At 42.2% G+C, this 144,179-nt stretch overlaps 5 protein-coding genes across 9 annotated transcripts; 1 reads left to right on the top strand and 4 right to left on the bottom strand.

Annotated features, from left to right (window-relative positions):
- The first annotated feature begins 7,788 nt into the window (after positions 1-7,788).
- On the top strand, positions 7,789-16,696 carry LOC106600825 (nuclear receptor subfamily 1 group D member 1). Its single transcript, XM_082973637.1, has 7 exons — positions 7,789-8,250; positions 11,827-12,105; positions 12,235-12,468; positions 12,591-13,240; positions 13,362-13,547; positions 13,689-13,899; positions 15,223-16,696. Exons 1-7 carry the CDS (start codon positions 8,190-8,192, stop codon positions 15,417-15,419), a joined length of 1,818 nt encoding a protein of 605 aa, XP_082829763.1. The 5' UTR covers positions 7,789-8,189; the 3' UTR covers positions 15,420-16,696.
- Positions 16,697-20,198: 3,502 nt separating this feature from the next.
- On the bottom strand, positions 20,199-24,679 carry LOC106600827 (uncharacterized). 3 transcript variants are annotated; one of them, XM_082973636.1, is made up of 9 exons: positions 24,588-24,679; positions 24,254-24,350; positions 23,992-24,052; positions 23,678-23,835; positions 23,335-23,477; positions 22,853-23,024; positions 22,262-22,401; positions 21,461-21,623; positions 20,199-21,169 (listed from the first exon to the last, which is right to left on the bottom strand). In XM_082973636.1, exons 1-9 carry the CDS (start codon positions 24,608-24,610, stop codon positions 21,104-21,106), a joined length of 1,023 nt encoding a protein of 340 aa, XP_082829762.1. In that variant the 5' UTR covers positions 24,611-24,679; the 3' UTR covers positions 20,199-21,103. The 3 variants fall into 3 exon arrangements, with proteins under 3 accessions (XP_082829762.1, XP_014048003.1, XP_014048004.1); XM_014192528.3 differs by having other exon boundaries at positions 23,992-24,115; positions 24,588-24,678; XM_014192529.3 differs by lacking the exon at positions 24,588-24,679 and adding an exon at positions 24,489-24,576 and having other exon boundaries at positions 23,992-24,115.
- Positions 24,680-28,646: 3,967 nt separating this feature from the next.
- On the bottom strand, positions 28,647-89,571 carry LOC106600828 (insulin-like growth factor 2 mRNA-binding protein 1). Of its 3 annotated transcripts, none has more exons than XM_014192533.3 (15): positions 88,883-89,571; positions 87,579-87,639; positions 43,466-43,514; positions 42,477-42,528; positions 41,667-41,721; positions 38,887-39,174; positions 38,428-38,562; positions 38,098-38,220; positions 37,108-37,243; positions 36,779-36,895; positions 36,437-36,553; positions 35,490-35,564; positions 35,035-35,166; positions 34,701-34,814; positions 28,647-34,527 (listed from the first exon to the last, which is right to left on the bottom strand). In XM_014192533.3, the coding sequence occupies exons 1-15, from the start codon at positions 89,055-89,057 to the stop codon at positions 34,363-34,365; spliced, it is 1,794 nt and encodes a 597-aa protein (XP_014048008.1). In that variant the 5' UTR covers positions 89,058-89,571; the 3' UTR covers positions 28,647-34,362. The 3 variants fall into 3 exon arrangements, with proteins under 3 accessions (XP_014048008.1, XP_014048005.1, XP_014048007.1); XM_014192530.3 differs by having other exon boundaries at positions 41,667-41,730; positions 88,883-89,569; XM_014192532.3 differs by having other exon boundaries at positions 36,779-36,889; positions 41,667-41,730; positions 88,883-89,569.
- A 20,085-nt stretch (positions 89,572-109,656) lies between these two features.
- On the bottom strand, positions 109,657-123,764 carry ube2z (Ubiquitin-conjugating enzyme E2 Z). Its single transcript, NM_001173853.1, is given in 7 exon segments — positions 109,657-110,387; positions 114,775-114,865; positions 118,925-119,037; positions 119,409-119,520; positions 120,512-120,699; positions 121,258-121,330; positions 123,021-123,764. Coding segments are annotated over 7 exon segments (1,188 nt in total). The 5' UTR covers positions 123,455-123,764; the 3' UTR covers positions 109,657-110,210.
- A 4,560-nt stretch (positions 123,765-128,324) lies between these two features.
- LOC106600830 (ATP synthase F(0) complex subunit C3, mitochondrial) lies at positions 128,325-135,499 on the bottom strand. The gene is made up of 5 exons (XM_014192534.3): positions 135,355-135,499; positions 133,779-133,826; positions 130,031-130,111; positions 128,898-129,076; positions 128,325-128,648 (listed from the first exon to the last, which is right to left on the bottom strand). Exons 2-5 carry the CDS (start codon positions 133,815-133,817, stop codon positions 128,534-128,536), a joined length of 414 nt encoding a protein of 137 aa, XP_014048009.1. The 5' UTR covers positions 133,818-133,826; positions 135,355-135,499; the 3' UTR covers positions 128,325-128,533.
- Positions 135,500-144,179: the final 8,680 nt, after the last annotated feature.

Genomic DNA, 144,179 nt, shown 5'->3' with positions numbered 1-144,179 from the left:
ATAACATTAACAGAACATGGCTTGACATTGGAAATGTTCTCAAATAGTTCAGACAACATTAAGAAACAACGTTCTTCTGTGGAAATGTCATTACTTCAGCATAACGTTTCCTACAGGTTTCCTTATGGTTCTATTTAAAGTCAAATATATTTCCATGTGTCCTATCTGTGCTTGGAGTATAAAAAAAAATGACCCAAAATTAACTACATGTGTTATAAAAATCTTTATGAAATATTGCGTGAAACGTTTAACTCTTTATACTCCAATAGAATTCTAGAACGCTGCTGTAGATTACTGAGAACTTTCAAGATAAATCTAATTTTCTCACATTTCAAACAAACAGACATAGCTCAAAAACAAAGAATAAATGACAACTACAACTTAACTTACTGTTAAAGAGCACAACTTCTTCTTTAATATGACACCACATTCATGTCGATAGGAATAACACTCATTTTGTCTTCCATTGTGTAAAGACACTCTTTATCAAAAAACAATTAACACGCAACACAACAAAAAACTAGAGTATTCAAATTGTAATACATTTGACTAAATTACTCACTCAAAATGTAGCAAGTATAATATACTGAACAAAAATATAAACGCAACATGTAAAGTGTTGGTCTCATGTTTCATGAGCTGAAATAAAAGATCCAAGAAATTTTCCATATGCACAAAAAGCTTATTTCTCTCAAATTTGTTTGCATTCCTGTTAGTGAGCATTTCTCCTTTGCCAATATAATCCATCCACCTGACAGGTGTGGTATATCAAGAAGCTGGTTAAACAGCATGATCATTACACAGGTGCTCCTTGTGCTGGGGACAATAAAAGACCACCCTAAAATGTGTGGTTTTGTCACGCAACACAATGCCACAGATGTCTCAAATTTCCAGGGAGCGTGCAATTGGCATGCTGACTGCAGGAATGTCCAAAAGAGCTGTTGCCAGATAATTTAAGCTTCATTTCTCTACCATAAGCCACCTCCAGAGACGTTTTAGAGAATTTGGCAGTACATCCAACCTGCCTCACAACCACAGACCACGTGTAACCACGCCAGCCCAGGACCTCTACACCCTGCTTCTTTACCTGCGGGATTGTCTGAGGAGAGGGGTACTGATTAGTATTTCTGTCTATAATAAAGTCCTTTTGTGGGAAAAAACTAATTCCGATTGGCTGGACCTGGCACCCCAGTGCGCCCCTGCCCAGTCATGTTAAATCCATAGATTAGGTCCTAATTTATTTATTTCAGTTGACTGATTTCCTTCTATGAACTGTAACTCAGTCAAATCTTTGAAATTGTTGCATGCTGTGTTTATATTTTTGTTCAGTATGTACTTAAATATTATTTACATATAAATACAAAAATATCCTAAATGTGACCAGAGGACAATATTCAGAAAGTATTTCAAAACCCACACAAACTAGGCTATTTGATTGACAATGATTATTACTTCTGTAACAATGTAAAATGCAAACAACCATTCAGGGACTATTTAAAAATGTAGGTAACCTGTCTCAATAAAATTTAGTACAGACCAGGCTTGACACAAAATGTAGAAATAGTAGCCTACTTCGACAACAATTCAGTGAATGCAACAAGTATTAGATAGAGATAAAGAGAGAATATACAAAACATAACTGTTCAGAGACAATAAAATATTTGTAGGACAAATTCATATTTCACACTGTCACTTTATTGTTTGGATTTAGCCTACAACATATCATGGAACTTCTGGAAGCACGGCCCCATCCTGCAAAGTGGCACAGAACACGTAGAGCACCCAAAGGAGGTTTCTATACATCTCTCACTCTTTGCCCTGCGTCCACTCCGGATGCAAACCCTCTCTTGCACCCTTCAGACTTTTCAAATGAGTTACAACTCAGTCCACACACCCTCTTGGCTCCCCTCCTTCTGCCACTGTAGCCATATCACAAAGTGAATGCACAAGCTGCTTTTTGAATGCCTTCTGTGGTTTCTGGGAAGGGGCCTTTGCAGGGTCCCCCACACAATTATGATGGCAACGTTGAGCATCCCCCAAAGCACATACTTACACCATTTTCTGCCTGTGTGTCCAAAATTTCAATAAGTCCTCAGTCAAGATGGTCAACCCCGCCCATTTTGTTGTTGTAATCCAAGACAAGCTTTGGAGAATATATAAATTCCTACTACTTTTAAAAACAACTCCAAAACACCTGCCACTGTCACTTTAGGGCCAGGCTGTGTGGTACAAGGGTGAATGGTGGGACTTGGGGTTGACACGATGCATGGAAACGTAGGCTCCACTCTCAGGTTTGCTCTCCCTCTTCCCCTCCCTCCTCCTCTCCCTCTGCTTCCTCCTCTCCCTCTGCTTTGTACTCTCCCTCTGCTTTGTCCTCTCCCTCCTCTTCCTCCACTCTCCTCTCCTTTTCCTCTCGTCCTCTACTCTCCCTCCTCCATCCTTGCTCCACATCTCTATCCCTCCAATCATCTCTAACTCCTCTTCCTCCCTGTCTTTTGCTGCTGAGCTCTGACTCTCCATATCACATCACTTCCCTCACTTTCACTGACCTAGAGGAACATGGGGTATTGTGTGTAGATTGATGAGGGAAAACACTATTTAATCAATTTTAAAATAAGGCTGTAATGCAACAAAATGTGGAAAAAGTCACTGTATCTGCACCTAGAAAACATATAACCTAAGCCCAACAGATAAAAACAAATTACTCTATACTTGATTTCAGCCTAGATGTTGGAACATTGCTCCGGGGACTTGCTTTCATTCAGCCACAAGAGCATTAGTGAGGTTGGGTGCTGATGTTGGGCGATTAGGCCTGGCTCGCAGTCTGCGTTCCAATTCAACCCAAAGGTGTTTAATCTCGACAAACCATTTCTATATGGACCTCACTTAGTGCACGGGGCTTCGGCACAGTGTAGGGGGCTCCTGATTGGCGCAGCGGTCGAAGGCACTGCATCTCAACGATAGAGGCGTCACTACAGACCCTGGTTCAATTCCAGGCTGTATCACAACCGGCCATGATTGGAAGTCCCATAGGGCGGTGCACAATTGTCCCAGCGTCATCTTGGTTTGGGTTTGGCCGGGGTAGGCCATCATTGTAAATAAAAAATTGTTCTTAACTGACTTCCCTTGTCACGTCCTGACCAGCAGAGGGAGTAGTTGTTTAGTATTTTGGTCAGGACGTGGCAGAGGGATGTTTGTTTTGTATAGTGGGGGTTTTGTGTGTGTTAGAGAGGGGTGTTAGATTTATGTGTTCCTGGGTTTTGGGTGTATGTTCTAGGTTAGTTGTTCTAGGTTGTATTTCTGCATGTTGTCTATGTTTAGGTTTGGGTGCTGGACTCTCAATTGGAGGCAGGTGTTTCTCATTGCCTCTGATTGAGAGTCCTATATATGGGTAATTGTTTGGTTTAGTGTTTGTGGGAGATTGTTTCTTGTTTTGCGTGTGTGAGCCTGACAAGACTGTTTTGTTGATCATTTGGTCTTCATTTTGTTATTTTGGTGTTTTCTTGGTTTAAAATAAAATACAAGATGAGCATCCACATTCCTGCTGCGTTTTGGTCCTCCATTCCAGACGACAACCGTGACAGAATCTCCCACCACAAATGGACCAAGCAGCAGAGTAAGGAGCAAAGGGATTTTGAGATGGACTGGCGGGAGAAATGGACCTGGGAGGAAATTCTGGACGGGGCTGAACCTTGGCACCAGGCTGGGGAATACCGTCGCCCACGGGAGGAAATCGAGGCAGCCAAGGCGGAGAGGCGGAGGTACGAGGCCTTGTACGTGCCGATAAAGCACGAGAGGCATCCCCAAGATTTGTTTTTGGGGGGGCACACGGGTAGTTTGGCTGGGCCAAGGGTGTGCCCTAAGCCAGCTACCCGTGCTTATAGGAAGGATCGTATGGAGAGGAGAGCGCCGTGTTTTGCAGAAGTGCGCACGATCTCGCCCATACGCACGCACAGTCCAGTGCGAGTTATTCCGGCCCCTCGCAGATGCCGTGCTAGAGTGGGCATCCAGCCTGGTAGGAGGATGCCTGCACAGCGCGTCTGGTCGCCGGTACGCCTCCTAGGACCAGGCTACCCTACTCCCGCTCTACGCACGGCAACAATCAGGCCCCTGCACAGCCCAGTTCGCCCTGTACTAGCACCCCGCTCGTACAGGGCTGCTAGTTCCATCCAGCCAGGACGGGTTGTGCAGGAGGTGAGTTCAAGACCGCCTGTGCGCCTTCATGGCCCAGTTTTTCCAGTTCCTGCCTCTCGTGCTGACCCGGAAGTTCGAACCCCTAGTCTGGCACGTCCAGTACCAGCACCAGGCTTCCAGTGCGTCAACCCAGTCCGACTCGTCCTGTTCCCGCTCCCCGCACTAGCCCTGAGGTGCGTGTTCCCAGGCTGATACCTCCAGTACCAGCACCACGCATCAGGCTTCCAGTGCGTCAGCCCAGTCCGACTCGTCCTGTTCCCGCTCCCCGCACTAGCCCTGAGGTGCGTGTTCCCAGGCTGATACCTCCAGTACCAGCACCACGCATCAGGCTTCCAGTGCGTCAGCCCAGTCCGACTCGTCCTATTCCCGCTCCCCGCACTAGCCCTGAAGTGCGTGTTCCCAGGCTGATACCTCCAGTACCAGCACCACGCACCAGGCTTCCAGTGCGTCAGCCCAGCCTCGAGAGTATCCGGCAGCAGTGTGCGGTCCAGAGTATCCGGCAGCAGTGTGCGGTCCAGAGTATCCGGCAGCAGTGTGCGGTCCAGAGTATCCGGCAGCAGTGTGCGGTCCAGAGTATCCGGCAGCAGTGTGCGGTCCAGAGTATCCGGCAGCAGTGTGCGGTCCAGAGTATCCGGCAGCAGTGTCTAGTCCGGAACCGAGGGAGTCTGCCTGCGACCCGGAACCGAGGGGGTCTGCCTGCGACCCGGGACCGAAGGGAGTCTATCAGCAACCCAGAACTGAGTAAGTCTATCGACGATCCAGAACTAAATATAAGTAACTGTTTCAAATGAGTCTGCCTACAGTGTGGAACGGAAGAGGTCTGCCTACGATCCGGAACGAGGGGAGTCTGCCTACGGCCCGAAACTGATCAAGTCTGTCTGCATTCTGGAGGACAGTAGGCCAGAGCCTGAACCACCACCTGTATAGGTGGGTTGGGGAGGGGGGGTGTAGCACAAGTGCCGTCGGTGACGGCAGCCACCCTCCCTTCCCTCCCTTTAGTTTAGGGGGATTTTTTTTGGGGGGGGGGTTTTTGTTTAGTTATGAGTTGCATCCGGGGTCTGCACCTTTAGGGGGGGGGGGGGTACTGTCACGTCCTGACCAGCAGAGGGAGTAGTTGTTTAGTATTTTGGTCAGGACGTGGCAGAGGGATGTTTGTTTTGTATGGTGGGGGTTTTGTGTGTGTGTGTGTTAGAGGGGTGTTTGATTTATGTGTTCCTGGGTTTTGGGTGTATGTTCTAGGTTGTATTTCTGCATGTAGTTTAGGTTTTCTATGTTTAGGTTTGGGTGCTGGACTCTCAATTGGATGCAGGTGTTTCTCGTTGCCTCTGAGAGTCCTATCTATATATGGGTAATTGTTTGGTTTAGTGTTTGTGGGAGATTGTTTCTTGTTTTGCGTGTGTGAGCCTGACAAGACTGTTTTGTTGATCGTTTGTTCTTCATTTTGGTGTTTTCTTGGTTTAAAATAAAATACAAGATGAGCATCCACATTCCTGCTGCGTGTTGGTCCTCCATTCCAGACGACAACCGTTACATCCCTAGTTAAATAAATAAAAAATTGGAATGCCATAACAGGACAGGGCTTTCCCCATACTGTTGCCACAAAGTTGGAAGCACAGAATAGTCTAGAATGTCATTGTATGCTGTAGAGTTAAAATGTCCCTTCACTGGAACGAAGGGGCCTAGCCTGAACCATGAAAAACAGCCCCAGAACATTATTCCTCCTCCACCAAACCTTACAGTTGGCACTATGCATTGGGGCAAGTAGCGTTCTCCTGGCATCCACCAAACTCAGATTCGTCCATCAGACTTCCAGATGGTGAAGCGTGATTGCCAGAGAACGAGTTTCCACTGCTCCGGAGTCCAATGGTGGCGAGCTTTACACCACACCAGCCGAGGCTTGGCATTGCACATGGGGATCTTAGGCTTGTGTGCGGCTGCTCAGCCATGGAAACCCATTTCATGAAGCTCCTGATATAAAGTCACTGTGTTGATGTTGCTTCCAGAAGCAGCTTGCAACTCAGTGAGTGTTGCAACCGAGGACAGGCGATTTTTTTTTTGTTCTTTTTTTTTTTTTAGATTTTTTTTTTACGTGCTTCAGCACTCGGTGGTCCCATTCTGTGAGCTTGTGTGTTCTACCACTTTGTGGCTGAGCCATTGTTGCTTCTAGACGTTTCCACTTCACAATAACAGCACTTACGGTTGACCGGGGCAGCTATAGCAGTGCAGAAATTATACAAACTGACTTGTTGGAAAGGTGGCATCCTATGACGGTGCCACATTGAAAGTCACTGAGCTCTTCAGAAAAGGGCATTCTACTGCCAATGTTTGTCTATGATGATTGCATGGCTGTGTGCTCGATTTTATACACCTGGCAGCAACAGGTGTGGCTGAAATAGCCACAACTACCAATTTGAAGGGGTGTTCGCATACTTTTGTATATATAGTGTATTATTGTTAGAAAAACAAGGCCGTTCGCAGCCGCTATAGTAATTTAAAGAAAGGAAGTTGACAGCTGCTATGGGTTCTAAAGAGTTTTATGGAAGTTATTAAAACTATAAATAACCAATAATTTCCGTTCTCAGACCGTTAATGAAACCTCTCAGAAACCAGAGCAAAACGTTCTCAGAACGTCCCTGCAACCTAAAAATAAATGGGAATATTTACTGAACATTCAATTTTACCAGGCAGGAAACTTATGGGTTCGTTCCCAGAACCAATTGGAAACCACAAACGTATGTTCTCACAACTTCCAACGAACCAAATGTCCTACTGTAGCTGTGTATAATGGGAAATAAATGAGATCTTCAGGGGTAGTCGTAGAATTGGGCTAGGTGATCTTTACATGTACCCATAGCAGCACAATGTGGGGGCGTGAGGACAATGTGCACAGAGTAGAATAGAGTGGGGCGCTGTAAACAGTCTGGCAGAAATGGTGCGTATTATATGCAGGCATATCATGTTCCTTTTGATCCTGCAGAGTTTTCCTATTACAAAAACACTGGTTATAAAATGGTAATAAGTAAGGTGTTATGATACTGTCTGCAATTATTCTGGAGAGTTGTTGGACAGTTTTTTATTTTTTTTATTCTATACCACCATCACCCCATTCCCATCGCTTGCAAATGCTGCCAGAAAAGCTGAATAAAAGCTAATCGTTGTTCTTGATCATATTACGATGTTTGAAATGCAATGTTCCTCGCTTCACAATAGGTTGCATTATTATTTTCATTGTATCAAGTGAATGTCAGTGGTCACGTCCACATTCCTACCAGACATAAAAAGGGGAGCCCTTTGTGAGCCAGTATATAATGACACGTCCAATTAGATCCAAATTAGACACCATTTGAATGATGGATGGAACATGTGCCATGGCTTTGCGCATTTGGTTATATTAAATATTGTGCATATGTCTGCCCTATCCCTTATAGTTAAAAATGGTAGCGTTAAAATATTATTTCCCCACATTTTTCGTAGCCATTTTGGTAGGAGTTACCATCTCCATGTGCGCAGGGGTTTTAAAAGAAAAGCTGATGTGTTCGGAGAAAAAGTGTGTCACTGGGACACGAGGCACTCCCCGGGGGTCACATGGTCCCGTTTTCAGCCCCGTGCGAGCAGGCATGCAGTGCGTCCTCGTTCCTTTCCTAGGGATGAGGGAGACTGAGAAAAACCAGACCGACTTGGGAACTGCGGTCAGACCTACACGGATAGAGCCAGTGACAGCATAGACGCTTTTCGTAATTGTTTTCGCAGGCAGTGCTCACAGAGAAGTGATTCACATTACGCGGGAACTTGGTCGATAGCAGATGCATCATTTGGTAGTTTATTAACTTTGGTTCAAAGTATTATAATGAGTATTCGAACTCAAATAGAGCTTTTATTATAAAGAGGAACACAATGATATCGTTGTAACAAAGAGGACCTTCTTTTTGTCAATAACCTAACCAGAAGGGAAATTATCCTTTCCTAAACTGTTTTCTATTTTCACCGATATCCATATGAATGTTTTGGAGCTCAGGATGGCAACAACAGCAATGGACACAAATAACAACAATACAGGTACATATTCAGGATTATTTTGTTGTGCGTGTGTAATGGGGTTATGTGTTTTACGCATATTGTTTTGGCTACCTGGCTTGTTGGCAGTCTGTTGAAGCTCTTTACATTTAGTTGTTTATCAGTCCGTAATGCGTAAATCAATGATGAGTTGTATTGTATTGATGTACACCTGTCGATTAAGTAGAGACACTTTTCTATATGGAATTTACGAGGCTGATGGAATCATCCTTGTGATGCAACACTAGATGGGGGAAAGTTCAATGGGTCTCTGTACAGTTCTCCTCATGCCAAATCTCAGTCCATGACTGATGAGGCTTGAAGTAGGCCTATTCCTCATAGTGTTTATTTGGAATTCACTGATGATTGTGTGTTCTCATTACTGTAGCCTATATATTGTACCCCAACCGTTCTTCATAATTGTCATTGTCAAGATCGATTTACTGGCCTCAGTAAAAGCAAAATGAAGAAATGTTGTATTGTGGAGTTTAATAGCCTATAAGTTATCTGTACATTTCCTTAAAGAAATATTTAAAGTGCAAACATTGTTTGATGGTGTACGTGTGGTAGGTAGAACATCATGAGTTGAGACACGGTGCTCTAAAATTGTTCGGGGGGGAAGTAGGTCATGTCAGGTGGACGGACATCCCTTTGATGCAGACATCCGCGCATGTTTTTGTCAAATTCACATGGCCCGCCAAGCTAGCCATGTGCGTTTTGTTTTCATTCACTGTTCTCCACCAATCTCCGTTGGTATAGAGAGCAAGCTCATTGCATAATTTCTCGTCAGAGTCCCATGGGTGACGTAGTCTTGGATGCCATGTGTGCACTGCTATTGGATAGCTGGCGGGTGTACTTATTGCGATTCGATCAGGGCATCATTCAGTCACGTGTTAGATTGAAACGTGGGACACGGATGTTTATGTAAGGCATCATAACTTATTGTTGCTGACATAATTACACAGGCATAACCAAATACTTGCAGGGTGATTGGGACATTCCCTTTCGATATCTTAAGATGTCCAAAATAATGGGTTGACATTTATTATATTATTATTAGGGCAAGGTCTAATAAAGCATGTATAGGTTAAGTCATTTGAATATAGGTTCAGAGAAAATACATTTTCAATACATAAAATGATATTGAACAGCTACAACATAGCAAAGTGAAAACGTAGATTGATGCCAAGCTTTTCAGTTATATTCAGCAAGTATGTTGTAAATGACATTAGATTATCTAAGGAGTATATTGTGGGAATTGACTGTCTATTAGGTACCATGGATAGCGCCAGGCGGGAGGGGGACGTGAGGCTGGGGGGGGTGTATTGCACAGCCAGTCAGTTTCCCTGTCTTTTTGAAAAAATTTTTTAGGTTGCCAGTCTCGTTGAATAACCTGCTGTTGGAGTCGCGCACGTTGAGTAAGGGCGTGACTAGAATGTATTCCAGCCAGCCTAAACTAGTGCTGCTCCTCGAGCAACACAAGTCTGCAGTCCAATCTGTTTTCATTCCATGGCTCTCCCATGCATAGCTTTCGATGTACTATTACATTACTTTCAAATACCTCACTCTGAATGTATGTTTACTCACTAAGACTAATTCAATATTCAGAGCTATATCTATTGATGTGTTTTCTTCATTTCACGTTGACTTTACAAGTGTTGGTTTAACATGGCAAGTTATTGATTTTGATACAAAAGCAATCTTAACTTCCACTCACTGATTGGTTATTTTGGGTAATACATTATTTGGGGATAGAAAGTCAGGAGGTGGAAGACAGAGCAAAGGGAGTGAAAACATGCAGTGGAGAGAGAGGGGGGAGACTTAATACTATAGCACCAGGCAGGACAAGGAGGTGCACGTGTTGTGGTGACACCTGACCCAGTGACCCTATAAGACCTTATGTTCCATTCCACAGTGAATTATGTTTCTCCTCCAGGGCTGCCTGGCTGGCTGGATTCTGAGATTGGAATATCTCAAAAAGAACAGAACAGACAAACATTCCATCACTGTTTGTTCAATCAGGAAATTGGAATTCATCCAGTTTTAAATGCCAAGGTCACAGAACAGAAGTATAGCGTTTGGTTTTTTTAAGCACAAAACAATGATCCCATCCTTCAATAGGCCCCACCCAAACATACAGTAGGTGGGCAGCTTGCCATCAATGCAGGGAAATTAAATCATAAAGATGGTTTAAGGGCATCATCAATTAAAGCCTCAACAACACAATACAATGTCCTGCAAATGACTCCTTAAAACAACACATTATCTCCTCACAAAAACACATCATCTCCTAACATCAACACATCATCTAACAACAACACATTATCTCCTAACAACAACACAATACAGTTGATCTGGTATTAGAGCACAGGTTAATTGGAGTCAACAGGAAGTGCAGAAAGTCTTGGGCACATGCTTTGTAGGTTCGGGTTTCGTCAGGAACGCTGTGTGTGGCAAAGGGCGGGGCACACCATTTGCCATTTAAAAAGCGATTAGCCATTCCCGGTAGCCTTGTGCATGGCACCCCCCGGCGACCGGGTACGAGTTGGTGTGTGGGTGGCCAGCTGTGGTGAAACATGATCCTTGGACGGAACTTGTGAGAATTAGCCTTCAATGTGGGACAAACTGAGACCGCTGGATTAGAACAAGCAGGAGGGAGAAAGAGAATAAAAGTGAGAGAGGGGGAAGGAGAAGAGAAACAGAGTATGAGCAAGAAAGAGTACAGAGGGCAGGGGGTGTGGAGAGAGAATAACAGAGTTTCAAGGAGAGTTGGAGAGAAAGGGAAGTAGGGCAAGTAAAAGTTGTCAGGAGAGTTCCAACAAAGAGAGAGAGAGTGCAAGAGTATCTAAATCCACTCGTGTGGGTGGCTATGTCTGGCCAATGAGACTGCACAACAGCAATAGTACTGTCTGTGCTATTGGGCAGCATCACAAAAGAACGTGCTCATTCTCCATGCTGCAATAGCTTCTTCCGTAATGTCAAGAATGTTCTGTAGGTGATGCTTGCTCATGTGTTACAACCCATACAGGACAATCTTTCCCTTATGGCTTCCTATAAAACGTACTCTGTGGTCAAGGCCTCTGTTTTGGAAAGAGTGGTGACCACCTCTGAACTAGAAAAATAAACGGAAAGCCAGTCAGGGCAGCCTTTCCTGCCAACATTTCCTGGAAAGCAGTGTTTTTTCCCAGCCACTTGTCTTCTTGGACTCTCCGCAGTCACTCTGTTGCTATGGTTATCATAACATTGCCACGGTTTCCTTGCATAATTGTCCTGGGTAGCTAAGGGAACATTTGGAATGTACAGAATGATACAAAGTTGCAGCCGCCCCCTCGTTTTTTTGTCAATGACCATGAATGGGCGCAATATCAATCTTAACCAGTGGGCGTCCTCTCTCTAACCCTCTTCCTCTTCACCTCCTCTGTTTTAGTTTCCACCAGTCCTCACTGTCAGTTGACTGATGTCCAATGGTTAGAGAGTCAAAGAACAGAGCACTAAATGTGACAAATTCAATTCTCACTGTTTTTAAACCACGCATCCATTCTAACAAGTAGTCCTCCCGCTCTTTTCTTTTGTCGCCAGGGGGCGTAATCTCCTACATCGGCTCCAGTGGCTGCTCACCTAACCGCACCAGCCCGGTGTCTATGTACAGCGAGAACTCCTTCGGAGCCTCCTTCCCTCCCTCCCCCAACGGCTCCCAGGGCTTCTCCAATGCCTACTCCGGCAGTGGCAGCTCCAGCTCCTCCAATGGTGATGATGGCAACTCCTCTTCCGGCTCCGGAGGGTCCCCAAGGCCTAGGGGTCGTAATGACAGCAGCATTTCTCGCTGCTCCCCCAGCAAGTCCGTGGCAAGCCTTACCAGTGAGTAGACCCCCATACCAGATCCCCAATACTTTATATGAATCCAGATTGTGCACCCCCATCTGTCACTGCTGGAACTACAGCTGCTGGAACTACAGCTTTAAGTGTTTCTCTTTACGTTTGTAACAGAATTGAATGGGATGGTGCTGCTGTGTAAAGTGTGTGGAGACGTCGCCTCAGGCTTCCACTATGGGGTCCATGCCTGTGAGGGCTGCAAGGGATTCTTCCGACGCAGTATCCAGCAGAACATCCAGTACAAAAAGTGCCTGAAGAACGAGACCTGCACCATCATGAGGATTAACCGCAACCGCTGCCAGCAGTGCCGCTTCAAAAAGTGTCTGTCCGTGGGCATGTCCCGCGATGGTAAGTACAGCTTCACATGCTAAAACATGACACATGTAGCCAGAAAAAAGGTTTAATAGTTCTAATACACTCTCATCCCTGTTAGGACTGTTGACTCCACATGTCTCTTTCTCTCTCCCCAGCTGTTCGCTTTGGCAGAATACCTAAACGTGAGAAGCAGCGCATGCTGGCAGAGATGCAGAGCACCATGAACAGCATGAACAACATGCAAAACGAGTTCCAGCTGGCCAGCCTGACTCACAACTCTCCCCCTTCTCCCACTTCCTCTTCTCCCTGCCCGGGTCTGACTGTGGCACCCCAGCCTCAGGCGCTGCCTTTTGCCCCTTCCCCCTCTCCTCCAGTACAAGCCCCTGCTTCCCTTCTGCCCCCACCATTCAACCAAAGCCCGCCACTGTTGGCCAACTCTCCACCCCTGTGCCCCAGCCCTGGGGTGGACTGCACCATAACGGCCATTGCCCGGGCGCACCGTGAGACCTTTGTTTACGCTCACGACAAGCTGGGCGATTCCGCGAGACTGCATAACGGAGAGGTGGACAACTGGGGCTCCAACTACTGTCCTGCTGGCTACCACCAGAACAACACAATCTACCACCACAACAACAACGTGGCCCTCCAGAACCATGGCTTCCAAGCCATGTCTGACAGACATCACCAGAACAACGGCAAGCAGTTCCACAACAGCAACCTGTTCGGGAGCCACCAAAGCACTGAGACTTACAGCGTCCCCCAGGGCCAGAACTTCCCATGGAAAAACCACAAGGACATTGTGCTGGTGAGTCACTGAACAGAACAGCAACATAGAAAAGATCTTGATGTCAAAGATTGTCAATAACAGTGGCAGGTAGTCATAGCATATAGGAAAATGCTGATTACGGTTCTCCTCGGTCCTCCAGGCATGTCCAATGAACATGTACCCCCAAGCCGAACCCAACAAGACCCCCCAGGAGATCTGGGAGGACTTCTCACTCAGCTTCACGCCGGCTGTGCGTGAGGTGGTGGAGTTCGCAAAGCACATTCCAGGGTTCAGTGCACTCTCCGAGAACGACCAAGTCACCCTGCTCAAGGCCGGTACCTTTGAGGTAGGCATCCGTGAAATGTGTGCAAACACAGATATGCAAAGAAACTTCATACAGTGATAAACAAAAATACTCACAGCTGTACTGTATTGAGAAGATAAAATGACTCACCACCCACTCACTTTTCCCTTGCTTCTGTTACAGGTCTTGATGGTGCGCTTTGCCTCCCTCTTCAATGTGAAGGAGCAGACTGTCACCTTCATCTCGGGTACCACCTACAGCCTGGAGGCCCTGAAGGGCATGGGCATGGGAGGCTTGCTAGACACCATGTTTGAATTCAGCGAGAAGCTCAACTCCCTGGAGCTCACGGCCGAGGAGCTGGGTCTCTTCACCGCTGTAGTGCTAGTGTCTGCAGGTAAGAACAATGAGAAGCCTTATTAATTACTTTAACAACCTATCTAAGCAGTCAGAGCTCAAGTACTGTACTTCTCCTGCCAGTAAATCACCATGACCAATGTTCCCTCTAAGCTCCCACGGGACTGCCGCGCAGAAGAAATAACAGCCCGCGCTGAGAAGCGTGAGATTGAACTTCACTCAACTTTCTAGAGTTTTCCCCCTTAGTTAACACTATCAACGTTTCCATTTACTGTGGGAATTGTGATGGAATCAAAGCAATATTAGCCATTATAAATGCAACATACCGAAACTAAACGAACTATGCAAGACTTAGTGTGCAAAATTAACTATGCAAGAGATTTTGTTGTAGGCAGAACGCATCGGAGTAGGATTCTATTGCAATGACATGCACAACTTAGCCCATACTCTACACAGACCGGTGTGGCATAACCAATCAGAGCTGCAGTAGGCCTATATGCAAATAGACCATTGCCATATATGGATCTGTGCCATTCACTTTCAACTGGACTGTGTTTACAGCATGAGCGGTCATGAGTAGATGCGCTTGTTTTGAGGTCAAAGCAAGAGCTGCATGCAGCCACGTGTGTACATTTGTTCATATCCTTTGATAGTTAAGGAGTTATTAGCCCAGTTATAGATCATATGTATTCAGCAATGGGGGAGGGATTGCTTCCTACAAGAGCACAAACCGTGTACATTTCTAGACATCTTTAAAGAGGGAGTTGGATAAAGAACTTTTTTTGTCTTAAAGGAGCAGTGTTGTATTTTGAGAGAGTTTTAAATAAGCTAAGTAGCCTATAGGCAGTAGCATCATTTGTCTGATTCTCTGTAATATTTTGTAAAGTGGTTTCATCAAACAACACAACAACATTTTCAGTCAAGCAATGCATGTAGGCCTACATTGAACACCACACATTGGCTGCTACTTTAGGCTGAATGATAGAACAGCCATTTCCATGTTAAAATGTTATGGAATGCATTTTTTCCATTGTTTTTGATGGGAGGCCATTCTCGTAGGCCTACATTATGATCAAATAGCCACAGTAGCCTACTTGACCACTGTCTGACACTGTTACTTTAAGCGGATACAGCCTCAGTGTTCCCAGTAAATGCGAGCTGGAAGTTGCACAGAATTTTCACAATGTTGAACTTTGTGCTCAGCAGACCTGAAATCCACTCAGCGACGAAAAAAAATGATGGGGAACATTGACGATGACACTTGAAACTTCAAAAAATCACTCACTACTATGGGATAGTAATGGTCTGTACTAAAGTGTAAAGTAGTCTTACGGTGCTCTCTTTCTTCTCTGTCCTCTTTCAGATCGCTCAGGCATCGAGAACCTAAACTCTGTGGAGCTGCTTCAGGAGTCTCTGATCAAAGCGCTGCGTGCCCTGGTCAGCAAGAGCAACCCCTGCGACGCCTCTCGCTTCACCAAGCTGCTGCTCAAGATGCCCGACCTGCGCACACTCAACAATGTGCACTCAGAGAAGCTGCTGTCCTTCCGCATCGACGTATAAGACTGTCACCACTGATGACAAGAAAACCCATCTGGACTCGTCGCCCATCTCCACCTCACAGACAGTGGTGGTTGGGCGGCTAAGGTGCGGGGCAAGTTTGGGGAGGTGACAGGGGATCTGATTCCGCCTGCTCGCTTGCTCCCTTCAGGGACACCCGCCTCCGAGTTGACTGATGTGCGCATCAGCCAATGACATGGCCGAAAGACATTGACTGACAACTGATAGGGGTAAGGCCAATAGACCCATGGAGATTAGGGAGACAAAGCCCTCTACATAAATTATTTTTGGAGGTTGGGGTGGTCGCAGCTCAAAACTGCCCAGAACAAGTGCCCCCTCTACACCAGCTGGTCTGAGGGGGCCAGAGACCATTTGTTGGTTGAGCCGAACCAAAAGAAGCAATTGGGCTTTACTACCCCACATGTCCAGCTAGGCCTGGTTCCTTCCAAGATTCTGCTAGATGCATTTTAAAACCATCTGCTCTGTTTTATCATGACTGTAAATAATTAGTAAAATATGTGCAGTGTTGTAAACTTTATTCATACTCCAAACTGAGTTTGTACAAATTTGTAAATATCTAGCTACAAACATCAATAAGCTTAACTTGAAATGTTTGAAAAATGTGTATAATATATATATTTTTTTGTTAAGATGAAATTCTCTAGTGCTCATAGTTATAAATGTGTGGGTACAAATGTATAAAATACAAATTGAGTGTATGCGTACAAAAAATAATATCCAGAACTGTATTTCAAAAATGTTTTATGTAATGAAGACAATTATACAAAAAAAGACTGACTTGAATTCCTTTGTGTGATCTTTTTCTGTAGTACCGATCTTGTTATTCTACATCTGTCTGGGACTGGGTTGGAGAGACCTAGCTCACTTAGCTTTTAGAGGTCTGTGCTATGTAATCAGTAAGCCACAGGTCACCCTGAGGATGCTGACACAACACTAAAGTGGGAATAACAGTTCGTACTGCCCAATGAGGCTGCACATTTGCTTGGATTCGGTCTTAGTTATAGAATACATTTCAAATTTGAGTAACCCAGTCCACTTTGACCTTGTGATGAACTTATTTGAAAAGGACATGCTGACAGTAATTTTTTTATTTCACCTTTATTTAACCAGATAGGCCAGTTGAGAACAAGTTCTTATTTACAACTGCGACCTGGCCAAGATAAAGCAGTAGCCCCTTCAATAGTAACAGATGATTGCTGTACCTCAAGGTCTTGTCTATAATTCTTTCATAGAACACACTACAAGCAGGTGTAAATCTTCCCCATTCATAAAACCACTCAAAACATTTCTCATGTTCCTGTTTTGTTTCCGCATCCCATCATGACCACAACCACAAAGTACTGTATATGTTCTGCATTGTAGCCAATAGTCAAATATACTGTAGCTAACCAAAATGCAGAATTGGTGAGCGCTATCTGCAAAGTAATTGTTACCAAGTAAGGCTATGACACTAGTGCTCGGATGAAAAACATACCGAATGTAAGACAATGATTTGGTTTGCAAAAGTCAATGAGCTACAGTCCTGCAGACAAATCGTAGGTTAGAAACGGGATTATGTAATAATTATGTATGTGTAGGAACATTTCCATGGACACAAGGTTCTCATTAATGAGAGCAATTTGTAATATACTGTATATACAGCGCATTTGGAAAGTATTCAGACCCCTTGACTTTTTCCACATTTTTGTTACAGCCTTAATCAAAAATTGATAAAATCGTTTTCCCCCCCTCAACCTACACACAATACCCCAATGACAAAGCAAAAACAGGTTGAGATTTTTAGCAATTTTTTTATTTATTTTTAAACCTGGAAATATCACATTTACATAAGTATTCAGACCCTTTAATCAGTAGTTTCTTGAAGCACCTTTGGCTGCGATTACAGCCTCTTTGGTATGTTGCTACAAGCTTGGCACACCTGTGTTTGGGGAGATTCTCCCATTCTTCTCTGAAGATCCTATCAAGCTCTGTCATGTTGGATGGGGAGCGTTGCTGCACAGCTATTTTCAGGTCTCGCCAGAGATGTTCGATCAGGTTCAAGTCCAGGCTCTGCCTGGGTCTCAAGGACATTGAGACTTGTCCCGAAGCCACTCCTGCGTTGTCTTGGCTGTGTGTTTACGTCGTTGTCCTGTTGGAAAGTGAACATTCGCCCTAGTCTGAGGTCCTGAGCGCTCTGGAGCAGGTTTTCATCAAGGATCTCTGTACTTTGCTCTGTTCATCTTTACCTCGATCCTGACAAGTCTCCCAGTCCCTGCAGCTGAAAAATATCCCCACAGCATAATGCTGCCACCACCATGCTTCACCGTAGGGAAGGTTTCCTCCAGACAGGACGCTTGGCATTCAGGCCAATGAATTCAATCTTGGTTTCATCAGACCAGAGAATCTTTTTTCCATGGTCAGAGTCCTTTGGGTGCCTTTAGAAAAACTCCAAGTGGGCTGTCGTGTGCCTTGTACTGAGGATTGGCTTCTGTCTGGCCACTCAACCATAAAGGCCTCATTGGTGGCGTGCTGCAGAGATGGTTGTCCTTCTGGAAAGTTCTCCCATCTCCACAGTGGAACTCCGGAGCCCTGTCAGACTGACCATTGGGTTCTTGGACACCTCCCTGACCAAGCCCCTTCTCCCCCGATTGCTCAGTTTGGCCGGGTGGCCAGTCTTTGTGGTTCCAAATTTCTTCCATTTAAGAATGATGGAGGCCACTGTGTTCTTGGGGACCTTCAATGCTGCAGACATTTTTCGGTACCCTTCCCCAGATCTGTGCTTTGACACAATCCTGTCTCGGAGGTCTAAGTACAAATCCTTCGACCTCATGGCTTGGTTTTTGCTCTGACATGCACTGTCAACTGTGGGACCTTATATAGACAAGTGTGTGCCTTTCCAAATCATGTCAAATCAACTGAATATACCAATGGTGGACTCCAATCAAGTTGTAGAAACATCTCAAGGATGATCAATGGCAACAGGATGCACCTGAGCTCAATTTTGAGTCTCATAGCAAAGGGTCTGAATACTAATGTACCGTAATTTCCGGACTATTAAGCGCACCTGAATATAAGCCGCACCCACTGAATTAAAAAAATATATATTATTTTGAACATAAATAAGCCGCACGTGTCTATAAGCCGCAGGTGCCTACCGGTACATTGAAACAAATTAACTTTACACAGGCTTTAACGAAACATGGCTTGTAACAAAAATAAATAGGCTTTAACGAAACACGGCTTGTAACAAAAAATAAAAAATGAGCAGTAAACAGTAGCCTACCAAGAAAGTCATTGCTCCAGACCAAGCTCCCGTGCAGCAGCTCTATTTCCTTTTCCAACAGCCAGATCAATCGCCTTCAACTTGAAAGCTGCATCATATGCATTTCTCCGTGTCTTTGCCATGATGAGGGTGACAAAATGACTACCGTAATCAGAATGATGGGAAGTTTGAGTGCGCTCGATTTAATCTAAACAGTAAACAAAAAAGTTGTTTGACCTTAACCCGTTCGGCAATACTATTGGTCTAATGAAAGCTTCATGCCGCCAAAAAAAACTGAGCACGTCACAGAATGTGTTTTATTTTTTTATTTGAAAGCGGGAAAAATCCATATATTAGCCGCGTCATTGTTTAAGCCGCGAGGTTCAAAGCGTGGGAAAAAAGTAGCGGCTTATAGTCCGGAAATTACGGTAAGTAAGGCATTGATTTTTTTATTTTTAATACATTTGGAAAAATTGTCTAAAGACCTGTTTTTGCTTTGTCATTAAGGGGTATTGTGTGTAGATTGATTAAGAACATGTTTGTTTATCCATTTTAGAATAAGGATGTAACATAATTTGGAAAAAGTCAAGGGGTCTGAATACTATCCGAATGCACTATAATTGTTAAACACCTCTATAACATAAACAAGTAATTGTCTGTTTAAAACTGCCCTAGGGAAAGCTAGGGAGCTCCCAGTCACTAGACAGTTATTACTGGGGACAAAAACAAAGTACGACTGATGCTGATTGGTGAGACTACTGTATCACATTGAAGACAGAAAAACATGATGCCTTTCACTTGCGTCCACAGTGGAGTGGAATCTGATCTATGAAGAGGATTATCAAACCACCCAACCCCAAAGTGAGGAGAGGAGAATGTAACCTAATAACTGCAGAAGCTGCTGCCACATGGATCAGAAGTGGGTCAAACCGTTCACATAACCAACTTTTCACAGCTCCGACATTGGCCCTGCCTGCTGCATCCCGGGGAGCCAATTGAAAGTCAGCAGGTGAGGAATGATTAGCGAAGCATGAAGGGTAACTGACAGTATGAAAAACGAGAGGGAGAGCAGGCTCTCAAGTCAAAGTGCCAAGTAGCTCAGACAAACCACCAAAGGGCATGTCTTTTCAAGAATATGAGAGTAGGTTGTCAACAGCTTGTACGTTAAGTTACAAAGTCAGGTGGAAATAAATAACATTGCTTGTGGAAGCCATTGAAGACCCATCTCAGATCTCAGGCCATTTCTCTTCAGGCTTTTTCCACAGCTTTCAGGGTTGACTTTGTCCAGAGCCATAGGCTCTCTGTCTGTCAACCCATAGATTATCTAACCACATGTCAGCCTACGGGGAGCAAAATAATTCAGAGTGTACATAGTTACTACTCTAGTAGTTATAGGGGTGCTGATGACTAAAAGAGTCTGAACTCTGATAAAGAAATACAAGTTTCACTCTTCATTCGTCACGTGGTTTATTTACTTTCCACCTTTTCTTTAAGTCTAAATATGAAGAAGAACAAAAACATTTTCACCGAAATGGTATGTTATTTATTTACATGCGAGTCGTAATATCGTTACAACAATACATAGACAAGACAACAGATACAGCTAGAAGACAAAACAGAGCAACATTAGAGTCATGAGATATTTACTAGGGATGTGCAGCTCTCCCTTCATGAATGATTCGATACACATCTAGATACATGGGCTCTGATATGATACAGGAGCGATATGTTTTAGTCTTAAATGATTCGGTGCAATTCGGTTTGATTAGGGGAATGAATCGATGCGATTCGGCTCTATATAGTATTTTTTGTTGTTGCATGAACACATTCATTTTCCATTTTAAAATAATATCTGCTAATGATTAGAGCTCAGGAGCTGGGCCTATCTGAGCTGGATCTGTCTGAGATGACTTCGATAAGTTGAGAGTCCCTCAATGATATAGGCACATGAGCTGAGCCATAGGGCAGACTGAGCATCTACCACCCCACTATCTAAAAATCGGAATGATTGAAAACTACCTCTAGTTGGCACACGCAGCTGTCTCTACCTGCACTGTGCTCACAATTATCTGACAGTCAAATGCAGTTACAAGCATTAAAAGTTCAATAGCCTACTGAACTGAAGGAGGACGCATCAACTCAGTCACAACACAGAAGAGGTATTTTTGGAATAAAACAATGAGTGAAAAACAGTGAAATGGCGATTGTAACGTTTGAATCAGTTCTGATCGACGCACGCTTAATGTGGATTGGTTTGGGCTCCTGCAGAACCATGCACAAGCATCTTAAAACATTTGAACCAGGACCGATGCATATCAGTAAATTGTTACATTCCTAATATTTACATATTAGAGAGGCAAGGGCGCCATTTAGTGACCACGGAGAGAAACAGCCACTTCCTCTGTGTAGACCAGAGAGAGGATGGTCAGACGTACGGACTGGAGGAGAGGAACTCCAGCCACTCTGTCAGAGAGGGGGTCTTCTGGGGAGGCTGCAAATTCAAACATGTCTCACATTGTAACGGAATGTACAAATCAATATCACTTACGTGGTTATTTGTAGCTGTGGATTTCACATTTTAAGGGGATCTCCAAACAAATACTGACCCCAGAGGGTAAATAACTTCAAGAACAAAATAATTCATGTTTAAGGGTAGATAATAACTTGAAGGGCAAGGGCAGTGCTCCATCTTCGCAAAAAAGGTGTTTGCTAATACCATTTCAATGGGACTCAAATGGGCCTCAATACATCAATAAACAGGTAATGGCGATGAATATTTTACCTGTAGGAAAGCGTTGTCCACCAGTTCTCCATCCCTGCGTACAGAGATGAGTGTAGCTGTGCCTCTGGAGGGGTAGCCCTCCTCTACCCCGAGGTTACATACACTAGAGGCAGTCTTCAGGAACACTAGCAGTCTCTGGCCTGGATGCCAGTCTATAGCAAACCTACACACAGGAGAAATACTCACCATGTCAAACACAGGTGTTTAAGAATGTAAACTGCATGTGTCATTGTGTTTGGAATATGAAAATGTCCACAGATACGAATAAACTCTCAGACTAATTTTTGCTTAGAAGTGTTGGAGTATAAGCAATATTATGAACATAAACAGTGTTCCAGTGTGATTGAGAATGCATGGGAAAGGTACTCAATATTTGCTGGCAACTCCGACTCACCTTCAGTAGAACCGAGTAGTTCAGAATACTGAAGATATTCTGTCGGGGGTCATTAAAAACAATCTTTGATGGGTTCGTAGCTGAGCAAGTTATGGTTGTTTAGTGCTACTCCACGTTTTAGTTTGCAGAAATTGCTCAGTTTGAGTGTGTTGATCTGATCAACTGTATACAACTGTTTTACATTGTTTTTTGTAAGTGTGTGCGTCTCAATGATCCCTCACCAAGAGAAGAGGCAGTGGGATAGTCAGACGGCTGCTTTTAATGCTTCAGATCATGTGGTAAGGCCATTCAAACAGAAACAGGATTCAGTCTCAGAAAGAAACATCACTCCACTTTATCAGTGAACATCAAGGGTCTCGCTTCAATCATCACTGACTGATCGTTCTAGGCACTGTGTGTGTGTGTACCTGGAATGCAGGGCCTGGATCTCAGCCAGCATCTCTCCCTGGCTGGTGTAGCACTGCATGACCTCCAGCAAGGCAGCACTGAGATGAGAAAGGCAACCCTTCATTGACACCTCTAACAGCCCTGCAGTACCCTGATACACCTAGAGGGAGGGAGGGAGGGAGGGAGAGAGGGACAAAGTGGGGGTTGTGACTAATGGTGGCAAAAAAATGTTCTTTTCTCAATAGGTGCCAAAAACAGAGAAATAATGTAGACATATCTTACTTGGCTAAATCTAACAATGATTCCCATCTAGGACACAAGGGATGCAAATGGGCTCATGGGGAGCTAAGGAGAAGAGGTGTAAGAACTAGGATGGAACTGGACCAGGAGCTTTGGAAAATATGTGTAAGGACCAGAAACCGAACCAGGAGTGTATTCATTTGTCGCACACCGTAGCAAAATGTTTTGCAACGGAAACCGATTACCCGAAACTGAAAACTTTTTGCAACTAAAACAAGAGTTTGTATTGGATAAATTCAGGACGGTCCCTCTCCATTTTGTTTGGTTCCTAATGAACAGCACCCAGGTCGGAGGTCAGCTGTGTTGTTTACCTGGAGGTGGAAGTGGTCATCAGGGCTCCAAGTGACAGTCAGTCTGAGGGGCTCCAGCTGGCCAGAGGACCCACAGGAGCGGGGCCTCAGTTCCACACATAGCTCTGAGGACCCCACCGACAGCAGCCTACACTGCATCACCCCCTGTGTCTCCTCCACATAGCCCTGCAGGCTGGGGACAGGAGACAGAGGTGAGTATGGACTGGAGCAGGGCAGTCAGGTGCCCACCCTCATTTGGAATTACCAAGGGACTAGGTTAGGAGTTCTGGGTTGATTTTAGAATGGGAAAAATCTACATTTTTGTCTTTCTCACGTTCATTATGAAATGGGACATTGAATGAGAGCTCTAATACCGGAGTGAACAATATGGAAGTGTGGTAGCTCAAGACTAAAGTCAGGGCAAATTAGTGGAGGTGAGAGTACAAATAGGGCACGTCTCTGCAAGGATGTATGATTGGTGGATAGAGCTGCTTGTCACTCACGCGTCTCTCAGGTGCTGCCAGTCAGCCGAGCGGTCCAGTGTGGCGTTTGTCTCCGCCCTCAGCTGGGCCAGCTGCCCCTCACACACACGCAAGGCATTGTAGGCCGTCTGGAGAGACTCCCCCATCTGCAGGCTGAGATCTTTCTAGGGGAGAGATGGGGAAAGACATTACATATCCAAAACATGGCACAGGACTGATACAAAGTAACCATACGAAAGACCATGTCCGTCGAAAGTCTGCAAATTGTGAGAGGACCATTGCTCTCTTTTTAAAAAATGTGGAAAGTCACCGTACAGGCTAAAGTGTGTGTGTCCGTGAGTGTGCATCATGAGTGCGTGTATACCTTCTTTTCTAGTGCTGTGACCAGGTTTGTCAGTCTGTCCCGTTTGTGGTGCAGTTTGTCCATCCTGTCCTGTAAGGTGCTAATGAGTGCCTCCACCTCCTGGACTCCCTCTTTATATTCACTCTTCAGGACCTTCCAGCGGCTGTGTGCCTCGTTGCCTGTACACAGAAGACCAGTCATTTACAAAAGTACTACAAAAGAGAGAGGCCTGACCCCTCGGAGTACTATTAAGTGGTACTAAGAGGCCATGGAAGTAAGGATAACTTGAGTGGCATTATCACCGATTATGTGTTGGGTGTGTATCTGCGTGTTACCGGGGTTTGGGGGGCAGGGTTCATTAAACAGCTCGTCAGTTGTCTCCAGTCTCTCCAGAAGCTGTATCATGTCATCAAGCACAAACAACTGTCTGCCCAAAATCTTCTGTTTGCTACGACTCTCCTGAACAACACAGATAGTACTTATAAATGTAATTAATGCAATGCATATATTTTTCTTTGACCATCTCCAACATTTGGACGAGTTTTTTGGCCAAGCATTTCAGAGTGTCTAAAGTAGGTGAGGTGTTAACCTACTCACAGTTAGGTAGGGCACCATCAACTCCGCTTCCCCACCCTCCTGACGCTCTGCCCCATCGTACAAATCCAAATGTACATGGTCGCATCTTTCAAGCAACCTGAAAACGATGGATCAGAGTCAAACTAAGAAAAGCTAGTTAACGTTAGCAGCTAGCTGGCTTGTCTCGCCACTCACATCATATTGACAGTTATTTTTAGGGATTTATAATTAACTAGGTTAGTATAAGAAGCCTTACTGCGATTCATAATTTGACGAAAGGCATGATATTACGGAATAGGGTTGAAATACATCGCATACGATTATTCAATTTGATAAAAATGCTTAGAGAACTTACGCTTGAGCAGCCTCAGTAGCCATTTTGGGTTTCAAAATTCAGCGCCCGCTGTACAACGTGGAATGTGATTGGGTAGATTATTGTCCAATTAGGTTGAAAGTAGGACGTGCGTCATGAAAAAGGGAGCGGCTTCTTTCATAGCCATAAAAGGCAACATTTATAAGAAAATCTATGTAAAAGCATAGAAATGGTCTGCTTTTTCATTTTCCTAGATTTTTTCAACTCTATTTATTAGCAGCACAGGCTCCTGACTAGCGAACTCAACAGTACTTTAGACATAAATATACGCAACAGTGCTGGTCTTAAACAGGTATGATTAGTGACATTTCAATCAGGACACTACCAAGTTAGCACATTTGGTTCCTTGGAAGTTGTGGGAATGTAAGTGTTTGGTTTCACATTGGTTCTGGGAACGAAGTCATACGTTTCCTGACCGGTAAAACTGAAAGGTTTTAAACGTTCTGAGAACAGAAGTGAACATTTAGCTTGTTCTGAGAACATTCATTTTTAGGTTGCAGGCGGGTTCTTACAATGTTTTTCTATGGTTTTCTGAAAGTTTTCCTGGGAGGTTTTATTAAAGTTCTGAAGCTGGAAATGATAGGTTATTTGGAGGTTTTAGAATAACTTCCTTAACTTTCACTGAATGTTTTAATAAGACTTTTAATAACACTGCTAGCTCAGTTTGGGTTAACTGTTTTGAACTCCAAGCACAGATATGACACATGGAAATTATTTTGCTTAGGCATTAATCATGCAAAAACATTTTTTTTTGAAATTGTGGCACGGAGTCAGTGAGGCTCAAACCTATGATCTTCTGTTCTCTATCCATGGAATTAGTCCACAGCACCACCAGGATGGAGCTAGCATGGTATGTGTATTTTAACAGACCCCATTTAAAAGGAAACAAGCACTCATTAAGATCAGGTGTCGCCAATTAGTGTGCTCGGCTAACACACCTGAACACACTTAACAAGACAGAGGATAGAGAGTTTTGTTGGAGCTGAGAACAGAATGTACATGTTTTTAAATAACATTCTTAGAATATTCTTTGGACTTTACTGTTTTCTTGTGGTTTTTATGAAAAGTTTTCTTAATGTTCTGAGAACATTAACATTAAATAGAACCATGAGTAAACGTGCAGAAAAAGTAATGTTGAAGTACTGAAATTCCCACTTAAGAAACATATGATTCTCAGAATGTTATGTGCTAGCCGGGTATCTTATGCCCATAAAATTATGGGAAGGTTGTATGCAAAATAACCATAGAACAACCATGCTCTAAGAAACATATGGCTCTCAGAACGTTATGTGCCACCTGGGTATTATTTTTAATAAGAGGGGGGGGGTACTGCTAAATTCATAGACTGTAAAAAAAAATAAAAAAATACATTTATAGGACCTTGACCTAGCCAAGTGTGTACTCAAAAATAGTTATATCAATGTGTCAGAGGAACACATTGCCTCAGAAAGTAAAGCATTTTGGTAAACTCCTGCTGGGAGTATATAGGCTTAAATAAGGATATTTGTTAATGCCAGTGTCTTAGGTTGCTTCTAAGTTATTCCAGGAAAGTTCAATAGCCATAGAGTTCCTAGACTCTTCATCGATATCTTTGATTGGAATTCCAAACTCTAGATCGAGACATCTGATGTGACATGGTACATAGTGCTCCACCAATGCTCCTTACAGGACACATCACTGCACTCTATACTCCTCTGTAAACTGGTCATCTCTGTATACCTGTCGCAAGACCCACTGGTTGATGCTTATTTATAAAACCCTCTTAGGCCTCACTCCCCCCTATCTGAGATACAGTTGAAGTCGGATGTTTACATACACCTTAGCCAAATACATTTAAACTCAGTTTTTCACAATTCCTGACATTTAATCCTAGTAAGAATTCCCTGTCTTACATCAGTTAGGATCACCACTTTATTTTAAAGAATGTGAAATGTCAGAATAATAGTAGAGAATGATTTCTTTCAGCTTTTATTTCTTTCATCACATTCCCAGTGGGTCAAAAGTTTACATACACTCAATTAGTATTTCGTAGCATTGAATTTAAATTGTTTAACTTGGGTCAAACGTTTCGGGTAGCCTTCCACAAGCTTCCCACAATAAGTTGGGTGAATTTTGGCCATTCCGCCTGACAGAGCTGGTGTAACTGAGTCAGGTTTGTAGGCCTCCTTGCTCGCACACACTTTCAGTTCTGCCCACAAATATTCTATGGGATTGAAGTCAGGGCTTTGTGATGGCCACTCCAATACCTTGACTCTGTTGTCCTTAAGCCATTTTTCCACAACTTTGGAAGTATGCTTGGGGTCATTGTCCATTTGGAAGACCCATTTTCGACCAAGCTTTAACTTCCTGACTGATGTCTTGAGATGTTGCTTCAATATATCCACATAGCTTTCCCCTTCCTCATGATGCCATCTATTTTGTGAAGTGCACCAGTCCCTCCTGCAGCAAAGCACCCACATAACATGAGGTTGCCACCCCCGTGCTTCACGGTTGAGATGGTGTTCTTCGGCTTGCAAGCCTCCCCCTTTTTCCTCCAAACATAACGATGGTCATTATGGCCAAACAGTTCTATTTTTGTTTCATAAGACCAGAGGACATTTTCTCCAAAAAGTACAATCTTTGTCCCCATGTGCAGTTGCAAACCGTAGTCTGGCTTTTTTTATGGCGGTTTTGGAGCAGTAGCTTCTTCTTTGCTGAGTGGCCTTTCAAGTTATGTCGATATAGGACTCGTTTTACTGTGGATATAGATACTTTTGTACTGGTTTCCTCCAGCATCTACACAATGTCCTTTGCTGTTGTTCTGGGATTGATTTGCACTTTTTGCACCAAAGTACGTTCATCTCTAGGAGACGGAAGGCGTCTCCTTCCTGAGTGGTGGTGTTTATACTTGCATACTATTGTTTGTACAGATGAACGTGGTACCTTCAAGCATTTGGAAATTGCTCCCAAGGATGAACCAGACTTGTGGTCTCCATTTTTTTTCCGAGGTCTTGGCTGATTTCTTTTGATTTTCCCATGATGTCAAGCAAAGAGGCACTAAGTTTGAAGGTAGGCTTTGAAATACATCCACAATAGGCTAATTGACATCATTTGAGTCAATCAGAAGCTTCTGAACATTTTCTGGAATTTTCCAAGCTGTTTAAAGGCACAGCCAACTTAGTGTATGTAAACTTCTGACCCACTGGAATTGTGACACAGTGAATTATAAGTGAAATAATCTGTCTGTTGGAAAAATGTCCTAACCGACTTGGCAAAACTATAGTTTGTTAACAAGAAATTTGTGGAGTGGTTGAAAAACAAGTTTTAATGACTCCAACCTAAGTGTATGTAAACTTCCGACTTCAAATGTATCTACTGCAGCCCTCATCCTCCACATACAACACCAGATCTGCCAGTCACATTCTGTTAAAGGTCCCCAAAGCACACACAGTCGCAGCTAGCGACTGGAACGAGCTGTAACACTTAAACTTGACAGTTTTATCTCAATCTCTTCATTCAAAGACTCAATCATGGACAATCTTACTGACAGTTGTGGCGGCTTTGTGTGATGTATTGTTGTCTCTACCTTCTTGCCCTTTGTGCTGTTCTCTGTGCCCAGTAATGTTTGTACCATGTTTTGTGCAGCTACCATGTTGTTATATTGTGTTGCTACCATGTTGTGTTGTCATGTGTTGCTGCCTTACTATGTTGTTGACATAGGTCTGTCTTTATGTAGTGTTGTGTTGTCTCTCTTGTTGTGATGTGTGTTTTGTCCTATATTTATATTGTATTTATTTTTTATTTTTAAACCAAGGCCCCTGTCCCCGCAGGAGGCCTTTTTGTAGGCCGTCATTGTAAATGAGAATTTGTTCTTAACTGACTTGCCTAGTGAAATAAAGTTTAAATAAAAAAAATGGTGTTCCACTTATAGAAATATGAGTTATTCTAGTTCTGTGGTTAAATCGTCATTTTTCTGTAAAGACCACAGTGGGGGAAGAAGGCAGTGGTGGGTACTGTGTAGAGAAAAAAGACAACACAGAAAACACACAAGACAGAAGCGGGTTCCGGTTTTCTCATCTTTTAATAACACATTCATATCTATGCTCTGTTTTGTTAACAAGGAGTTTAAAAACAAGTCTTGATGAGAACTAAAGAAATCAGGCGGGCAGAAGTTGAAAGGCCAAGGCCCCAGAGGTGGAGGAGGGCTGGCAGCAGAGTAGAGCCTGATAGATGGGCCTCTCTCTCTCTCTCCATGTCCTCCTCCTCCAGCTCCTCCGGAGACTGACCAGCTAAACAGGTCCTTTCTTTTCAAATTAATCATTCAAAATAAAAAATTAAAATCTAATCGTTTAGACATCATGCTGCTCTGAAAAGGTTTTACTGAGTGTTATTATGTTGCAGTTCACAGAGAGAGAATCCTAATGCATCCAAACACAAGAAATACAATCCTATGTCATTTGAAAAAGCAATCAGAAAAGAAATCAAACAAAAAAAGAGAAAGAATTTTGAGGCTAAAAACGTACATCTAATGAAGAACAAAAATGCAATTGGATAATTAAATCTTGTTTTTTTGAGAAAAAAAAAATACTTAAGTTCAATGTTTCCATTTCATAATCCTTTCAAAACAGCTTCTAACAACAGAGAAAACAAAATCATCTTTGGAAGAAGTAAAAGTTTTTATTTTCCTTTTAATAGACTATGAACTACAGTATATGGAGATGCAGCTACCCAGTTATTTATTGATTTACTTAATTTTTATATGAGCATTTTCAAATGTTAAACTTTTGTGTCCTTTTTTAATTTGACCTTTTACCAATTCTTTCCTAAGAGGTAGATCAACAAATTTACATGGTTACAGGTATCATTCCCCTTGATTCAGGAAGTGAAAACAAAGGGAGAGATGGAAGAGGGGCAGAGCTGGAGGAGCACTGTGGGAGGAGGAGGAGGGTGGGACACTGGGCCTCAGGACCCCAAGGTGAGGGCCTATGGGGGAGCTGGTTATCTGAAGGGGTCAGTAGAGAAATGTGGAACAGGCACAGAGTGTGGTGTATCTAATGAGGGATAGAAGCAATTTCAGGGCCCTCGGGTTCTCATTCAAGAGAGACCGAACAACCCTGCTCCACCAAAAGAGCCACAAGGGTTTAGTTTCCCATGTATTCACTTTGTTCCAATCCTCAGTGCCTCCTTATCACTCAAACCAACATGTCCAAGGCCTACTAGAGGATGCCCATAATAGACCCAGTCACTCCCCACACATAGTCCTCTCCCTCCCTGCTCCTGCACCCCACTTCACCCTCTGTGTTTATTGTAATTTTTACAGTCCCAACTCTAAGCTGTAGAGGTAAAATTAAAATAAAAAAATAAATTAAAGTGAATGAAAGAAAATACTGTAACATGCACTGTTTGCTCTTGTCTGGTTGATAAAAACAATCTTATGGCTAAGTCTTGAGGTAGCGTTCCCAGTTATGTGTGAGGTTTGTCTCATCTTTGTAGCACACATCTATGATGTCTCGTTTAAGTGAAGAGTCTACTAATGAGGAAAAAAACATTGTGGTGTGCATCTTTGTTTCAATAATCATAGCCGTCATTACGAAAGCTTGAATCTGTCGTCAATATGCTAAGCTACAAGCTTTGATGGGAAGTTTCAAAATAGTTTTGTCATATTGTTGTGGGTTTGTTTTATAAGTGGATAATCAACAGTCCACAGTTGACCATGAATATAGCTTGTCAACATATCACTCAAATTGCATAAAAAAGGACTTCGGTTTAGAAATGTAGAGAATTTTGTTTGTGGACACAATAGTGAGCCATTCGCTTTGCCACAGACAACGAGCATGGATTTCATGTTATAGTGCTTCAAAGTGTGAGGGCTGAAGAGTAAGCCACTCAGTGAACAGACCAGGTGTCATCCATTACAGATAAAACCAAATTCTTATTCTTTCTCTTTTTGAGTACTAAAACTTGTTTGGCACTGTTATTACTTGCATCATGTAATGCGTTACATGTTAGTATGTTGTCTTTATTTAGTAGCTGTTTATGAGATCTGTGCATTAAAAAACATGATCAGAAAAAAAAAGGTAATCAACTATTTTTCCAAACTAAAGCAACGGAAACAAATTGAAAAAAAGTATATGTAATAAAACTAGAAACATCTGAACAGAAGTGAGAAAACGAACACAATCGAGGCCAGCGTAAGAGAGGGTGGAGGACTCCGTAGTTCCCCTCATCTCCCCAAAATGAAAAGATTTTTTAAAAAGGTTCTCCTAGTCCTGTGGAGTACAGAAAAGTACAAATAAAATCCTGATAGTAAGAGAGTGTGAGTAGAAGGATCTTAAACCAGGGTGGTGAGATAGTGAAAGAAGACTAGAGGGGAGGAGGTTACGTGTGTGTGATGTTAAGTCCACTTTGACTGGACTATATGGGGTATAGTTGCATTTCCAGTGACCTAACATAAAAAGGCAATTCTTGTACATCAAACAAGGGTATGCTATTTGTCTGTCAGTCTCTGACATAGTAGATAATAGTCCCTCGCCCGCTTTCCACAAAAGATTGGCCCATCTCCCGTCACTCTTCTACACCTCCCTTACTAAATTGCATCAAGTTTAAAAAAGTCCTGGAGGTTCTCGGTCATTTCAATATTTAGTTGTTTACATTATTCAATTAGTGTAACAGTATTTAACCAGATGTCATGTCCAAATAAAGCTTGCTGTATACAAAAAAAAAATGGCTGCAGTCTGAATAATCCAAAATAGTGTGTCTTGGTGTTTGTGAACAGAGCTCTATGGGTCGGAAAGAGACGGAAACTTCTGAGGAGCATTTACCCCACATGATGATGGAGTCATATGCTCATTGCCAAGGAGACCTCTAAACATGTCAAGTCAGCTCTTGCCATGGCGAAACAAGAAGTTGCCGTCTCTTGAAAAAAAAAATGGAAGCATAAACAGTAGAATAGACTTTCACCTGTCGATGGTGAGAAAGTATGTTTCAAAGCCGCTGGCCAGTCTACTGGATGTGGTTAGTGAATAGCTCAGGCTGTGGAAATGATGCTATCTGGCAGTGTCAATCAGTGACCTGGCACATTTTACTCTTCGACTTTTCCATCATTTCTCATCATTTCACCCCCATAGTTATTTCAAAAATACAAAAGTCTGGTGATCGGTTTCCTTTTACATCTTATGAACAGGTTGAATCTATTTATTTTATGCATTTTTTTCAATTTCCTTGCTTTCTACTCCCATTTTTAAAAGGTTTTTGAACACCCCTCTGTCTGTTGAAAGACAAACCGAGTCCATAGGTTCTCTTTCTACTTTTTTCTGCTTTTTTTTACACCCCACCACTTCCCCCGCAAAAAAATGTTAACACTTAAAACCAATAAACCAAAAAATCACTAACACACCCAAACCCACGCACGATCACACTCACAGATCTGTGAGTGTGGGCAGGGCTGAGGCTTATTGGTCAGTGCACAGAGCTAATAAATATTCACATTCAGTGTTTTCAGAGCAAGGGGACAGATTGAACGCCCTTCAGTCTTCCATCAACCTTTCTCTGGCACAGCACTAAAGATGGACTGCAACATGTAAGTAAACATTCTGCGCATTAAGATGATGTCATCATGAAACAGACAAGAGGGCCTCGGATACACAGTGGTCAAAGACATATCATGGGAATTCTGCCTCAAAAACCTATCCTGTCATGCTGTCAGTATTCTAGTTCAGCAGTATAACAAATTATAGCTTGTATGACAAACATATATAATCATAAATAACCTTTTGACCATGTCAAAAACATAATTACCGGGACCTAATCATAACCCACACCCATGGTGTGGTATGGACCAACATGTGCCCAGAGACCCTCTTGACTAACAGCGCCATTCCCCATTGGCCAATACTCTGATTTTAAAGACCGAATGCTCCAATCATACTTCAGAAGAGCCAGAGGCTGCCCCCAAAGCAGGCATGACAACACATGACATGGTCCTCTATCACCTTGCCATTGTTGGCTAATTTCACTTTCTCTTCTGGGGCATCACCTCTGGGTCATTCTGATTTTCAAAATAAAAGTCACACAAAAAAAACAGAAAAAAATAAACAAAGCAACAAGACAAAACCTAAAAAATGTATTTATTTTTTCTTAAAAAAATAAAAAATATTCAGGACTATCAGCTTTATATAAAACACCAGCAAGCAAAAAAAAAAAGTTAGGAATACTGAGGTAACAATACCCTGAGGTAGGTTTTTATTTTTAATTTCATTTTATCTAATCTTTTCTAGTAACGGTGAGAGCGCCCCATGCTTCTACCCATCCTTCATTAGGTGGGGAGTGGAAGCGTCACCAGCAGGCCTTCAGCGGAGGGGGGAGAGAAAGAGAGGAAGCCATCCCCACTATCTGTTATTACCTTTCCATCTAAAGGCAAGGACTGTGGATCAACTCACCTGACCCATGCAGTCGTGGTCCTCAAAGACTGCTGTGTGTACTGTTTTTGATTCCATCTAGTCTCCTAACTCGTTTGTGACCTCAGTACGTGTGGGCCCAATCCTGCTTGGTATCAAATTAAACAATGGATTTCATTTTTGACGTTTTCATAGATCCAATAAAACGAAATCCAGAACACACAGGGGGTTCCAAAGAACCGGTTTGGGTCTAAATTGGGTCTGAGCATAAAAAAGGCAATGAGCAAAATCAAATAAGACCTCTTGCCTGTCAGTCATTGCAGGACTGCTACACAGTATTTCTCCTTGCCCTCAATTCATTCTCCCGAGGGACTTGGGTTAACTCACATATCATATATATATAATATATATAAAATATGCCGTTTAGGCGTGGGCCGCTCGCCAGCGAGCATGGCTAGCTAGTTTACGGTCGTTCTCGTCCGCGTCTCGGAGCTAAGCCTCTGCAATAGAACTGCAGGACTAGCCGCGGCCTCCACGCACTTACTGATCTATCACTGCTCCGACCACCAGACGCCTATCGGGACCTCAGGAACAAACAGTGTCTCGGAAACGAGGCAAACCTGAGTCTCAAGGCGACCCCAAAAGGCAAGGCGATTGAGCGCAGCATTTCATTACATTTCATGAAGATTCTATTTACAACCTCATATTTTCTTTTTTTCTTCTTAGATTTCTACGAAGGAGTCAAAGAGCAGTGTTAACAACTGCGGCCCCTCTGCTGAACTTTCATTGGCTGACGAAGGGTCACCTAATCCATGACCCCGCCCCCACTGCAATGGCTTCCCCGCCCCCTCTCCCGGCTCCCGATCACTGCATTCTATTAATAATACCTCTGAATAAACATTTCTATACATATATCTTTATCTTTAAAAAAACCACCCTTAAAATATAGGACTGGCTGGAGATGGTTAAGAGCTCAGTATGGGTTTAGTATCAAGTAGGCTGGCCTATCCAAGTGCGATCAGGGAAAGTAGCCGCTCTCCATATGAGGAGAACCAAATGACCCCCATTGGTGTGAGAGAGAGAGACCCTCTCTGAAACACACAAGGACGCCTCTACCTACCACCTCCTCCAAACAACTCACCATTCCCAGTCAGTCGCTCTGGCCTGGCATCTGGTCTCTGTTTTCTCTAAGTTTACTTTTCCTCTCTTTTTTTTCCTCTCTAAACTCTATCCTCTCTCAGGTGTTTCCTCTCTCTGACTCAGTTTGACTCGCATCTCTCCTGTCTATCGCTGGGTCCGTGTGTCGCTCTCTTTTATACGTCCGTTCATCTATCCTCCGTTCGTTTTTCTGTCTGTCTGTCCGGTAAGGTCCCTCTGCCCCGTCACTTTCTCTGGGGCCGGGGCTCCTGTGCCAGTCCCTGGGAGGGCCCCATCTCAGACAAGACCTGTGGGTGTGGCCCCTGGCGCTCCCCCTGGCGCTCCCCCATGCCTCCCTTCTGCTGCTGCCTGACCTGCGTAAGAATGTCCCTGATCTTCCTTTGGGCCAACTGCAGGAGACAACAACATATAAGTGAGCATGTGAGGAGACTGAAGAGTACTGGAGAAACTGTTGAAGGAAATGATGAGGAGAGGTTGGGGCCTATTCAAATCTTCGTAGGTTCTATATAGTCAACTTCTATAGGCAGCTTATGAAAGAGAATGAGGACTAGGAGATCCTCACCTGGCTTGCGTAGAAGTGGCCGATGATCTTGACAATAACCTGGTCATTCTCGTCTGGGGTCTGTTCGCGAGGGACCACCACCTCAGCTGCAGTGAGGTTCTGTAGCTCATTCACCTGAGGAATAAGAAGGTTTTGTTAGTGATTTGCACTTAGATAAAACTAACATGACTGTTTATAGTGATTAGTGGTCCTATGCTCAGTTATTCTAGCTCAGGAGAGGATAGCCACAAGGACATAGAGGAACAGAATTGATTGTAATACAGGGTACAAGCTATGCCAAAAAGAGAAAGGGATGCAACCTGAAAAGGACCTAGAGAAGACCCTTTACACTCACCGTCTTTCCGCCTTTTCCGATGACTCTGCCGGCAGCGGCAGCAGCTACCTTGATGTGCGTCTCCAGCTTCACTTCCTCCTTCGCCCCAAAGAAGTTTTCCTCCTTCAGTTTGCCATAAATCCTGCCCTGAGCCTGAGGTGGCAACAAAGATCCAAAGTCAGTTTGACATCAAAAAGTAACTACACCTATGGCTTGACATGTGACTTCAACAGGGATTTGGAAGGAAAAAGAGAGTATGAAGGAGAGGAAGAGTGTAAGGCTAAAAGTAGGGAAATACAGGTTGGAGGAGAGGAAACGGATGAAGGATGAGAAGGCAGGACAGGCAAGCAGAGACCACACACAACAAAAGATGCAAACACCAAGAAGAGGGCTCCAGTTCTGAACACTGATATGAACACTATGAAAAACAGAGGCTGAAAAAGAGATTGTCTGATCATGCTCCCATTCCACTGTACCTTGAACTGGGCCTCAGGTGGGCCGGTTACAATGACCATTCGCATCTTGGAGTCTGGAGCCTCAGCTGGGGCAATCTGGCAGGGAAAAGATATGAAGGTCAACTTAAACCACACAGATAGAGGTCTGTAGCACATGGGAATGTGCAAAACTGACTCCTCAGCCTGAAGTCTTCCCTGTGGCTCAGTTGGTAGAGCATGGTGTTTGCAACGCCAGCATGGTGTGTGCAACGCCAGGGTTGTGGCTTCGATTCCCACGGGGGGCCAGTACAAAAAAAGAGTGCATGAAATGAAATGTATGTATTCACTACTGTAAGTCGCTCTGGATAAGAGTGTCTGCTAAATGACTAAAATGTAAATGTAATGTAAATGAAGTCTCCCCACTTGTGCCAGCGAATAGCTAGCTTTTCGCATGGCGCCGACTGGCAAGACGCTTCAGGAGGGCGGTCATGTGTGCTAGCAAGGCAGAGGTCCCGAGTTTGAGCCAGGTATGGGGAGAATCAGAAGGAAGTGTTACTCGCTAAACAAGCAGCGTGATGTCCTTTTGAGGGGTGAATGTAACACATGGGGATGTGTGAAACTCACTTCTCAGCCTGAAGTATCCCCACTTGCAACAGTGAATAGTGAGCTTATCGTGTGGTGCCGACTGGTAAGATGCTTCAGGAGGGTGGTCACGTGTGCTAGCAAGGTAGAGCTTCTGAGTTTGAGTCAGGTATGGGACGAAACAGGAGGAAGTGGTATTCGCTAAGCAAGCAGCGTAACGTCCTTTATAGAGACATGATAAGTACAAGTATAGGCGTCTCAAAAAGTCATTGTTTTTTCGAATCAGTTTCAGAGTGGTGATGAAATGCACTATTTACATCAGCTTGGTGTATTATCTTTCCGCATTGACCAATTGACATTCACTCCTTGTGTGAGTGAATGTCTGTGTATACTAGTACATTTCTCACCTTGATTGACGCTCCAGCGAAGCGGCTTAGCTGTTTTATATGCTGTCCCTTCTTGCCAATAATAGCACCTACTGCCTGGGCCGGGATGTACACATGGACTGTCTCCTGCTCAGGGGCCTGTAGGGTGACATGAAACAGTTACAACTATATCACAACATGACCACAGCCCAACCAATATCTGACCCCGCTGATCTAGAGGTTATTACCACACCATAACCCAACCCTGAGACAGACAGAAGTAATGTCTGTGAGAGCTAGCATCAGCGTTTGCAAACACAGCAAACTTAACTAAAGCTCAATGACTGGAACCCAACTAGCTTAGATAGAAGCCTGTGCACTTACCCCAAAAGAGCCGTAGGGGGATGCAGAGTTGCCTGGTGGGGGAGGGGGCATGGAACCGGAAGAGGGGAAAAGTCCAAGCGCTGCAAGGTTCAATCCGGGAATCAGATGAGTCTGTTGCTGGAGACAAGAAGCAGGTAAGTGCATGATAGTTTGAGTGCATGATAGTTTGAGTGCATGTGACAATGACTGTATGTGCATTTCTCGCTATTAAAGTCAACAAACACAGGTGGAAACCTAAAGTGCCAAGGGGCAGGGGAAAGATCTATGTGAGAGACCATTGTGTTTTGAAGAGAATTGGAGGCCAGTAACTTTATTGAGCATTGACTCACATTCATGGCGGCCATGTCATTGTCATAGGCCTCACGCACTTTCTTCATGATCTCCGTCTCGGCCAGACAACATGCCTCGATGGGTCCCTTCACTGTGATGGTCCTCTCTGGGTTGTACACGGTCAAGTCCTGGAGTCTGCAGACAGGAGCAGTGGGAAGGAAGAGAGGGTGGGAGAAGTGAAAGAGGAGGAGAAGAGGAAAGAGGGAGAGGTCAGGTGGAAAAGGAGGAAGATAAGAAACAGGAAGAGCAGGTAGAAGAAGAAAGAAGAAGGGGAGAGGAGCAGAGGGAGAAAAAGAACAAGGAACGCTGTTAATCAACCATAGGTGATCATTGGAGACTACACTAATGAAAAAACAACTCAGTACATACAGTTCTATTTTTTTACCCCTTTTTTCTCCTCAATTGGTAGTTACAGTCTAGTCCCATCACTGTAACTCCCATACAGACTCGGGAGAGGCAAAGGTCGAGAGCCATGCATCCTCCAAAACACAACCTCGCTAAGCTTTTTTTGACACACTGCTCACTTAACCCGGGAAGCCAGCCGCAACAATGTGTCGGAGGAAACACTGTACACCTGGCGACCGTGTATGCACCCGGCCCGCCACAGGAGTCACTAGAGCGTGATGGGACAAGGACATCCCTACCAGCCAAACCCTCCCCTAACCCGGACGACGCTGGGCCAATTGTGCACCGCCTCATGGGTCTCCCGGTCACGGCTGGCTGCGACACAGCCCGGGATCAAACCCGGGCTGTAGTGACACAGCTAGCACTGTGGAGCAGAGCCTTAGACTGCTGCGCCACTCGGGAGGCCCGTACAACTCAGTACATTTAATCAGTCTCAGTCATTAGATATAGTCATAGGTTTCAATCACATGGTGCACGATCTTTCCTAATTGACCATGGCGGCTCTGCGTAAACATACCCAGGGACCTGAGTGTTTCATGATGTGTGTAGATGTATGTGAATGTTTTTAGATGTGTGTGACTAACGGGGAGATGGTAATCTTGGTGTCGGTGTCCTGCTCCACTTTTTTCAGGTTGCGCCCCTCCTTGCCGATCAGTCGGCCTACAAAGTTATTGTGAGCCAGGATCTTCAGGGGTACTTCTTCAGCACTGAGAGGATGAGGAGAACACAGTATGAGATTAAACACAGGAGGAAATCCAAATATACCGTTTCCTAACTGCATGCATAAACGTCCACCCCTAGCACAATGGGAGATGCCGTTTTTTAATGGGAAAAGTTACAAAATAGCTGGAGGGTCACTTTAAAGTTTTCACACTGTGCAGGTTTGACAGCTGCTTCACGGACACTGCACTCACGTCTTGGTGTCCTTAGCCTCCTGTTGCATGATGTCCAGGATCATACGGCAGGCAGAGGAGCAGCCCTCAGGGGTGGAGTGGATGCTGATTGGTTTCTCAGCTGCGCCGGCATTCTCTTTGCGGTGGACGTCAATTCTAGCAGGGACGGAAAATGCAGGAAAGTCCGTTTGGCCATACAGTATGGTGTCCACAAACAGGTAGGCAGGGCACTTTTGGTTTGTTTAAATTCAATCGAAAGCCCTTTGAGTTGTGCAGTCCTCCCAGTACCTTTTCATACTCACTTCAAAAGCTTTAACAAAGATGGGATGTAAAGCCTCGTGGCAGTAATGGCAGTAATGGTCTATTCTACCAACATGTTCTCTTTTAGAGGCCATACCGGTGACTTGCACTTACTTGATCTGGTTCTCTGGTACTCATCTGTTACTTACAGTATATTGGTCAACTCATATTTGTACTCACTTGCTCTGGGTTTGTTTGGTGATGTTGCGGATGGTGGCACCCTCCTTGCCGATGATGGCCCCCACGTATTGGGTGGGCACCAGGAGTCGGAGGGGGATGTCAGCGTGCTGGTGTTTCGAATGCATGCCTGAGCCCGGGGAACCACCACGGGGGCCGCGGGAACCGTAACCGGGGCGACGACTGTTGTCTTGGCCGCGTTGGGAGTCGACATCAGACGTTTCATCTGGGATGTAGGAGACGCGCAAGGAATTGTTCTCAAACTCGTAGCCGTTCAGCTTCTGGATAGCCCTGGGAGAAAGAGGTGGATGTTACATTTCACGTTTAATCATACATCGACAATATCAACAAAACTAGAAATGGTAATTTATAAGGATGACGAAAGAGAAAGAAAGAATTCCCGTGGTTTGTGTCATTTATCCATGAGGTTTTCTGAAAACCTTTTTATAATGAGTTTTATATGTTTTTGCTGGACAAAAATGGACCTTGAAAGCCAAATGTCTCAAAACAATGCTTTTCTTAAGTGAAACCTTCTACTATGGCCAAATTCATCAGCTACATGTGTGTAGTTCATGTTTAGTATCTTTGATCATTTTTGTTGCAGCGCAGCGCAATCCCCAACTGCAGTCCTACTATCATACCACTAGAGGTCAAGCGAGTGATGTATACACTAAATATACAAAACTATGTGGACACCCGTTCAAATTAGTGGATTTCAGACACACCCGTTGCTGACAGGTGTATAAAATTGAGCACACACAGAGCTCAGTGACTTTTAACATGGTACCATCATAGGATGCCACCTTTCCAAAAAGTCAGTTGATTAAATTTCTGCCCTGCTAGAGCTACCCCGGTCAACTGTAATTTTTATTCTTTAACCAGGTAAGTTGACTGAGAACACATTCTCATTTACAGCAACAACCTGGGGAATAGTTACAGGGGATGATTAGGTGACCATGATGGTATGAGAGCCAGATGTGGAATTTATCCAAGACACCGGGGTTAACACCCACACTCTTACAATAAGTGCCATGGGATCTTTTAGTGACCACAGAGAGTCAGGGCACCCGTTTGACATCCCAGCTGAAAGACAGCACCCTACACACGGCAATGTCCCCAATCATTGGGATATTTTTTTAGACCAGAGGAAAGGGTGCCTCCTACTGGCCCTCCAACACCACTTCCAGCAGCATCTGGTCTCCCATCCAGGGACTGACCAGGACCAACCCTGATAAGCTTCAGAAGCAAGCCAGCAGTGGGATGCAGGGTGGTATGCAGCTGGCCAGTGCTGTTATTGTGAAGTGGAAATGTCTAGAAGCAACATTGGCTGAGCTGCGAAATGGTAAGCCACACAAGCTCACAGAACGGGACCGTTGAGTGCTGAAGTGCGTAAAAATCGTCTGTCCTCGGTTGCAACACTCACTACCGAGTTCCAAACTGCCTCTGGAAGCAACATCAGCACAAGAACTGTTAGTCGGGAGATTCATGAAATGGGTTTCCATGGCCGAGCAGCTGCACACAAGCCTAAGATCACCATGCGCAATGCCAAGGGTCGGCTGGAGTGGTGTAAAGCGCGCCGCTATTGGACTCTGGAGCAGTGGAAACGCATTCTCTGGAGTGATGAATCACGCTTTACCATCTGGCAATCTGACGGACAAATATGTGTTTGGCGGATGCCAGGAGAACGCTACCTGCCCCAATGCATAGTGCCAACTGTAAAGTTTGGTGGAGGAGGAATAATGGTCGGGGGCTGTTTTTCATGGTTCGGGCTAGGCCCCTTAGTTCCAGTGAAGGGAAATCTTAACGTTACAGCATTCAATTACATTCTAGAAGATTCTGTGCTTCCAACTTTGTGGCAACAGTATGGGGAAGGCCCTTTCCGGTTTCAGCATGACAATGCCCCTGTGTATAAAGCGAGGTCCCTACAGAAATGGTTTGTCGAGATTGGTGCGGAAGAACTTGACTGGCCTGCACAGAGCACTGACCTCAACCCCATTTGGGATGAATTGGAACGCCGACTGCGAGCTAGGCATAATTGCCAAACATCAGTGCCCGACCTCACTAATGCTCTTCTGGCTGAATGGAACCAAGTCCCTGAAGCAATATTCCAACATCTAGTGGAAAGCCTTCCCAGAAGAGTGGAGGCTGTTATAGAAGCAAAGAGGGGATCAACTCCATATTAATGCCCATGATTTCGTGAACAAGATTTTTGACGAGCAAGTGTCCACATACTTTTGGTCATGTAGTGTATCATGCATCAACACGTGGAGTTTGACAAAGATTCAAATAGCTCTCTTATCAAGTATTACAGACTATTCAGAGTACCTCAATTAGCCCGACTAACCGGTGCCTGTATATAGCCTCACTACTGTATATAGCCTCGCTACTGTTATTTTTCACTGTCTTTTAACTGTTGTTTTTATTTCTTTACTTATCTATTGTTCACCTAATACCTATTTTTTACTTAAAAATTGCACTGTTGGTTAGTAAGCATTTCACTGTAACATTTGGACATAATTTAGCCCTATACGCTTTGTTCGTATGGTCCTCTGTAGCTCAGTTGGTAGAGCATGGTGCTTGCAATGCCAGGATAGTGTGTTTGATTCCTGGGATGTAAAATGTATGCACTCATGACTGTAAGTCCCTTTGGATAAATGCATCTGCTCAATGGCCTATATTATATAGACACAAAAACATTCAGATAAGCAAGGTGTGAAAGGATATGGACTGGGTACAATTGGAAGTAGAGATATAGAACATATAATGTACTATGGGAGACTTACTGTCTGGCATGTTCCCGAGTTCCATATGTGACGTTGACCACCGCAGTCTCACTGTCTGTGTTCACTAAGAAAAGTAGCCAGAGTGAGAGGAGAGGGGACGAGAGAGAGAGAGATGCAAGGAGAGAGAGAGAGGAGAGAAAGGAGGGGAGATTGCATAAGTCCGAGGCTATAAACCCACCTCCTTTCCATTTCCTGAACAGTTGAGCACTGAGAGTTATTGATATTGATTGACCTATGACAGAGCATGGGATATCCCATTGATCAAATCTGATTCGCTGACAGAGAAGGACTGAGAAGCGGTAATTTACCACTGACATAAAGACTTCCCTCTCGCAGTGTTTCCGGTAGACTGGTATACTTAAGCTATTTCTTAATGAGCTGTATTCACGAAGGGAGGTGCTTGGACTACAGAAGGAATGTCAGAACTCTGATCATAAAGCGCCTCAGAGTAGGAGTGCCTCTTAGATCTTAATGACTAAGATTACCTGGACAGGTAGGACCTGATCCTAGATCAGCACTCCTATTCTGAGACGCTTTATGAATATGCTTTTGTTTTGTAGCTCGGATGGATAGGTAAGCAGGTCCGGTCAGGTCTCAGGGATAGAAAACAGTGAGCGACATTTTTGCGGTGTAAAAACATTGAGGAAAGTGCAGAGAATTACTGTGAATCTCATTATAATCTCGCCCAGTGAGTGTGTAAAGGAAGCCTTCTCATTGGATTTGCAGATGAGATGTTCAGAGCGAAGTCTGACTGGTTATGAAAAGGACAGAATAACTCTATTCTTCCCAGAGGTAACTTCAGTATCTTACCTTGTTCGCAGTTCTCAACCGTTCCATATTGGGCCAGCAGACCATCCAGCACCTAGGGAGGGGAGAACACCATTTCATTATAGTTGTGTTACAACATTTGCACCGAAACTGGGTTTCTCCACGGTTCTCTTATTTGTCGCACTTGCTACATCAGTGTAAAGCAGTTCCAGTCCTCAAGGGTCAAAGTGTCTGCATCATTTCAACCTGCCACTTAACTGATTAGTGTTACTGACTGGAGAGAGACGCTTCCCTGGTCTAAATCAGACACTGATGTCCTCTGTTAGTAGAGCATGGTGCTTGCAATTCCAGGATGATGGGTTTGATTTCCGGGACCGGCCATACGTATAATTGTGGCACCCACTACTGTATGTCGCTTGGATAAATGGCATATGTGGCCGTCCAGAGGCTTGGTTTAACTTCCCTGGTGTTTCTACCTGACATTGGGCCTCTTTTTTTATTCCTTGCTGTACTGTGGCTCATGTGCAGGGCTATAACATGGGTGGAGAAACGTTACCCTCATGTGGCCAGTTAGAGAAGTTACATGCTGCGCTGCACGAGAGCGCCCGGCAGGACGGAGTGGAGAGAAAGAGAGGGAGGGAGAGAAAGAGAGGGAGGGAGAGAGAGAGAGAGAGAAAGAGAAAGAGCCCCGCCTTAGCAGGGACATGTGGCCTGTCTTCGTCCAGCTGTCAGCGGCTCGACGCCCACGCCAGCACACACTCACACAGACACACACGATAAAGACACAAATGCACATACGAACACACACGCTCATGCCCGCAGCCATAGTTAATCTAAATGCCTTTTAACCCCCTTAACTCACTCACATCTCAGACGGCTACACAGAACATTCTGTTCTGAACAGATTTTTTTTCTGATTACTTACCTTTGTTGTAGCAGGGACTAACCTATGCTTTTCCTTCTAAAAGTAACACTAACTGGTTGAGAGACACTAACGGACCCATTGATCTGGTCAAACCAGGGGCACTCACCTCCCACTGCAGGTGTGGAGGAATGTTTCTGATCTGGAGTTTCCTGGTCCTAAGAGAGAGAGAGAAAGAGAGAGCGAGAGAGAGAGAGAGAGAGAGAGAGAGAGAGAGAGAGAGAGAGAGAGAGAGAGAGAGAGAGAGAGAGAGAGAGAGAGAGAGAGAGAGAAATACTCTTAGAAAATATTCAACTCAAACATGGCTGTAAAACATTTACATATTTTATGCAGTCAAATGGATTTGGTTAAACTATGACCTGGTGTGTGGTTATACTATATTATACAATGGGTGGTTCTAATCCTGAATGCTGATTGGTTGAAACCACATTCCAGCTGGTGTCTACTCCACAAGTTACCACCGGCTAAATCTATGACATTAAAATGCCTATTTACTCTGTTACATCTGACTGCGTAATCCACTGTCTTATCTCCTCAGCCAGGCAATTTATATACTTGATCTCCACTATAAAAAGCATTGAGATATTATCTCACATTTCTTTTAGAGTAACATTTAGTTTTCAACAGTGGAGATTTGTATGAACCTCGCTGTCGGTCTCTCCGACATTTGCAACATTGTTTCAACATTGAAATTCAATCTCCAGCTGTCCCGTAGTAATGAACGTGTCGGGAGTCTGGACGAGACAGACAAGCAGGCTGCGTTTCTCAGCCAGTCTACATCATGAATCAGCTGGCATCATTTTTATAGATATAAACAACTGTCAATTGAAAAAATGTCAAATGAAACGAAGTGCAGCTACTGTAGTTTGCAGTCTTTCCAGCTTCAGTTTGAAGTGATTGTGTTGTTGGCTAGCTACTCTGAACAACCGTGTCCTGACGAGTGACCACATTTTTTATGCCAGGCGAAATCGTGCCTCATTAGCTCATTGTTATGGATGTATCCAAATAACTGTCACTAGAATGCAAATGCAGTTACTTTGCTGTTATTCTGGCTGCACTGTTTGACGTGACTGTAAGTTAGCCGTAGTTGGCTAGCGAGCAAGCAGGGGATAAGAACGTTGCCAGCCAGTATGGCAATGGAACATTTAGAACGAACGACTGGGTTGTGTTCTAAATATATCCTCCAAACACCAGTTTCACCAGTTTAATTTCTTAATTATTACTTAATTAACCATCCAATTCGGAATCTTTTTTTGTCAAACGTCATTCTTTATTTCATTGAATCAGCAGCATGATTGGGTTCTCTGGTTCGCGGTTCAGCATCATAAAATACCAGTGTATCTCACAGTTTGCTTGCAGCAACTGTGAGAGGAAAGAGCATCGGTGTCACTACTCCATATATTTTATATATGTACAACTCCAATACTTTGAGCCTCTCAACTGAGAAGTCTGTGACCATAGAAAAATGCTGAGCTCCATTGTTCTGACCGCCAATGCACCATTGAAAGTTATGAAAAGCTGTCAAGAAAGACATACAGACACACACACACACACACACACACACACACACACACTCACACACACACACACACACACACACACACACACACACACACACACACACACACACACACCACACACACACACACACACACACACACACACACCACACACACAGTTGGCAGTCTTGTGTTTCAGGTTTTAACATCCTGGTTCAGTACACATGAGCGACGCTGAAAGTGTGTGTGTGTGTGTGTGTGTGTGTGTGTGTGTGTGTGTGTGTGTGTGTGTGTGTGTGTGTGTGTGTGTGTGTGTGTGTGTGTGTGTGTGTGTGTGTGTGTCTCAGCTCATCAGCATCTGCCAGCTTGCATATCCCGCTGCCTGTTGCTGGCCTGGACTCAGAGAGAGAGAGAGAGAGTGTGAGAGAGAGAGGGAGAGAGAGTCAAACTATTACAGAGTATAGTAGAGGGAGAGAGTGTGTGAGGTTGGCATTAAGCGAGAGAGAGTTGACTGCAGGGGAACACATGCGAGAAAGGGACAGAGTGTTACAAGGCGCAAACAGAAGTGAGAGAGAAAGAACTGGAGCAGGGGGAGGACAATTGCCATAACAGCATCAAGGTTCCCCAAAATACAAGAATAAACAATCAAGCTGAATAACTTGTATGTTGAACCACTCAGTACCAAAGTAGTACTCACAGATGTATTCAAAGATTTGGCCATAGAGAAGGCAAAGTGGAGGAGATCAGGGGAACATAGTGAGGAGAGAAAAGAGGACAGGGAGGGGTAGCAGGTAGATAATAGTAGCCTATCAAATTTTCCTGATTTAACCCCTTAGGATCTCTGTCTGGGAGTAGGATGACGTCACTCCTAGATGTACGGTCAGTTTCCGCATTTACCACCAGATTTTAGAGGGTAAGCTGATGCTAGATCTGTGTGCCTAAGGGCAACTGAAACACAGAGCTGGGAATTGGTTGCCAGCGTCCTGATTGAAACTCTAGAGGGAGCTCTAATGATCTATGTGAGAGGTGAGGGGTTGTGAGTGTTTGGTGTGTGCGTGTAGAGGAGAGAACGGGCGCCAGGGGTCATACGGGAGGGGCAGCTCACTGCTCTGCTGGTTTGTAAAGGGTTAATATGTGGCAATCCCCTGGTGACCTCTGAACCCTAGTTTCCACACCCAGGAGAGACACAACCCAATAAAAATTCCCTGCCTCGCCTCTTGGGCTCTGCACGACAAAACACATGGAAGGGCCAATCCAAGCTCATGGGCCTCAGGTAAATGACATTCTACACATATATTACCATAAAGCAACCCAATACAAACACGGCACAGGTTGTTTTCAAGAGCAGCAACATTCTCGAAAGGTTTCAGGGCATTTTGGGGATGAGGCTAAGAGGTTCCTGTTTGCTGTGCAACACTGTTGGATGGTAGTTCAGCAATGGGTTGAATGTGCTGTAACCATTAAGGCACTAATGACTCTTTAGCCGCATAGAATGGTTCAATTACTCGAAGGCCACCACAAAGTCTTGAAAACAAATAGTTTTGGCCATTTTTGGGTAAACTTGTGAAAGCCACCAAATCAACAGCCAAGCTGATGGCCGAGCTTCAGGCTTCACCACCCCACGGTAGGCTTTTTGTGAGGGGAGCAAGTGAGGGGGATGGGTGAGCCTTTGAATTGAGATTTAGGCCTGGGTTGATGGGGGCGTGCTGGTCTGGGGGGTTAGGGGAGAATGTGGGATGGTGCAGCGAGCAGAACTACCAAGGCCACCGAGCTCCTGGGACTTTTCCTCCTCGGCGAAAACCCTTTTTCATCCATCAAAGTCCCTGTCCCGCAAATCAATACATCAGTAGACGTAAGCATCCACCCTGCCCCCACATCTACATACTCCCCCACCCAACACTTAACTCACATTTGCCCCTTTAACCCCCCTCAACTATCAGCCCCGCATCCACACCAACTGTTAAATGAAATGAACCTAGACAACACTGACCGCCAACTCCCAGGCATCTCATTGGCTAACGCCATGACGACAGGGGAGAGGAGGGGAAGATGGATGAGTGGCGAGGAGACAATATGGTTGCACCCATTCATCTGTTGTTGTTCCTCCCTTCAGGGGTGGTCTTCCCTCCACATGCTCCCAACCTCACATAGCAAATACTCCAAAATGAACAAACATTTGTAAATTCTTGAAAAACAAAAGCTCAGCTGAAGCTTAACGAATGTCTATGTCTGTGTTACTGACTTTGTCCTTGAGGTAGCGTCTAACATATATAGCTTGTGGTGGTACCAACAGGACAAGGGGAGAAAGAAGAGGGGCCTGGACGCTTAGAAGCCTCAAGCCCACAGCTTTGCGCTTGTGGGGTCAAAAGTGAAGGGCCTTTAGACTGATCAGGAGACTGTATTGGTCTGAAGGTGGGGGGTGAGACCATAGCATTGTCTCATAGGAGGGGCAAGGAGGAGATAGTTTACCATGTCAAAGAATAGAATGGTCAGGGAATATAGGGTGGGGTGGGACAAGTACAGCAGGTGGGAAGAATAGAGAGAGGGAATAGAGAGAGAGAGAGAGAGAGAGAGAGAGAGAGAGAGAGAGAGAGCACACTCCATAAAGGACAGACATCCCAAACATTGAAAAATGAGGAAGAGTGAAAGTGTCAGGGAGCACGTTTGCTGCAGACCTGTGATGAAGAGCGAAGGTGTGTTTGTATGTACGTAAGCGTGTGCATGTTGTACAGACACTGTTTGGTTATGCAAGGGAAAATGGACTTGCGGGAGGTTTCGAAAGGTCCTAACTGAATAGCTTGACTCTCTGTCCTCCATTATACTCATGTCATCAATTTTGGTTCCTGTGTACCTCTCCTTTGAAGATCTCTCCCGCAACATTTCATTCAAGGATAGGCCTCCACGGCAGGGGTCCCCAATAACATTCAGCCGTGGGCTGATTTCTCCTTGGTCGGGGGGCCAGAACATAGCTCTAAATAATTTGTACACTGCAAATTGACCGCAAGAATCCTAAACAGATATAGTATTTTACAAAAACAGAATAATTTCAAACCTTGGTAACATCGGGGTAACGATCACATATCCCTCTATTTACGCATGCGAATACTTGGGAACAGATTTCCTAAATTATAATCACTTGGAGCTCACTACTACTGTAAGTCGTTTCGGATAAGAGAGTGTGCTAAATTACTAAAATGTATATGTACTTTCAATATAATTTCCTGGCATTTTATGTCCAATAACGTAAAATATACATACACTAGATGTTGGAACATTGCTGTGGGGACTTTCTTCCATTCAGCCACAAGAGCATTATTGAGGTCGGGCTCTGATGTTGGGTGATTAGGTCTGGCTCGCAGTCAACGTTCCAATTCATCCCAAAGGTGTTCGATGGGGTTGACTGTGCAGGCCAGGGGCCTAGCCCTAACTATGAAAAACAGCCCCAGACCATTATTCTTCCTGCATCAATCTTTACAGTTGGCACTATGCATTGGGGTAGGTAGCATTCTCCTGGCATCCGCCAAACCCAGATTAGTCCGTTGGACTGCCAGATGGTGAAGCGTGATTCATCACTCCAGAGAACGCGTTTCCACTGCTCCAGAGTACAATGGTGGCGTGCTTTACACCACTCCAGCCGACGCTTGGCATTGCGCATAGTAATCTTAGGCTTGTATGTGGCTGCTTGGCCATGGAAACCCATTTCATGAAGCTGAGGGTTGCAACCGAGGACAGCTGATTTTTACGCACTACGTGGTTCAGCACTCGGCGGTCCCGTTCTGTGAGCTTGTGTGGCCTGCTACTTCACGGCTGAGCCATTATTGCTCCTAGATGTTTCCACTTCACAATAACGGCACTTAGAGTTGACCGGGGCAGCTCGACAAGGGCAGAAAGTTGACAAACTGACCTGTTGGAAAGGTGGCATCCTATGACAGTGCCACGTTGAAAGTCACTAAGCTCTTCAGTAAGGCCATTCTACTGTTAATGTTTGTCTATGGAGATTGCATGGCTGTGTGCTCGATTTTATGCACCTGTCAGCAACGGGTGTGGCTGAAATAGCCGAATCCACTAATTTGAAGGGGTGTCCACATACTTTTGTATATATATTTTTTCCAACAGTTTTGAATGAGTTCCCACATATACCGAGCACTTGTTGGCGGCTTTTCCTTCAGTCTGTGGTCCAACTCATCCCAAACCATCATAATTGGGTTGAGCTCGGGTGATTGTGGAGGCTAGATCTTCTGATGCAGCCCTCCATCACTCTCCTTCTTGGTCAAATAGCCCTTACACAGCCTGGAGGTGTGTTTGGGTCATTGTCCTGTTGAAAAACAAATGATAGTCCCACTAAGCGCAAACCAGATGGGATGGCATATCCCTGCAGAATTCTGGTTAAGTGCGCCTTGAATTCTAAATAAATCACTGACAGTGTCACCAGCAAAGCACCCCGCACCTCCTCCTCCATGCTTCATGGAAGGAACCACACATGCGGATATCATCCGTTCACCTACTCTGTGTCTCACAAATACACAACATTTGGAACCAAAAATCTGAAATTTGGACTCATCAGACCAAAGCGCTTGATGGCTATTCCGACTGCACTTGAAGAAACTTTCAAAGTTTTTGAAATGTTCTGTATTGACTGACCTTCATGTCTTAAAGTAATGATGGACTGTAGTTTCTCTTTGCTTATTTGAGCTGTTCTTACCATAATATGGACTTTGTCTTTTACCAAATAGGGCTATCTTCTATATACCACCCCTACCTTGTCACAACACAACTGATTGGCTCAAACACATTAAGAAGGAAAGAAATTCCACAAAATCACTTTAACAAGGCACACCTGTTAATTGAAATGCATTCCAGGTGACTACCTCATGAAGCTGGTTGAGAGAATGCCAAGAGTGTGCAAAGATGCCATCAAGGCAAAGGGTGGCTACTTTGAAGAATCTCAAATATATTTTGATTTGTTTAACACTTTCTTGGTTACTACATGATTCCATATGTGTTATTTCATATTTTTGATGTCTTAACTATTATTCTACAATGTAAAAATAAAGAAAAACCCTTGAATGAGTAGGTGTGTTCATACTTTTAACTGGTACTGTATATTTATTTATTCTCTTTTTTATTTTGCTCGGAAACCTTGGGGGCAAAACAAAATCACCGGTGGGCCGCCTATTGGAGAACTCTGCTCTACAGTATCATCTCACCATTTAATAAACAAACGCAACTACAATATTCAAACCTTTACATTCATACTGTAGACTTTACAAGTAAGGAACCACAAATGTAGGAAAGAAAACTTTCCGTGCCAAGTTCAGGCTCAATTGCATAATACACACACCCTCAGGTAATTTTACATAGGGGTAAAATGTACACAACCACACGTGCACGCATACACAGAGAAGGTGCAATTTTCACAGAGAGCTGTTACACAGGCATGCATGTCGCCCTGGGTGGCTCGCCTCCCATTCCCATCAGGTCGTCTGTTTAGCATTGGAAAGGTTCCTAGAGCGCCCCCCCACCGGTGGCTCACCGATGCATGATGGGACAGTCTCAGCAGGGCTGGAGGACCCGGCCGTCCTCCCGGTGGAAGGAAAAAACAATGAGGAGCATTCCATAGCCCATAATCATAAACACACACCAAGTCACACACCCACCATGCAGATTAAACAAACACACCCACTCGTCCACACATGTGCATATTTGAACATACATCAGAATTAGTATTGTAAAAAATACTTTAAAAAAAATATGTATTTTTGTTAAAACACACCCACATAGTCACTTAGGCTCCACACATTCACGTTTGAATGCGCGCACACACACACACACACACACACACACACACACACACACACACACACACACACACACACACACTATGTGTGCTGAAAACACAAACACACCCACACCACAAGCATCAAGTGCATACAGACTTTGTAGATGCCCCTTGATTTACAAGATACAGTCAAAAACCAACAAAGGCACACCATAAATGTAGGTCTGAACACACTTGCTAAAATAAAAGGGTACATAGATAAAATACTCATGACCATACTAACATACTGTAAGCGCCTACCAACACAAATACACACATACAAACTGTGATTATGTGATTAACTTTTCAACTTAAGTCAGTGGGTGGTTGGCCTAAGTAACCCTGACTGTCCTTTTCATTTAAGAGTATAACTACAACAGACCATGGAGTTTTGAAAATGGAGGCCAAAATGTGTTTTAGCGAAGATGGCGTAGCCGAAGAATAGCGACAATTACACAACAGCATTACATATACAGTCTACCAAGCAAAGGGGCCCACGACAACTCAACCAACTCAGTGAAATGAAAGAAGTACACACACATGCTAACACACACACACACACACACACACACACACACACACACACACACACACACACACACACACACACACACACACACACTCACACACACACACTCACACACACACACACACACACACACACACACACACACACACACACACACACCAGGGTAGCTGCAGACCTCCAAATCCCACCAAATGAACTATGTGGGGCCCATGGGCAAGGTGAAAGGTCAAGCAGGAAATGGAGCACACAGGATGTCTCAGTCATGTAGAACCGCTTTGCCTTTTCTTTTTATCCAGAGCTACTTCCTGTCTAATTTCACCCTCTCGGTGGCTTGGCCAATCAGAAACCAAGCTCAGAGGATGATGGGGGAGTGGGGAATGAAATGCAGAGAGAGAGAGAGAGATAGAGAGAGCGAACGAGAGAGAGAAAGAGAGAGAGAAGAAAAAACAATAGGCTTCAAAGACAGCAGCTTGCATTCTCTCTCTCTCTCCCCTCCCCCACATGCACACCCCCACTCCCAGCTAACTTCCTCTCAATGCATGTGGAGAGCAGAGGAGAGGGGCGAGAGATGGAGGAAGGGAAAGGGGTGGGGACCGCAAAAAGGTGCCTCTTCAAAATAAAATAAAACAGAGCTACTGATTAACGGCTCCTACGTACACTATTTTTAGCTCCAGGCAGAACTCTTTTGAGTTCAATGTAGAACCCTCTGGGGAAAGGGTTCTACCTGGAACCAAAAAGGGTTCTTCAAAGGGTTCTCCTATCGGGACAGCTGAAGAACCCTTTTAGGTTCTAAGAGTGTATAGAGCAGTAGGGTAACGAGATTAAGCAGCAAACTGCCAAAGCCGTGATATATGTTGGCATTGTACTACCGCTACAAAGCCCTTCAGTCAAAATGCCCACGTCTTCTTCCTATAGCTGGGATTGACCTTATGCGTGTAGACAACATAATGTGTAGATTTTATCTGGTATTTACAACTTGTTATCTGGTGCTTATTTCATTGCAACTATCCAGTGAATTTGACAATAAAACCTTATTATTATTATTATTATTTTTTTTTTTATGAATTAATGTTTTGATCTCACATTAAAAAAGACCAGTCTGTCAACATTGACGTTGAGAAATAATTTCAACACACAATTTTTAGTGCTATATCCACAATCGGTGTGTTCGAACTTTGTATTCAACAAACGGTGCATTCAGAATGCCTAAAGTTGCAATGTTCGTATATCAAACGTTAAATTCAATACTGTTTTTGTTTTGAGCGATAATTCAACATTTCAGCTTAGCTGAATACACCTCACATCCCTACTAGCCATTCTCTGCTGCCTACGCCCTTCAAAAGAGGTAGCAGTTTTTCACAGGGATGCAATGGAACTGGAGCCTGAATCTCAACCATAAATGAAACCAAATCCACTCTCACCATGCAAAGCTCAAAGGCTCCAGATAATAACTGTTACAACAAGGCCATACAATAGGAAGGGATGGAGCTTAGCAGCACCATAGCTTGTGCTCAGAGAGAACGATAGCGCTAAATGCGAATTGTAATCACTTAATTGAAAAGCTCATTCCAATAATTGACCTCATAGTGTCATGTTAGGTTGCCATACAGCGTACACCCTAAAGCCCCACACACCTCCTTCATTGTCCCAAAATTTGGTTGGTAGACACTGTTGTTGCACCTTGATTATGATATTTTCACACAAAAGGTCCAACAACTTGTTAATAGTAATGAAATAGTAAGACAGATGCAGATATTGCTTACCATTCAATCATACCTTGAGATTTGGTAGTATTGATAGTGATACAAACAAATATCTATTTTTAAAAATACTTCAAATCCTTCATCTCTAATTTCAGCAAAATTAACAAAGTTCAACATGTTAAAGGTATGTTTTTGGTTTCATGCTGTTTCTCCAAAGTGTAGTAAGTTCTCCTGCAATGCAGGACATTTTCAACTTGGAGTGCATTTGAGGTTATAAAAGTCTCCTGAAGTTTGTAATTTCCACTTTGAAATGTCAGCCTTGATTTTCCATTGCGAAAAATGCATCAACCCCTACAAAAATGTCCATTAATTATAATCCACATAATTATTCACATTTCCTGTTGTTGCAGGATCATTTTCCTGCTGTAGCAAACTGACAAAAAAATGTAAGACCCTGTATACACTATACGGCAATGTGTGGGTCAACAGCCTATACATCCTGGGAATGGTGGTCAAGAAAGCTAATTGTGTGTGTGTGTTTTGTGTGCTGTGTGCTGTGTGTTGTGTTTATGGGGTGGGCTGGGAACCTGCAGGATAGCAGGCCCATGGTTGCAGTTCTAAGCTGATTATGCTAAATGAGAGAGAGAGAGAGAGAGCGAGAGAGAGAGCGAGCGAGAGAGAGATTACACGTGGGCTACTGAAGTAAATTAAAGCCACTACACAAAGCCTAGTTAAGGAATTGGATCATTGTCCACCTTGGTGTTGGGGAAGATGGGGAAAAGTAGAGCGACACTACAAAAACAGCCACCTTTACACACACAAACACACACACACGCACGCACACACACACGCACACGGTGGGATAGGGCAGTGTGTGCAGTGCAATGGCGATTGCGACATCCGTGGATCTGTTGGGGAGATATGCAAATTGTAGTGGGTCTTGGGTGTCGGGTAAGGTGGAAATGATCTGCCTCTCAAAGTACTGCATGATGACAGAAGTGAGCGCTATGGGGCGATGGTCATTTTGTTCAGTTACCTTCGCTTTCTTGGGTACAGGAACAATGGTGGACCTCTTGAAGCACATGTTGACAACACTCGAGCCAGCTGGTCTGCACATGCTCTGAGATCGCGGCTTGGGATGCCGTCTGGGCCAGCAGCCTTGCGAGGGTTAACACGCTTAAATGACTTACTCGCGTCGGCCACGGAGACGGAGAGTACACAGTCCTCGTGAAGCTCTATGTTTACTTCATCGTGTTTAGCTCGTCTGGGAGTGAGGCGTTGGTGTCCGCGACGTGGCTGGCTTTCCCTTTATAATCTGTGATTGTCTGGAGTCCCTGCCACATACGTCTCATGTCTGAGCCGTTGAATTGTGACTCCCCTTTGTCCCTGTACTGTCGTTTTACCTTTCTGATTGCCTCACGGAAGTCGTAGATGGTCTGTTTGTACAAGTGTATGTTCCCAGTCACCTTTCCATGGTTAACTGCGGTGGTTCGCACTTTCAGTTTTGCGGGAATGCTGTCACCTCTCCATTGTTTTTGGCTTGGATAAGTTCTAATTTTCACATTGGGAACAAGATCCTCTATGCACTTCCTGATGAACCCAGTCACTGAGTCAGTGTATACGTTGATACCGTTCTCAGAGGCATTTCCCAGTCTGCGTGATCAAAACAATCTTGAAGCATAGATTCCGATTGGTCAGACCAATGTTGAACAGTCCTTTTCATGGGAGCTTCTTGTTTAACTTTCTGCCTATAGGTGGGGAGGAGCAGAATGGAGGTGTGATCTAAATTGCTGAAGGAAGGTCGGAGGAGGGCCTTGTAGCTGTCCCGGAAGGGAGAGTAGCAAAGAGCCAGGGTTCATGTTCAGCGTGTAGCACAGGCGATGTGTTGATAGAATTTCGGTAGCGTTTTCTTCAGATTTCCTTTATTAAAGTCCCCAGCTATAATAAATGTGGCCCCAGGATATGCGGTTTCCAGTTGGCATATAATCCAGTGTAGTTCCTTGAGAGCCGTCACGGTTTAGGCTTGGGGGGAATATACATGGCAGTGATGATGACTGAAGAAAATGATCTCCGTAGGTGATGCGGTCGGCATTTCATTGTGAAGGATTCCAGATCGAGAGAACAAAAGGACTTGAGTTCCTGTACATTACCACAATCACACCATGCGTTACAAGACACAAGATACGTTATTGCCATACAACCAATGCGAAGGGAGTTCAACGTTCTGACTGCTGCGGGGGAAAACTATTTTTCAAACGCCTTCCAGAGGGTAGGGTCTGAAAGAGTTAATTGGCTGGAGGGGTGGGGTCGTTGATGATTTATTTCCGCACATTTGAATGTGCGCTTGGTGTGCAGAGAGCTCACAGAGGGAAGGTCAAAGCCAGTGATCTTTAAGGCATTTGACACAACCCACTGTAGTATCCTCTTAATGTGACTGTCCATGTTCCCATACCTAAGTGTAATGGATGATGTGGTAATGCACACAACCCTGTAGCTCAGTTGGTAGAGCATGGTGTTTGCAACACCAGGGTTGTGGGTTCGATTCCCACGGGGGGCCAAGTACGAAAAAAAACAAAAAAAAATATGAAATGAAAATGAAATGTATGCATTCACTACTGTAAGTCGCTCTGGATAAGAGCGTCTGCTAAATGACTAAAATGTAAATGTAAAAATCTGTATGATGGCTGTGTAAAACTGAACCAGCAGCTGACCCTGTACGTTTTCAGTTGTCTTAGAAAGTAAAGCCTCTGCTGGGCCTTCTTGATGATGTGGTTGGAGTTGGCGTTCCATTTGAATTATGTAAGTGCAAAGGAATTTGAAAGAATCTATCAAGGTTATTGGTTGGTCAGTGATTATGACCTTGGGGTTCTTTCTTATCCTGTAGTCTATGGCTATCTCTGTGTGTTTTTTTGAGGCATTGAGCATGAGGTCATAGTCCTTACACTACGTCACCGCCTTAGCCACTTTTTATTTAACCTTTATTTAACTAGGCAAGTCAGTTAAGAACAAATTCTTATTTACAATGACGGCCTACCAAAAGGCAAAAGGCCACTTCACGGCGGCAATGTGTTTCATTGTTGTCTGTGATGAAGCTGACTATGGTGGCATCGTCAGTATATTTAAAGACCTCAACTGTGGTCTCATGAGATGTAAACTGGTTCGCGAGGAGGGAGAAGAGCAAAGCGGACAGCACACAACCTTATGGTGCACCAGTACTGAGGGTCAGAGGGCAAGATGTCAGATTGTTTACCTTGACAGTCTGGCTTCTGTTCCTCAGGAAGTCCAGTATCCAGGGGCACATAGCTGGGTTGATGTTCATGTCCTTCAGCTTAGTGAATAGTTTGTGGGGATTGATGGTTTTGAAGGCCGAGCCAAAAGTCTATGAACAAGAGGCGTAAGTAGTTGTTAGGTGTCTGCAGGTGTTGCAATCTGTGGTGGAATGCCAGGTCGACAGCGTCTTCAATGGGCCTATTAGCTCACTAGGCAAACTGGAGTGGATCCATCAATGGGGATGTGCATGATGTTAAGTAGGCTAGGACATGGCATTGAAACGCTTTCATGGCCACAGAAGTCAGGGCGATGGGGCTCAGGTGTTTGAGGCAGGGTGTTTTGGGTGATTTGGTGACAGTGATGATGGTGGATACTGTGCTACTGTACAATGGCATAAGGACATTTTAAAAAATGTCAGTGAACACTGTAGCCAGTTGTTCCACACAGTGGTGGAACACAGCTGGGGCAAGTTGATCCGGCTCTTCGGCTTTCCTTATGTTCTGCTTTTCGAAAACAGTTCTGACTTCATCCTCCTGTATGGTGAATGGTGTCGGGGGGGGGGGGGGGGTACCTGAAGTGGGGAGTTGAGTGTCTATGCACTTGTTTCCTCAAAGCGCGCAGAAAACACATTGAGCTTGTCTGGGAGGTCAGGGTCCTCATTTGAAGGGGGAGGATCGTTTTTTGTAATTTGTCATCTCTTGTAAGCTTTTCCTGACTGATCTGGAGTCATTGGCAGTTAATTGTGCTTTCAGTTTTTTTGTGGTTTGTTTTGGCCTTCCTTATTGCAGAGCACAGTTTATATTTGGCTAGTTAGTATTTTGTTAATCATGAAACAAACCCCACCGCCTTTCTTTTTCCCGTAGAGTTTTTTCTTCTTGTCCGCAAGATGGACAGAGAACCCCACTGGTTGAATGGATGGGGACAGTATATCCGGAGAGAGTCATGATTCCATAAAACAGAGTATGTTACAGTCCCTGAAGTCTCTCTGGAAGGAGATCCTTGCCCTGAGCGCATCTACTTTATTGTCCAAGGACTGAACGTTAGCGAGTAATATACTCAGAAGCGATGGATGGTATGCAAACAAATTTGTGCTAGAATTTCTGGTGAGTGACCACCGATCTAATGTCCAAATGTTATTTCTGGCTGAAGGTAATAATACAAGAAAAGTTCAGAGAAAATAATGTAAGAAATAACATGAAAAAAATGTACACAGCAAAGTTGGCTAGGAGCTAGAAACAGGGAGACCGTGTCTGTCGGCGCCATCTTGACAGATATTCCATGCAGTCCATACCAGGATGTTGTTGGTGCCCATGACTCCAGGAAGGCATTTCACAAGACAGGACAAATGAGAGCCAAGGAGCTAACAACTCAGAAACAAGTAGTGGATGTGTGTTTATCACAATTCTTTGTGAAATAGCCTTACTACCACCCAAGAAGCTCTCAACAAAGCATGGAGGCTTAAATGACTTCATCAACATACAGTGTAAGCAAGGAGCACTGACATGAGACAAGATATAGGGAAGAGTGTGGTAATCTGAGCCATTTTTTACATTCAGCATCACTCCGTCAAGCAAAATATAGTATTCTTTCTAACAAAGATATCTACATATATTTCAGTATGGTGGGTATCCCTGGAAATGATCCGAATTAATGTAAACGTTACAGTTTTGAAAACATAGCTTGTCCAAAAAAGTGGTAAATTGATCCGCAGGACAGAGTAAGTTAAGCCACCTACAAATCTCTGTACTGAATGAAATATTATCACTACCTTTTTAAAACCATGACAATCTGTATTTCCTAAACACAATTCAACGCAATCACTTCTTTGTCTTTCAATCATTTTAGGCATCTTTTAACACAGGCTTAACTCCTAACAAACATGTTGTACTTTATTTAACACTTTTAACATAGGCCTGTTACCTCATATCCCAGCGATAATTCCTTGCATTACGCCTGGGAAGAAAACACTTCAATTTGGTCAACTTGCCATTGGCTCAACTTACCCCATGGTCATTGGCTCAACTTACCCCTTGGCAAACATGTTGACTATATTAGCCCACACATCTACAAGGATGCACTTTCATGCTAGGTTTAGGACCTCATATTGAAGCTTATAGAGATCCCAACTGAACAATCTTAAAATGATCTACGTTGGTTTAGATGCAAAATTCATGAAACCTCTAACACAATACATTCATTTGACTTGGTAAAAATCTATTTTTTTGGATCTAACTTGCTTACCACTTTTTCCATGTGGTTCCTTACTTCATAGACTCCATGAAATCATGACCTCTCCCTAAATACTTGGTCAAATAATACATTTGGGTGGCTCAACATACCCATTTGGCTCAACTTACCCCACTCTCCCCTACACTGTATACTTACAACCCTTCCCCCTCCCTCTCCCCCCACTTGACCCCCCCTCCCCCTTAGAAGACCTGATAGCTGCCCCCACCTTCCCTCTCTCCGCTCCACGCCCTGCCCTACAACGGGTGAAAGGTCACTCCACTAGCCAGGCAATCAGGAGGCGCAGATGCAACATTAACCCCAAACATGCCAGGGACACACACACACAAAGAGTTGGACCGTTCTGCTGCTATAGCAGGCTGTCTCTGTCACTGCCTATAGGGATTAGAATCATATGGAAATACCTAAAACAAGACATGCTAACAACAACAAACACAGGGAGATGTTGCATAGGGAGAGTCTAAATAGGTAGAGTCTGTTGGCATGAAGAGAGAACAGAGAGCAGGTGGAAAGACTGCCGCTGTCTATACGATTACAATCTTCACCTGGTTCATTACACTTCAAAAACAGCGGTCAGGAAAAGAGGCTCCAAATTTGCCCGTGTGGAGAGAATTTCTGAACAACAAAAGGGTTGAGAAATAGCATGCAGGAGTCTTATTTTCTCAGGGTGCTCTGAAGGTATATATATAGAACTCATTGAAAAAAACTACAGAGTGGGAAGACTTGGGGAAATGGTTATCATCCCAAATGCTACAACTGTGAACTGTAGTAGGCCTATATGAGTAAAAGACACAGTTCCCACTGGGCACAAATTGGTTGAATCAACGTTGTTTCAGCATAATTTCTCAACGTATTGTGATGTGGAATCTATGTGGAAAATCCATTGGATTTGCAAAAAGTCCTCAAAAACTGTTGTTTTGCGTGTGAGATTTCAACCACAGAATTATGTCATCATGGTAACCAGTTTTCAACATAGACAAACCTTTTATAAAATATGTTGAATTTCTATCTTTGAAACAACGTCAGATCGTCAACGTTATATCCACTATAAAAAAAAAATAACAAGTTGGGCAGCACCTCCATTTGGTCTCCCATCTAGGCTTTTAACCAAAACCTGCTTAACCTTGATATTCATCACTAACTACTAACAATGTGCTATCATGAGAATGATTATTGAGAGATCTCTTAATAACTAAATAGATTCACTGTTGCTATCGAAGTCATTCCAAAGGGAAGGTTTAACAGAGCAAATATAACATCATTGGTACTCTATACTCTAAAAGTCATACATCATCAATATTATACTATTTAGGCCTATATATACTGAACCAAAATATAAATGTGACTTGTAACAATTTCCAAGATTTCACTGAGTTACAGTTCATATAAGGAAATCAGTCAATTAGAATAAATTCATTACGCCCCAATCTATGTATTTCACATGACTGGAAATACAGATATGCATCTGTTGGTCACAAATACTTTTTTTTAAAAGGTAGGGGCGTGGATCAGAATACCAGTAAGTATCTGGTGAGACCACCATTTGCCTCATGCAGTGCGAGACATCTCCTTCGCATAGAGTTGATCTGGCTGTTGATTGTGGCCTGTGGAGTGTTGTCCCACTCCTCTTCAATGGCTGTGCGAAGTTGCTGGATATTGGTGGCAACTGGAACACGCTGTCGTACATGTCGATCCAGAGCATCCCAAACATGCTCAATGGGTGACATGTCTGGTGAGTATGCAGGCCATGGGAAAACTGGAACATTTTCAGCTTCCAGGAATTGTGTACAGATGCTTGTGACATGGGACCGTGCATTATCAGGCTGAAACATGAGGTGATGGCGGCCGATGAATGGCACGACAATGGGCCTCAGGATCTCATCATGGTATCTCTGTGCATTCAAATTGCCATAGATAAAATTAAATTGTGTTCGTTGTCCGTAGCTTATGCCTGCCCATACCATAACTCGCCTGTCACAACGTTGACATCAGTAAACCGCTCGCCCACACGACACCATACACGTGGTCTGCGGTTGTGAGGCCGGTTGGACGTACTGCCAAATGCTCTAAAACAACGTTGGAGGTGGCTTATGATAGAGAAATGACTATTCAATTCTCTGGCAACAGCTCTGGTGGACATTCCTACAGTCATCATGCCAATTGCACGCTCCCTCAAAACTTGAGACATCTGTGGTATTGTGTTGTGTGATAAAACTGTACATTTTAAAGTTGCCTTTTATTGTCCCCAGCACAAGGTACACATGTGTAATGATCATGCTGTTTAATCAGCTTCTTGTTATGCCACACCTGTCAGGTGGATGGATTATCTTGGAAAATGAGAAATGCACACTAACAGAGATGTAAACACATTTAAGCACAACATTTTAGTAAAATATGTTTTTTGTGGGTATGGAAAATGTCTGGGATCTTTTATTTCAACACATGAAACATGGGACCAACACTACATGTTGCATTTGTAATTTTTGTTCAGTGTAGCATTTGCAAAGTCATCAACAGCTATTGTTTCAGTTCAACCCAGGGTTCAACTAAAAATAGACAATACATAAAGGCCTAGGATTTCAAGCTTTGGTTGATGTCAAATTGAATCTTCAAGTTAATAATGAATATGTTGGATTCTCGTCTCCATTTCATCCAAAAAACAAAGTTAATGAATAGGACTAAATCAAATCAAACTTTATTTAGTGTATTTAAAGTTTGAATTGATTTGATTTAGTCCTATTCTTTAACTTTGACTTTTGGTTGAGATTGGGGACATGAATCCAACATATCAATTGTTAATTTGTAGACAAACTGGAATTAAAGTCAGACTAAGTCAGTGGCACAAAATATATATCTTCTTCAAATGTAAATATTTGGTTGCGTTTAAAACCAAACACAATTCAATATCAGTTTTGCTATACAGTAAATAGCCTATTAACTTATGTTGGATTCAAGTCTCCAACTAAACCAAAAATAATGTTAAAGAATAGGATTAAGCCAGTGGCTCAGATGGAACTAAAAACAGTAAAGTTAAGGCTATCTTTCAAACTAATTTAGCAGTTTTTATTCAACCTTAAATGAGTAACTTATCCATGGCCACATTTTAAGGTTACTGTAACTATAAAAGTCTTTATGTAATCACAGAAAATGTGCATGTTCAAGACAGCATGCAAAGGTAGCAGGTCTGTGGAGATCTTCACAATTTAAATATCTGTGTAGAATCTCGAACAGCATTGATCACTTGCACTATGTACTTTTAATGTAATCTCAACTGTAATCCAGGTCATTTAGTTGTGCTATTAGATGAAGCACAGTGATAACATATTAAGTTGTCTTATATAAATACAAAATGTCTGACAGTGTATTCCTATTTCAACTTTGTTGTGCTTTTAAATGGTTGAAAGTGCCATTAGATGACAACCAAAATCAGATATTGTTTTTTTATTGGAATTGAATTGTGCTTTTAGATGGTTGAGAGCATAGTGATAACATATTGGAAATTTAACAAACTTCTGGCTGTCTTTTTGAGTGGGTGAATAAAGGTTGAAATCTCATTGATTAATGTCTCAAACAAAAATGTCCCACATGTCCACGTTGAAATGACATGGTGTGTGTGCCCAGTGGGTTGTGTCAGTTCAAAATCTCATTCTCTTCCCACTATGCCCAAAAGGAAGGATATGGGCACTTTCCAGGTACAAATGTGGAGCCAAATCAAAAGTCGGGAAGCAAAACTGGAAAACCCGAAAATCCTCCATCATGTCTAGGCACTCAAACACAATAAATGGTTGGCTTTCGTTGAAATCTGCACCAGTCAGTTTCTATCTACAAGCCATCAGACTGCTGAACAGTCACACTGGACTGACCACCTGCTCTGATTCTTCGCACCATAGTACACATGGGCTCACTCATGCACACACCCACACAGACATACACACACGTACAGTACATATACATTCATGCTGCACACACACACACACACACACACACACACACACACACACACACACACACACACACCTGCTGCTAGCATACTCTTTTTATACTGCGAAATGTATACACATGCCCCCCTTCCCCAATACACGTGTAAATATTGGACTATAAATTGTGCCTTCCTGTATTATACTTATGCTAAAATGTTTATTCTATTCTACTGTCATTGACTTTATGTTCATATTCTTATCTTTTATTATTTCTTATTGTTGTTGCATTGTCGAGTAAGGAACCTGCAAGTAAGCATTTCATTGGACGGTTTATACCGTGCGCTTCCTTACACAAATCTTGAAACTGAAACAGACTACTTGAAAGTCCTATTAAGGATGTAATCTCAAATTCAAACAACGTACAAAGCAAAACAATGACTCTAAGAGGTGATTGGCGCTCTGCGCTCATCAGTGACAGATAGGCTATATGAATGTCAGACGAGCTGACAACTGTTTTGATAAATGATTGATAGAAACGCATCACATTAATGCAACGCAGAATTATTTGCATAACAAACAAGGGATTGTACACAAGCTAGATCACACTTCCAACATGGCAACTGCCTGACGTTGTTGTTAACCGACTGAAAACTCCACTTGCATGGACTGGTCATGCTCGTTGAAATGTTTCAACGTGCAAATCTTCACAATGTGCCATAAAAGCTTACCAAGATGTTAACTCACATTTTTCAAAGAGCAGAGAACAGAGTGAGGGAGAAGAGGAAATAAAAAAGCAGCTTGCAAGTTGACATATTGGAAGAAAAAAAAAGGAAAGACCCACACTGCTATTAGGAGCAGCTATTACGTAGGAGAGAGAAGTAGATAAGTAAATATTTCATGGGGACTATCTAGCGAGCATAAAATCAGAGATGAATATTTAATTGTTAATGGGAAGGTGCAAAGGCAACCAAATACCATAACACTGTACTCTGGTTCGACTGATCTAGCTGCTAGAGCCTGAAGTGCCAATACTCCTTAGTGTGTCAATCAAAGACAGACATGAACCCTTCTGTGGATGTAATACTGTACTTCATGCTTTAAATAGCCAGAGTGTGCAAGAGAGGGAGGGGGAGAGGGAGGGGGTGGAGAGGAGAGGAGCGCAAAGAAAGAGTGGTAGGGGAGAGGAAGTAGGAGGCACAAGCAAGGTGATTTCTTGAAGTCAACTGGCAGCATGCAGTCAACTGGCAGCATGGATGACATGTTCTTTACACAGGCTGAGCTTCAGTGTGCTTGGGTATACCACTGCTTAGAATGAAATAGATGCCAGTACTCATTTGAGGTACTGGAATCAGATTTTAGAGTCAATATTCTATAGAGTTTGAATCTAAATTCAAGGTCCTGGCACTCACTACAAGTGTGCACCTACCCAGCTCAAGCGCAAGTGGATATGTATTACATAATGAAAAGACAAAATATTTTTAACCTTACAAAGACACTACAGTACCAAGAATAGCCGGGAGAGTTCAAAGACCTGCTGAGAGGGATGAATCTCTTCCAATCAAAAATGTATTGATATGTCACAATACATTTCCTCTGTGGTTGTACAGTACCGGTGGACGGAGGTGGTCAACGGGTTTGGGAGAGAGAGAGAGGCTAACAGGGCTGCCGTGAGGAGCAGTGGTTGAAGGTAGAGGAGTGATTCCCCTGGCACTGACCTGGTCCTGCTCCTTTCGCAAATTAGTATTTTATGATTCATGATTAAAGACAGATGAAGAACAAACAAAACATGTACTAAAAACTAAGGCCACGTACAGTGCCTTGTAAAAGTAATTAGACCCCTTGGATTTCTTCACCTTTTTGTGGTGTTAAAAAGTGGGATTAAAAATGGATTCAATTGTCATTTTTTTGTCAACAATCTACACAGACTACTCTGTAATGTCAAATTGGAAGAAATATTATTTGAAAATGTTTTATTAAAAATAAAAGTCATAACTAAGATATAGTCGTTGCATAAGTATTCAGCCCCTTTGTTTAGGCAAGCCTAAATTAGTTCAGGAGTAAAAATTTGGCTCAACAAATCACATAATAAGTTACATGTACTCACTCTGTGTGAAATAAAAGGGGCTGATATGATTTTTTAAATGACTAACCCTTCCTCTGTCCCCTATACAGAAAACATCTGTAAGGTCCCTCAGTCAAGTATTGCATTTCAAACACAGATTCAACTACAAAGATAAGGGATCTTTTCGACAGCCTCAAAGAAGGGCAGTGATTGGTAGATGGGCAACAATAAATAATCAGACACTGAACATCTTTTTAAGCATGGTCAAGTTAATAATTATGCTGTGGATTATATATTTAACAAGGCACTAAAGTAATACTGCAAAAAAACAACAGCAAAGTAATACACATTTTGGTCTGAATGCAAAGCCGTATGTTTGGGGCAAATCTATCACAACACATCACTGAGTAACTGCCTCCTTATTTTCAAGCATGTTGTTGCTGCATCATGGTATGGATATGCTTAACATCAACAAATACTGGGGAGGTTTTCAAGATAAAAAGTGTGATGTAGCTAAGCACAGGCAAAATCCTAGAGGAAAAACGGTAGAATTTTTCTTCCACTTTGACATTAGGCTACAGAGTATTTGGTGTAGATTGTTGACAAAATAATGACAATTAAATACATTTTATTCCCACCTTGTAACAAAATGAAATGTAAAGAAATCCAAGGGGTCTGAATATTTTTGCAAGGCACTGTAGCTTCCTCTTCTCTGGAGATCCCACATATGTCATGGCATGATAAGATTTGTTTCTAATCACAATTTGATCTAAACAAAACTCAATCAATTACAGAAATGGACCGAATCATAACTCAGGTAAAGGATGCTATTTTCTTTGCCATCAAGCGTCCATGGCATTCTAGTTTTTTTAATCGCGTTGATTGAATTTGTCGATTTGCTCCAGTACAATACACGACTTTCAATCGAATCAGTAATTTTGTCTTCGAGTCCCATATATTTCAGAATCATGAAAGCTCCTCATCTTTGAAAACGCATCCATAGTAATCAAATATACGACGACCATATTTTTGACAAAGCCATAAAAAAAATGAATTGACTAATAAATGATTCATAACACATTCATAAGCACTAAAGGAACACGACAGTTACAGGGTTACATAATAAACATATTATTACTCAGATACTGCATGAATATACTATTAGGCATTAATAGCCTAACACTTCATGACAAGGAAAAGTATTCATGACCAATGGTAGGTTTAGAATGTTGCCTATACACTTTTACAATATGACATTACTGTTGAGGTAACGTCTGTAATTGTTCACTTAACCATTAAATAATATGCCTACTTAAATTAAACCGCAGGTGTTTATTATAATGTGTATTTACCGCTTATGAGTCAACTTTGGATGTTTTCTAAAATAGAGTCAGGGTAAGGTGTTACTGAGTATTAGGCTGCTGTAAACTCTACGGATGAGCGTGTGAAACAAAAACACCTGGCCATCAAGGTGTGTGTTTATCTCTGTGGTGTGTGTGTGTGTGTGTGTGAGGAGCATTCAGTCCAGACAGTTTGAGGCCCCTGGGAGCCTCTGTGTTTATGGTGCCATCTCTCTCATGCATCACAGTGCTGCACCACACACGCACACAAACACCGATTGACTGAGGGGAAAAATGCTCAGCTGAGGAATGTGGGGCTTCTGCCATGGCAACCAGCAGGGGAGGAAACACAGGTCCTCTCATACATTATCACTTTACGAGCTCCCCCCTTCTTCCCTCCTCCTTTCCTCCCTCTATCCCTCCTCTCACTCACTCACTCCGCCCTCTTCCAGGCTCCGAATTCCACAGTTCCCGAGCCTAAAACAAATCTGGTTAGGTTTTCGATCCTAGCTCATTCCATCGCAGCAATGGCGGATTGACCTGAACCATACACCGCAACCCTTGACCTCGGAGTGACTATGAAATGCTGTAGTTTAAGAGTTTAGAAAGGGCCAGAGGGTGTAGCACTAGCAGCAAACAATTGAACTGTTCACAGGGGCCGCAGCTTCAGCTGAGGTGCAGCCGCCATAGCGGGGGATGGGCTTCCCCTGACTTAAAATAGGCTGCGCAGGGTATGTGGAACACTATGAGACAGTCAGCTACACACAACTGCTTCCTCTGGCACTCCTATTACATGACATCATACATGCTAATAGGCTACATAGGGATATCATATGTGAGATTTTACGTAATTGCTTTAATCAAAATGCCACACAAAAAACGACACGTCAACCAACAAGCGCACGAAAGCGGGAAATTGATAGCATCTGATATGACTGGCGTTTTGTTGCAGTTTCAGAGTAGTTGAGCACAAAAATGTCGATTATTATAAACCTCATAATAATTCACATTTCCTGTTGCTGCTCAAATTAAGATCCTACATCCGTAAATACACTGTGCACATGAATGAATGATGCGAATCGCAGCCTAGGACCCTCTGCTTCACTGGTGAAATTAGTCTACTCTACAGGTCTGACCTACACAGTAGAGAGCGCATTCGCGCCATTGCCTGGAAGAGGTGGGGTGGTCGTTGCGGTGGCTGGTATAGTGAGAAGAAGCTGAACCTGCGAGAACAACTCTGGAGTTCATTTAGCAGTGGAGAAGGAGAGATGTGCCTTTAGTCTGGCTCAAAGTTAATGCCTATCTCCCCAATGACCCGTTCGCCATGAGAAGATGGCAGCCGCAAGGTCTCCATTTTGTGTGGCACAGTAGCCTAACAGTACGTTGTAGGTGAGATATTGATCTCCATCGAGTACATTTAGCCATTGTCACTTTATTTATTAACACATAACTTAATATATTTTTTGTTATACATTCTGATTCCTGAAAAACACTTATATAGCCTATATTTCCATTCTGATAAGAGCAAGGTTTCGATAATCTACGCATGCAGGGCTATGAGTGCGTTTATTTGTTTCCAACATACGATATGGAATAATAAAGACATATTTATGCATGACAGTTGTTAATGCACGTTTTCTTTACACTGTGGTGTGCTACTGGAGTCTGGTCACTTTATGCCCTGTGAATATGGTCAGTCCCATAGCCTTGCAGTGGCTATAGGTTGACGCTGCCCGCGCCTCTTGCACACGTCTTCCTCGTGTGTCATTTTGTGCGCAACAGTGGCCTACATTTTATGCACTGCATGGGTTCGAGAGAAATACTTGTCCACTTTACAGCATATAAAGTAAATGATTAACTTTGATTGACATTATTCCATATATTTATAATAGCTCAAGAATAGTCTACAGACTACTCGTTTAATTACTTACAGTTTGATCATTAGAAAAAGTTGTCGCTCAGATTTGGGTTGAAGTTATTGAGAAGAGGAGGGTCAAATGTAATCATTTTGGTAAGAGCAGTCTATCTAGGCGGATGACCTTGCATGTATTTCTCTTCCAAAACGATGATATTTCGTTGTCCCTTTCTCGGTAACCCACCCAATTTGACAGGCTCTGCCATATCACCTGAGGCCCTATGCCCACATAGACCTATTGATTTGATATTTGTATGCAATATTAATGACCAAATGATTGCCAATTAATTTATATTGCTCTAAAAATCAACAATTAACACTGATATACAGGTTTAAAAGTACTATTCTTTCAACAGTTTATCCAATCAACTGATGGTCAAAAGACAAAAGTCTATAGAAACCTGTATCCATTTTTTTTTTTGCATAGGAATATTTATCCCTTAAATTTCCCAAAAGGCAATAAAAGAGAAATGTAGGCTACTCGACTGAGGCCATAGGCCTAAACATTCCCTCATACATTAGGCTATATGGTCTATAACCTCATAATCAGAACCGAACGCTATTTTCCTTATTTGTCTCTCTGTCCATATTCCATACTTGCCATGCAGAACCCAGCGGGTAAAATCTGAATCAGACAAATAAGAAAGCTATTCTTCAAATTAGAAGTAGTCCGGATTAGGATGAATTTGCGGTCTGTTGGTTAATAAGAATGCATATGTTCAGAATATAAACAAAACCAAAACACCGCATATAACTTGCTATGGTGGCAGTTTGAACACTTACAGGGCTCTTAGACACACACATGTCTGTAAAGCCGTATTTTCTAGTTCACTGCAAATGACACCACCCTAGATAAATCTGAGCCATGTGAGCCAGCAAGTAGGTAGCCATCTTTATTGGACAACGCCCAATTACCACAATGAAATACAGTCACATGTGGCAGCGCAGAATATACCAGAACATTTAGAAACATCACTGAGAGCACTATTCATCTGGGCGTCACCTATTGAATAAATTGATATGGATGAGTGGCACAGACAGTCACTACGTTGAGAATTCGTGTCTAGGTTCCTGTATGGGTAAAACAAACGCTTATAAAGATAATATACTATTAATAACTTACACACAAAAAGAAAAAAACAGCTGCCATTTTATCACTATTGTTTAAAGGTTAAACAATAGGCGTATTATAGGCTATGCAACCATAGTCGAAGACATGCACAATATTGTATATCTACATATTATCAATGCACGTCTGGCTATATTGCATTGGAAAGGAAAGACTGTTCATTAGATTCTATTGAGAAAGCAAACGCTCTTGCTTCTCCCTGTCTGTCAGTGCGGTGGCTACACACCTCCCCCCATCGCTCTACAGCCTAGCGCTGCTGTTTGGAGGAAAACCTGCCTTCATTCATAAAGTCTGTAAACTACTCGCGAGTACTACAGCATCGTGGAAGAGGCGGTTCTCCGAGTAGCTGCACCGCCCACCTAGAGAAGCGAAAGGGAGGGGAGGGGGAGAAGATAGAAGCAGTCATTGGATAGAAGAAAGGAGGGAGCGTGTGGCTCCAATGTATGCCAGAGAGCACGCCTGACGCATACAGGGGGTATAGCAAGGGTTTAGCTATGCTGGTGATATCGAGCAGTGACACATTTCTGATACATATGCACTTACTTCAGATGAATCATTGCTGCGTTTGACGTGGACGATTTTCTTCCCGTCGCTGCACTGTCCAGGAGAAGTCAAGCCCCATAGCGTATAGAATAGAACCACGTAGGCTACTTGCTATAACGTTTAAACATGACTCATGGAGCAGAAACATAACCCCACATCCTTGCATTCGCTTTTCATCTGATGTCGACATGTCTGCTGGTTCTAATGAGACCTAGATTGAGTGTTTAAACGGTTAGCCTACATTTTCTATGCATTATAGCCTATACATGAATGATCAAAGCCTCACGCGTCCTCATAAACGTGCAAAATGTATTTCTTAATTGCCCATAATACGTCCGAGAAAGCAAAGGCAAATCCATTCGGTCACACAACGTGTGTCAGTTTTCGTCAAAGCATGGGAGGAGATAAACCAGTGTTTATTCCAAATAGGTAAGAAGTGAGAGGCATGACAAAAACCCCACTAAACGTTCTACTTGAAATGGATGTAATAACCGAGTTGTTTGTTTTGATAGCGAGAAAAGACATATACCAATTTAATTATTAACACCCAACTACACTCTAGAGTGAAATGGCTATTGAAATATCATTATCAAGCAGTGAAAAACATCGTATTAAGTTTTCATCGAAATCATAATGTAGCATAAAGATGACAACACTTTGTACCATCTGAGTCCATACTTTATATCGACGTTGTCAAACGTTAGGGGAATCTCACTCATTGTGCATGCACGCATCATGCCAATGATGGCAAACAAATAATTCAACACTAAGGGAGAAGGCCTACTAGTTGAACGAATTATAGTTCATATCAGTATTATATAAAACCAAATTAAATGTAAAATTCTCAAGTTTATCCACATTGTTTTTGCCAGAGTAACAACTTTAGTGTCGTCAACTCATTGCTGTCTAATGTACACTATGAACAGAACTTCGAAATCTTTCAATTCTAAAATGAGAAATGTACATATTTCCAAACTACATTCTTTAAGATAAACAATTATTCCCCACAAATAATACACAAAGTATTACGCCAAAGAAACAATAAACAATTACATGACACAAACACTGGTGAACATTTGTGTATTTGCATATTTTCTCATTCTCTCACTTTACCTAGTTGTATATAATAAATATAATGTATGTAAACTTTGTTTAAACTCTGTTTTCTGTATTTTGTCTCTAAATGCTGTCTATCACTAGCAGCACCATATCACCAAGTAACATTCCCGAGTATGCGTAAATGTACTTGGCAAATGAAGGTGATTCTGATTCTGAGAACTGATATAGGCGGAGAACTGATATTGTCCTAGGCCTACTGCTATAAATCTGATATCAATCACTGATAATTGTTTGAATTTAAATGTACAAAAATTAACTTTGTAAACTGAATAACATTAAAGTTGGTGTGATGTCAAATGGTTATTTTGTTGCTTTATTATATATCGAGATACATTACATTATAACTCCGATGTAAAACACCTATCAGAGTACCTTTAGGATGCACAGTGAATATACGTGAGAATAGGGAGTGAGGGGAGACAAATACTCCTCCTAAATAAAAAAAATATGAACATCATATTAAGATAGTGTTAAAGCATTGTGCCCACACCCCAATGAAATCACAATGTTACCACTGCAAAGTTCTGAATTCAATACAACTAGTCTACAAGTCAATTAAGCCCAGAAACCTTTACAATTAATTAACATAACATACTCTAAAAAGTTATAACATATCTTTACACATAAATTAAAATAATTGAATAACAAATTAATTTCCATAGAGTAATAACAGAAATTGTATTGTATTATACTCAATTATACAGTACAATTTCCAGTTCAACTTATAGGACCCTCTCCAAATGGTCAGCATTGGGGTAAAGCCTGTCCTTTGCCAGATTTTAATGTACAAAAATACAACTGTGGAAAGAATTTGCTTATCCAGCACCACAACATATACTGTTTTCTATTTTCAAAAACATTAATTTTTGTTTCTAAATTCTTCAAACACAAAGTTCTATGCCATCAACACCATCATCTTTAGTTAACTAAAAACGTGGTCCAACCAGAAGCCTTCTGTGAGATCCACTTCAGAAGAAGAGAGAAGTTATTCTCCCCATTTACCTTCAAAAAGGTAAATAAGTAATTTGACTAAATTAGATGGTCCTACTTTTGAGAATTTAGTGTCCTTGAACAAATCAGAACACTTCAAAAGTAACAAAGTGTAAGGTAATCATTTACTACAATGCCCATGTATAGATATCTGTTTCCCCCCAGTCACATAAACAGATTAACAAAAATAAATGATTAAAACCTTCCTCTAAAAACATCTACCAAAATATCCATATTCATCAATATGACCACAAACAGTTTTCAAAACCTTGCTAAAAGTAACAAGCATCTCCAACTTCAAAGTTCACTTTGAGAGAGAAAGAGAGAGAAAGAAAGAGAGCCACGATGTACTTGTGTTTCAAAAACAAGAGGGGGGTTTCTTCCTCGGAGAGTGTGACGTCAGCTCTGACTTTGTTTTGAATCAATGAACCCCAAGGACCAATACAACGTCCAGAATGTGGGGGCCAGTCCACTCTATATGCAACTGACTCCTAGGAACAGCCAAGGCATCCCTCCCTTCCTCTGTTTAGTTCCCTTCTCATGTGTAACTTCCAACACACAGCACAACGCCATGACTGCTGCCCCAAACATTGATTGAGGAACGTTGGGTAATGATCATTGCCGATCAACATGGCAAAGATATTTGGCCTCTATATTCCAATTAAAAAAAAAAACGTTTTACATTTACATTTAGTCATTTAGCAGACGCTCTTATCCAGAGCGACTTACAGTAGTGAATGCAATTTCATACTTTTTTTTTCTGTGCTGGCCCCCCGTGGGAATCGAACCCACAACCCTGGCGTTGCAAACACCATGCTCTACCAACTGAGCTACAGGGAAGGCTAGTTTTAAGACACACTACAGCTCAACTCTGTTAACCATGTGTTATGTTTGGTACAGTCCACATAGCCTCAGAGAGAAATAACAAAAGCTAAAACTAATACAACTAAATTAGTTCTAAACTAGATGACAAATAACATTTCTGTCAAGCATTTTGCTCAATACTTGAACATTGAAGCAAGGACCCACTTCCTCATAATTCCATTGCATGGTTTCACGTAGATTGCAATATTTCTTTCACATTTACTTGAGGTATCAGAAGTTATTCTAAGAAATTAGCAAACTGCAGGGTTTCTCTGTGCATGTGTGTTTTATGAACATTCAACAAATCTATCAAATTCTCAGACTCAAAATATTAATATTCACATTTTAGTCATTCAGCAGACGCTCTTATCCAGAACGACTTACAGTTAGTGCATTCATCTTAAGGTAGCTAGGTGAGACAACCACATATCACAGTCGTAGTAAGTACATTTTCCCTCAATAAAGTAACTATTAGCAAAGTCTTGTTACAGAAGTATTACTAGAGGTGAAGAGGAATTGAAACACATTAAAACTCACTATGCAGAGATCAATCAACACCTTGGTTAACAAACAGGTAACTGCCAAAATAAAGGAAACACCAACATAAAGTGACTTAATAGGGCGTTGGGCCACCACGAGTTGCCAGAATAGCTTCAATGCGCCTTGGCATAGATTCTACAAGTGTCTGGAACTGTATTGGAGGGATGCGACACCATTCTTCCACAAGAAATTCCATAATTTGGTGTTTTGTTGATTGTGGTGGAAAATGCTGTCTCAGTTGCCGCTCCAGAATCTCCCATCAGTGTTGATTGGGTTGAGATCTGGTGACTAAGACGGCTATGGCATATGGTTTACATCGTTTTCATGCTTATCAAGCCATTCAGTGACCACTCGTGCCCTGTGTATAGGGGCATTGTCATCCTGGAAGAAGCCACTTCCACCAGGATAGAAGTGCTTCACCATAAGTTGAAGGTGATCACACAGAAGGGCTGGCTGTGTATTTAATTGGTGTTTACCTTACCCTCTAAGGGGATGAGAGGACCTAAACCATGCCAGGAAAATGCACCCCACACCATAACAGAGCCGCCAGAACCCTCATTTACTCAAGTGTTTCCTTTATTTTGGGGGTTATCTGTATGTGGGTAACGAAGACAAGGATAAAATGTTGACCCAATGGCATCCCAACATGCCAGTCATTTTAATTAGACCTGACCCTTAACTGAAAACCACACAAAAACAAGTTTTATTCATAACATCGGTCAGAGTGTGTTCAACCTCATCCTTTTCGTATGAGACTGAAATGACGCCTGAAACCACAACCGAGGGAGGAAAAATACAGTTGTGCATTCTCAAATAACAAACCATGTATGTTTGCTTTTGTATGTTTGCTGGACAAAAATAATACCAACACAAAACATATTTCAATAGATTTCGATCTCATCGCTCCTCGATCTATGTGCGCAGCAACTCAGCAAATAATCTTAATCCAGAAATCCAACACCACACTCACATCCATGTGAGCATGTGTCCTGTGTGTGACATGGCACACACTCCCAGTATGATGAAGTGACTAGTATGAGGGGGAGAGGTATGAGGTGGGGGAAGGGGGTTGAGTAAGGGTGTAGGCTTGTAAGCCGCCCTCGCTCCCTCTGCCTTGTAGTGTGTGTGTGTGTGTGTGTGTGTGTGAAAGGGGATAGCATGGCCATACCAGCACATGCCTGTTTGGCAGACATGTGACCTGGAGGCTCCATTTTAACTGATTCAGAGTCAGAGCTGTGAGACTGAGGGAAAGAGCGAGAAAGCGAAAGAGCGAGAAGGAGCGAGAAGGAGCGATAGAGGGGAGAAAAATGGAGGAGGGGAGAAAATGGGTCTTCACTTTGCTTTGCAAGGCCTCATAAGAGAACAATAATAAGAAAATACTTACATATCATTTGACACACCCACTTCTTACCACCTTATATCAAGATGTGAATTGCAGCAGAGACATGTCTACACATATCTTCCTACATCTAAAGTAATCATGCTCAATGACATTAGACGATTTCTATCTTTTTCCATTGATGTTGCCCTCTAATTATACACATTTTAAAGCTTGACATAGACATATTTTTTATATATATATTTGAGTATTTCCTTAATACGGCAGTGGGCTAAATCAGGGTCACACAGAGTTTCTTGGTAGTCTTAAACAAATCTACTTTGAAACAAAAGTATACACCTCACACACATGGTTATGGGCTTAAAAAGAAGAAGACACTTACCTGTACAATTTCAGATATACAGTCTTGAAATGTAGAACATTTTGAGTTCGCATCCCTCTATTACACTTTATATTCATCACAGAAGACTGAAATATATCAAAACCGTTTGACATAGAAACATCAGATTTTCTGAGGTTGAAAAAAAATATTGTTTATTAATTATGAAGTTATGAAAAACATGAATAACATTCCACCCCTGAGGCAACTAGGTCGTTTGACTGCAGGAAAGGGAGAAAAAAAACCTCTAACTGTCACCAAGGTCAATGGATCTGGTAAGGGAAACCCCATTAACACGTCACTGTTAACAAATATTAAGCCATCCTTTCGTGCGCCTCAGATACAACACAAACTTATTCACTGTATGGGAAGGTTTACATAAAGTAGTCCTTCAGTAACTATTTAGGAAAATGGTGATGACTTCAGGGCACTGATAGAGCATGGCACTACCAAGAGTGTTGACCCGTGAAGGGCCGAGCTATTTGCTCACTAAGACGTACTTTAAAATACAGATAAATGACCTGTAAACCTACACTCGGTTCAGTCACAATTCTTTTCATTGTCTCAATAATCAATTGGTGATTTTGGATGTCTAAAATAGCACTGCTTTCTCACCTGTGATGCAACAAAAATAATTAGTTTATAAACCATAGTTTATTAAGGTTCAGTAACACTTTTACGTGTGATGTCATGTTACATACTTTAAAGACATATTTTCTTTTCCAATTCAATACTATGAAAAATGTCATTAAGATTTAACTCAGTCATTTGAAGACAGTTTTCAAAAAGTCTTAACAACTTGTCTGTTGAGGCCGAACGTGTTTACAGCATTAGATAATTATTTATATGAAAAGAATATTTAATAAATCAATAGTTATTCATTACAAAAAGGTAAACATTCTTATTAGCATCCAAGAACCCCACCGTAAGTTAATATAAGAACATAATACAATTATGAATCTTTGGCCCACACAACTCCACAATCCTTAGATCGTGCTGCTACTGCGACTACCACAAATCCCATAACGTCACGTTCCCACTTCAAACTGTCTTTTCAGACAAAAACACTGCAGACAGTCTTTCAATAACTTCATTGAGCTATTTGAAATGTATTATGCTGTCTACAACAGCGTTATCTTTCTCAGAGCTTTAATGACCTTGTACAGTACATACAATATGTGCACTGGAATTGCATCTACACTTTCCACACCTGGGATCTGCACTCACATCTGGGTTACCACTCATGTTTTTGTTGTTGTTGAAAATGTATAGAAATTGGCAGACCATTTAGAGCTCCGCCACTTTGGAACCCCTGGACTAAATTACTGAGAAGTGGGCCAAGGATTTCTGAAGACAAGCAAGAAATACCCTCTCTCTCCCCATCGAGACCTTCCACATTCCGGCACTTTTGGGTGCCAAGCCCCACTGTGACACCCACAGAAAGGAGGTGGGAGCACAGTTGCAAAATCCACACGAGACACAACACCTCTTAAAGCAGAGCAGAACAGCAAAGTGGGACTGACTGGGGAAGCTCCGCCCACTAGGCTCTCTGCTCATTGGTGTCCAAGTGTACAGGGAGCACTCTGGAACAAAATGGCTGCCCTGGGTGATCAAACAGGTGGATGATGATGATGCACATTCATGACAAACAACACTTGGGTCCTTGATGAGAAGAGGTGATTAAATGCAACAGAGCTGGTGAAAAGTGACTTTTTTACTGCTGTGAACTAAATCTAAAGAGAGAAAGACTTGACACCACACAAATTGTCAACATCGTTGGCTATGAAATGAGTAATCAACATCTTGGCATTTAATATTTATCCATTCAAAATGTGCAAACACATTCAAACGTATTTGTGAACTAATGAATGTATGCTGAAAAAATTCCACATATAGTCAATATCAGAATAGCTCAGTCACTTTGAAAGGAATAATCAACATCTTGGCATACAATATCTATCCATTCAAATGGTGAAGTAATACATGTCCAATTTCAACAGTTTAATAAATGAAGAGCAAAGTTTTGAGAAAATAAATGCTGTGATTTCATTTAAACTTCCAAGAGAAACAAGCGTTTCTGTCTACAACATGGGTCATGAACTTAATGTGAATTACATGTGAAAAATATTCAGCAATCTTTTGATGATGCCTAAATGTAACTACATTTAAAACTCTGCAGCACTATATATTATAGCACATAAAGTGGTAATAACATGGCAATAACAGTATTTTAACAAGATGTTAGTTTCTCCCAATGAAAACATTGCTTCAATATCCTTCGATTTAATAAATAGACAACAGAAATAAAGATAAACCAGTCACACCTTTATAAAAATTGATCCCTTGGAATTTTCACACAGTGAAATGAAACAAGACATTTAGCAGTGGGATGTAGCTTATGATTGTCTATCACCTGTTTGTTCTAACGTCCTTCAATTTTCAATGAATCGATATAGAGGGGATAGCAGTTGTCACCAGTCATTTACTGTGACACTCTGGTCTTGCCTATTGACCCACTGTGGTTTGACTGTGGCTAAAGGGGCCGAGAGATGCAACGTAGTGTATGCCATCTAGAGCTGCAGCCCGGGGGATATCTTAGCTTCTTTTGGGTTTGCAGATGCAGAATACAGAGGCTCTGTCCTGTTCCCTCTGGCCTTGCTTTTCCATATCAACTCGGAAGGATACAAAGGAACAGGCGTGATAGACATAGCACTGATAGACAATTTCATAACAAGCCATAACAAGGCAACGAGACAAGCTTGTCTGCATTGAGTATGGAAATCCAGCAAAGTCAAGGAGAAATCCAATAAGGACGTTTGACCTCTTGACGGATTCAATTTGATGAGTCAAACTCGCAAAATGAAGAAGATCACACTAGATGCACACCTATGATGTTATTCATCTTTTGACTTTCTCCCACATTTAGAGGGGAGATGATATTCAGTGTAAAAGGAGACTTTCTCCTTGAATACCTTTTTCCAGTTCGGCCATTTAGCAGACACTCTTATCCAGAAAGATTTACAGTCAGTGCATTCAACTAGGTAAGATAACCACATATGGGTCTTTCCACAGACCACAGCAAACGTACTGGTAGTGTAATACATTTTAATACAAAGGTACTAAAAACGAGGATGTGAGTCGGATCTAGCTGTTACTATGTCAAGGTTAACTTATTTACAAAAAGCTGCATCCTATTGGAGCAGAAGCTATATGTGACAACTTAAAGAGGGAACATATCCCAGCCTCAATAGTTTATATGATAGAAAGACTAATTCAGAAAAATGTGCCTTTGACATAATACCCATGGTACACATATTTCCTATGGAAAGCAGTCAACTTCAGGTTTGTAAAGATCCACATGGATAGCAAGAGAGGGACTTTAATTACACAGAATAACTCTGACACAAGAACCAACTGACATAAAAAACACTATAGCTCCTTGATCTTAAATTTCTCTCATTGCAAAATATATGTTTAAGTATTTAGTTCTAAGAGGCACTACCCCTTCATGCACACACACCCCTCCCATCCTCTGGTTTGCCCCAGGGGGAAACTTTGGGAGTGTTTACCGTGTTCCTCACCCAACCGAGCCTCCAGAGAGGCCGGTTCACAAGGCACACAAAGAGAGGTCAGGGGTTAGGGGGCGGGAGGCCCCTAACACAGGGAAGTACTTTTTTTTTGGGGGGGGGGGGGGGGGTGAAGACGTTCTGCTAGACTGAGCGAGGCTGAAGACTTTGTATTCCAGGAACAGTGAGGTTAGTAAGTAAACATCAGCTGACTGTGTGACCCAGAGTAAATAAAAGTGATAAATAAAAACAAATCAACAAAAGCCCCTTAGTCATGCAAGCTCTTCAGACAGGCCAGACATCACAAAAAGGGCCACATACTTTCAGTTCTACTCCATTCATAAATGTTCTATATGGCATTTATTTAACCCTACGTTGATGTTTTTATTCAAACCAAATTCAACAGTCTGTAAAACATCATAAAGGAGAGAAAAGGACTGGATTAAACTTAACAAAGTACTTTAAAAGTGTATGGGCACAACCTAAAGCATGAATCAGACTGCCGATAGAATTGTATCACTGTGGGAGCCCGTTCCTTCTCTTGCTAGGACAAAACTGGTACCTGCTTCGTGCAGACCCGGTAGCAACGAACCTGACGTTTCTACTTGTAGAATCGCAATGCTCGTCAGTGGCCAACAACCTGACTTTGAGCCAATCAGAGAGCACAAACCCCCACATGAGGAAGCCAACAGGAGTGACAACAAAAAGGGATAAAAAGAGGGCAATTTACATCCACGGTTAAATGTCATGAGCAAGTCACACTTCATATGCAATGTAGGCTATGGGATGGTACCTAGCGAATTGCATAGATGCAATGCACACAAAACTAAATAATTCCTCCAAGCTAGATAACTAATATTGACACTATAATTAAATCACAATGGATTTGTTTACATGAAACAGCTGCCTGTGATAGCTGACAAGATAGGGCAGACTCCTTACCTAGCTAGCTAGCTTGCTAAGCTGTGCTAGCTAGAGAATATGCTAACGTTAGCTAGCTAAATATTTGGCTATGGGCTGGCACTGGCAGTAGGGGATTATGGAGAGTTAATTAAATAGTTTCTTCGTCATCATGTTAGGTAGTTAGCTGTGGCCATCTGGCCAGTATCAACTATGGCTTTCTACAAAATAGCAACATTTGCGCAGCTAGCTGTATAGCTGGCTAACATTGGAATCTAGACCATAAATTAAGCTACACACACGGACCTGTATTGCCAAACAACGCTACTGTCACCTTCTGGTTTGGAGTATTTTAACAAGGCTGAGTGGCTGATGACTTCAAGGTCTTTGCTGGGTAAACACAAAAGTGACAATGTTCAGAGGTGCTAAGTACTGTCGGAAGGCAAATGTTTGACAAGCCTACCACAATGTCTGAGCTATAACAAAGTGTTCCTCACACTTCAACTGTTCTTAGGAAACTATATTTAACTTTCATAATGAAGCTAGAGAAAGTTCAATACAAAAAGTATATCTAAGATCATTTTGATACATTGTACCATTCATTATCATCTAATTGTTTAGATTTTCTAGAATTATTTTGCAATAACCCGTCTATTAATCCTTGCAAAAACACATTTAAAAAAATGCATCATAAACGCCCACCCAATTTGTTATTAGAGTTAAGCGGTGCATTTTGTGCTTATCTGCCCCGTCAACTGACATTTCCATCCAGCTGTTTGGTGCAGAGCCACCCCTGGAGAAATACGCTCTCAAGGAGGCTTCTTCTGGGTAACGTGCCCTTGGATGGGTGGGATGGAGTGTTGTGGAGTGGGACGGTGAGGCGAGCCTCCGTCTGTCCACACAGGGACAGCTCAACTCTACCCCGGGGCCTCCCTGCTGTGTATGTGTGTTTCCTCACATGCTTCAAGGTGGCCACTATTGTTCCTGTACCGAAGAAGGCAAAGACAACTGAACTAAATTACTTTTGTCATCATGAAGTGCTGTGAGAGACTAGTCAAGGATCATATCACCTCCACCTTCAGTTTGCATAACGCCCCAACAGGTCCACAAACGATGCAATCGCCATCACACTGCGCACTGCCCTATCCCATCTGGACAAGAGGAATACCTATGTGAGAATGCTGTTCATTGACTACAGCTCAGCATTCAACACCATAATACCCTCAAAGCAATTGGGTCCTAGACTTTCTGATGGGCCGCCCCAGGTGGTGAAGTTAGAAAACAACATCTCCACTTCGCTGACCCTCAACCCTGGGGCCCCACAAGGGTGTGTGCTCAGCCCCCTCCTGGAAAGTTTTAAGTTCCTCGGCGTACACATCACAGACTAACTGAAATGGTCCACCCACACAGACAGTGTGGTGAAGATGGCGCAAGAGCGACTCTTCAACCTCAGGAGGTGGAAGAAATATGGCTTGTCAGCCAAAACCCGGACAAACTTTTACAGATGCATAATCGAGAGCATCCTGTCGGGCTATATCACCGCCTGGTACGGCAACTGCACCTCCCTCAACCGCAAGGTTCTCCAGAGGGTGGTGCAGTCGGCACAACGCATCACCGGGGGCAAACTACCTGCCCTCCAGGACACCTACAGCACCCGATGTCACAGTAAGACCAAAAAGATCATCAAGGACAACAACCACCCAAGCCACTGCCTGTTCACACCGCTACCATCCAGAAGGCGAGGTCAGTACAGGTGCATCAAAGCTAGGACCGAGAGACTGAAAAACAGCTTCTATCTCAAGGCCATCAGACTGCTAAACAGCAATCACTAACTCAGACAGACTGCTGCCCACATTGAGACCCAATCACAGGCCACTTTAATAAATGGATCACTAGTCACTTTAAACAATGCCACTTTAATAATGTTTACATATCTTACATTACTCATATCATATGTATATACTGTATTTTATACCATCTATTGCACCTTGCCTATGCTGCTCTGCCATCGCTCATCCATATATTTATATGAACATATTCTCAGTCACCCCTTTAGATTTGTGTGTATTAGGTAGTTGTTGGGGAATTGTTAGATTACTTGTTAGATATTACTGCACTGTCGGAACTAGAAGCACAAGCATTTTGCTGCACTCGCATTAACATCTGCTAACCATGTGTATGTGAACAATACATTTTGATTTGATTTGTGTAGGTGGGAAGGGTTGGTTTCCCTTGCATTTCAGTTGCAGCTCAGAAAATCCTGACTCTCACACATGGAGACAAATCCATTTGGCTGCACATTGATCCCAGCCGAGTGGATAGCTCTTTTCCCTGCTCCACCGCCATATAGGCTCTCCCATTCAACACAAAACCCAAAGATCTCCTCTTTTATTCTGTCTTCTCCCCCTGCCTTTCTTTCTTTTCACCCTTGGCTTCTTCCAGGTCAACAGTTCACATTTTTACCTAAATTTACGAGACACTTTGCCAATCCCCCTGCTTTTTTCCCACAGCAGCCATGGTTGGTTGATGTGTGTGTGTTGGGAGGGGGACAGGGTTGGGGTGGATTTAGAGGTTAGTGGTGTCCATGGCAAGTCCAAAGCTGTGAGAAGATCTGAAGGGAGTGGGACTCAGCCCCTTTAAAAACAGGACAGATGGTCCAAACCAGAGAGGGGGAAGAAGGCACATTAGCAAGGGGTTGGTGGTTTCTTAAAGAGACGGTGCACATTTTCCCCCAGCTAGCCCCCTCCAACAGATTCCCTTCCCTCTCTCCAATCCATACACACAGAAATGGACACGTTTCTCTCGCCATCACCACAACCCACACAACACCCCACTAGATTTTCTTTCCTTCAGATAGCCCATAAGGAAGTCCTTCCATGCAGCGCCCCTGCCCCTGCCTCTCCTCCCTCCACTATATTCCGCAACTGAAGCCCCGGAAAGAGAGAGAGCAGCTAATCATATGACCCTGTAGAGGAGCGTGCGTGCATGTATGCGACAGCTCTCTTTCTTTCTTTCTCTCTTTTGGTCTCGCTTTCTCTCATTCACTCACTCACTCACTCCCTCAGCCGCTCGCACTCACACTCTTCCTCTCATTCTGCCTGGCTGGCAAAAAGTTATGTATCAGGAATGTAATAGAGCGCAGAACATGCCTTTTTGCTGTGGGTGTGTGAGAGGTCGGGTGTGTGTGCCAGCTGTGAGTGGATGTGTGTGTGTGAGAAAGAGCGAGGGAGAAGGAGAGGGAGGGAGCGAGGGACTGCCTTTTTGTGTGCTGCAGCGTCAACGGCCTCTCGGCGCTGCACACAGGTGTTCCGGCCAGCTGATTGGTCGCACCCCCTCTCTCACAACACCCCCTCCCTCGCATTGCCTTTGGTAGTACAACAATCATGAGAGGAAGAAACAGTGAGTTTGCTGGCTGCTAGCTTGAGACAGGCAATGGGAGCAATACTACAGCCCTACTACATGCTTGATTGATGCAGATCAAGGACTTTTCATATGTGCCACATATTTCAAGGAAGTTTGTTTGCAACGCGGGAAAGAAAAAAAACCAATAGGACCTGTTTTGCATACACATTTTGACTCATTCTTTCGATGTACATTTCAAAGTAATTTCAAGCATTTTCAATGAAACTTTGTGCAACATTATTTGAATAATCGTATACTGGGCTTTTCCCTCATGATAAAATCACACCTGTAACTTTTTTCCCCCCATCTAACCCTAAAAATAATTTTAAAAAGAGCACCAACATACTTTAAAACAGTAAATATGCAAATATGTTTATTGCAATCAATAAGAGGACGAACAAACTAATACTAATCAGTTCAAATTCTATAGAACCCTGAGGACAACATATTTTGTGCACATAAGCGCAACAGTAACAGAAAGCCATACTGGATGGATAGGAGACAAATGGGGAGGATAATTACAAAACAGTTAACATATATTTACAGTAATGAATGCAATCAGGAGTACAGAGGGCATGCTTTCTTTTCACTAAGCACTCCTGCAGCTACCCTGCCCCCCAAATACAGATGTGCCCAAAGCGTTCAATAGCCAATCCCTGCATCCCACTGGGCATAGACAAGTGGCTTGGAGGCCTGCAAACACTGGTCATGATGTCACAATAGGAAGCCAACCTTTCTTTTTTCATTTCAGGTTCTCTCAGGGTGGTGTTGGGTGATACTAGAGGGGGGTGATGTTTTTTTTTTACCAGCACCTGGCATTTAGGAGGGGGTCTGGAACTTCCCTTTGTTTCAACATCTCTCAGAAGTGTAGGCACATCAAAATAGGCCCAACACGGCATTGCAAATGGCCATGCTCAAGGAAACGTAACATTCCTCATTAAGCTTAAATCAGTGAAGCAGGGCAATGGGTTTGTGTGCAAGTGTGAGTGGAAGAGGTGTGGTACACACAAAAGCTGTACACACCCACACCAACACACATATATAAAAAGAGTAGTTCACTATTTTACAACTTGATGTTAGATGGTTCCTCACCCTGAAAGTAGTCTGTGGGCCAAGAGAAATTATAATCCAGGGTTCAGTTTTCTTTAAACAGCCACCCCAAACTTCAGCTACCCTTAGCCACCCAGGAATCGACCCTACTATCCTGGTATAGCAAAGAACAATGCTCTACCAACTGAGCTACAGAGGACCATGTGAGTATGTTTTAGAAAAGTATTTCCAAATCACCTGAAATCAGTTCAAATCAACTCCATATTTGGTTTGATGTTCCTTAAAGGTGATTTGGCCATTTAAAAAATGCTCATATGCTCCCATCCCTTCCATTGATTATTAGCTTGTGGTGGCTAAAGTTAGCTGAAGTTTGTAGTGGCTGTTTAATAAAGAGAACTGAACCATGGATTACAGTTTCTCCTGGCCCATAGACTAATTTCAGGGCGTGGAAGCATCTAACATCAAGTTGTAAAATAGTGAACTACTCCTTTAAATCTGAAAATTCACACAGAAAAATACACAATGTTCAAAAGTTACTTTTTAGAGTTGTGGCAAGCCATGCTTTTGTGTGACCTGACCAAATTCACATAGAAATGTGAGTAACAGATCTTTCATTCTCATTGAAAGCAAGTCTAAGGAGCGGTAGATCTGTTCTATGTGCGTTATTTCTATGCTTCCCGTTCTTACGCTTCATTTTTGGGTCTTTTACTTTTGGTTTTGTACACCAGCTTCAAACAGCTGAAAAAACAATATTTTTGGTTATTGAACATATATTTCATAGAGGTTTAGATGGTACAATGATTCTCTACACTTGCTTGTTTTGTCACATAAACTGAAATCAGGCAAACTATTCAAATTTTAGCAACCAGGAAATGGCGGAGCAATTTCTACATATTGTACCTTTAACTTTCTCATCTCAAACAAAGTCTCCCATTTTTCCCCAAAACATCAGACACAAACTAGGAGTTGTCACAACAGCTTAATTCTAATAGTGAGTAAGCCTTTCACTGTTAGTCTACACCTGTTGTTTACGAAGCATGTGACAAATAACATTTTATTTGATTTTGTAGGTAATTTCAATGCCCAGGGCCACATCAACAGATTACTTGCAGGGGAGGGGGTTCCCTCCCTGCATACATACATTTCTAATTTATAGTGTATGCACTTATGTCAGGAGGGCAGAGTTATGTCTGAAGATCCTTCCTCCATCACCCCTCCCCCTCTCACCTTTCTCTCTCTCTCTCTGACACACAACCACAACTCTACATTGTACACTAGGATCTACTTCACTCACAGGCTTAAGCCCACCTCAATACTTAGGACGCTGCAGAAAGGACACGACTTGTGAAGATATATATTTGTGTTAATCAACAAGGGTGGCAACATAAGCCAATACAAAGAAACAATTATAAATACACAATATAGTTTGAATATTGGAGAGTCTAGTATGCAGAAAACAAACGAGATCAAGATAATATGCTGAAGTGATTTTAAATAGCCTATAGTGAGTGGCATGTAGAATAGATATTTGTCAAAATGAGTTATTTTACAGTGGGCGAAATAAAATGGAACAATGGGTTGGTGTTGCACTCGAGTCACATGGTTTCTCAAGGAGAGGCATGAGCCAAAGGAGCAGAGTTTGAACCATTGTCTAATACCTCATAAAATGACCACTTTCATCAAATGAACATTTTTTTTTTTTTAAAGCCCCTATGCCTGGGCTTCTCATCAAAATCAAATGAGGCATTGCGTAGCATGTTCATTGGAAATTTAAAACAACACAACTCAGCACAGGCTACTGTGGTAGCGTTTGCAGAATTCAGAAATAACTGATAGGACTACAATTTATATGTTCAGGTGACAATGACATAACTATAATAATGTATTCACGTGAATTTGAATACCTAGCGCTGGTTTTAACAGAATTTGGCCACCGCTAGTTGAGTTGTTGCGGCCATTTTGAGTGTCAGCAAGATATTAGGCCTAGTCGAAACATTCATTTATAGCCTATGTTTAACTTCATGGTAAAGGCTATAAAGGCCTAAGATCAACAGAAAAAAAAAGTTAAACAGCTTTGCTACATTAATAGAGAGGAGTGCGTGCTTTGCAGCAGTGAATGAACGAAAGAAAGAACACCCTTTGCCATTCATGATGAGGCTCGCCATTTTTCCCACTCAAGTGACGTTGGATGACTTCTCTCAGTGGGGGCGACCACGTGTTGTGTATCACCAAAGGTAGGCCTTTCCAGTTCAAATCAAATCAATCAAATCACATTTTAACGGTCACATAGACATGGTTAGCAGATGATATTGCGAGTGTAGCGAAATGTTTATGTGTCTAGATCCAACAGTGCAGAAGTATCTAACAGGTAATATCTAACGGTTGTGAAATATAGGCTATTCCATGGGCGTAAACCTCAACACAGCTATATTCTAACAGTTGCACTGAAATGTAGGGTATTCCATGGGCGAAAACCTCAACTATATGTCTCTATGCCATTGAGGGTTGAACATATAGTCTCGTTCAAATTAGCCATATGCATATCCGTGAATTTGTTATTCAGACAAAGGTTGTAAAAAGCCTATATGCATCAATTAGTGTTATAATTGTTTTACCCATACGGGCATAGAATCCACCAATGAATGGCACTTGAATGGTAGGCTATAACACATATTTCTATTATTATTGCAATACAGCCACGACTTTTCCTTGTCAGGGCTACGGTCTATTACAGACTTGAATGTAGTCTATACGTTTACATCAGCCTACATACATACCACTTTTACAGATAGGGCATAACATATGTTTGAATATATTTAGTAAGTCAAAATATATAGCCTTCGATTAAACGTTTTCTTGAAAAAAAGGCTGGTAAAAAAAAGGTATGCCTACACCTGAATTAAAAACTCTTAGCCTAACCCCAAACTGTTACACCCTAATCTCAAACCCGTACTTTCGTAGACTAATAATTTCAAATAACCTACATGTGTTAAAAGGTTCATGGTAATGAATATTTTTTTTAACTATTTTTAACTACGCTAAAATGTTGTAATTTTTTTAACCGGGTCAACTGTAATGCAGGGAGGGCTCAATGTCCCCATTTTGATATAGCATGTATATAGACCGGATAAATAACCTATTATTTTTGACGAACTGTCCATTGAATTGATGTGAGTATTGCATTACATTTCAGCACAATATGTGTTTACTGCCATACACACATACACGTCTGTTTAATGACAAAATACGAATTAGACCAGAGCAAGAATAGGCATAGCCTATGCATGCACATATAACCATTTATTTTCTACAGGCCTACTTCATGATTAATGACCAGAAATAGTATTTTTCACATTTCTAACCCAGAGACCACATTTATTGGAGATTCAACATTATAAAACAACGCCCAGACAACAACAAAACAATGTTCGTGTGCAATAAAAGCAAAAACGTAATTAAAAAGGCTTCGTTCTTCATAATGAATAATCCCAGTGCAACAAATTACTGAAGTTTCAGTAGTTGTCGTGACGTGATTTAAACCAATTTCAATCCCACATATTGACATAGCAACTCGATTGTCACTAGGCTGTGCATGACAATATAGTGCCAACATACACAACGTAACCACGTACCTAATGCCACTAAAGTAGCTGTGAAAAGTAGCTATGGCCTATACATTTTTTTATCAATAATTCTGCACACAGGAAGGCCTATGACAAAGCCTTCCGGAGGTAAAATTAACATGAGGTATTTAAGTGATGACGTTGCAACCGATATTATCTTCACAGTGTCAAATAAGTGTCCCAGTAATTAATGGACAGCCATCATTTTCGTTTTAAGTGTAGCCTTTAGTGCATACGTAGACAAGACTCGCGACACCACATACTCCACACGTGAGTAGGCCACACCGTTTACAACAATGTAATTAAAGAGTAGCCTAAATACAAAACCTTCTTACTACTACATCCACACACCAGGCATAGAACTCTACATCTAATGCGTGCATTAACTTAAATAGCAACATGTCCTTTCTCCAGCAAAATCCATACATTACCAGATGCAACAACTGAAGTGTTATTGGGGGAGGGTGCTAAATACCTTTGCTTCTTAGGGACAGAGTGTTCGACCTCAATATGTTTCCCATGGAGCTCCACTTTACCTGTAAAATAAATGTTTATGTTGAAAATAAATGAGGCCATGTCCTCCATTCAGAGTGTAGACAGTGTATTGCATTTATTTGCCATATGGAAATAATATTTACCATGTGACTGAGTTGTGTGTTCCTTAATTGTGCCTTATGTTGTCTAATATGCACCAATGCATGTTCAAGATAAGTAGTTAGTGCCCAATAACGCAATAGGCCTGTCATTGAAATATGATGGGCAAGAAGTTACCCTCCTGGCTCAAATGGAAAGCCATTCAACAATTGCGTTGTGAATTAACTCATCAACTCCTATTTCACTTCCACACATTGTTGATCTTTTACAACTCATTCTTCCCAGTCCCTCATGTCATATAGAGTACAACAGAACACTTATGGTCCATTTGAAAAGGACATTGTCAAACAATTATTAAAAGCTGAAGATGCACATTTGCGTGCCCTAGAGTTCTTAGTGATCTATTTCAGGCTTAACACACGAGCAGCATGGCGTCCTTCGTGCTATATAGAACACACATCACATGCTACATATGTAGGAGGTCGTGAAGATACATTTAAGGGAATCAAGCCCGTTCGTGACTTGTGAGAAGAATGGGAAAGTAATTTGGCAATGTAATGGTCAAGGCAATCAAAGCCATTCATCTATGAAAGAATAGTGTCGATATATGCTTTTAAACTACACATAGAACGCATTTTTATCTTAGCTTTAGTGGCCTTTTCGCCAAAAGGGGGAGGTGTAAGATTTGATTCTACAGCTCTACGGAGTACACAGAAACTAGTCATACAAGGCACCAGAGAGCAAGGCTTCGGTAAGTACAATAAAAGCGTGTGGTCATAAGGCCGAAATATAGGCATTTGGCTATCATATCCAGGACAAAACTGCGCTTTAGAGTATGTAAATAGACCTAAAATAGAATACGATTCGAGAAATCTGGTTATCTTGATGTTCACATTCAAATAGGTAGGCCTGTGTGATGGGCCCCCTCTCCCTGTAAAAGTTGAGTATCTTGATGTTCGGCTAAGCACTTCATAAACCTCTTCTCGATTATTATAGGCCTATGCAACATATTTGCTACGAAGTGTCTCTTAATTCTATCATGTCTTCTACTGGACAATTAGCATTGGGACGGGTGAGGGGAGTGGGCAAACCCTTATACATTTGAGCCTAGGTGGTTTCCCCATTGAATTAAATTACATAAAGGTACGACGCTATTGAAGTGATCATTTACGTTCAATTACTTACCGGAAAATGCTTCAATGGCTTTCATAGCCCATTGGTCGTCCGGACAATCAACAAACGCGTAGCCAGTTTTCATAAGAAACTGCCCAGAGTATGGAATCTTGTTGTCATCAAAGGTTTTAACCAAGTCCTCTGCAGTCACGTTTTCATTGAGATTTCCAATGTATAGCTTGTTCATGTTGAAAAATAGAGGTCCTCCAATTGAAATGAAAAAATCTGAGCAACAAAACTTTTTTTCTTTGAAAACGCAACGAGATAGATCTACCCAGGATGATCACAGGTTGAAAACACTTGCAAATGTCCACAAGCAGTAAAAGAAAACGAAATACATTTATTTTCAAAGTAAAACTAAAAGAAAAAGGGAAAAAAGTTGAAAGTAATGGTAATGTTGTAGTCTGATTAAGTCCAATATTGAAGTGGAGAAACCTTGACTGCAGCAACCCAAGCGAATGAATCGCACAATGTAGAATGGATCAATTTGAATGAATTTGATGGTGGTTATGGTGGAATAGTGGTAGAAGTATGGCGGGATCGGGAGAAATGTTTTCCTCTCTCTGCCCCTCAACCTCGAGTTGTACCCTGCACTGTCACAGATCCTTCTGCCTGGCGATGGCACCGCCTCTAAACCGACTCGAATTCACAATTTTTTTGTTTGCAAAGAGGAAACCACGTGGTATTGGAGTAGCTAGAGAAAGGGCCAGCCTCCTGGCCGCGTAGCTCACCAGATGAGTGTACGAAGCGAGCCTTCATGCTATGCCACCGTGCTGTGTGCGTATAGGCTTTATGCATACGTAGCCCACACATGCGCGAGTGTGCTGGGCATGTCTGATGTCTGCTGAATATCAGTCACCGGGAGGGGATACTTCCTTCAAGATGCGGATGTGTGTTTTGTCCTTTAAAAATATATAAATCATTCGCAGATTTTGGATAGGAACATAATGGATGACTATTGTGTCGGAGGTGTGCGAGTTGTGGTCTACTTAGTTTAATATAAGCTCTTAGCTCATATACCATTTGGTCAAGACATTCTCTCTTCAGACCAGCTCTTGAAGTCATCCCGCCTCTCCAATGAATATGCATTGTGATAAAGAATTTGGTCGCCAGGAGGATGTTACATAAACGTAAAATCATAAACTTCCAAGTCATTTTCGAAAGTCTCTAACAAAAGGTTGTGGCATAGGCAACGAGGCCAACAGCAGTCAAGCTAGATACATTGTAACAAACTGCCGAGCGTGGAAGGAAATTGTTACATTGTATCATTGTTTAGGTTCATTATAGCACTCGTAACATTGTTGCATTCGCCTGAAACTAGAAGGCCTCGCTGGAACAACGATTCCTTGGTTTGAGGTTATTCTTTGGCCATATAGCCAGCCTTACAAATTTTCCGTTTTCATCATATTTCTGTATAGGGCTTTTAGGAAACTGACAGCTCGCTACACATGGTGTACACTACTCTACCAGGCAAAATACGCCCAATCCCCTGATTTAATTTTCAAAATGGAGGATCCAGTGGTGCAGGCCCCAAAAGCGCAAAGGGCAGCTTTTCATTGGAAGGGGAAATGGCAGAGCTTCTGCTGCAGTCAGTGTGCACAGTGTGCTCCACCGAAAGTCGTGTACTTCATCATGTACAGTCACGAACTTAGTGAGTTAAGTGTGTTTAATATAATATTTTAATTATCTCTGCAGACAGAACATCACTTTGAATAAATCATACGATAATGGATCTGCATTGAGGCATTTTGTTGACTACTGAGAGTGCAGCATATACTGTATTCAACGTGGCATATAGGCATACTGTATCGCTTTGTTGTAAAATGGCTCGCCTACAGACATTGGAGGGTTAAAAACTCAAAATCTTCCAACAATTTCATTATGCGTAACACATGGCAACAACTCCCGTTATAACACGTGTTATGGAACGCTTGATTTGTGATGTATTAATTAAAATTAAAATTACAATAATATCACAATAATTACGGCTATACGAAGTCGTGGGCTTGAGAAACAACAGCAAAATAATTTTTAGGCTAATTAAATGTTTTTTTATTTGTATTAATTACACATTATGACAAAACCTTACAGTAGGCTAAGTTTCGCTTAGATACATCTACTCTATAACCTATTTAATATTAATAACAGAATCTTTAGCCTATACCTCTTCAGCGTCACACAGTAAGTGCAGATAGAACAATGGCCGAATTGTACTGAAAGGAAACTGACCAAATTCTGTTTCAAATTAGCCACCAGTAAGCCTAAAGAATAGGTACTATGTAGTTACATAGTTATTATACCAATAAATTGAAATTCCATGTAACCACATGATATACAGTACCAGTCAAACGTTTGGACACACCTACTCATTCAAGGGTTTTCTTTATTTTGACTATTTTATACATTGTTGAATAATAGTGAAGACATCAAAACTATGAAATAACACATATGGAATCATGTAGTAACCAACAAAAGTGTTAAACAAATCAAAATATATTTCTTCAAAGTAGCTACCTTTTGCCTTGATGACAGCTTTGCATTCTCTCAATCAGCTTCATGAGGTGTGCCTTGTTAAAATGTGATTTGTGGAATTTCTTTCCTTTTTAATGCGTTTGAACCAATCAGTTGTGTTGTGAAAGGTTAGGGTTGGTGTACAGAAGATAGCCTTATTTGGTAAAATACCAAGTCCATATTATGGCAAGAACAGCTCAAATTAGCAAAGACAAACTACAGTCCATCATCACTTTAAGACATGATGGTCAGTTAATCCAGAAAATGTAGAACTTTGAAAGTTTCTTCAAGTGCAGTCGCAAAAACCATCAAGCGCTATGATGAAACTGGCTCTCATGGGGATCGCCACAGGAAAGACCCAGAGTTACCTCTACTGCAGAGGACAAGTTCATTAGTGTTACCAGCTTCAGAAATTGCAGCCCAAATAAATGTACACAGACACATCTCAGCATCAACTGTTCAGAAGAGACTGTGAATCAGGCCTTCATGGATGAATTGCTACAAAGAAACCATTACTGAAGAACACCAATAATAAGAGGAGACTTGCTTGGGCCCAGAAACACGAGCAACGGACACTAGACCGGTGGAAATCTGTCCTTTGGTCTGATGAGTCCAAATTTTGGATTTTTTGTTCCAATCGCCGTGTCTTTGTGAGACGCAGAGTAGGTGAACGGATGATCTCTGCATGTGTGGTGCCCACCGTGAAGCATGAAGGAGGAGGTGTGATGGTATGGGGGTGCTTTGCTGGTGACACTGTCAGTGATTTATTTAGAATTCATGGCACACTTAACCAGCATGGCTACCACAGCATTCTGCAGCGATACGCCATCCCATCTGGTTTGCGCTTAGTGGGACTATCATTTGTTTTCCAACAGGACAATGACCCAACACACCTGCAGGCTGTGTAAGGGCAATTTGACCAAGAAGGAGAGTGATGGAGTGCTGCATCAGATGACCTGGCCTCCACAATTACCCGACCTCAACCCAAATGAGATGGTGCTCAGCATATGTGGGAACTCCTTCAAGACTGTTGGAAAGCATTCCAGGTGAAGCTGGTTGAGAGAATGCCAAGAGTGTGTGAAGCTGTCATCAAGGCAAAGGGTGGCTACTTTGAAGAATCTAAAATCAAAAATATATTTTCATTTGTTTAACACTTTTTTGGTTACTACATGATTCCATATGTGTTATTTCATAGTTTTGATATCTTCAGTATTATTCTACAATGGTGAAAAACTTAAAAATAAAGAAAAACCCTTGAATGAGTAGGTGTCCAAACTTTTGACTGGTACTGTATCTTCACTATTTATCTTTTAAAAAACGTTTTACAAAACACACAAATGCACATAGTAAAGTCAGTTATAAGATAAAAAACTATAAAAGACAAAAGGAACATATATTTTGAAAGTGCATATGGCCAAAACATACCATAACATTAAAAAAACAACATAGGCAAACACTTACAATACATACAATAATGCACAAAACAATAAAATAATGAACACATTGGGATAATTGAGTTGATAATGAAGACTTGTACTTCACACCAGGTTAAAAAGATTCACAAAGACTAATGTAAGGAGGAACTGCCACAGCCAAGTACATGCACTGTTTATGTTGAAAGCTATGAACAATGGCACCAGTCACTAAAAAAAAAAATGGTTGATGTCACTCAATATTGAGTCAACCCGCATGTTTTGTGTTATATCATTGATGTCATTTGTTGGGTGCAAAAAGTATTACATTCTAGAACAAACTGCCTGGTCAAAGCTTAATTGGTTCAGTGGTTCCTATACTCTTATAAACTCAACAAAAAAAGAAACATCCTTTTTTTCAGGACCCTGTCTTTTAAAGATAATTCGTAAAAATCCAAATAACTTCACAGATCTTCATTGTAAAGGGTTTAAACACTGTTTCCCATGCTTGTTCAATGAACCATAAACAATTAATGAACATGCACCTGTGGAACGGTCATTAAGACACTAACAGCTTACAGATGGTAGGCAATTAAGGTTATGAAAACTTAGGACACTAAAGAAGCCTTTCTACTGACTCTGAAAAACACCAAAAGGAAGATGCCCAGGGTCCCTGCTCATCTGCGTGAACGTGCCTTAGGTATGCGGCAAGGAGGCATGAGGACTGCAGATGTGGCCAGGGCAATAAATTGCAATGTCCGTACTGTGAGACGCCTAAGACAACGCTACAGGGAGACAGGACGGACAGCTGATTGTCCTCGCAGTGGCAGACCACGTGTAACAACACCTGCACAGGATCGGTACATCTGAACATCACACCTGCGGGACAGGTACAGGATGGCAACAACAACTGCCCAAGTTACATCAGGAATGCACAATCCCACCATCAGTGCTCAGACTGTCCGCAATAGACTGAGAGAGGCTGGACTGAGGGCTTTTAGGCCTGTTGTAAGGCAGGTCCTCACCAGACATCACCGGCAACAACGTCGCCTATGGGCACAAACCCACTGCCGCTGGACCAGACAGGACTGGCAAAAAGTGCTATGTTACAGGGAAGACATCCTCCTCCCTCATGTGGTACCCTTCCTGCAGGCTCATCTTGACATGACCCTCCAGCATGACAATGCCACCAGCCATACTGCTCATTCTGTGCGTGATTTCCTGCAAGACAGGAATGTCAGTGTTCTGCCATGACCAGCAAAGAGCCCGGATCTCAATCCCATTGAGCACGTCTGAGACCTGTTGGATCAGAGGGTGAGGGCTAGGGCCATTCCCCCCAGAATCGTCTGGGAACTTGCAGGTGCCTTGGTGGAAGAGTGGGGTAACATCTCACAGCAAGAACTGGCAAATCTGGTGCAGTCCATGATGAGGAGATGCACTGCAGTACTTAATGCAGCTGGTGGCCACACCAGATACTGACTGTTACTTTTGATTTTGACTCCCCTACCTTTGTTCAGGGACACATTATTCAATTTCTGTTAGTCACGTCTGTGGAACTTGTTCAGTTTCTGTCTCAGTTGTTGAATCTTGTTATGTTCATGCAAATATTTACACGTTAAGTTTGCTGAAAATAAACGCAGTTGACAGTGAGAGGACGTGTCTTTTTTTGCTGAGTTAACTTAATGTAAACAGGTTATTCAGTCTGGTACAATGTGTAAGTCTTAGTCATTAGGGAATTGAAGTTGTAACCCGGGAGGTTGCTACATTAGGTGAAATCACAAGATACTTAACATACATTTCAGAAAATACCCAGAGGACAACAAAATAAATAACTCAAACTACTTGTAATGGTCTAAATGGAAAGGTTGCAAAGTCATGTTTTTTTTGCTTATGTCTTACAGTGTGTTTTGTATCAATATGTTGCACTCACTAAAACGATCAATGCAGTTATTATGGAGACCCACACACAACTGATGATAGGGAACTGGTATGTACAGATGTAGGATCTTAATTTGATCATTTACATTTAAGTCATTTAGCAGACACTCTTATCCAGAGCGACTTACAAATTGGTGCATTCACCTTATGATATCCAGTGGAACAACCACTTTACAATAGTGCATCTAAATCTTTTAGGGGGGGGGGGGGGGTTAGAAGGATTACTTTATCCTATCCTAGGTATTAAGCAGGAAATGTAAAATGTGTCGTGTATTGGAGGTTAAAAAAGGATTCTGAAGTTTGTAATTTCCTCTGAAATTTCAGACTTGATTTTCCCTTAAGAAAAATGTATTAACCTCTATAAAAATGTCCATTGATTATAATCCACATAATAATTCACATTTCCTGTTGCTGCAGGATTATTTTTCTGCTGGCTCTAATTAAGATGTATGGGATCACCGGTATGTAAAACACACACTGGTAATGGAATACATTGAACCCAGCTAAAAGGTTTAATAACTTAATGAAACAAATGAGGTTCTGATAACTTCATCATCAAATTTTATTTTTCACGTGTGCCAAATACAACAGGTGTAGACTTTACAGTGAAATGCTTACTTACGAGCGCTTTCCCAATAACGCAGAGTTAAAAAGTAATAAAAAAAAGAAAAAGTTGCAAACAATAACAATAATGAGGCTATATACAAGGAGTACCGGTACCGAGTCAATGTGCAAGGGTAGGAGGTAGTTGAGGTAATATGTAGGGTTAACGTGGGATAACTATCCCCCCGGGGTAGATGCCCCCAGCCCTATAATTCTCACAGAAACCACTTTGTCATCTATTTTTCACATTCCCTGGCTGCCACTACTGTTGCTTAACTGAAAATATTATCTGTTTCATCCCAAAAATGTAAAAGTCATTCTAACGAAACGATTCTGAGGAAAATGATTATAATAATTTTTGTTGGGTCTGTAGGAAATTCGGAGATAATTTGATCTAATATTCATCATTTAGAAAAAATGTCTATATATCTAAATGATGAATATTATATATATATATATATATATATATATATGTATCATCTAATCTATACACTTGATATATATATATATATATACAATACCTGTTAATTAAATGGAAAACATTTAATTAAATAACTACAAAATTGTAGCCACTTAATTCCCTTCATAACTTGTTTGCCTTAGCATGACCATCATTCACATACCTTATTTTTTACCAAACATTGCTTTTTTTGGATGCCAAGCAGTTGCCATACCAAGCGGTGATGCAGTCAGTCACGACTTTCTGTATGGTGCAGCCAACATATTGAAAATCAAGATCATTTTATTGTCCATTGTCCACAAATGTTCAACAAAAAGATGTGTGTTCTACTTTATCCCAACCCTTTCGAAAGACACCCATAGCGTACACACACAGAGGGTGGCGAGGTTAAAGCAGAGGGTCAGCCATAGTACGACGCCCCTGGAATAGTTAAGGGGGTAAGTGCCTTGCTCAAGTGCACAATGGCAGGAGACGGCATCTAAGATACAGGAGTACCAGTGCTTTTGCTTTACAGAATCCCCTATTTGTGCTTTTCAACCATCACTCTGCTGCTATATGAGTGAGGGGGACGCTGACGATAACTTTGTTATAGAGGTAACAACAGAGAATGCTGTTCAATCAGTGCTATGCACTGTCAATTACTAACTCTGGCACCCCAATGAAAAGTTTTTCTACATACAAAAACAGTTATGTCAGTTGATGCCTGAAGGCACATCATAAGGGCGTCCGTTGTTGGGTGTTCCAAAGCCTCATTCCTCTTCATTGCTATTTCACTGGTCTACCAGCAACATGACTGTCTGTGTAACAGCAGCAGGTAGCCTAGCAGTTAGAAGGTTGGGCCAGTAACCGAAAGGTAGCTGGTTCGAATACCCAAGCTGCACCTATGTGACAATGAAACATAAATATTTTGTATATATATATATATATATATATATATGGGGTTTAAAGGGTGTTGTGTGGGTTGCTGTTTACATTGTGGGTAAAAGCTACGCAGATGGGAGAGTTATGGATGTGCTGTGCAAAACAAAAGACAAAAAACACCCACTTCCTACTTTGACTTTCACCAAATCAGCTCACCTCCCCTTCTTCACTGGTAGTGGTGGTTGTGTGTATGTATGTTTTGGGGGAGGTGCAAAGAAGGAGGTCAAAAGGTTAGGCTAAGCAGAGGTTAAATTGGGCGGGAATGCAGAAGTAGAAGAATGGTGTCTAGTACACTGGTGATGTAATACCAAACTGCATTTTTAAATTGAGCCATTAGTTAGGTTGGCTGCTATACCGTCAAAATACCATGGAATGATTAGGTGTACTATCCTAAAAATACCATGGAATGATTAGGTGTACTATCCTAAAAATACCATAGAATGATTAGGTGTACTATCCTAAAAATACCATGGAATGATTAGGTTGAATACCCTCAAAATACCATGGAAATCCCTATGAATAAGCAACACAAACTTAATATTGTTGAATTAAAAAAGGGTAAGACTCCTATTTTCAAGTTACACTGCCTAACACGCAACATATTTGTAAGGAGAACTTTGTGGATGGAAAGAACAGCTTGCAAAACATTGATGGACCAAAGGCGATGAAAGAAAGTTCAACTGTATAGATCTAACATGGTAGCTAGTTTCTTTTGAGTTTGAACTAACTTTATCCTTGTCACTCCGCCTGTCTTGAAAAGTTATGTCCTCTCAACCACTTTCTATGGACCCTGTTCTGATTCCTCTGTATTCTCCATTTCATATCTGAGATATACAGACATCTAAGTAGGAAACTAAAACCTAAGCTGCGTGAAGCATACGCAGTGGGTCAGCAACGAGGAAGGTTGTATGGAGTTCAGCAATCGTACAAGGTCTTACCGAGTTCCCACTCTTACGCTGGTAGAATGGCTGCATGGTACATGAGTGAGAATGTTTCTATTCAATGATGTTTCTATTCAATGATGTTGGTGATATTATATTTACCAAGATGTCCTCTCATTTTCTTGTTACATTTAATGAAACTATAGCTTCATAAGCTACAGCATAAACCTTTGGGCTCATATAACATAACCTCAGTGGTGTAAAGTACTTAAGTAAAAATACTTTAAAGATCTACTTAAGTCGTTTTTTGGGGTATCTGTACTTTAGATTTTACTTGTACTCTACTACATTCCTAAAGAAAAGATGTACTTTACACTCCCATACATATTCCCTGACACCCTAAAGTACTCGTTACATTACAAATGCTCTGGCAGGACAGCAATATGGTCCAATTGACACACCTATCAATATAACATGTCATTCCTACTGCCTCTGATCTGGCGGACTTACTAGACACAAATACTGCGTTTGTAAATGATGTCTGAGTGTTGGAGTGTGTGTCCCTGGCGATCTGTAACAAAAAAAGAAAGAGCATTTTGCCATCTGGTTGGCTTAATATAAGCATTTACTTTTTACACTTACTCAAGTATGACTATTGAGTACTTTTCCCGCCACTGTACTTAAGTACATATAAAACCAGATTGTTTATACTTTTACTCAAGTAGTATTTTACTGGGTGACATTCACTTTTACTTGAGTCATTTTCTAGTAAGGTATCTTTACTTTTACTCAAGTAGGACAATTGAGTACTTTTCCCACCACTGCATAACCTCTGCATAAAATGGTTCAAAGTACAATTTTTAGAGGCATCAAAACACGAGGTGATCGTGGTAGTTAATGAAAATAAATGGAAAGAAGATGTGATGAAGATAGAATAGTTTAGTTAGAAGCAATTCCAGTAAAGTAATAGTAGTAACAATAGTATCTGTCATGTATTTCCACTAAAAGGAGCTGCAGTTGATGAACCGTCTACTGATCATTGATCAAATTAGTTGGGGAAAAAAAACAGCTCAAGTTTTCTCAATGAAGATGAGACTGCATGCCAACAAGGACACGAGTCTACGCTGCTGCTGCTCTACCTAAGAGGCAATACCGGACGGCCGCCCAAAACGGTTTGTCAGTTTGTCTTTAGAGTGTGTTCTACACTTTTGTTTTAGTGGCATAATCGTAACGAGAGATTGATACCTAGAAGAAGAGACATGTAGTAAACACAGTGAAGCGTTATTGTAAATAGCCAAGAGGGACACCATGTTGACATGCAAGATACAATCAAGAGCCGGAAGGGAAGTGGCATACTGCAGACATGGTATTACATTTTAGAATGTACAGTATTGTGTGCGATTTAGGCAGAACACCTGAGGGGAGAACATATTGGTTCTGCATCTATCCAATATTGTCACAGAACACATCATCTTGTATTTATCGTTTCCACCTTTGGAGAAGATACATGAAACATCCAATGAGAATGTGCCATCACAGTGATGGCTGTTTATGATACCAGTAGAGGTTGACTGACTGGAGATGGAGTGTTTGTGTGATGGCATAGAATATAAAGAAAACTTCATTCATACCGTCTTACTGGCATTGTAACCCTGGATATTCATATACGATGTCATCTACAACAGATACATACTACTATAGTATGTAATGATTCCAAAGGTAGTTTAGACAATGCTTGACTATACGCATCAGGTCTATGTCTGTGAATTGGTTCAATCTGCGTAAGGTAATGTTGATGTTTATTATTCTCAGTGGGCGTCACAGTCTTTGGCTCTGTCCCAAATATTCCCACATAGTGCACTATTTTTTGAACAGAGCCATATGGGTCCTGGCCAAAAGTAGTGCACTATAAAGGGAATAGGGTGCCATTTGGAATGTATCTGCAGCTATATTACATAATGTGTTTTATTGAGGACCCCCACCCTAACCCAGATGTACTTATCTCAGGGGACAGTAAAGTGTGCTACCTTTTCAGAGGCTTGTATAGGATATCAATGGGTCAGGGTGCTGTTTGTTAAGTGTTGTTTCTTGTTTGTGTTTTCCCTCTGGTTGTCAGTCACTCTTACTTCTGAGGTTGTGTGGTACTACACACTTCCTAATGTAAAGGTTGGCTACATGAATGTAAAATGAATACATGGTAGTGTGCTTTCGACAACATTATTAGTGCAGTTTAAATTTCCATGGTGACTTACGTTTCTACCCATTTAGAGAATTACAGTGTTAAGTGAGAATGTGGCCAGATTTAGTACATGGCATTTTTTTTCTCCAAATTGTATGTCAACTCAAACTGGAAGTGAGAATGCTTGTCTAAAAAGTAGTAAAACATCAGCTTTAAAGTCTTGAACCAAACTTGTAATGTTACAGAGTAGTTATGGCTAAAAGGGTATACATTCCTGTTCTTCAATAAGCCTGAAACAGGCGTGGGTGTATAAACATCATTATTCAAACGTGTGTCTTACTTGATACAGCATTTGTGGAACTAAAACATAAAAATATATATATATTGCAAGGCACATATTTAGGAATATTATTTAGGACAGTAAATTCAGACAGAAGTTGAACAACAATAACAACAACAAGAAGAACAACAACATTATGAAGGTAAAGTTTCATGCTTTAAAACATTTACAACTAAATATTTGTGAAAAAGTTTAATTCAACCTCAATTTCATGACAGGAAAAACTGTTAAAACTCTATAACCATTTCAGTCAATTTGATCCATGTTTATAACGACGATACAGAAAAACAAAGACTTATTTATGATACTTCATAATTCTGTTCATTACAGAAACAAAGACAACTTTGGCAGATAAACAGTTACTAAACACGTCTTTAGAAACATTAAGGGATGTATTTTGTAATTGAATTGTACTCAAAATAATAATGTTAGAGACTTTAAAGGTTATAAACTGAATATTACTATTCACCAAATACATTCTTACACAATATATATATATATCAAAACATAATTTTAGGTTATTGTATTCCCTATGAGAGATGTTAGTCAGTGATCAAAACATTGTTTTATGATATTTTAGGTAGAAGGACAAGATAGAAATTACTAGGTTTGTTCATATTAAGTCAAAGGCTACGAAACCGACCGGCGCTTAATTAAAGTAAATAAAAACGTTACAAAAATTACTTATTGAAAATCTTAGCAATTCTTACCATTGACTTGTTCAGAAATGTCTCATTGTGTCGTTCTCTGATACGATCGTTTCTGTTGTTTCAGTCAATGCTCAAAATGGAGAGAGAGAGAGAGAGAGAGAGAGAGAGAAGAGGGAGAGAGAGAGAGAAGAGAGCAAAGTTATTTCCGACGAGAAAAGCGCCAACAGGAACAACAACAAAAAAAACACTGAAGAGGATACTGAGTTATTCCCTGAACGAATATGAAAAATAAATAAACGGTGTTGAGTTATATTTTTCAATATCCCCAAGTTTTCGATAGCCTAATTGCAATAGCCACTTTCAATCAATTAGGAACTTGCCTTGCACAAAACTTTCAGGTTTACACGAATGGCTTAAATATTTTTGTGAAAATCACAAATAGTTCTGATTTGGAATTTTAGTGCATGTGATTTTGTTTGCTACTTCATTAACCCATTGCTTGTTTGTCATAGTATCTAGCAATATCAGCAAATCTGCCCAATATTCCATTCATTAATCAGTTGCTACAGAAGTTCTTTAAGAACATAAACAGTTCTGTGTTCAGAAGAAGGTTGATTAAGAGGTGGTCCTAGACGTGTCACCCACCAAGATACTTCTGCTCGTAGCTACCCCCACCAAGTGGACACGTTGAGATAACGCATCGCATGTGCACATTAATGAACTGAAATGGTTCAAATGTATACTGTTTTTCCTCAACTCAACATAGCCCACCATGAACATTAGTTTGATGTTGTATTGTCCTTGATTAAACAGTAATCCGTTAACAGGCCTGTAAGGAAAAATTATCAAATGATCATAGAATACAGCACTTTATTTTCAAATAAATATGTTTTTTATACTGAATGCAGGCTACTGCAGCGAAGTAAACATTTTAAATACAATAGCCTACCAAACAATATAAAATCAAACATATCAAATACACGCGCATATAGGCTACATTGTTACATATGCTGGCTAAAGCCAAACGAGGATTTCTTCAGCATATCGAAGTAGCCTATATCTTATTAAACAAGACGAGGCGTTCCTGCTGACTACAATGATGTTAGCTTACTTTCACGAGAACATTTCACAACAAATGGAAGAATTAACTGTTGTGAACTATCTGGTTAAATCCCGTTGTATTTTAAATGTATTCAATTTATTAGAAGCTATTACAGAAAATCTTTTTTTGAGTCATCGTTAATTATTGTGTTATAAAATTGTTAACTTGTGTTTTGGAACGATAGAACAATTCTTCCAATTTCTAATCAAAAGTTCTACTGAAAGCACAAACGAAAAGCTATCGAAAAGGCATCTAATTACAAATCAACGCTCACCTTAAACGAATCAGACCATCACAAGGGCAAAACATTACACGAAATAGCTTTCCAGTTGTAAGTGTGAACATGTCATTGAATACACCTTTGTTTTCTTTGATTTTCTATTGTATAAATTGTGTAGTAATTATAATGATAATAATAATATAAATAATCGGATACAAATATCGGCTACAATAGACATCTGAAATGGTGTCAAGACTGCCTACTAACTTAACAATTCATGTTTGCAGAGTATTTTCCGTTTGAAATTCAACACACATGCCATATGAATAATTACAAAACAAAACTCAAGAGACTTGATCAGTTACTACATCGAAAAAAAAACAAGGAACAGTGTTGCGCGACCTCGAAGTCATGCTTTGGAAGCCCATCAGAATCATATTGAATCTTGTACAATTTCGAAATGACAAAAAACATACTGGATCCCTGTATCAAAACTGACTCAATTCTTTCAATATACTGTATTTCATACCAATTGTCTAAGTTGTTGTCGGTTGGGATGCAGCTACCTGTTGAGTTGAAAGAAAGCGCCTCCCGCCCATCTCAATAATAACTGTGTGTGAGGGAGGATCGATAGAATGAAGGTATTTGGTCCGTCAGATAGAAGGAGCGTTTACTAATCCAACATTATCACGATTGAAGATGAATACTGTATAATAAAACGTATGTCAAAAAGTCGTTTTAAAAATGTATAAATGAAATAGGCCTCTAGGACAATAGCAACATGTTATTGGTGGAGGAGACAGCTGGAGAGAATGACTGTCTCACATGAAGCTGTCATCAACCAATGTAGTAGTCTATAAATCACAAATGATTCATCATGAAGTTGTGGCTTTTTATATGGTTTCATCAATAGTTAAGATCAATAGCCTTATTTTTGGTCTGAATTCAATATTTCCCTCCTTGTTTAAACTGTTAATATAACTACAAATGAGAAAAGAAAAACATAATTAGAAATAATCAATAAATCCAATCAATAAAATCTGTGAAATTCTAACAGATGAAAGCCTTACTGCCCGTGCCTGACAAGCACACAACATTGCCCAAAGTCTAAGAAAGAAAACAATGCACTCATAAAAAGTCATTCAACGTAGTCCAAAGCAGGCTACCCTCAGAATAGCCAACATTTCAACATTGCTCCAGTAGTCCCTTATCTCACATGATGGGAATGCTCTTATTTTAGTCAAGTCTCACATGTAGCATAGATGAATGTAATTCCTGTGTATTGATATACACAGTGAAGTTAAAGAGAGGCACAACTTTGGTTTTAGAAGTTATTTTATCCAGTCGGATAAACACTCCAAACAGCATACCCGACCGCTTGGAGGTATCTGCATGGTCCTAAAGAACACCGGGGCTCGTTTTCTATCATTCCAATCATAAAACTGGGGGGACAAAATAATTGGCACCCTTAATAAAGATGAACAAAAAAGACTGCATAAAATAAATAATACAAATACTGAGCTTTGTATGCCCAAATTGTTATTTTACTGTATACTAATACAATTGCTCAGATAAAGAGATGTTTACATTTACATTTACGTCATTGAGCGACTTATAAATTGCTGCATTCACCTTATGATATCCAGTGAAACAACCACTTTACAATAGTACATCTATATCTTTTTTTTGGGGGGGGGGGGGGGGGGGGGTTAGAAGGATTACTTTATCCTATCCTAGGTATTAAGCAGGAAATGTAAAATGTGTCGTAGAAGGATTACTCTGTGAGGGGAGTGGAGGGACACATGAAGAAGCTTCGGACCAGGAAGCATGACGTCTGGGTTAGAGAAGGGAGATTCTCTGTGTACGACAACACCACTGCTGCAGTCTTCACCGTCGTCATATATACACTGAGCCTGAAGGTTGCTGGGAAATACTGGTGTGGAGTGGACATCTTCTTACTGCTGGATGATGTCAGTGAGATTCAACTGCAGGTTACACCAGATAGGCACTTTATCTCTGTGTTTCATTGGTTAATCCTGTCAAACAAATGACCATTTATAAAGGCTTAATATAGAACACATAAAGGCCTGACATATGCAGGGGCGAAAAATCGGAGATCCACTTTGGAGGGGAAAATTACATTATATTTTCTCAAGAGCAATTCCTGAGGGGGACACCAAAAGTAGTGCTGTAACACATAGCCTACATTGTAATATGGTAAATGTATATTGAGGAACCAAAGAAATAAGGTGTTTGCCGTACTCCTAACTACCGGTACCCAAAACTACACAACTAATCACAACAGCAATACCATTGCCTTTAACAAATCTTAGTTCAGTCACCAGTTTAAGTTGAGAGTGGGGGTATCCATGGCATTTTCCAATTATGTTCCTATTTTACAAGTCCAAAAAATTGAGAACCTTTCATAATGTTGCCAAACAAAGACTCAACAAACTTACCTGAGACTCCCTGTCTCTGCCAGTCTGTCCCTGCATATCTGTCTCCAACTCTGCTGTCTGTGTGCCATCTGTTGCCTGCTCTGCATCATCTGCATGCTGATTAACAAGTAATACTTTTTTCTGTCAACAAGATAGGATCAAATAGATTGGCACCCATGTTTTCAGTAGCTTTCAATACCTCACCTTGCAAGGATAACGGCACTGAACCTTTAAAAAAAATGGAGAACACATTAGGAGGGACCTTAGACCATTCTTCCATACAGAATCTTTCCAGGTCATCGATATCTGCTTACGGACTGCCCTGTTCAGCTAAAACCACAAGTTTTCAATGGTGTTCAAGTCCTGAGACTAAGATGGCCATTGCACAATGAAGATTTTGTTATCAATTAACAATTTATTTGTGGATTTTGTTGTGTCCTTGGGGTTATTGTGTTGCTGGAAGATCCACGTGCGGCCAGGTGTCAGCCTTCTGGTAGAGTCAACCAGGTTTTTAGCTAAAATGTCCTGGTACTGGGTAAAGTTCATGATGCCGTTGACTAAACAAGGGCCCCAGGACCAGTGGAGACAAAATAGCCTCAAAATATCAAAGATTCATCACCATATTTTACAGTAGGTATGGGGTTCTTTTCTGCTAATGCATCCTTATTGACGCCAAACTCACCACTGGTGTGCGTGCAGAGTGCGAACTATACCGTGACATTCAGGGATCTACATTTTTTTCACAGTACTACCTCCTACATTTGACCCAATCCCTCTGAATCAGAGAGGTGTGTGTGGGGGGGGGGATTCCTTAATCGACATCCACGTCATCGGCGCCTGGGTAGCAATTGTTGTTGGGGGTTAACTGCCTTGGTCAAGGGCTGAACGGCAGATTCTTCCACCTTGCTGGCTCGGGGATTTCAACCAGCAACCTTTTTATTTGGAATGAACACAACCAATCTTACTGTCAAACAAAAAGTGTAATGACATTCAGCAATTGTCATTGGGTCTGCACTCTTGCAGCCTGAATTAATTGATTTGTCATGCTGACAGGACCTTTTTTGTAAAAAGAAAAGTTGGGACACCTGAAAAGGGGCAGAGACCTCCCCAAAGTTTGACTGTTGCATTTAGGGGGACTCATGTCTCATTCAGTGGGTCTGATAGTTTGCTAAATGGCATTGGCACTTGGATTGGAACCGGTCAGATGACATGAGAAAGAAGCTCTTTGGCCACCGACACCAGTGGTGGGTTTGGTGTCGAAATGCATAAGCAGAAAAGAACCACATACCTAGTGTAAAATATGGTGGTGGATCTTTGATGTTATGGGGCTATTTTGCTTTCACTGGTCCTGGGGCCCTTGTTATGGTCAACTGCATCGTGAACTTTACCCAGTATCAGGACATTTTAGCCAAAAACCTGGTTGCTTCTTGCTTGACGACTCAGTGAATTCTTCCGCTGCTCTATGATCGCGAAACGTTTGTGGGCGTGGCTAGGAGTTTGCCCAGAGCAATGTGGTTGGGTAGCCAGGCAAGGTTGCTGAAACTTGGCCTCAAGTGGATCTTCCAGCAAAGACAATAACCCCAAGCACACATCAAAATCCACAAAGAAATTGTTAATTGACCACCAAAAAAAAAAAAATATCAACACTTTGCAATGTCCTTCTCAATATCCGGAGGGCAGTGCATAAGCGCAGATGAAAAATTCTGTATAAGACCCCTCCAATCTCATAAAACGTTTTAGAAAAAGGCTCAATGACGTTATCCTCGCAAGGTGAGGTATTGAAAACAGGGGCGCCAATGTTTTTGATATTACTTGTTCAACAAAATCTCTTCATCTGAAAAATGTTATCAATATAATTTCACTTAAAAAAACATAAATCAGTATTGGTATTATGTATTTTATACAGTCTTTTTTGCTATTCTTTATCAAGGGTGCCAATCATTTCGGAACTGACTACATATGGGGCTTATGGGACTTGTAGTCCTCCTTGGCATTACCAACACAATAGTGGCTGGGCTGAAGCCTTCAACTGAATGCCTATAAAATTGTCATTATTAAAAATATAACACTTGCACTGAAACAGAATGCCACAGATCAAAATAGCCATTCGTATATTTTATTAGTCTTTCTTTTTTTTTCATTTTTCTTTTTTTTTACATATACAATATAATGAAAACAGAAATTAAATCAGATGTCTTGCATAAACTTGGCAGTCAAAGTTTTGGGACTAATGCCTTGGCCTGGAACGTTGAGTCAAGGCCTAAAATGGGTCCCACACATCTTGTCAACTCAAAAATGTAAACCATTCACTTACCATTGACTGAGACAGAATGAATGGCCATTAGAGTGTTGAACGCCCCTGTGGGAATGTACTGTAGAGCAGGATTTCCCAGACTCGGTCCTGGGGGCCACCCCCTGGGTGCACGTTTAGTTTTTTGCCATAGCAATACACAGCTGATTCAAATAATCAAAGCTTGATGATGAGTTGGTTATTTGAATCAGCTGTGTAGTGCTCCGGCAATAACCAAAATGTGCACCACGAGGGGGGGGCTAGACCGAGTTCGGGAAACCCTGTCGTAGAGCAGCAGCTCTGTGGCAGCTAGTTTTAGCAGCCCTGTACATTGCTGGTAGCCATCTAAGAAGCAATGTGGTCTACTCTACACCATCCCAAGTCCTAAATTCAATCTTGGGGAAAAGGTGCAGTATATTATAGTGTCACACACATCTCATAAGAAATTACATAGATTGAAGGTCAGGACATACTATGAGACAGCTAACGCAATGGGACTCAATACAAATGTTACTTATCTCATTGAGATGGCTGACAGATAAGGTCTCCCCATTTGTAATTATTATATTTTTTACTATGTCATGGCCAACATTTATTCTAGAAGTTTCTACGCTTTACATACATCACTTCCTGAAAACACCTACATGGAAATCCATATCATTATGGATTGAAGATGCCTTAATAAAAGCGATTCAGTTTGATTCTCTGGGTTTGGGGCACAAACCCAAAATAAACCATCAGACAAGGGACACACTAGACGGGTCACATCAGAATGTTACAGGAATATACACACCAAACCATAATAAGGCTTCAAACTGACTGGTCGCTACATTGAGCATCTCAAACCTAATCCTTTGCATTGGAGCTGGCCAGTACTATCTTCGCTTTAATAGTTTCATTTGAAGTAGAATCATACATTTAAAAAAAAAAAAAAAATTATTCAAACTTTGCAAACAAAGTTAGCAGTACTATCTCAAACATGAGATCTATTAAATCCAACATTTTTTCCTGTGAGAGGAAGTCCCAGTCCCTGTCGACTGAGAGAAGTGAGCAGAAATGCACCCAGATGGGAGGGAATAGAAAAACATGTCCATGAGAAGGAAAAGAAGGGTGTGGTCCGGTCCTGTTTGGGTGCCAATCTGCATTGGAGCAGGCCTCCTTAATTAGACAGATTGTGGTCCAGACAGGCAATTACAAAGCAAGAGGTTTTGTTGTATCCTGAGTGGGTAGTTTCAAACTGCAATAAAGACTGAAGACAGTATAATTCTTTGTTGCATCTTGCTAGACAGGACTACAAACCAAGTGACACGGTAGAGGTGTTTAGCCCCCTATCCGCTGAACAGCCGCTGAGGCCTCTCTAGAGGTTATTGGTGAGCTGCTCAGGCTGATAGGCAATGTTTTGTGACACTTTAAAAGGGGGACAACTCTAGAGACTCAAAACAATTGTGGCTCGGGCAGAAGTCTCGATAAGGCTTAACATCTTTCAAAGCGAGAATAACAACTCTACGTCAATATGAAAAAATAAGATCGACCCCTTACAGCAGACAAGACCACTGGTTAGAACGGGTCATACGGTTTCTAAATCTTTTTTTGTTGTTGAATCCTCCTTGATCACTTGAAGTCCATTTGAAGTTTGTGTTGTCAGTGTTACTGCCAGGTTAGGTTTATATTGAACTTGTACCTTAGACTGTGTCAACCTGTGGAATGCACCTCTGACACCAGATATGTAAGCCAATGTAGAACATTTAGCGCTTAAATACAGCCAAACCAACATAAAATCATTCTACAAACCAATCTACAGAAACCCATCGCAGGCCAAAACTCTCAATGAAAGAAAGTTGTCACGGCATCGAAGCAGGTGTCAGGTATTTATGTTACCATCATAAAACACTTCCCCGTGGCTCATTTGAAAATCCTGGTGGTGGCTTTCAGATGACTGAAAAGGTGACACCATGGAGATCTAACACGTCTGTGCCTGTTTGGTACCGGCTGACTCTGCTATATAGAGCTGAAGAGGCACCAGTCCACTGCCTTCCTATAAAAAATGTAGTGGAAACCGTGGCATTGGTTTAATGGGACAGGTCAAATGACAAATCCGGGTTTCTAAACGTTTTGTGGTGACCCCAAACCTAATGTCCATAGACTCCACCATTTAGCTTGAATGGAGATATTAGGATCCCTATTAGACTCTACCAGCATTTTTGCATCAGAGAAGAAAAACATCTCTTGACGGTGAAATCCACAACACTACAGCTCAATGATAATCATGAACATCAAACATTGAGATTTGTTTTCATGCCGAAAGAGAAAAAATAAAATAAAAACTTTCCATGCAGGCTTTAGCAGTCAGTCAATGGAAAATTATTTGAAGACACTGCCCATAGACCACAATAAAATCTCTCGCTGTGCATATATACATTATATATATTGGCACCCTTGAACGAATCACTATTTCTTCTCAAATAAGGAGAAAAAAAAATTCACACGTAATTGTATCTGCAAAGGAACGAGAAATGTTATGAAACCTGAAATTTAGATTTTTTTTTAAAGTGAAAACATGGCCTGGACTGCATTATTGAAAATTGGAATAAATTTGGTTAGAGGCAAGTGATTGTGTAATTCTTCCTCACTTGTCATAAGTTGCAAGTGCCTACAGGGTAAAAATAGCTATCCAACCAGTTTTGAAAATAATAAATATTACAAACTGTTCCACTGTAAAAGTGCAAAGATGCCAATATATTTGGGCACAACTGTACATATTTTGTACTAGGCATTAATGGAGGTGTTTTTTGTTTTATTTTTACTAATGCAATTCATTATGAATTCATAATGTAATTATGACTCGGTTCATAATTTTATTAAGTACTGTTCAGATTAAGGAAAGAACATGAGAGACAATGGGACTTTAGAAGTGGATAGTCTGAGGTGTGTGTACCAATGTATGAATGAATAGACGTTTGGTGATCTGATTAAGACGACTGATGTGGTTGTACGGACTGTGAATATTGAGAATGGTCAATCTCAGATTTCACCGCTTCTTCCTAATCCAATCGTGCATGGGAAAACAAAGACAAAAGGCAGAATCTATGACAAATTGCTTTCAAAGAAACAGTGTCCATTTCTACAAGCCAAACTCCCAACACCATCTAAGTGTAGACCGGCATTGTTTACTTCCAACAGTTGGGAAAAAAAATAAAAAGGCAGTCATTGGGAGGGGGGGGGGGGTATGGAAAAAGAACCAATCAAAACAGACATTAAGCTATCCCCTGCCTTTGTATCATAAGTGCTCCCTGAAATCAGGCCTTTCCCCTCAACATCTTGCTTGTGCCAAAACCATCTTGCAAAAACAGAAAGGGGAGACAGAAAAATAAAGGTAGTGTGGCGCCATCTGGTGGCTAAGGCTGGGAGCTGCCCTGGCTATCTGGGTCCGTGCCTGAGGAGCTGGTGTCAGAGTCCGAGTGGTCATCGTTGTCCTCCGGTGGGCACTTCTCCCGTATGCGCCTCTGGGTGGCGCTCAGGCGTGCCAGTAGGCCCTGGTAGTCGAAGCGACCCCTCTTCTCCCCAAAAGGGTCCTGGAGGTGTGTAGGGAGAGAAAGAGTGTGTGGGATGTACATCTCATATTTCAAATCTGAAATGTTCCACTGTTGTGGTGCAGGTTTAAAGCATGTGGAAGCAGTGTACACTTTTTTATTTATCTACAAATCATTTATTTATACATGTATAGAGAACCTTCGGTATATAAAACAGCATCAAATTATTTTGGCAATGAAGAGTCAGATGAACGTGGACAGTGGCATGTATTCATTGATGCCAAGGGAAGTCAGGCTTCCCAAAATAATTCACCAAGAAAAAAAAAATACATATTTTGTCTCTGTGTTCCATAAAATTTCTTTCAAATCTAATTTTATTTGTTATATGCACCAAATACAACAGGTGTAGACCTTACAGTGAAATGCTTACTTACAAGCCCTTAACCAACAATGCAGTTAAAAATAGAATTAAGAATATATTTACTAAATAAACTAAAGTAAAAAAAAAAAAAGTAACAATAATGAGGCTATATACAGAAACCACCGGTACCGAGTCAATGTGCGGAGGTACAGGATAGTCGAGATACATTTCTACATGTAGGTAGGTGGGGGTGTCAATGCAAATAGTCCGTGTGGCCATTTGATTAATTGTTCAGCAGTCTTATGGCTTGGGGGTAGAAACTTTTAAGGAGCCTTTTGGACCTAGACTTGGCACTCCAGTACTGAAGCAGAGAGAACAGTCTATGACTTGGGTGACTGGGATCTGACCATTTTTTGGGCCTTCCTTTGACACCGCATAGTATATACAGTTGAAGTCGGAAGTTTACATACACTTAGGTTGGTGTCATTAAAACTCGTTTTTCAAGTACTTCACAAATTTCTTGTTAACAAACTATAGTTTTGTCAAGTCGGTTAGGACATTTACTTTGCACATGACACAAGTAATTTTTCCAACAATTTTGTAGACAGATTATTTCACTTATTATTCACTGTATCACAATTCCAGTGGGTCAGAAGTTCACATACACTAAGTTGACTGTGCCTTTAAACAGCTCGGAAAATTCCCGAAAATGATGTCAATTAGCCTATCAGAAGCTTCTAAAGCCATGACATAATTTGAGTCAAACTCAGTGCCTCTTTGCTTGACATCATGGGAAAATCAAAAGAAATCAGCCAAGACCTCAGAAAAGAAATTCAAAGTCAAAGTATTGGAGTGGCCATCACAAAGCACTGACCTCAATCCCATAGAAAATTTGTGGGCAGAACTGAAAAAGCTTGTGCGATCAAGGAGGCCTACAAATCTGACTCAGTTACACCAGCTCTGTCAGGAGGAATGGGCCAAAATTCACCCAACTTATTGTGGGAAACTTGTGGAAGGCTACCCGAAACGTTTGATTCAAGATAAACAATTTAAAGGCAATGCTACCAAATACTAACTGAGTGTATGTAAACTTCTGAACCCACTGGGAATGTGATGTAATAAATAAAATCTGAAATAAATCATTCTCTACTATTATTCTGACATTTCACATTCTTAAAATAAAGTGGTGATCCTAACTGACCTAAGACAGGGAATTGTTACTCTGATTAAATGTCAGGAATTGTGAAAAACTGAGTTTAAATATATTTGGCTAAGGTAAACTTCCGACTTCAACTGTAGGTCCTGGATGGCAGGAAGCTTGGCCCCAGTGATGTACTGGGCTGTACACACTACCCTCTGTAGCAACTTACGGTCGGATGCCAAGCAGTTGCCATACCAGGCAGTGATGCAACAGGTCAGGATGCTCTCGATGGTGCAGCTGAAGAACTTTGAGGATCTGGGGACCAATGCCAAATCTTTTCAGTCTCCTGAGGGGGAAAATGTGTTGTCGTCCCCTCTTCACAACTGTCTTGGTGTGCTTGGACCATGATAGTTTGTTGGTGATGTGGACACCAAGGAACTTGAAGCTCTCAACTTGCTCCACTACAGCCCCGTCGATGTGAATGGGGTCGTGTTCGGCCCTCCTTATTCTGTAGTCCACGATCATCTCTTTTGTCTTACTCACGTTGACCTCCTCCCTATAGGCTGTCTCATCGTTGGTGATCAGGCTTACCACCGTTATGTCGTCAGCAAACTTGGTGTTGGAGTCGTGGGTGAACAGGGAGTACAGGTGGGAACTAAGCACGCACCCCGTCAAGAAGTCCAGGATCCAGTTGCAGAGGGAGGTGTTTAGTCCCAGGGTTCTTAGCTTAATGATGAGCTTCGTGAGCACTATGGTGTTGAACGTGAGCTGTAGTCAACGAATAGCATTCTCACCTAGGTGTTCCTTTTGTCCAGGTAGGAAAGGGCAGTGTGGAGTGCGATTGCGTCATCAGCAAAATTTGCAAGAGACTGAATGTACCTCACCGGAGAAAGCAGAGAGCAAAACCGCACCCCTCTGTCTCCATGTGTAAGTCATCTATCTGATGCCGCCTGGTCCAAAATATTATGACATTGTTGCCGCCCAAAGCGTGGAATGCAAGGGAAGCCAGTGAGCATTTGGCCTCCCGTGATAAAAAAAAGTATAAAATAATAGCCAATCAGCGTTGAGCTAAACTGAGTTCGCTCAACTGTGACAGGTCCTGGCACACCAACAATGGCAAAAAGTGTCAAGGGAAGCCAGTTTGAAGTTGGCGTCACTTCTATCAAATCGCATGAAAAGCATACATCATTGACAGAAACAACTTGAATTGTTGCATTTGGTTGTGTTCCTCCGCAGGCTAGCTAAAATTGTGTTTTTCCTAAATTAGTCATGGATGGAGATAGGGATTTACTTGTGGTTTTACTTCATTCTCCTTACTGGCCAATGATTATGACAGCGATGATAATCCAACAATGCATTTTTTTTTTGGACCTTTATTTAACTCAGCAAGTCAGTTAAGAACAAATTCTTATTTTAAATGACGGCCTAGGAACAGTTGGTTAACTGACTTGTTCAGGGGCAGAACAACATTTTTACCTTGTCAGCTCGGGGATTTGATCTTGCAACCTTTCGGTTACTAGTCCAACGCTCTAACCACTAGGCTACCTGCCGCCCCAATTAACCATACATTGTTGTGCCCCTGGCCTGAGGATTCAATACGTAGAAGGCTAATGTTAACTAGCTAAAGTTGCCCACAAAAAAAAGTTAGGCTAGCTAGCAAGCATTTTAGCCAGGTAGCCTAGGACAACAAAAAATAAAAGCGTGTACTGTATGACAGAGTTATAGACCGTTTCGTCAACATGAAAGTGGATGGCATTGGCGTTTCTCTACAAGTTGGGTGAGTCAACATGTTTTTGGTTGTTGTTTTTTTTACTTGCACGAACGCTCACACACACACACACACACACACCAGAACCATGGACAGCCACATCATTTTTCGACTCATTTGTTTTTGCTAGCTTTTAGTTGTCACTGTATTAGACTAAGCATGGGTGATTTGATGACGTTGAAATGGTGCTAGAATAGTGGAGGCAGCTCCTGATTTCTTTGCGACTTGCGTTAACCGTGGTTCTAAATCAGTTGTTTAGCAGTCTGAAAATGTTGGAAACATTAACTTGCATGACCATGCTGTAGGTCATGTAACTGTTTGTTACATGCAATATGCTTTGTGGACGCCACCGGACAGAGGTTGTTCTCCGGTTTTGTGATGAAACAAAAAAAAGGTGTGGTTAAATTTATTCTGCCACTGTCTTCTTATTGTCTCAGCCTTAGGCCTATCTATCACTGTCGCAAGGCATATGAACTAACTGGTTATACAGCAAACAACGCAATTATCACAACACATAATATGGCTTTCCCCCCCTGGCTTCCCCAGTGATTTTACCCACACACTGCTACTGCTTGTGGATGTCATTATTATGTTTCTGTGTACAGTTTGAAGGATGCTAGCTGTTACCACAGACGCCCAGTCATTGTGCTAATGTTAGTCAGCATTGGCTCGCGAAACTACCTCCAACTTCCTTCATAATGAACGCAGAAACATATAAATGGTATCCACAAGTTCATCTGAGTCCAGGGAAGAAGATACAAGGTTTAATTGCCAAATCCTGAAGTACCCCTTTAAACGTTTGGGCATGTACATCCCTCAGTCGTCCTCTAACCCAGGGTTTCACAAAGTCGGTCCTCGAAACCCCACTGGGTGCACGTTTTGGTTTTTGCCCTAACACTACACAGCTGATAACAATAAAGCTTGATGATTATTTGAATCAGCTGTATAGTGCTTGGGCAAAAACCAAAACGTGCACCCCTTGAGGTCCCAAGAACCCAGTGTAGGAAACCCTGCTAGAACCCCAGGGAAGGTGCAGTGTATTAGTTATCAGGATGTGTGATGCATTATAACCTGTGTGTTCTGCTTCTCCAAGGTGCATAAAGAAACATGTGTACACACACACAGTGAATGAGGGGGAGAATGAGGTCTCTGGCAATACCTGCATGTTCTGTCCCTGTTGGTGTAGTCTCTCTTTGCAGACCCCCTCGTAGAAGTCATAGTACTCCAGGAATGATTTCTCCATCACACTCCTGCAACACAGGAACAGGTTAACTACCCACAAAAACAAATGCTAAACAGCTACAAATGAAATGACTCACCATTGAAAGCTGTGTGTTCTAAATGTATTGTGGGTCAGTGGCTTTGAACATGTCTCTTGCAATCTGTTAAGGTTAAACTATATGCCTCATATACAATAAGGACATTAGATGTGGCCTGTAGCCTTAATTTGGAGTTCAGGCATATACAGTCCCTTCAGAAAGTTCACACCCCTTGACTTTTTCCACATTGTGTTACAAAAGCGGGATTAAAATGGATTACATTTATTTTTGACAACGATCTACACAAAATACTAACTTTTATTATTAATGGAAAATAAAACAATATATTTTGATTAGATAAGTATTCAATCCCCCGAGTCAACACGTTAGTCACCTTTGGCAGCGATTACAGCTGTGGGTCTTTCTGGGTAAGTCTAAGAGCTTGGAAAACCTGGATTGTACGATATATCCCATTACTTTATTAAAAATTATTCAAGCTCTGTCAAGTTGGTTGTTGATCATTGCTAGACAGCCATTTAAGTCTTGCCATAGATTTTCAAGAAGATTTAAGTCAAAACTGCAACTAGGCCACTCAGGAACATGCAGTATCGTCTTGGTAAGTAACTCCAGTGTACATTTGGCCTGGGATTTTAGGTTATTATCCTGCAGAAAGGTCTATTTGTCTCCCAGTGTCTGTTGGAAAGCAGAATTAACCAGGTTTTCCCTCTAGGATTTTGCCTGCGTTTAGCTTTAGTCCTTTTCTTTTTATCCTAAAAAACTCCAGTCCCTGCAGATGGCAAGCATACCCATATCATGATGCAGCCACCACCATGCTTGAAAATATGGTGAGTGGTACTCAATGATGTGTTGGATTTGCCCCAAGCATAATGCTTTGTATTCAGGACAAAAAGTACATTTTTGTTGCTGCAATTTTTTGCAGTATTACTTTAGTGCCTTATTGCAAACAGGATGCATGTTTGGGAATAATTTTATTCTGTACAGGCTTCCTTCTTTTCACTTTGTCATGTTAGTAACTACAATGTTGTTGATCCATCTTTAGTTTTTTAATCTCACAGCCATTTAACTCCAACTGCTTTAAAATCACTATTGGCCTCATGGTGAACTCCCAAAGCGGTTTCTTTCCTCTCAGTCAAGAGAGTTAGGAAGGACGCCTGTATCATTGTAGTGCCTGGGTGTATCGATACACCATCCAAAGTGTAATTAATAACTACACCATTCTCAAAGGTATATTCAATTTCTGCATTTAATTTTTTACACATCTACCAATAGGTGCCCTTCTTCGCGAGGCATTGGAAAACATCCCTGGTGTTTGTCATTGAATCTATGCTTGAAATACACTGCACGACTGAGGGACCTTACAGATAATTGTATGTATAGGGTACAGACATGAGGTAGTCATTCAAAACTCATCTTTAAAATTATTCAAATTTTATTTGTCACATGCGCCAAATACAACAGGTGCAGACCTCACAGTGAAATGCTTACTTACAAGCCCTTAACTCTTATTTTCTTAACTACATTGTTGGATAAGAAAGTATTAAATATATTTATAAAAAAAAATAAAAAAACATTAAAATAGATAAACAAAATACCAGTAGAGGCGATATACAGGGGGTACTGGTAAAGAGTCAATGTGCGGGGACACAGGTTAGTTGAGGTAATATGTAGGTAGAGGTAAAGTGGCTATGCATGGATAATAAATAGAGTAGCAGTAGCGTAAAAATGATGGTATGGGACAACGCAAATAGTCCAGGTAGCCATTTGATAAGCTGTTCAGGAGTTATGGCTTGGGGGTAGTAGCTGTTAAGAAGCCTTTTGGACCTTGACTTGGCACTCCGGTACCGCTTTCCGAGAGAGAACAGTCTGACTAGGGTGACTGGAATCTAAATTCTTTGGCCCATCTCTGACACTGCCTGGTATTGAGGTCCTGGGTGGCAGGATGCTTGGCGCCAGTGATGTACGTACACACAACCCTCTGTAGTGCCTTGTGGTCAGAGGCCAAGCAGTTGCCATACCAGGCAGTGATGCAACCAGTCCGGATGCTCTCGATAGTCCAGCTGTAGAACCTTTTGAGGATCTGAGGACCCATGCCAAATCTTTTCAGTCTCCTGAGGGGGAATAGGTTTCGTTGTGCCCTCTTCACAACTGTCTTGGTGTGCTTGGACCATATTAGTTTGTTGGTGATGTGGACACCAAGAAACGAAGCTCTTAACCTGCTCCACTACAGCCCCTTCGATGAGAATGGGGGCATGCTCAGTCCTCCTTTTCCTGTAGTCCACAATCATCTCCTTTGTCTTGATCACGTTGAGGAAGAGGTTGTTATCCTGGCACCACACTGCCAGGTCTTTGACCTCCTCCCTATAGGCTGGCTCATTGTCGGTGATCAGACCTACCACGGTTGTGTCGTCTGCAAACTTGATGGTGTTGGAGTCGTGCTTGGCCATGCAGTCATGGATGAATAGGGAGTACAGGAGGGGACTGAGCATGCACCCATGAGGGGCCCCCGTATTGAGGATCAGCATGGCCGATGTGTTGTTACCTACCCTTACCACCTAGGGGCGGCCCACCAGGAAGTCCAGGATCCAGTTGCAGAGGAAGGTGTTTAGTCCCAGAGTCCTTAGCTTAGTGATAGTGATGCGCTTTGAGAGCACTATGGTGTTGACTGCTGAACTGTAGTCAATTAATAGCATTCTCACGTAGGTGTTCCTTTTGTCCAGGTGGGAAAGGGCAGTGTGGAGTGCAACAGAGATCGCATCATCTGTTGATCTGTTGGGGCGGTATGCAAATTGGAGTGGGTCTAGGGTTTCTGGGATAATGGTGTTGATGTGAGCCATGACCAGCCTTTCAAAGCACTTCATGGCTACAGTCGTGAGTGCTACAGGTCGGTAGTCATTTAGGCAGGTCACCTTGGTGTTCTTGAGCACAGGGACAATGGTGGTCTGCTTGAAACATGTTGGTATTACAGACTGTCAGGGACAGGTTGAAAATATCAGTGAAGACACTTGCCAGTTGGTCAGCGCATGCTCGGAGTACATGTCCTGGTAATCCGTCTGGCCCAGTGGCCATGTGAATGTTGACCTGTTTAAAGGTCTTACTCACATCGGCTACGGAAAGCGTTATCACACAGTCGTCCGGAACAGCTGATGCTCTCATGCATGTGTCAGTGTTGCTTGCCTCAAAGTGAGCATTGAAGTTATTTAGGCTAGTGTCACTGGGAAGCTCGCGGCTGTGTTTCCCTTTGTAGTCCGTAATAGTTTACAAGCCCTGCCACATCCAACGAGCCGGTGTAGTACGATTCAATCCTAGTCCTGTATTGGTGCTTTGCCTGTTTGATGGTTTGTTAAAGGATTTCTTATAAGCGTCCGGGTTAGAGTCCCCGCTCCTTGAAAGCGGCAGCTCTAGCCTTTAGCTCAGTGCGGATGTTGCCTGTAATCCATGGCTTCTGGTTGGGGTACGTACTTACTGTCACTGTGGGGACGACGTTGTCGATGCACTTATTGATGAAGCCAGTGATGTGGTGTACTCCTCAATGCCATCGGAAGAATCCCGGAACATATTCCAGTCTGTGCTAGCAAGACAGTCCTGTAGCTTAGCATTGCATCATCAATCATGCCAAACACAATTATTACACACAGAGTAAGTCCATTCAACTTATTACCCAACTTGTTAAACAAATTATTACTCCTGAAGTTTAGGCTTGCCATAACAATGGGGTTGAATACTTATTGACGCAAGACATTACATTTCAGCTTTTCATTTGTTATTAATTTCTAAAAACATAATTCCACTGACATTACGTGTGTAGATCAGTGACACAAAATCAAAATGTAATCCATTTTAAAAACTCTAACAACAGAGTAACAACAAAATGTGGAAAGCGTCAAGGTGTGTGAATACTTTCTGGAGGAATTGTAGCTGGATCTAGACAATAGATGCCGTGGAACATTGACTTATCTCGACATAAGTCCACTTTTGAGGTTTCAAGTCTCAAACTTTTATTTTGGAGTCAACAATCTAAGACTAACTCACCACAGGGCTTCTGGACAGGGCACCTTCCCATCCAACATGTCACATACAGCCACGCGCATGGTCTCATGGCGGATGCACTCGTTGTAGTTCTTGCTGTCCCCCGGGTGTCTCTCCTGGCAAAGGGAGTGTCAGAGGGAGCAGGTGTAAGGGGGACATTCAAGACACATCCCACACTGATATGGTCAGTCTGTAGCTTTTCACACACACGTTTGCACAAACGTCTACGGAATGGGGAAGAAACGGCAAACAACGAACTAAATAGAAACATAGAACAACAGCTGAAGACTTCTGTAAGTCAGACAACACAATCAGGCATATTACATCACAATAGCATATGCCAAAAACAGTAGCTTTGTTGATCAAAATGGCAGCATTTCTTCAGGGAACCACATTCCCCATAAGGCAGTGGGATTTAACTGCATTCTGGGGATTATGGCTTGGCAGCCAAATTAGATGCCAACTTGCCAGTGGGCTATAGGCTTACCTGTTCAAAGCCTGGCTCGTTGTGGTAGGGGTTCTCAGTCATCAGGGACTGGATGGAGATCAGAACGGAGGAGATGCTTTGGGCCGGGCTCCAAGCTGGCCCTGTCCAAGTCCTAGACAACAACCCAGAACAAAGAGGTTAAAGCACAAAAGATTCAGGTCAGGAGCCCGCGCACCAAGCAAAATAAAAACATATAAGTTGTATATGAGCTACGGTGCTTCACCCCAAAAAAGTATGGTAGACTGAATAGTAGATCAATTTTGCACTCCCTGTAGGTTCCCAAGACTGACCAACACTACTATAAAGGGAAAGAGAGGAAGTACTTCAAAGCTGTTTCAAGGAGCCATAGGTGCAAAATAGCATTACAATACATGGGCACGTTATTCCAATATATATATATTTTTTGGTGTACTATTGAAAGCAGGAGAATGATGGCATCGCATCTTCTGGGCCAAAGTCACCCACACATCGACAGTGAGGGGGAGCTCTGGGAGGAAGTGCTGAAATGCAAGAAATGATCTGCGTCTCTATATAGAGAGCTGCCATAAATAGCCATGTTCCGCCAAAGAATGACCCCTTACAGTTGTGGTCAGACCAGGTAGGCTTGAGTAATACAGACGGACTTGCAACTATTGGGCAGTACTGTCTGCTGTTTTTCATTCTCTGTTTATTAGGTGGAATCCTGATATTGATTGCTGGTCACATTTTTTTTATTTTATCTATTTTAACTAGGCAAGTCAGTTAAAAACAAAGTCTTATTTACAATGACAGCCTAGGAACAGTGGGTTAACTGCCTTGTTCAGGGGCAGAACGACAGATTTTTACCTTGTCAGCTCAGGGATTCAATCTAGCAACCCTTCGGTTACTGGCCCAATGCTCTAACCACTAGGCTACCTGCCGCCCCACATCCCACTGTGTCCCATGTAGATCATTTGTAAGAGCTACTATTCTATGGGCCTGGGTTTAAAAGGTAGACTGATGAATGCCTTGTCCCATTTCGACCCCAAGTCACCCCCTCCCCTAGTTAGAAAGGGAACTGGGCATAGATGCATGGGTTGCTCAGGTGCAGCAGGTTTCCCCTGAGCTGCAGGACCCTGGCTTACCCGAGGATGCTGAGGCATACTTTGCCGTTACGGTAAAAGTTGGGGTTGAAGCGCACAGTGTTTTGGCCGGTGGTGATGAGCTTGACCCGTGGGGGGTGGATGGGGTAGTCCGGGGGGCAGCGGAACAGAAAGAGGAAGAAGCCTCCCTCGTAGGGCGTGTCGAAGGGTCCTGTGATGAGGGCATGGATCTGAGGGAAGGAAGACTAGAGTCAGGACTAATATTTAGTGAGGGTGTTGATGCATTGAATTTCTCCATAATTCTCATGGTTGCCATAATCCTCATAATAGCAGTGCAGAAGACTAATTACAAGATGGCTGCTGTTCCTCTTGCCACAGCAAAAGTTCTTCAATGGCTGTATTGTTTGTTGTTGACTTAATACAAACATTGAGTCTGTGGGTTAAAGTAAATTGGGGCCTGACAAAAGAAAGTTAGCATAATTGATTTAAAGAAGGATCCCCCCTCAACTTGAGCCTGGGATAGGAGTTGCTTTAACTCTAAGTGCATCAACATTTGAAGGACAGCCCCTGTCTTTCAAGTCCCATTTTGGATTGTTTCATACACCAGTCAAATACTTTACAGTCTGGCTAGCTAAATGTACCACAGTAAGGTCTAAGGCTCATATTTCAACATCATAGCCAAATGACAATGGCCATTGATGAAACTCACATTGCTGTCTGACTTGGTACAGTTGTACAAGAACAGACCCTGTGGACCTAGGGAGTGGTGGTGGAAGTCTGAGCTTTACCTTAGTCATGTCGTGAGGGTCAGGAACCACAAACATACCCGGGGGAGGCTCCTTATAGATGGACATTATATCCCTGAGGAGAGAGTAAGAAGACAAACTTAAGAAAATATGCTAATACACAATGATAGTAGCCTGATCCCAGATCTGTTTGTGCTCTTGCCTACTTGGCATGATAGCACAAGCAGACTGGTACTAGGGGCAAAACATTTTAAGAGACAAGTGGCACCTTTTATGTCAACAATGTAATGTTGACAATGTTGTGTTTCTACGTTTCATAATATAAGGTCAATATATTAATTACAGAGTCACATCATAGTAAGCAAATGGATTGACACGTTATGACATCAGTAACTCTGACCAATTAATACTAACTATTGGCCTAACTAGTATCGTAAGTAACCATTTTCTTACAGGATTTACCCCAGTGTTTCACCCAAAAGGCTTAGACTTTTCTGTTCCCATTTATACGGGCCAGTACCAGTGTCTCACTGGGTCATACTCTAATGGACCTGCACTCACTTGGGACCAAAGGCAGGCCTCTGGTACTTTTCAGCTGGAATTTACATAATTAACACCTTCCCACAAAGCAACTGTTTTGATTATGGAGAGGTTGTTGATTCTGCTCTTCACAAATCCTCACTGTCAGTCCTAGCGCTCGAAAACGAAGCGGCATTCTGCCTTCTTCCTAGTTTTCAGCCGTTAGCGTCGCCCAAAACTACCTCTTTGGAACTTCAAACCTGACTCAGTTTTAAAGTTAAGCGTCGTTAATCATTGCTTGCGACAGAGCTTTCGAAACATTTCCCTTATCTTACATCAGTGGGAAAGAATCCTTTAAATAAAAGATAAAAATACACTTACTGTAGAGGTATTCTACAGATCCACACAGCCATCCAACGAAACTACACTTCGAGTTATGCTTAGACACAAGTGTTCAGAGCATGCTAGATACCTAATTAAACAAGCGCTGTAACATGGAGATATGGCTGTCTGTGTGGGAACACTAACCCTATGAACATGTGTATCAATTTAACCTATTGTTTTTAAACTTATTTCCTCAAATGTTGTATTTTTACCTATATTTTAATAGGCAAGTCAGTTAAGAACCAATTCTTATTTAAAATGAGGGCCTACCTCGGACAAACCCTCCTCTAACCCGGACGACGCTGGGCCAATTGTGCGCCGCCCGATCACGGTCGGTTGTGACACAGCCCGGGATCGAACCAGGGTCTGTAGTGACGCCTCTAGCACTGAGAAGCAGTGCCTTAGACCGCTGCGCCACTCCAGAGCCCCTGATATGAAAGGTGCCAAAACCGTACTGCAAGCAACACGTGTCAGGGCTCTTATCAAAACTCCCCAATACAGAAGACGCCTTCTTCCAATGACTCATGTTTAATGTCATGGAACGGAGTCATGATCATAGATTTTTTTAAAAATAAACCAGGCAAGTCAGTTAGGAACAAATTATTATTTACAATGACCCCTACCGGGGAACAGTGGGTTAACTGCCTTGTTCAGGGGCAGAACTACAGATTTTTACCTTGTCAGATCAGGTATTCGATCCAGCAACCTTTCAGTTACTTACCCAACGCTCTACCACTAGACTACCTGCCATATGTACCACTGGTGTTAGCAAAAAGTACAATTTATTGTCACAACAATACACATGTGGTGTGGTTCTTTCGTTTTCAGACAGCATGGAACCACATTCCATATGTTGTAACAAGCAAGCCCACCAGTGTATATCTGTATACTCAAATGTTTACCTTTTGATTCGGAGAATGCATTGCTGGGACGTCTTCTCGTTGTCCCAGTCGGTACTTAGTGTTGGGTCCCAGGACGTTGCATGAATTTGGGACAAGAGGCCTGCTCCGGCCACCCCCAAACCGATACCGCCTGGCAGAGCATTGGTGGCCGAGTAGGGGGGTATTGGAATGGCAGAGCCCACTACAGTGCTAAGAACACCTGCACCGCCAAACCCGCTCCCAGTCCCCACGGTTGAGGTGGTTGTGGCTCCAGGGGACATGACGGCTAGGCCAGTCTCTGCGGCCGCTGCAGGAGGTGGTGAGGCCAGGTTAGCTCCACTCGTCGAGTGGCCCGGCAGAGAATTACCCAAACTCGGTAACGGAGCTCCATTTCCCTGACTACCAACACCTAACCCAATTTCACCATTAGCAACCTCTCCTACGCCATCCGCCATTGTAAATTAGCACTTGTTCAGGTTATAGCTAGCTAGCTTGCTAGCTACAGTTATTGACAGTTGTCGATACAGCAGTTTCTTGTTTGAGTCCGTCCTCACGCAGTCGGTAAATGAGGAAGACGATCAAGGAGAGGCGAAGATGAGAAAAAGCGCTCCCACGGCATTGTATGCCTTTCCTCTCGCCTCCAAAAGTAGCTACTCGTGTTTAACAATGTCTTATAAAAGTACAAACAGTCAGTCGAAAAGTTAACGCTATAATATATTACCCGTCACAAATTCTCAGTTTGCCAGTCATCAACGCAGTTTGCGGTTTCAGCCTGTTTATCGGTTAGCTTTTTCTTCTGTTTTCCATAACCACTTCCTCCCCACAGCACAGAATACCTATACTGCCACCTGGCGGCGATCATCGGAATTGTAGTTGGACTCTGCGTCCATGTTATGAGGCTGTCAGGGACAGTAGCAACATACAGCAGTAGGCCTACACCAGTGGAGGCTGCTGAGGGGAGAACAGCTCATAATAATGGCTGGAATGGAGTCAATGGAATGGTAACACAAACAAAGAAACCACATCTTTGATGTGTTCAATGCCATTTCATGGACTCCATTCCAGCCCTTACTATGAGCTCTCCTCAGCAGCCTCCACTGGCCTACACAGTCAGTATTTTACAGTTTCTTTACAACACCATACAGTTGAATTCGGAAGTTTACATAGACTTAGGTTGGTCATTAAAACTTGTTTTACAACCACCACAAATTTCTTGCTAGCAAACTATAGTTTTGGCAAGTCGGTTAGGACATCTACATTGTGCATGACACAAGTCATTTTTCCAACAATTATTTACAGACTATTTCACTTATAATTCACTGTATCACAATTACAATGGGTCAGAAGTTTACATACACTAAGATGACTGTGCCTTTAAACAGCTTGTGTCATGGCTTTTGAAGCATCTGATAGGCTAATTGACATCATTTGAGTCAATTGGAAGTGTCCCTGTGGATGTATTTCAAGGCCTACCTTCAAACTCAGTGCCTTTTTGCTTGACATCATGGGAAAATCAAAAGAAATCAGCCAAGACCTCAGAAAAAAAAAAAATTGTAGTCCTCCACAAGTCTGGTTCATACTTGGGAGCAATTTCCAAACGCCTGAAGGTACCACATTCATCTATACAAACAATAGTACGCAAGAATAAACACCATGGGACCACGCAGTTGTCATACCGCTCAGGAAGGAGACGCGTTCTGTCTCCTAGAGATGAACATACTTTGGTGCGAAAAGTGCAAATCAATCCCAGAACAACAGCAAAGGACCTTGTCAAGATGCTGGAGGAAACAGGTACAAAAGTATTTATATCCACAGTAAAACGAGACCTATATCGACATAACCTGAAAGGCCTCTCAGCAAGGAAGAAGCCACTGCTCCAAAACAGCCATAAAGAAGCCAGACTACGGTTTGCAACTGCACATGGAGACAAAGATTGTACTTTTTGGAGAAATGTCCTCTGGTCTGATGAAACAAATATAGAACAGTTTGGCCATAATGACCATTATGTTTGGAGGAAAAGGGGGATGCTTTTAAGCCGAAGAACACCATCCCAACCGTGAAGCATGGGGGTGGCAGCATCATGTTGTGGGGGTGCTTTGCTGCAGGAAGGACTGGTGCAATTCACAAAAGATGGCATCATGAGGGAGGAAAATTATGTGGATATATTGAAGCAATGTCTCAAGACATCAGAAGTTAAAGCTTGGTCGCAATTGGGTCTTCCAAATGGACAATGACCCCAAGCATACTTCCGAAGTTGTGGCAAAATGGTTAAGGACAACAAAGTCAAGGTATTGGAGTGGCCATCACAAAGCCCTGACCTCAATCCTATAGAACATTTTTGGGCAGAACTGAAAAAGCGTGTGCGAGCAAGGAGGCCTACAAACCTGACTAAGTTACACCAGCTCTGTCAGGAGAAATGGGCCAAAATTCACCCAACTTATAGTGGGATGTTTGTAGAAGGCTACATGAAACATTTGACCCAAGTTAAACAATTTAAAGGCAATGCTACCAAATACTAATTGAGTGTATGTAAACTTCTGACCCACTAAGAATGTGATGAAATAAATAAAAGCTGAAAGATATAATTCTCTACTATTATTCTGACATTTCATATTCTTAAAATAAAGTGGTGATCCTAACTGACCTAAGACAGGGAATTTTTACTAGGATTAAATGTCAGGAATTGTGAAAAACTGAGTTAAAATGTATTTGGCTAAGGTGCATGTAAACTTCCGACTTCAACTGTACCTTGACATGGATTATAACCTAAATGAGTTGGCAGTAAAATAAAATGTTGACTTGTAACTTAGACTGCTTTAGTTTAACTCAGGGTTATAGAACATCCTGGGTGACCTCTTAACTGTCTCCTACCAGAAAATATTTAAGTTAAATTCTTCCAGTCAGTCACTTTTTCCATTAGTGATTGAAGTTGTACATTATCACCAGTACATCGAATGCACATAGCATTTTGACTTGGGAGCACTAGTGCAGTTCAGATAATACATTAAAAGGCACATGGTTACATATGTATCATTGTTTCAAGTCCAGGGTGCTCAGACAGTTACATTTGTATTTGAGGTGCGGGCACCACGAGCAAAGACATTTGTATAATTTTAATCGGCAAGTCTGATCAGGTTTAGTCAGAGAAATATTTCTTAATATATGACTGGGCTAAGCTATAGAACAGCGTCTGTCTGTCATAGAAACAAACGGAGCATTGCTTTGTGTCGGTGGTTGTGCCTTTAAAATACAGAAAACCGCTCCTCTGTAGCCCAAACCGTTCTAAACTAAAGACCTACTTTACCTGAACTAAATCATTTAATTGATCTGGCCCAGATTGGCAGGATACACTTAAAGGGACACACAAATCAACCATAATGAGTAAGGAACTATCAGAACTATGACAATATTCATATACCCTATTTAATATATAAAAACATTTGTCACAAGAGAATTTGCAGTTTCATTCAGATGAAATTGAGGTCATTACCACTAAATACATTTATAGGGACCTTAAGTGTGTCACAGAATTATATATTTTTTGAGTTGGAAACTACTGCCCTAGAGAATAAAACCACACTCTGCTTCATATATAGACGGTGAAGCTACAACTTTTAACTAGACCCTATACTCCAGCATTCTGGATTTGAGCTCAAATGTTTTATATCATGCAACAGTTGAGAGCATCACCTTTCATTTGAGAGTATCTTCATGCATGTGTTTTACCGTTAAGAAATGAAAGCACTTGCATCGATTTCCCCCAACTGAAGGTGACAAATACCCTGAAATAAAAAGGTGACATTCAGGATTGTTGCGGCATATGAAACATTTGATCTTAAATCCAAAATAGAGCCAAATGAAACATTTCAGCTTCACCGTCTAAATTGAGGAAAGTGTACAGTATAGCCAATTTAAACATGTACTTAATTTCAAGAGCTCAAAGATGTGGTTCATCCTCTTGTAACACTGGCCCACCCACCCAAATAACTAAAATTGTTGTCCAGAAACAACACCTAGGCACTCATGTCTGTGCAGGAGTCATATTCCCCCCCAAAGTGTGCCCATTGGCTCCCCCGCTTGCATTCAAAAGCAATGGACAGGGCAGGTGTAGGAAATGTGGACAGTACCTAGACCCTGTGGCTACACCAAGGGTGAATCTCAGAGGTCCTTCTCCAACTCAAAATGTCTGAGGAAAGCATGGTTTACTGCGTAAAGTTAAACTCCACTTAGGAAAACAGATCATTTCCCAATTCAGCTTTTGAATCAAGTCAAAAGTAAATTGCAGCAAGCAAGCCTGTATATCAACATTTTGTGCAGACCAAAAATTGTATTACGTCGCATATACACCAAACGTACAAAGCATGCTCTATGACAGACTGACCAGATGGCTATGATCCCTTGATGTCCTGTTAAATCTACTTCAGTGTAGACAAAGGGGAGGAGACTGGTTAAATAAAAATTTAAGCCTCAAGACATTGTGTGTGCCATTGAGGGTGAATGAACAGGACAAAATATTAAAGTGCCTTTGAACAGGTTATGGTAGGTGACAGGTGCAGCGGTTTGAGTGCATCTGCAACGCTACTCGTTTTTTTCACACTCAGTTTCTCGTGTGTATCAAGAAGGGTCCAACACCCAAAGATCATCCAGCCAACATGGGCCAGCATCCCTGTGGAACGCATGACACCTAGTCGATGCACTGACAAATTGAGGCCGTTCGAGGGCAAAACTCAATATCAGGAAGGTGTTCCTAATGTTTCGTACACTGTATAAACTAGTAGAGGGATGGAAACTAATAGGGGTAGGGGAGACAAAGAAAATAAAAAATACAAATGCCCACCACAAGGGGCAGCAGTGGCTCTGCGTACCCACATCCATACCCACCCCGCGAGCAAAACATAATCAGCCCCCCTCGTGACAGCGAAGACCCCAAAAATAGTGTTTCAAAGTTTCCTGAAATGATACACATTGCCATAGGGGAGGCAAATGCTCGCTGTTTTTAATATAACTGATGATCAAATGGGCCCCACCCCAGTTGGTAATTCAACCGTACTTACTACAAGTTTACAGAGCTGGTTGCTAGACTAATTTACCAATCTAAAAATGCCTTGCTTGACATGGGCTAATTGAGTGACTGCTGATGCACAACTACATTTTATTGAAATTGCACCTTGTGTATTCTATTATTCTAACACAACATGAAGTTGAGACCTCATCCCTGTACTAGTACATTTAGCTTATATTGTATTCAATGTGATAATTTAACTAGTACTTTAACATGTCTTTAAGTCCAGCACCCAAACACCACTGAAAATAAGGACTGACAAGTTTATAGTTATCCCAACCATTTATTCAGACAGACAGTCTAAATCAAACTGAGCTCTTACGTAAAACTTTGAAAAAAAGGGGAACATAAAAAGGCAGGATTTGTAATTGTAGATTTTGATTGGAATGGCGGTGCCACAGCCTCATGAGCGTCACATCAAGAGTTCCAATTCCCTGGGAGAAGGGAGGTGACAGGGATGGGACACACTAAATTACATCGCGAACAGGATGAGGAACGCCACCATGAGACAGAAGAGCCCCATTGCCTCAGACAGGGCAAAGCCCAGGATGGCGTAGGAGAAGAGCTGCTGCTTCAGGGAGGGGTTCCTGTCAGAGAGACAGAGGAGAGGACCGGAAGTTATGATTTAGGCTGGATGACAGCACCAGCAGCAATTTGGTCATTAATGATATGAACCCAAATGAATATTCTTCATCAATACTCTTGTGCTAAAATGTTAGCATTTCCCTGCCACTCACATAATCAATGATCACAACTATTCTCCTGCATCAGATTTTGCGTTTAAATCTGCCCAATTCCACAAACAAAGGCTTGATGAACGAGAAGGATTCAGTTACCTGGCATAGCCGATGATCAAGCTGCCGAACACGGTTCCAATTCCAGCCCCTGATCCCGCCACACCCACTGTGGCGGCTCCAGCACCGATGAACTTGGCGGCAGTGTCGATGTCCCTGGAGATAGTGCTGGTCTGGAACCCCCGGGTTAGAAGAGAGGCCTCACCGACAGGCAACAGGGCCTGGGGAAGATGCAGGGTGCCGCACAGTCAAAATCAGAACATAGTTCCATTTCAGTCTCTAGCTCCTGAGGCCACCTGACAGGTGTAGATCTCATAATAGCCCACCACTCCAAAATGATGGAAGCTCTTAGCTCCCTATTGCTTTCACCTTGACCCTTCTGGTAGTCTGAACTAACAAGAAATAACAGATAAGGGCTAGGAGGGACACATCTGGAACTGGGGTTTGTTTAGGAGTGGGATGTTATGGAACAGAAGGAAATGTATGGCGTAATACATTTCTGTACTATTACGGTGTAGGAGTACATTGACCCCACTGAATAAAGGCCCAGAACAGAACCCATCAAGAAGAACAGAGACTAGTGCAGAGGTTGAAAGTACTGCTCAAGATAACAGTCAAGAATGGGCAATACAAGTGCAGGGTGCTCCAGTGCCTTTTTTAATTCATCTTATTTTTACAAGCATGTGTGCACCTACATTTAAAAAAAATAAATCAAGGCACAATTTAGGAGCACTATGAAAAATATTTAATATACTAAAGCTAAAATCCTTAATTTCTCTAAGCACACTGGTGCTCTTAAATTTAAATTCCAGGTTGGACAGCAAAATATTAAGGCGGATATGCGAGTAAAAAGGTCGCAGAGTCCTGAAGGGATCCGTGGAAAAGGTCACAAGGACACAGCCAGGATACCAGTCTTATTTAAGCACTGGTTATGTTAGTATTTCACCATACAGGGATTTAAAGTAGTCTGGTGTTCAGGATAAATACAACCGAAGAGGTAATAAGGGTTACTGATAATTTAAAAATAAACTTTATGAATATAAAAATGGCCTAATTAATAGTTTGAGGTTATCACAAAAAGGGGCAATTGGCAAAAGGTTTACACACACCTAAGCACAGAATTGTTAGCAGTTCTACTGTCACAGGGTTTACTTTTGGTTTGCAGAGAGGCTTACCTGCTGCTCACTTCTGGCTTCAGGTCTGTTGAAGACTGAGACCGAGACCGGCCGGGCGAGGACTCTGGACCCCCCACGCAGCTGCAAGAGACAACTACACATCAGACTCCTAGACAGACTTATAAGCTTGTAACAAGCTCTACTTACAATCATTACTAAGACTGCCAAATGTAGATTACCCTGAGGTGAGTTCTGGAGCACGCCAAGATTATGACCCTACAGAGGTGCATCTAATAGTCTAACGTCTAGGAGGATTAGATGCATGAAGACCGGTAGAACGGCAATGTCAAACCAAGTTTTATTTGTCACATGAGCCGAATACAACAGGTGTAGACCTTAGTGAAATGCTTACTCACAAGCCCTTAACCAACAATGCAGTTAAGAAAATACAAAAAAAAATTACGAGCTAAGAATAACAAATAATTAAAGAGCAGCAGTAAATAACAATAGTGGGGCTATATACAGGGGGTACTGGTACAGAGTCGGGGGCACTGGTGTCAAGTCATGATCAATCCAAATCGTGTCCTTAGTAAAGATTGAGTACAATAGGGTTAGATTAGCCTACAAGGTGATGTTTACCCAATTTATCCCCAGCTGACCACTGGTCACACATACAGGTAACACTGCCCTAGACTATTCTTTCAATCAACCTTAAAAAAAAAAAAAAAAAAAAAAAAAGTGTTCTCATCTCATGTGCTGGTCAGAGTTCACAGCAAACACCATTATCCCAGAAGCCCTAGACCTACACCAATTTGCATACCACCCCAACAGATCCACAGACGATGCAATGTCTATTGCACTCCGCTGCCCTTTCCCACCTGGACAAAAGGAGCACCTATGTGAGAATGCTATTAATTGACAACAGTTCAGCAGTCAACACCATAGTGCTCTCAAAGAGCATCACTAAGCTAAGGACCCTGGGACTAAACACCTCCCTCTGCAACTGGATCCTGGAATTCCTGACGGGCCGCCCCCAGGTGGTATGGGTAGGTAACACATCTGCCATGCTGATCCTCAATACGGGGGCCCCTCAGGGGTGCGTACTCAGTCCTCCCTATTCACCCATGACTGCACGACTTCAACACCATCATTAAGTTTGTAGACGCAACAGTGGTAGGCCTGACCACCGACAATGTTGAGCCAGCCTATAGGGATGAGGTCAGAGACCTGGCAGTGTGGTGCCAGGATAACAACCTCTCCCTCAACGTGATCAAGACAAAGGAGATGATTGTGGACCACAGGAAAAAGAGGACAGAGTAGACCCCCATTCTCATTGATGGGGCTGTAGTGGAGCAGGTTGAGAGCATCAAGTTCCTTGGTGTCCACGTCACCAGCAAAAGATCACCAGGGATGCAAGCTGGTGAGGGCCCAAAAAGGAAACACTTTTTACTCTGAAACATGCAAAAAATATATAATCTCTGCTAGGGGGAAAAGCAGTTTAACTAATTAAACAAAGAATATGATCTACATCAGTCTGTGTGTAAAATAAAGTGGTTAATGTGAATATAACTCAGAGCTAAAAAAAAAAGGTAAAGAAAGCCAATGTTTGCCTGGACTTTACTGCAAATGACACGCAAGTCTTAAAAAAAGAAGAAAATACACTAATATTGCAGTTAGCCATGACAGCCTTTATAATAGAACACTTGTGACCACACACACACCTAAATACTGCACTTGGGGGGGAAAAAAATTATCTTAAAGTAGAAATAGAATGAAACAAATAGGCATTCTATTTTTGCTCAATTATAGTGGCCACTACAGGAGACGATCAAGTGCATAAGGCTACATGTGTGCAAAAATAGCATTCCCTGAGTAAAAAAATAAATATATAATCCTGCCTCACACAGGTTACTGTCAAGTTCAATGCAACAAAAGCAATATCTTTGGGCTATAATGCACACTTTCTGCCTGTGGACATCTACAATGTGCCAGCAGAGCATGATGCCCTTTGTTGCCATAATTTATCTATTTCAGGCAGTGAGTACACCTGGCATACCCCTTTTTATCCACTGTATTGAAAAGTGTGTGGTGTTCCTTTCACCTCTATAGAGGCATCCAGCTTAAGCCAGGCCCAGCTCCTGCTACACTTGATCCCTGAATCCACTTGTTTAACAAGCAACACCTCATTGTCACCCAATTCTCTCATTCTGAAAATTAACCACATACTGTAGAGGGAAAACATTAGTCGCGTGGTAGTTCGTTAGCTAGTTAACATTTCAAAAACAGATTACCAGGGTCCAGTAAGCAACGTTAGCACATTATAACTTGAGGAACGGCAAGGAGTCGTAAACCAGTTAAGACTATCGCGAATTGGTTAGGTTACTAACAATAGCTGTCTGACTATTAGCAAGCTAATTTTCACACCATGAACACAATTATTTGATCAGTTAAGTTGGCCAATGTTGCTCAACATTTCTCTGGCCTTGGATCTCAGTGGTCGTCCCCAAAGCCAAAACCTACTTTGGCTGCCTTTCCTTCCAGTTCTCTGCTGCCAATGATTTGAATTGCAAAAAAATAACAAATATAAAAAATTAAAAAAAAGCTGAATTTGGAGACTTATATCTCCCTCACTAACTTTAAGCATCAGCTATCTGAGCAGCTAACTGATCGCTGCAGCTGTACACAGCCCAGCCAATCTACCTACCTCATCCCCCATAGTTTTTATTTACTTTTTTGCACATCAGTATTTCTGCTTGCACATCTCACTCCAGTGTTAATTTGCAAAATTGTAATTACTTCGCTACTATGGCCTATTTATTGCCTTACTCCATTTGCACACTGTATATATAGTTTCTTTTTCGATTGTTTTATTGATTGTACGTTTGTTTATTCCATGTGTAACTCTGTCACACTGCTTTGCTTCATCTTGGCCAGGTTGCAGTTGTAAATGAGAACTTGTTCTCAACGGACCTACCTGGTTAAATAAAATAAAAAACATTTGCAGAATTCGATCCAGCTAGCAACATACTTAACAATGCGAACAATACTTGTTCCACCCCACTTTCTCCCTCACCTCAAACTTACCAAATGCCAGTTGTTCGGTTACAGCTCATGAAGTACACTTCATCACCTTCTCACCCCCGTCTCCATGGTCAGACTGCTCACCTACCTCTTCGTTATCGTTCAGGGGACACGCTGCTGTACCTGGCAAGCTGCCTTTCCATTGTCTGCTGTCTTTCCAGAGAGCGCGCTGATGATGTAACTAGCAAGTTGGTTGTCTCTTCAGTCACGCGCTGCATTCTGTTGTGTGAACGATTGGCTGAGCCTTGGATACAGCCAATGTTAATGCTTCAAACGCGCGTCACTCGTTCACTCACAGCCAGTAGTGATCCAATGCCCCCCCAACTTGTCATCGGACCAACACGAATCACGTAGGTTACCAATTTTGGATTCAAAACGGCGAATTTAGCCGAAAAGGTAACTAGTTTGCATCCCTGTATCATGGTCCAAACACATCAAGACAGTCGTGAAGAGGGCACGACAAAACCTATTCCCCCTCAGGAGACTGAGAAGACTTGGCATGGGTCCTCAGATCCTCAAAAGGTTCTACAGCTGCACCATCGAGAGCATCCTGACATCTGTTGTATTCGTCGCATGCGACATAAAATGTGATATTCCTTACCAAGGACACTAATTTGCTGCGCATCTTATAGCTAAACAGGATTGCGTGTACATGCTAGATCTAGACTGATAAGGTACGACTGGTAGAGGATCAAACAGTGACATTGTAGTTTCAATGAATACATACCACAGCAGGTGAGGTGACAAACTTAGCGCAGGCGTACATGGCTGGTGCCTGTGGAGAGAGATGAGAAATTACATTTAACTGCTCATTTGCGCCACCATTAAATGTCCTATCAATTCAACAGGCATCTTTAAGCACAGTCGTTTGGACCCACCAAAAAATGTTAAAGGCATGCACAACTCTTAACTACAGCCTTACACCAGCTGTACACTGCTAAAGGTACAGTAAAGGTGACCTGAGCTGTAGGTGTAACCAGTCAAGCATTTGACCATGTGCATCTGGGAAGAGGATGCACAAAAGGCAGACTAAGGTTCTGTAGTAAAATCTGAATGTAGAATCTCAAGAGGTTACAACTCGGTGCAAATAAAGGATCAAGTTACAATCTTTATGCCCATGTCATAAGATCAGTTAAGTGAAAATAGCAAGGCGTGATTGAATGTGGCAAGAGCCCAAAGCAAATGACAGTGAAGCATTAAACAAGATCCTTTCAAAACACTAAGTGGGGAGTTAAACTATGATCAACTTCGACTCCAGAGATGTCTAGTGCTAATTAATCTAATTGTGTTAATTACTAATACACAACCTAATTGTGTAGCGAGGTAGTGTATTAGTACCAGTGCAGATATGGCCCAGACAGGCAAGCTAGCCTTTAGCTCTGCTTGAATGAGTGTCAAAATAAAAATTAACTAGCTAAATTCATTGTAAAAAAAACCCGCCACATTCTTTAGTACAGTACACCCCACTCCTTCCCTGTCGCCATTCCGCCCCTGGGCAGGTAACGTTAACATTAGCACGAATGACAACCGAAGGAATCACCACGGGTGAAACTTAAACTAAAATGTCCATGCTTAAATGTGGCTTATTAAACCCATTTCACATGCAATGAGGGTAGCATCGATTTGCAAAAAGATGACAGCATGAAACGTTAGTTGGATAACCCGGGAAGCTTGTTAGCCATAGCTAGCTAAATGTAATATACTTCAGACGGACACTGCTAACGTTATTCGATAGGTGGGAGGATTTGGCTAGCCAGCTCGAGACGTGAAGGTCAAAAATGACCCACAGACACCAATACAGGATTTAAATACAAGGACGCTGCATTTGGTACAGGACTAGAAATTGATAGAAATTGTTAAACGTCCTTCTCAATCCTCAGGGACATGTATCCATAATGACCGAAAACATGCACTGGTTCACTAGGCCCAGATATGGACGAGCAAGTCAGACATTTTGCAGAAGCTTCACCGCAGCTTAGAATCGGTTGTACACCAAAATGCATGGTTTAACAAGTTAGCATTTGCATGTTTATTTCCCAACAGTATTCGCGGCTGCCCATGTAGACACTTCTCTGGTAAGAATTCTACAGTACGAATACATTCCCTGTAAAATGTCATTCTTGGGAAGAAATCATTGAATGGCCGTCAACTTCACCTACATTGCATGGCTAGCTAGCATGCTAACAATTTATATTCGCCCCCGCAATGCTGACGGGACATTTCAAAATATTCACAATGCGATTATAACCATACCGAAATCACAAAATAATGCGTCACACTGAAACCCTAAATTATTAACTCACCTTAATGTTACAGTACACACGGGGTCCTGGATTACTAATTCTCGCTCACAGCAGCAGTCAATGTGCACTCTGACAGCTGTCACCTTGTCATTTATAATCTTAGTTACTACGTCCTAAACGTCCATTGGACAAAAGGAAACCTCCTTCGACTGTGATTTCCTGTTTAGCTTGTCACTACTTTTAACCTAGCCTATAATGGAGCTTTCAATGTACTACAATGCTTGCAATTGGTTGACAGTATTTAGGGCGGCTGGGTGACTCAAACGCTGACGAATGGTAAGAATGGACTCGAATCCTATTTCCTTTCCCCATTGGACCATATTCCCGTTAACCTTTCAAACTACATCCAGTGTCCTTGATTTCTATTGGACAGTGTATAGGACGTCCCGCCTACTTCCAACATTTTAGGAGTAAAGGAATTGGTATGCTTTAAATGACGTGCAGCTTATAAAGGCTTCATACAAATAATCTATAACCGTATGTCATGCTTTATAAAGGGTTCATAAATGTGGCATTAATGTGTGACATAACCACCAATGTCAAATATGACACAAACCGCTTAATAATGTCCTTACATATACATTTTTTACATCTTAGTCATTTAGCAGACGCTCTTATCCAGAGCGACTTACAGTAGTGAACGCATACATTTTTTTTCTTTTTTCGTACTGGTCCCCCGTGGGAATCGAACCCACAACCCTGGCATTGCAAATACCATGCTCTACCAACTGAGCCACACAGGACCGTGCACAAAGCATTTATCTTGGATATTGGGTTCAATTCCCGACACCACCCATCCATAAAACTTTATTCATGCATGACTGAAAGTAGCTTTTGAAAAAAGTGTTCGCTAAACTTGATATATTATATTATATTTCACTAAAACATTTCTAGGATGGCCGAACCTCTTTCCCTCTTGGGTGTGTAGTCAATATTGGACCTAACCTCAACTTCCCCAAAAATGCTGTGCTGCAGGATGACACACACTTTAAGGTGCAGTCATGCAAAACCAAAAATGTTGGTCGGGCCTTCTCAAATCCATAAAAATGTTTTACCTACTTATGTTTTTCCCAAATTCTGTTTTCTTGGTTTTGTTATTCCAGTTTTCAGATTTCGCATTTTTTTTCTGATTCCCCCCAGTTTTCCACATTTTTTAAAATAGAAAAACAAAAAATTTTGATTTTCTGTGTTCACAACAATGCTTAAACTACATCAGGGGATGACTTTTGACTTCTGGGAAAAATGGAAGAAACTTAGATTTTTTAGTGTAGTTGCCCTTTAATTCAGTGAGCATGACCTGCACTGTTGTTTGGTTAGTGATTTTCTTTAGTGCAGTAAGCGCACATGTAATGTGATTCGGCCGTCAACGGAATGGGTGGAGTAAAAAGGCCAGCAACACTCCACATTATTCAGAGCCCCAAATGACACCATATACAGTGCCTTCAGAAAGTATTCAGAACCCTTGACTTTTAAAACATTTTGTTACGTTACAGCCTTATTCTAAAATGTATAAAATAAAAACAATTCCTAAGCAATCTACACACAATACCCCATAATGAAAAAGCTGAAACAGGGTTGAAGAAATTTGTGCAAATTTTTATAAAAAATAAATTAATTAAATACCTAATTTACATAAGCATTCAGACCCGAAATTGAGACTCGAAATTGAGCTCAGGTGCATCCTGTTTCCATTGATTATCCTTGATGTTTCTACAACTTGAGTCCACCAGTGGTAAATTCAGTTGATTGGACATGATTTGGAAAGGCACACACCTGCCTATAAAAAGTCCCACAGTTGACAGTGCATGTCAGAGCAAAAACCAAGCCATGAGGTCAAAAGAATTGTCCGTAGCGCGCCGAGACAGGATTGTGTTGAGGCACAGATCTGGGGAAGGGGACCAAAAAATGTCAGCAGCATTGAAGATCCCCAAGAACACAGTGGAATCCATCATTCTTAAACGGAAGAAGTTCAGAACCACCAAGACTCTTCCTAGAGCTGGCCGCCTGGCCAAACTGAGCAATCGGGGGAGAAGGGCCTTGGTCAGGGAGGTGACCAAGAACCCGATGGTCAGTCTGACAGATCTCTAGAGTTCCTCTGTAGAGATGGGAGAACCTTCCAGAAGGACAACAATCTCTGCAGCATTCCAGACGAAAGCCACATGACAGTCTGCTTGCAGTTTGCCAAAAGGCACCTAAAGACTCTCAGTCCACGAGAAACAAGATTCTCAGGTCTGATGAAACCAAGATTGAACTACTTGGCCTGACTGCCAAGCGTCACATCTGGAGGAAACCTGGCACCATCCCTACTGTGAAGCATGGTGGTGGCAGCATCATGCTGTGGGGATGTTTTTCAGCGGCAGGGACTTGGAGACTAGTCAGGATCGAGGCAAAGATGAACAGAGCAAACTTGCTCCAAAGCACTCAGGACCTCAGACTGGGGTCAAAGTTCACCTTCCAACAGGACAACCACGCTAAGCACACAGCCAAGACAACGCAGGAGAGGCTTTGCGAAAAAATTCTAAAAACCTATTTTTTCGCTTTGTCATTATGAAGTGCTGTATGTAGATTGATGAGAGATTGATGAGGAAAACTATTTAAGAAATTTTAGAATAAGGCTGTGACGTAACATAATGTATAAAAAGGGAAGGGGTCTGAATACTTTCCGAATGCACTGTATAAGCCTGGGATATCACATTTTATTGGTCACATACACATGGTTAGCAGATGTTAATGCGAGTGTAGCGAAATACTTGTGCTTCTAGTTCCAACTATGCAGTAAAATTTAACAAGTAATCTAACAAATTCACAACAACTACCTTATACACACAAATGTAAAGGGATGAATATGTACATATAAATATATGGATGAGCGATGGCGTGTAGCATAGACAAGATGCAGTAGATGGTGTAGAATACAGTATATACATATGAGATGAGTAATGTAGGATATGAAAATATTTTGGCATTATTTAAAGTGACTAGTGATACCTTTAAGTCTGTTTATTAAAGTCTATGTTGGCAGCAGCCTCTCTATGTTAGTGATGGCTGTTTAACAGTCTGATGGCCTTGAGATAGAAGCTGTTTTTCAGTCTCTCGGTCCCAGCTTTGATGCACCTGTACTGACCTCGCCTTCTGGATTATAGCGGGGTGAACAGGCAGTGGCTCGGATGGTTGTTGTCCTTGATGATCTTTTTGGCCTTCCTGTTACATCGGGTGCTGTAGGTGTCCTGGAGGGCAGGTAGTTTGCCCCCGGTGATGCGTTGTGCCGACCACACCACCCTCTGGAGAACCTTGCGGTTGAGGGAGGTGCAGTTGCCGTACCAGGCCGTGATACAGCCCGACAGGATGCTCTTAAGATGACAAGCCAAATTTCTCTAGCCTCCTGAGGTTGAAGAGGCTCTGTTGCGCCTCCTTCACCACGCTGTCTGTGTGGGTGGACCATTTCAGTTTGTCCGGGATGTGTACGCCGAGGGACTTAACTTTCCACCTTCTCCACTACTGTCCCATCGATGTGGGTGGGTACTCCCTCTGCTGTTTCCTGAAGTCCACGATCATCTCCTTTGCTTTGCTGACATTAAGTGAGAGGTTATTTTCCTTACACCACACCCCGAGGGCCCTCACCTGCTCCCTGTAGGCTGTCTTGCCATTGTTGTTAATTAGGCCTACCACTGTTGTGTCATCTGCAAACTTGATGTTTGAGTTGGAAGCGTGCATGGTCACGCAGTAATGGGTGAACAGGGAGTATAGGAGAGGGCTGAGAACGCACCCTTGTGGGGCCCCATGTTGCGGATCAGCGGGGTGGAGATGTTGTTTCCTACCTTCACCACCTGGGGGCGGCCCATCAGAAAGTCCAGGACCCAGTTGCACAGGGCGGGGTCGAGACACAGGGTCTCAAGCTTAATTACGAGTTTGGAGGGTACTATGGCATTAAATGCTGAGCTGTAGGTACAGCATTCCTACATAGGTATTCCTCTTGTTCAGATGGGATAGGTGTCACAGGATCCAACGAAAGTGGCGCCCCTCCTCGGTCGGGCGGCGCTCGGCGGTCGTCGTCGCCGGCCTATTAGCTGCCACCGATCGTTGTTTCTGTGTCGTTTAGTTTTGTCTGTCTGTTCCGCACCTGTTTTGTGTATGTCATTAGTGGGGACTTATTTAATGTGTGTTTTCAGTTGGGATTTTGTGCGGGATTGTTTATTGTCCACGTTGTGTTACCGACAATTATTATCGAAGGATTTACCGGGCTGCGCTCCTTGCCTTTTTGTGGCTTTGAATTATATTTTGTGTTTTATGGGAAAGTGTTTCTCCCAGGCGAACTTTGTATAGCGCCCTGTGCTTTTCGGCGTTTGTGTGTGTCCGTTTTAGTAAAAGACACTCACCTCCAGCACCTCTGTCTCCTGCATTTGATTCCGCCTATCTGCCAGTCCAAATCAGACGTGACAATAGGATCTGTGTGCAGTGTGATGGCGATTGCATCGTCATTAGACCTATTGGGGCGGTAAGCAAATTGGAGTGGGTTTAGGGTATCAGGTAGGGTGGAGGTGATATGATCCTTGACTAGTCTCTCAAAGCACTTCATGATGACAGAAGTGAGTGCAATGGGGCGATAGTCATTTAGTTCAGTTACCTTAGCTTTCTTGGGAACAGGAACAATGGTGGCCATCTTGAAGCATGAGGGGACAACAGACTGGGATAGGGATATGATCTGTAAACACACCAGCCAGCTGGTCTGCGCATGCTCTGAGGATGTGGCTAGGGATGCCGCCTGGGCCGGCAGCCTTGCGAGGGTTAACACGTTTAAATGTTTTACTCACGTTGGCCACGGAGAAGGAGAGCCCACAGGCTTTAGTAGCGGGCCGTGTCAGTGGCACTGTATTGTCCTCAAAGCGAGCAAAGAAGTTGTTTATTTGTCTGGGAGCAAGACGTTGGTGTCCGTGACGGCCTGGTATTCTTTCTGTAATCCGTGATTGACTGTAGACCCTGCCACATACGTCTCGTGTTTGAGCCATTGAATTGCGACTCTACTTTGTCTCTATACTGACGCTTTGCTTGTTTGATTGTCTTGCGGAGGGAATAGCTGCACTGGTTGTATTCAGTCATGTTTGCGGTCCCCTTGCCATGATTAACAGCGGTGGTTCGCGCTTTCAGTTTCACGCGAATGCTGCCATCAATCCACGGTTTCTGGTTAGGGAAGGTTTTAATGGTCACAGAGGGAACGACATCTCCGATGCACTTGCTAATAAACTCGCTCACCAAGTAAGCGTATACGTCAATGTTATTGTCTTAGGCTATCCGGAACATATCTCAGTCCACGTGATCGAAGCAATCTTGAAGCATGGAATCCGATTGGCCAGACCAGTGTTGTATTGACCTGAGCATGGGCATTTCCTGTTTTAGTTTCTGTCAATAGGCTGGGATCAACAAAATGGAGTTATGGTGAGATTTGCCGAAGGCAGGGCGGGGGAGGGCTTTGTATGCATCGCGGAAGATTGATTAGCAATGATCCAGAAAGCTACCAGCTCTTGTCGCGGATTCGGTATTGTCACGTCCTGGCCAGTATAAGGTTAATTGGTATTGTAGTTGGGTCAGGACGTGGCAGAGGGTATTCGTTTTATGTGGTTCGGGGTGGTGTGTTTGTTGAAGGGGCATTTGATTTAAGTATTCCGGGGTTTTTGGGCACTGTTTGGTTTTCATGTATTCTATGTTGAGTCTAGTGTGTCTGTTTCTATGTTTGGTTAATTGGGGTTGGGACTCTCAGTTGAAGGCAGGTGTTGTCTACTTGCCTTTGATTGAGAGTCCCATATATTAGGGTGTGTTTGTGATTTGTGGGAGATTGTTCTGTCTTAGCCTTGTGCCTTGCAGACTGTCAGTAGATCGTTCGTTCTCTTGTTTGTTGTTTTGTGTTCGTTTTGATTTAATTAAATGTTCAAAATGAACAACCGCAAGCCTGCTGCGTTTTGGTCCACCTTTTCAGACGACGATTTCGCATTATCGTCAGAAGACGAAGAAGAGCGTGACAGGTATGCTCATAGAATTTAAGAATTATGGTTCTTAGGTTTGCTTTGTTAAAATCCCCAGCTACAATAAATGCAGCCTCAGGATGTATGGTTTTGTCATGTCATAACCCTAACTAATGAAGGCCAAGTTTGATGCGTTGGTCCACCAGACCTTTTGCGCTTTTGGGTAGAAGTGTTTGGGAATGAGATCAAGTGTAATGTGACTAACATGACATCACTTATCAGCATATGCCATCCTTCAGTAGAATTTGACATAGTGGGTTATGTCACATTTGACATTGGTGATTATGTCACACAGTTATGTCACATTTATGAACCCTTCCTAAAACATGCCATACGGTTATAGATGCTTTGTAACCCATTTATGTAGTGCTTATGAAGGCTTTTTGAAGCCTTTATAAGCTGAACGCCATTTTAAAGCAGGACCTAAAATTCGACAGCAAATTCTGCTGCATACAAATACATAGGCCTTATGAAATATATCAAAGAATACATTATTATTTAGTTAATTTCAGCAGACTAAATATGGATGGTATATAGCCAACAGAATAGCCTACATCTTAGCAATATCAGGTATGCCTCACCTCATCATGGGATGATAAGGGATCTGGATCCCCTAGAAACTTTTGTCAAATAAACTGTGAATGTCATTGTTATTTCTCATTCTGTAAAATATGGGATGTGCTATTGTTATTTTTTTCTACGATTGTCACACTTACATAAATGACCAATTAAAGACTACTCAACTGAAATGCAAGTTTTGTTATTGAAGAAAAGTAGATTGAATGAAAAGCTAAATAGTTATACAAAGGCCAAATCAATATCTGTGGTGGGATACACTTGACATGAACAACCACAACTTAAAAAAGTTCCTATGTCGTGACATCTGGTGTGTGTAGCCTGAAACCTGCGGTCAGCCTCCAGACTTCCTTGCAGCACCTTACACAAAGCAGTGAGCTCCTCGCTGCGGAACCTAGGAGGTCTCACCACCCAATGCAGCTTCCCCTCAACGATCTCGTCCTCCTCGTTCAACATGAGGTCAACCGTCTCCGACCCGCCCATAGCTCCTTCTCCTCCTCTGCCACCATTGTCGAACACGTATCAAGCTGCTGAAATGCAGATATTAAAAATCTACTTATAAAAGTACAACCTGCAATATTAATTCAATGTAATTATAATTTCAATGAATGATACCCATATTATTGAATAATATCACCATTATTAATCATTCATTTTATAAAGCACTTTTTATTTCAGCAGTTGTCACATAGTACTTTTTTAGTAACCCGGCCTAGACCCTAAGAGCAAGCAAAATCAGAAATACAGTGGCCAGGAAAAACTCCCTGGAAGAAGAAAGTAAGAAACCTAGAGGAGCCCAGCTCAGGAGGGGAGGCTCATCCATTTTTGGCAGTAGAGGATGGACATTAAATCCCAATAAACGTGAGGTTTGATGAAAGTTTGATTATATTATACTGAGCAAAAATATGAATGCAACATGGAAAGTGTTGGTCCCATGTTTCATGAGCTGAAATAAAATATATTTTATTTTTCTCCATATGAACGAAATGCTTATTTCTCCCATATTTTGTGCACAAATGTTGTTTACATCCCTGTAAGTGAGCATTTCTCCTTTGCCAAGATAATCCATCCACCTGACAGGTGTGGCATACCAAGAAGCTGATTAAACAGCATGATCATTACACAGGTGCACCTTGTGCTGGGGACAATAAAAGGCCACTCTAAAATGTGCAGTTTTGTCACACAACACAATGCCACATATGTCTCAAGTATTGAGGGAGCGTGCAATTGGCATGCTGACTGCAGGATTGTCCACCAGAGCTGTTGCCAGATAATTTAATGTACATTTTTCTACCATAGGCCACCTCCAATGTCGTTTTATAGAATCTGGCAGTATGTCCAACAGGCCTCACAACCGCAGACCACGTGTAACCACGCCAGCCCAGGACCTCCACATCCGGCTTATTCACCTGTGGGATCGTCTGAGACCAGCCAGCCGGACAGCTGATGAAACTGAGGAGTATTTCTGTCTGTAATAAAGGCCTTTTTGTGGGTGAAAACGTATTCTGATTGGCTGGACCTGGTTACCAAGTGGGTGGGCCTGGCTACCAAGTGGGTGAGCCTAGGCCCTTCCAGACCCACCAATGGCTGTACACCTGCTCAGTCATGTGAAATCCATAGATTAGGGCCTAATTTATTTATTTAAATTGACTGATTTCCTTATATGAGCTATAACTCAGTAAAATCGTTGCATGTTGCATGTTGCGTTTACATTTTCGTTCAGTATATATCCATATTTTACACAATGTGACTTGCATCTCTTCCCTTTAGATCAACAAATGACAACTTACCTCGTAGCACGTGTTGACACATTCGTCCTCTGTGATTGGTGATCATTTTATAGTTTGCAGGAGAGTTCAGCCTTTGAAAACATAAATTAAGTAGCCCGAATGTTAGCTAGCAACTCCAATTTGACCAGAATCAGGCGGGTTTGTGACTTTGTGGCTTTGGTAAATAGTAACGACCCTCTACATTTTTATAGCTAGCCTAATAGACAGGTTGGCTGAAAACGTCCCGAAAATTATTGGTGCCCACCGATGGGGGCTGAAGGAAGCTTTGTTATGATTCTGAATGGTCAGAAAGCTAGCAGCAATGGGTGAGTACGTTTTGAATGGCCCAGTGCCCCGGGTGGGTGGAGATTTCAATTAAGTATCAATGGAAGGTTCTAAAATTTGCAAAAACCACTCAACCGGGATGCCGGGCCATGCAAAACAAACTTTCCCAATGATAAGA

This window comes from Salmo salar, chromosome 03 (genome assembly GCF_965601325.2).
Source record: "Salmo salar chromosome 03, fSalSal1, whole genome shotgun sequence".
Taxonomy (NCBI): Eukaryota; Metazoa; Chordata; class Actinopteri; order Salmoniformes; family Salmonidae; genus Salmo; species Salmo salar.
This window is presented reverse-complemented; position numbering and strand designations above follow the sequence as displayed.

Excerpts from the sequence above, each read along its gene's own strand:
- LOC106600825 (XM_082973637.1), top strand. The coding sequence starts at position 8,190 with ATGAATGTTTTGGAGCTCAGGATGGCAACAACAGCAATGGACACAAAT. Across the intron at positions 12,469-12,590 it reads CGTGGGCATGTCCCGCGATG|CTGTTCGCTTTGGCAGAATA; the intron begins GTAAGTACAGCT and ends CTCTCTCCCCAG. Across the intron at positions 13,548-13,688 it reads TCAAGGCCGGTACCTTTGAG|GTCTTGATGGTGCGCTTTGC; the intron begins GTAGGCATCCGT and ends CTTCTGTTACAG.
- LOC106600827 (XM_014192528.3), bottom strand. The coding sequence starts at position 24,610 with ATGGCTACTGAGGCTGCTCAAGC. Across the intron at positions 24,351-24,587 it reads GCTACTGAGGCTGCTCAAGC|GTTGCTTGAAAGATGCGACC; the intron begins GTAAGTTCTCTA and ends CATCGTTTTCAG. Across the intron at positions 23,025-23,334 it reads TGGCAGCACCTGAGAGACGC|CCTGCAGGGCTATGTGGAGG; the intron begins GTGAGTGACAAG and ends TCCTGTCCCCAG.
- LOC106600828 (XM_014192530.3), bottom strand. The coding sequence starts at position 89,057 with ATGAACAAGCTATACATTGGAAATCTCAATGAAAACGTGACTGCAGAG. Across the intron at positions 42,529-43,465 it reads CTCCACACCTGCAGTGGGAG|GTGCTGGATGGTCTGCTGGC; the intron begins GTGAGTGCCCCT and ends TCCCCTCCCTAG. Across the intron at positions 36,554-36,778 it reads CCCCCTACGGCTCTTTTGGG|GCCCCTGAGCAGGAGACAGT; the intron begins GTAAGTGCACAG and ends GTCACCCTACAG.
- LOC106600830 (XM_014192534.3), bottom strand. The coding sequence starts at position 133,817 with ATGTACGCCTGCGCTAAGTTTGTCACCTCACCTGCTGTG. Across the intron at positions 130,112-133,778 it reads TTGTCACCTCACCTGCTGTG|CTGCGTGGGGGGTCCAGAGT; the intron begins GTATGTATTCAT and ends TGTCTCTTGCAG. Across the intron at positions 128,649-128,897 it reads TTGATCATCGGCTATGCCAG|GAACCCCTCCCTGAAGCAGC; the intron begins GTAACTGAATCC and ends TCTCTCTGACAG.